At 43.7% G+C, this 108,314-nt stretch overlaps 1 protein-coding gene across 2 annotated transcripts; it reads left to right on the forward strand.

Moving 5' to 3' along the window:
• The first annotated feature begins 18,655 nt into the window (after positions 1-18,655).
• Positions 18,656-83,027, forward strand: RSPO3 (R-spondin 3). Of its 2 annotated transcripts, none has more exons than XM_072855802.1 (6): positions 18,656-19,008; positions 19,203-19,348; positions 55,565-55,756; positions 57,239-57,385; positions 59,782-59,979; positions 81,973-83,027. In XM_072855802.1, the coding sequence occupies exons 1-6, from the start codon at positions 18,665-18,667 to the stop codon at positions 82,164-82,166; spliced, it is 1,221 nt and encodes a 406-aa protein (XP_072711903.1). In that variant the 5' UTR covers positions 18,656-18,664; the 3' UTR covers positions 82,167-83,027. The 2 variants fall into 2 exon arrangements, with proteins under 2 accessions (XP_072711903.1, XP_072711904.1); XM_072855803.1 differs by lacking the exon at positions 81,973-83,027 and adding an exon at positions 78,107-78,342.
• The last annotated feature ends 25,287 nt before the right edge of the window (positions 83,028-108,314 follow it).

The following is a 108,314-nucleotide window of genomic DNA, read 5'->3' on the forward strand; positions in this document are numbered from 1 at the left end:
ATTTGCTCCCCGCCCCGAGCAATATAACCACCACTGCAAAAGGGAAGGAAAAATTAAACCACTCTCAGAAATCTGCGAGATGGCAGGTGTTAGCCTCTTTAATAGGAGTAATAAAAGTAATTACTTCTATTAATATTAGGTATCTGATTTCCAGTGTTGGACAAGAAAAGTGCAATACCTGCCATTTTAAATTACTCTGTCATGTTTTCATTCCTTCCTTTCCCCCTGGGATTTCAAAAATCTTGACGAAATGTGTGTGCACTCTTCAAATATTTCCTGAGGCCAGTGGGGTCCATATGTTCTTAGGAACAAGTTTTTCACTCTGCAGGTCATTCCTGATGACATTTAGATTTTCTGATTGGTATATATTGGCAGCACAAAGCTAGAAGATGATGGGGATTTCCCCTTACAAATATAATGCAGTATTTTATATAGTTTAAGAGCAGCACAAAAGTAATATAGCATTTTACAAAGATTAAGCAGAACACTTCAGCATTTGCATTTTGATTACAGTCATGGCTCCTAAATTAGAGTGTCATTGTCAACGTAAGAATGATATTTTATTTAAACTGCTGCTGAACATATGGTGTTATTTATGGCCCAGATATCCACAGCAGAAAGAATTTTCTAAGTCTAATTTATGCTGTTAGCGAGTAGCCAGCAAAAAGATGAGACCTCACTGTTTTTACTAGCTAACAGAGTGCTGGTTTAGATTAAAATAGTTAAGCGATGTATTTTTTTGAAGGAAAAAAAATTCTACATGGATTTGTACAGAAACCATGACTAATGTAAGCGTAGATCTGTATCCTTCCTCTGCTGTCAGATCTTGCCCGTGACACCATCTCTGGTTGTCCTCAGCTATCCACTGTACATTGTATCCTGTGACCTTCCCCTCTATCAGTAGTTTTTGATGAAAGTGTTATTTTAACAGGTTGGAGCGGCATATGTGTGTTAGGGGATGGACATGTCTGTATTCGTCTGCGTGCATGCTGAGAATCATTTGCTCTTTCGCTTATATGGAAGATGAAACTGAGCTGAAGTCGAATTCAGGTCAACTTTACTCCTAAGTAGTGGCAAATGGTGTAGGAGGTCTTGTGAGTTGGTGCAATCTGGGGAATTTTTTTTTTTTTAAGAAAAACAGGAAATGAGAGACTACTTTAGAAAAAGGCTTATTTTTTATAAACAATTTAAATATATTTCAGTTCTGAGTCCCCTCTCCCTTCCTCACCTTCCCAGTACCAAGGGAGGACTTGAGCCCATATATTTCACCTTAATGCACTTCTTAACTCAGCTTTGTAGTTGGCCTTCAGAGCTACAAAAGCTCACTTTATTCAAAGCTTGATACACCTAATTGCTTCCACCAGAAAATAGATGTATTTTGTTTAAATGTTAGCACTTGCTCATATTAGAGAGCTAGATAGGGATCTGCAATACAACAGACAATGCTAAAGAAAAGCTTGATGCAAAGTTGTGATATTAATCATTCAAAGGGAGCTGCTAAGGGTGCAAACAGGTGGGAATGGACATAAGAATTATACTTTTCAGCCACAACTTCTAAAGATTATCTGATTTACATTTTTTTGTATTTTAGTTATGTAGAAAACATATATATTATATATGCATATATTGAAAAAAAAGTTTTAATTTAGGTTGCCCACCATACCATTCATTTGCATTACGCAGTGGCCACCCCTGTAGCAGGTACAGGCACTGTGCTGAGGGGTCTCCACAAAATGTCCTGCCAGCACAGCCCGGTGGGCTGGGGAAGAGGGACAGTCAGGAGAGGCAGCGAGACAGATCTCCCTGAGCTGACCCTGCCATGAAAGGTGTCCATGAAACCCCACCTCCTGTGGGACACATAACAGGTCAAGGGCTGGATTTGGTGCTGCCCTCGTACTCTCAGACCCCCAGATATGGCCCTAACTTCTAGAGCAAGGGCTTCTAGCCCTCTTCCACTTGCAGGCTCACTGGCGGCCGTCCCCCTGCCCATGCACGGCCCCACAGCAGGAGCAGGGAAGTGCCAGGCTTGCAGCAGGGCACTGCCACCACTCCATCCTTGGCCAGCACAGAGAAAGGTCAGTGGGGACTAGCCAAAATGACCAGCGGGACAGGGTAGCTCAAGGTTTCTAAAGTATGATCTGTCAAGAGAGCCTGTTCATAAAAAACAGGCATAGCATTTCTGCCTGTTGTTTAAAAGAAAACACACACGTTAATGCCACTTATTTCAGCTAATCTTTGCAAAGTGCTTAAGTTTTGTGTTCAAAGACATTAAGCACATGCTTATATCCAATTCAGCACCGTTATTAAGAATTTTCAACAGGATACGAGCAAAGTCAATAAATCCTGAAAGCAGCCATTTGACAAGTCCTATGACTTGCAGTAAGGACATTCAGTAATAACACAAAAAGGGGCTGTGATGCTTTCAAAGGCAGTGTACGGTAACACCAGACTGCATCAGTAGGTAGTGTTATGACTCCAACACTCACGTGGGCCAGCACGCTGTCTCTTTCTCACAGCATCCAGAGATAAAGACTTTATTTCTCAAATTACTCTGTTGAATGAAGTGACTTTGGGCTAAATTCGCCACTCCATTTGTTAGCAGGCTCCCAGCTCCATCGGAAGTGTTTTTGCTCAGGTATCAGAATCAAGAGGAGAGGGACTGGACATCCCGTCAGCTCTGAGAATGAATCCAGACCCCCACCTTCCTGCTGCTTTTTTACTTTTTTTTTTTCTGTTTGTTCCCCTATCCTCGTAATTCTTCTTCGAAGCCTTCTAAAAGGATCTTTTTATTTCTTTAGAAATCACTTGTTCAAAATTCTAATGCACAGGATATGCTTTTTAACTCATTTATCCTCAAATTCTCTGTGTACAGAGCAAGTGTGAGACACAGATGTGTGCCTGTGCACAAAGCAGACCTATGTCTACAGACTCTGGCAGGGGGAGTCTCTCAGACTGGTATTTCACACACCATGGTCCATGTGAAATGGCCAAATTTCATCTGAATCTGCAGTTTTATTTATGCCAAGGCCGCTATCTTTTAAAATACTTGATTATTTTAAACTCTAGTATGTGATTATATTTTTTGCTCTCATTTATACTGATGTAAACCCCAAATAACTTCACCAAATGAGACGTTGGTGTAAATCTGGAATAGGTCAGATCTGGCTCCGACAAACCTCCTTGGCTCTAGAGGTGAATAATGGTTTAATTCTGTCATGAGATGACGGTTCCTCTATTTGCTTCCCTTGCTTTGATGAGTGGGGATGAATCCTGGGCTTTGTTCTGACAGCGAAGGCCTGATAGTGCTAAAGCCGTTTGCAGACAGCCCCTGACTTCCAGCCTGCAAAACCCGAGCTATTCCCATCCTAAATTTCTCCCTGGCAGATTCTGCCAATCATGACAAATTGTGTGAAATTTGTGGCGAATTTGTGATGTGGAGAAAAGTCCACTAGGGACTAATTTGACACCATCAGATGCAATTTTCCTTTATTACCCTAAGGCAAGATTTAAACTAGTTTCCAGGGGTGAGAGGTTACTCCATTAACCCACGGTGCTCGCCCCAGCAGGCTGCCACCTAGACAGTCTGGAGCATTGTTAAGTGGATATATTCCTCCTGTTTCCTCAGTCTTTTCTGGGGTTTTCATTTTAGGGTGGCACTTTTATTCTTAGTCTTCAGATGGACACCTCTTTTCGTAGTCGGACTGATCTCTACCAAAGCATTTTCTGCAGCCTTTTTTTGCAGGAGAAAACTACGATTTAGGCTCAGTCGTTCCAACAGATCCGGTTAACCCTGTGCTGTCTGGAGAGGGGAGTGCAGGGACGCGAGGCCCTGGGTGAAGCTCAGAATATAGGGAGGCAGAGATGGGTGGGGTGTATGTAGACATGGAGCACAGAGCCAGCTCGGGTCCTGAGGGGCACTGCCAGCCGTCCCAAACCGGAGCTGCCTCTGCACACACCTACCCCGTGAGTACATGGGCAGCCGGCAGGAGACCAGAGCTTTTGCACCAGGCCAGGCTTCAGTGGAGCATCTGCCTTCGTGTGACCTTGTGCCTGAGGCACTACATCCCCCGCGCCCTGGGTCAGCACCAGGCTCTCCAAGCAGGCTCCCTGCAGCACCAGCCCAGGCCCAGCAGGGCTTCCTAGCTGGGCGTTCATCCTCGTCCAAAGCAGCTACTTTGCTTCTGGATCCCAGCAGGCGCTCGAAGTGGTACAGCTGTATTCTCTTGAAATCACCCCGAGTTATAAATCTTTAGCTTGGTGTTCACTCATGTGTCTGTTTACCCATGGCACAGTTACCCTGCTATCCACATAAACTGCACACTAATAACAAATAACTGTGCAGATGTTAATGCTGACCAACACCAGGTGAGACTGCAGAATCATGTCTAATACCCATCTTATACTCATTCAAGACCCAGTTCCACCAAAGTCCACCATAAAAAGTCAATACCACAAGTAAGAATGGCATTTGCAAAAGAGCTCAGACTGCATATGCTTTTTTTTCCCCTTCTGTTTCTTCAGGGTTTTTTCCTTCTTCCTTCAACTTCCAAAAAGTTGAGATTAGTTTAGTTCTGTGTCGTTGTGCTTGTCCCTTTCACACAGGCATGGACTGCCAGGGGACAAGTTGCTTATGTGAGATTTTGCAAAGGACAGGAGAGCTCCTCAGTGTTTTCAGTGATGAGTCAGAAAAGCCAGGACAAAAAATGAGAACTTTCCTCTTTAAGCATGGGCATGAAACAGGCTCTTCTTAGGATGCTGTGTGTAAGTGGTTTAGCTGAACCAGGGACTTCTGGTGCAGCAGAGGCATAATCACCCTGAATCTGCAAATATTGCAGTGTTTGTCTTTGGCAATAATTTGGAAAAGGCACTGCAGAGGCAGGAACAAGAATCCCCAGGGGGGCAGATGCAACATTCTCCATGGTTTTAATAGCTGGCATAAATCCCGAATGATGAGGTAGTTCCGCCTCCTTTTAAATGCCTTTTTAATTGTCAAGAAGAGCTGGTATGTGAATTAAAATGAGCTAGTTTTAAGAAATGAAATCAAAATATTTATATAGGGGCTTGGATGGGTTTGACTTCAACTCTTTAACTAAATTAGGTGAAGGCAAAATGTTGGGGACTGATGATTATTGCAAAATAATCTGGATGAAGACTGGTTATAAATTTAAAGTTAATTAGCTATCCCTAAATGGTTTTATATACACATGGACATTCTTGTCCTGAGGCAGGCAACTGGAAAGACTCTGCAGGCTGGATCACCTGAGAGTAGAAATCTGGGCCACAGTAATTCTGATGACAGCACTGCATATCCATCATTAACTAGCACCTCATGGGTCTAATGCTACTCACCGTCCTTCGAGGACTGCCCAACATCCCCCATTTTTGCCACATGACCTCTGCCTTTTTTCCCCTCCAAGGCCCTGTGGGAGGCAGGCCCCATTGCCATGTAAGAGTGTTTGCATCACACTCCTCCAGGAGGGAGAACACAGGCTTGGAGGCATCTGCTTCAAGATCAACAATTGCTTTGGGAGAAAAAGGGAAAAAAAAAAAACAACAAACCCAAACAGGAAAAGCCATTTAAACTGAATTACTGGCACTACTATTTTCACCTCTCCACAACCTAGCCATGACTTACAGAGCATCCTGAGTTAAGAGTTCATAATTCCAGCTGAACTTAATGGGAGTATTTACGCAAGAATTATGTTGCAATAGCTAACAGGCTTGGTTGTGGGCAAGTCTGTTTTGCTGTGTCTGTACTGATTTTGGTCCAAAGAACGTTCCCACTGCTGCAGTTCCACCAATTGGTAGGAATAATTGTAACACTGCTGTGACTGGTCACTGCTAATTCAACAACCATACCGTCTAATCATGGCCCAGGGCAGACTGCAGTGTTTGCAGTCCATGCTGGTGGCTGCTGCTGGCTTGTCCACACCAGATCTCCCATCATCAGTACCACAACAGAAGTTCTGCTGGTGGCCAACTTGTAAGGAAAACGTGATTTTCATCAGGTCCTCTCTGTCTCCGCTTTCTTCATGGACACGATAGCAGTAATATTTCTCAAGGTTACTACAAAGACTAATGAGTAAATGCTTATAAAGTGCTTTGAAGATGAAAAGTGTGAAATATTCTATTTAGTTATAAAAGTATAGATGAGGCAAAGGCAGCAGCCAACCATCTAATTTAATTAAAATGTCCTTTTATAACGTTCTAGTGATGCTGGTTTTTGAATGTAACGGGGGCAATCCGTCTCTGTACATAAACAATGTCACCAGGAGATGCACTTCCTCTTCATGAACTTTGGAAAACCTGATCCATCTTATTTAATAATGAAAAGAAAAATAAGGAAAGGAGAGAAAGAAAGAGAGAGACAGAGAAGGCAAATATGTTCCTTGAGCCAATGTGAGGTGTAGGGCAATGTTTCATATTAACCCCGGCTTCCTCTTCATCCCGCTGATTTCTTTGAAAAACACAGCTATAGTTCATCCACTGGTCCTACGGCCCATGCTGTTCCTCAGGGAGGCTCAATGTTATGGTTAGAAAGAGCTAGAGGAAAAATATTGCTGAGGAATTTAACTAGTTTTTTCAATCTAGCAGCTTTGTAAGAAAAGGAGATGCATTGAAGCTAAAGTTTCTAATGGAAATCATGGGGTTTTGTTGATACTATCAGGAAAGTTTGGACAATTTCATTTCCAGACAGGACCAGACAGAAACCATTGGATTGCACTGGGTTGGGTTCAGTTGGATTGGGTTAGGTAGGGTAGGGTAGGGTAGGGTAGGGCACCTTCTGAGGATATGGAGAGCTGGAAATCAAACCCCTGTCCCTCCTGGCTCCAAACAGGAATACCAAGGTGGCTCTTCCCAGCTATAACCAGTGATTTCTGATCAATGACTTCCTTTTTCCCAAATCAGCTAGGACTTCTCCAGCAGAGAGACTGTCACAGAGGAAGGGAGATCCTCCAGCCTCCAGTCACAGGGATGCTCAGCTGCTGTGCAGAGACCTGGTCACCCATCCCTGGTGCCGGTCAGACAGGCCGTGAAAGCAACCTGAGCAATGTGCCTCTCTGGAGCTCAAAAGCTGGGAAGAGCATTGACGGTAAGCTGCAGATGATGGGCTGGAAAAGCCTGTGTCCACATGATGAATGCTGTTAGGTAAGATGTCCTATTCAGTTTCTTGCTGCAGGGTCCACAGCAAATGTAATGGCAAAGAAGGACACGAGCACGGTTTTCCCATAAACAGACAAGCACCCTTGTCACCCTAGGAGGCACAGGCATAAGAGGGGAAGGGAGCAGTGCTTTCCAGGGGTTTCTGCAAAATGCCTCAGGCCTGTGTGAGACAAAAGCCGACAAGAATAATTTTGGAAATCAGAAATATCAATGAGCTAGGATTTAATTTCCCATACTATACCAGTTGCCTGACCTTCCCTCTATGTGTTCCTTTGTCTATACACAACAGTGCAGAAGGGAAGTTATTTCATCTGACTTTAGGCATTTACATATTTTAGGGCACAATTCAACTCAGCTTTTAGACATCTATCACAAGACAAATAAATCAGTTATAAAATACCTGTGTCTTTCCACTGACTACAAAAGCAGTCTAGATTACAAGTTCGGATGCAGGTATGTGGTCAGACTAATTCTAACCCCATGAGTATTCCCCCCACATCCTTCCCATTTCCCCCATGAAAAAATACGGATCTCCTCACAGCACAAGACTCAGCACAAGCAGGGCTCTGCTTGCAGAGTCACACCAGGATGTGTTCATTGATGAGTGAAACCAGGTTGAAATTCAACTGCTAGCTCTGGCCTCCCACTCATTATCTTTGCTGGGTGTTTAGATCTCAGGGAATTTGTGGAGTTTCTAGGTTTCCAGATACCAGAGAGTCTTTTCCATGAGGCAGTGGGCGTAACTGCTTCTATGATTGTGGAAGAATCTCTAGAAGGCAACCTCATGAGCATTGCTCGCTCTCTCCTCTATGGGAAGAAATTGAATTCATGGTTTTCTGACAAATGCTTGTTTTCTGCTGTTGTCAGAAAGCCAGGAGACATTTAGCAGCTGTAACAGTGGAAGCTAAATAAAAGCAGAAAAGTTTCCAGTCTGCTGCTACACTGGATACGTATGCAAAGTGAGGTTAAAGAGAGGTAGCTCTGCTCCAGGAGAAACTCACCCAGCATAATTTTTGAAGTGGCACAGCCCTCCCTCCCCTCCCACCTCAATATAGGTTTAATTCTTAAAACCAGTCCAGTGACCACTGCAAAACAAGGATAGTAGCATATTCAAACCATAAATCAATGTTAGAAGTGGACTCACTTTTTTAAGCAGGATATGTCCACAGCCTTCATCCAGGATACTAGTGTGTAGTTGATGGGATGTTATATATGATTCAGAGTTACGTTTTTAATATGAAGTCGTCATGCAATAGACTTAGTGTGTCACCAGATACTGAAGTCATACAAAGCACTGTACAAAACAATCCTCAATACAAGCAATAACTCCATTTCTTTGGGATGTGAAACTCTTTCACTTTCTTTTCTGCTTTTGTTTCCTAGGGCTCTCTTTCCTTCAAAGCTAAAACTGGTATTTGCTGGTTTCAAGGGCTATTTATTGCTGTGACAGTGACACATCACTCCAAGTAATGCCTCTTAAGTACTATTAGCACATATCTGATCTGAAAATGTACAAACACATTCAAACAAAAATGCTGTATTAATAGACAGGCCTAAAATAAATAAACAGGAAACGAACAGAACTTTTTAAAAGAAGGAACTGCAGTTGAAATACTTTAAAGATAAATAAACTTTTAGATTTGACTCCCTCTAGAGTATTTTTAAGGAAAAGCTTGATACAGGAGATTCCTTTTTTGTTGCAGAAACTCTCACACGGCAGTCCCACCGAAATGTACTTCTCTCCAAATGCAATAATCCCTCTGTGCCCAGCAGCCTCTCTTCAGCAGAGCTCTCTGCCTGGTGCCGGTCACAGCCAGGCCCCTGCAGAGCTCAGACCAGAGCACCTCACTGAGACCAGAAAACAAAGGAAGATCTTCTTTTTTAATAAGAACGAAAGAGCCACAATAGTGCATGCCTACATTTTCCAGAAATGGGACCAAATCCTGCCTGTCTTTGTCAACTAAAGGCAGCAGGAGGGCTTTCATTTGGTCTGTAGTGACGAGCCAGAATAGAGTGGACCCATGTCTGTAGGGGCCTGTTGTAGTACAGGACCTTCATTCACTTTGACCCTTGGGGAGTCAAAAAACCCCAACACAGTGTTGCAACAACTGCAGATCCCAAATGCCTGTTTTTTCTAAAAGAAGGATCAGTTACCTATTTCAAAACGAGCAGTGCCAGCGTAGATACTGAGATCTTCACAAGCCTTTCAGTTAAGCTCCCTCAGTCCCGTTGTACATGACACAAGAAACACCAATGTTCAGCCATCGTCTGTATCCACTAACGCTCCCACTATTGCTCACTCGGGGGGAGCCACAGAGGATTACAAGTAGTAATAAGATATTGAACAGAAGAAAAGCTAGCACAGAAAAAGCAACTGAATTTTCAAGAAAGAGCCCAGTGGAAGCAGGACACAGGGTCTTCCAAAGCATTTATATCTATGTTTCTAATGAAAAACAAACAGAACATTGAATACATTCCATAAGTTTCGTATGTAATAACGAAGAAGGAATAAAGGACATGCACAATTTTTCTTCTCTCTTTGCCAGGCAGTAAGATGGAAAGATAACTGGAGAAAAAAAACCATGTAAATATACTGTAGCTGCCTGGATCTGAAAATACAAAAATTTGATTTCTTACTAACTAGCTCCATCACTTCCCAGCATGTGATGGATTCTCAGTTACTAGTTTTCCAAAGTCACAAAAGAAAGGGAAAAAAAACCCTAGCATCTTTTTAGCTGCAGAAATGTGTAGATAAATTCAATCTGACTACAACTCATGTACTGCACTGCAGTCCCTCCAGGAATAAATTTGGATCACTATGCCACAGACTCCAAAGGGTCAACATGACATATTGCATCATATCCCCCTACACGAAAAAGAATTCACTAACAAATACCGCTTCTAAAAGTGCTCCTTTATTCCCCTTTCACATTATAATTTCTTATGAAATATTTTAATGGATGACTTTGGTGCTTTGCCACATTTCTCTCAATCTATATATAAATGTTTGATTGGAAAGAAAGTAAACATTACAGAACAAACACTTTATAAACCTTTGCTATTTTCATATAATACTCGAACTGGAATTGGTTTTGCTTAAAAAAAAATAATAATCCTGGAGTGCTGTGCAGAATGACCCAAAATTTCCCATGCTTGTTAAAATGTAAAGAGGAAAAAATCAGAAAGCATGAAGCAAATTATTTCTATCTCATCTGAGAAGACAGAAATTATGTCTTTTATGAGGAAAAAAAAAATAGGCCTGCCAGGTAGCCTCATCCTGCATGGTATGAAGCTGGTAACAGCCTTCAGGGCAATCACTGCTGTTTGATTATAAGTCGAATTGGCTAACGTGCCACGAGAAAAGCGGCAGCAGCGATGAGTGTGTGATTCCCCCCTCCGCCCCCAGTAATGGATTAAACAAATGCTTCACACCTTAAGGCTCTGGCTGCATTTGGAAAAGCACAACTGGCTTCTCACAGGCAGAAAAGCGCTGGCTAACGTGCATGCTGCTGCAGCCATGGCTGCTAATGCACCCTTCCCACCCCACACACCCAGTGACTTGCTGCTTGTTTATTTAAATGACACTGTTGTTTGAAATGATGGGGGCTTCTTATCCTCTTGAGTCATGCATTCTCTGTCTGGGATCCTCTGTTTAGGCACTTTTAGCACCTCATTAATTACTAACTGCAACAAAGTCATGCTGTTTTGCAACTCTATTGCCTTTGTTAAGAAATCTCAATCCTGTGTTAGAATGTGAAAGGGGACTGTTATCTACCATATGCCCTGCTTGACTCCATATTACAAAATTAGCTTTCTAGTTCCTGAAATACATATACATGTGCTCTTTGTATCCATACCCCATGGTTAAACAGCCTGGCTTCCGTTAAATAGCCTGCCAGTAACGATTGTAGAAGCTACTGTTGCAGATAAAAAACACTCTGAACTCCACACGTTATAAATAAATGTTTTATCCAGGAAGATACCATTTCTTAACAATGATCGCTAAGTCCCGCTACAAAATGCAATTCTGGATGCCTTTCTATGAATCTGTGGGTACTAACACCCTCTCGACCAGTTAACTATGAAAGATAAGTAACTAACAGATTAAGCAGTTGGAGATTTTATTTCACTTTTAGATGGCAGGTTAGGGGGACAGTATCAGGTAAGGAACGGTGAGACTCTTCCCTGCAATGTCCTGAATGTTATTACTGTATGTAACTCTGCACACACATTAAGGCAGGTTGGTATGAGAAGTTTAATCCAAACAGGGACTTTGATGGCTGTGCAGAAAGCTGTGATCTAGGAATCATCTTCAGCAGCAGCTTAGCCTGGAAGCACCTAATTAAATTCAAAATGTCCTTCCTTGTTTGGGGTGAATGCTCCTCGGAGTTCAGCCCCTGCAGAGACCCAGAGCCAGCCCAGGCAGGACTCCTGCGGCCAAAGCTGAGCGTAGCAGAGCTAAATTCGCTGAGGTACTAGACCCAACCACCAGCAGGACCAGACCCCTCTCAGCAAGCAGCGTGCAACAGTTTCTTTATAAAACAGGGACAGAAAAAAAGAAATGGTAATGACAATGCCTTTGCTTAGTGATTAGGATATATGCAGCCGGGAGATACCAGTTTCTGCTCATAAATTTCCATTTAATGTGAAATGTGCAAGCAATCTTAAAAAAAAGAGACAGAAATTAAGACTTCCTTTCGTGTGCCTTAAAATCGGTTCCTTCTTACGGTCTGACACCAAGAATCTGGTCTCCTTTGCTACACAGCGGCACGGCTGCAACAAGCAGCCTGTGGAGTGACCCCAGCTGAAGAGTCCCCTAACCAGGAGCCTAGGGTGCGGGGTGCGATTGCACTCTAAACCACACTCACACTGAAGGTACACATGGAGCATAGTCCACATTCTGGCTAAGTTTTATTGCCATTGGGCTTTTATACTAAAGGAGACTCTGAAAGAAAAGAGAAAGCTGACTCAATTCTTTGCAAAAAAGGATCTTTCTCCCCTGATGGATCAGGCTGGCTGGCTGAGGCATGGCAGATATTCAGCTGGGCAGAAAACCCCAGCTGGGCTGGGTGTTTCCTTATTGCCAGCTCCTGCTGGCTCTCAGTTCAGGATGAATGTTGGTTCTAATAGCAGTCTGAAGGGCTGCATCTACTCCCACAGTTTATTTGGGGAGTTTAGGCACCTAACGATATCTAAAATATAAGAATTGTTACTCCTAGATTGAAGATGCCACCATTTATTTCATTAAAACTCGGCTTTTAAGTTCTAGCTCTCTGATGCCTGGTTTGTAGCTTGTTCAGTGTAGTAAATGTTGATACTAGCTTAGCAGAAGCTCCACATCACTAAATCATTGTTGTCCACTATCAACCATCAGGTTCATATGACAAAGAACTAAGTCCTGAATTAAAACACAGAGTGGTTCTTTCCAGTCATGAATAGTGGTCAGAAATATGCTGGAAGGTACACAAAAACGGTAAGGCTCTGACTGAGGAAGATGAGTCTCTTCAGACAAGTGCAAGGGCTTATTTCAGTTCTGATTATGTCAGTGCAACATATGCATCTGCTTTGTGCTCTCCAGGCATAGGGACTGCCATCAGCTTGTGCTTAAAAGTTCTTCTCAACAGAGGACCTTGTCTCTGGTGCACCAGAGTTAAGCAGAGAACACCCTTCTTCAGGACTACCAGTTTGCAGTCTTTCAGGACCTTCAATTTACACCTTGAAATAAGCAACAAGAGCATTTGAGTACAGAAGTGCTTCTTGATTGCTCAGCATTATCTGCCTAATACAATCATATGTTACTGAAATATCTCGTAGAGTATCAGTGACACATTTACCAATGTTTAGTGAAGGCCCATCTCTTGTAACATTTGAAATCGCATAGTAGTTTTTTTCACCTGATAAAATTCCAATTAAGTGCCACAAAGTATGGCCAGTGGAACAACTTTTCATCCTGTGCCAACCCTGGCGGCTTGTTTAAGAGGGGCGATACTGCTGTTTCACTGTATTTATTAACATGGGACCCAAGACCCATTTTGTGTAGCTCAGCCAGATTCCTGCTGCCCTTCCCTGCTAGCACAGGGCAGGGCACCCGATGCTTGCACACTCTGTGCCTCACGTTGCGACAGCGGCTGCCCAGTCCCTCATCACAGCACAGCTACTACCAGCCCTGTAGTACCTCTTATGCCTTCAGGTCACCCGGGCTGAACTGCTTCAGGACTTCCTGGCAATGGGATGGGGTTGTTGAGGACAGCTGGAACTGCAGCACGTGAACTCCATCCACGCTGTGCACCATTGTCCTTCTCCATGCCTGCCTGTTCCTCTGTATGCACACTAGACAACATGCCCATCACCCACGCTGGGGTGTGAGCACACACATTAAGAAACAGGCTTCTTCTCTACTCCCTGCCTTTCCAAAGGACCCTACACCTGCAATTTCACCTTCAGTAGTAAGATGATTGCTTCACTGACCCCTTTGAGACACCCCCTGCCTTTACTGTTTTACATGTCAGGCTTTTCATTCCCGTTTCCTCATGGTGAACCAGATCAGGGAACTGAATCTCCTGGAAAGAAACAAATTTTTTTGGCAGGATTTCATTTTTTCAGCCTGATATTTCCCTAATCCAGTGTACGACCGCTAGTGCTTGGACCACCGCAGCCCAGGAAGTGAGAATGAGCAAGTCACTTGGGCAAGTGTGGGATCTACTTAGGCTGACATTGCCACCAAAGAAATTCACAGGAAACACTGCCAAAGTGAGAAAACAGCTCCTAACTTAGGTGTTGTGAATCGCCCTCCCAAATACTCAAATCATAGAGAAGTCAATGCCTAGACAAATGGATGTGTCAGAGTCCTGTGAAACCTTTGTTGTTGGTTACTCACATCCTCCAGCTTTACCCAGTTATAGTTCTACCTTACGGGCTGTCACCACAGGAGAAGTATCCTTGGGCAAACTGATGCATGAATTTAAACCAGTGCAGTTATTCTGGTACTGCCTTCTGGGTGGTTAAACTTAGTCTAAACCAAAAGCATTTTTTTTCAACTTAGCATACATTACAAAAACATTTATGTTAATCACTTCTGTTCTAGGTTGAGTATTTACACCCAAAATACACAGATACTTCCATGGCAATACTTAGATTTTTTTATTGTAGATGCAGTTGCTCTAGGCACAGATTCTGCATACACAGAACAAAAAGTTGGTCTGCATCCCAAAGGTTTTACAATCTGATCGCAAGTCCAAGAGACAACCACCTGATAGATGAATACAGGGAAACAATGACTTAGCGAGATTTGATCATCCTCATATTAACTGCTAAAACTTCCTCTGTGCCAAAACGTCCTCAGTTTCATTCTGAGGCCTTCCTGTTGGACTTTCTTAACTGAACTGCATCTGGAAGGCTTGTACTGCAGAATTTGCCCATGTGTTTTTCCCACAAATATGCTTTTTTTTTTCCTACGTACAATAAAACAACAATTCAGCTCTCTTCCAGTGTGATCCAGAAGACCAGATCCAAACCTCTCTCGAACTGATGAAGGGTCAAGCTGACAGCAGCAGGCTTTGGACATGGCCCAGGCTGAGGGGTAGTCCAGACCGACATGCTAATTTAGGGCCTGATCCTGCAGACTTTGATTACACTGGGATATTATTACAATGACAGAATTGCACAAGTCGGAGATGGGAAAAATCAATTAGGTCATCTAGACTATTTGTTGCCAGTGTAGGATTGTTCCCTACTGCACATTTTGTTAATGTTCTGCCATCACATCTTTTAAATATCTGAAGCATAAAGACATTATTAAAGATATTGGGACTATATCTTTAGGAATCAGTTTATTTTTTTAAAAGTACACATATTCTCATAGGTTCAACTTATTGTGAGTAAAGCATTTCTCATCACTCACTTCTTTTGGTTTATTTAGACTATACAGTTATAATCTTCTGTTTGCGATATTAACAGCTTTTGAGAATGCTCATGATGTTACAGAAGATTAACCCCCTAAACTGAACATGACTAAAGCACAAATGGGTTATGGTAGGAAACACAGAGAAACCTAACTGTCAGATTTGGAAATACAGAAAAGAGTAGTAATACAGACACGCACACATACTTACATATATACGCATATATGTGTGTGTGTGTGTGTTTTGGGTAATCTCTCATATACTTGTGCCTCTCTGCATGCCTTGCCCACTCTGTGCCTGCTTCTTAGTTTGCACAGAAAAAAAAAATCTGGGGCAAAGACTGTCATGATCTGGGGTCCTCTGCAGTGCCAAGAATACTGTTGGTGTTTAACAAATAGTAGATGTGTCGGATTGTGCAACCTTTACTCAGGATGCCTGCTCTAGTCCTCTCTAACCCTTCTCCCTTCAGCGGACATTACTGACCCAGGTCTGTGGGGATGCTACCTCCTTGGTGGTGAAGTCTGACCTATGCCGTTTACACCCTGGGCAGCACCTGAAAATTAAGGATATTGTATTGGACGCAGTATGCTTCATTTTCAAGTTATGTATCAGAGGTAATCCAAGGCCTTTATTTCTTTACTGTGTTTCCCAAGTTGAAAAGGCAAATTAGTGACCCTTTTGTTCACTTACACAAACTATTTCCAGTCTAGAGAAGAATGACAAAGGGTTAGCATTCAGCTGTCCTGTTCACATGGCTAGTTTTTATGACTAGAGTGCCATTTTAAGCAAGCATAATATCAGCTATTAATTGAATATTATTATCTTATTTTGGATATAATCTGAGCATCTTGAGCCCTCCTCCTTTTTCCCCCAATTTGTTAGCTGTTCTGAAAACTGAAATTAACATTTTCTAGCTATGGAAAGTTGCACAGAGAAACCGCTGGGCAGGAATTGCAATAGTGAAACCACTGCACACTATTCCTCTTTGATTAATTTCTTTTTAAAAAAAAAAAAACAAACAAAAAACCACCACTAAGCTGATTTTACAGTCTCCTGCTGCTGGTTTTAATGTAGTTCAGTAAAACAGAGGGCTCAGACATCTTTGACCCTCCAGCAACAATACGGACCATCAGCCATTCTCCCCCTCCCCACCCTCTTTAATAAACCCCAAAATAGAGAAGCGCACAAAGCCACCCTGGGAGCTGTTTCTGATTCATCTGTTTCAGTTGCAAGGATATACTACATCCAGCTCCCTCCACCGTGTGCGTTGCTGCTGGCTCCTCATGTCCCCAGGCCTGGCGAGAGCAGGCTTTTTTGCAAGCCCGATCCCCCCGATGCCGCAGTCCACCGGCCGCAGGCCCGGGCGCAGCTGTGCAGCCCAGCCCGGCCCGCTGGCTCTGCCTGCCGAGGGCTGATGTCAGCCTGAACTTTGCCACCGATATCTCATCAGGATGAGCGACATAAACAGAGAATTGCACGCCAGAGTTTTGCTCTGGAACAAGCGCCTTCCACACATTTCAGCAACATAAATCTTCTCCTTTTATCACAGAACGGCAGTAACTGTTTATGGGTTTGGTTTGTTATTGTTGTTGGGTGTTTTTCCCCCCCCTAACGGAGCTGGTTTGAGGGGTAACCTGGTTCCCTGGTATCCTCTTGCCCTGCCTTCTTTTCTGATCCCATCTCGAGTCAAGGCGCAGCTTTTGTTTGCTCCCCGGTCTATGCCTCTGCCCCTCTTCCACAGCAAATAAGTGACCTCTCCCCCCCGCTGCTGGTCACTCATGCATACCCTGCCCTTCTGCCTGGCCCTCGGTCGGTCGGCACAAGTTGGTTTTGCCAAGGCTCTTGGGTGACCCGCGCGGTCCCCAGGACAGTCTCCCGACACATCTGCCCCACACGTCCCCGCTGTAGCAGGGACACATGAAGGGAAGAGGCTGGAGAGGCAGCGAGCGGAGTTTCTCAGCCGTGCTTTGTCAGGGCAAGGAGAGGGAGTGCACTCCCCATTTGTTTAATGTTTTCCTTATGTTTCTTGCGGAGCGTTTATTTTTTGACATGCTTTCTCTGCTCACTGGTGCTAATGCTGCTCGAGCAAGCTGGCTGGCTGGCTGCAGGTTGGCTCACACGCGTGTCCTGTCCTTTCTCTGCAGCCTTGTTTGTTTATGCCACTTGCCTGGCTTGCTCAGAAATTTCCACACACGCACTAGCACACGAGAAGTCTCAATCTCCGACAAAACAAAACCCCGAGGTGAATGCGCTTCCTTCATGTCAGTGTAGCCCCTCGGCTTCTCTGCCGAATGACTTTTATTTTATGCCTCTCTGGCAATCCCACCCCATCCGGCTCAAGTATCCTGGATTAGAAAGACTTTCCCCAGAGTCCTTTTCAAAGGGAGCCTCCCACAGACCTTTAAATCCCCCACATTTTATGGTACAGATATTTAACAGCTCTGAGAGGGGCAGTGGGGGGGAGAGACTGAGGAAAACAGTTACAAATAGAGTGGCTGCTCCTCACACCGCTGAGGTTCCTGATGCGATCCGCGTCGTTTTATCCGGCTTTCTCTCTCGTCCCAGAGATAGCCAGTGAGATAAGAAACGAAGCAAGAAAGGGTTCAGTGAAGTCGCCGGTTTTCCCCTGAATCAGCTTCACCTCCCCCTTTCTAGCCCTCTCCTTCCCCCAAAAAAAGAACCCCTTGCCGCAGAAAGGAAACGCGATACCCTTCTGTCAAACAGGCGGCTGTGCCTCGCCTAGGTGCTGCTGAGCTGCGCCTTTGCTGCCGGGGCTCTGGGGAGGGTCCCGGCGGCGGCGGGGAGCGGCTGCGGGCACCCCCGGGGCGCTGCGGCTCGGCCCGGCTCGGCTCGGCCCGGCCCGGCTCGGCTCAGCCCGGCTCAGCTCGGCCCCGGCCCGCGCCCAGCCCCGCGCCTCCCCTGCTGCCAGCAGACGGCGGGGACGGTCCTCGGCCCCGACGGGACACGCGGCTTTGCTCTGCCCCGTCCCTCTGGAAAGTCACCCCGGAGAATGCCTGTCCCACGGGGAAAAGGCAACGACGGAGAAAATCCCGAGGAGAAGGAGAGGCTGCAGACCCCCCCCTTCCATCTCCCCATCTCCATTTTGAGCAGGGATGTGGGGCGCAGATTCAGACAAGGGAGGGGTGCTGCGCTGTGTCCCGCTCCGCGGGGAAGGGGCCGAGCACACCGCCCCGTCCCCCCGGCAAGTGGGGGGGGTCCTCCCCACGGCGGAGCCGGGGCGCGGGGGGCAGCGGCATCTCCGCGAGGTCCCGGGAAGGCCGGCGGCGGAGGGGAGGCGAGCGGAGCCCTCCGGGCGGGGGCTGCCAGCGAGGCTGCAGAGCCCGGCCGCCCGCCCCGGCCCCGGGCCCGGGCCCGCCCCGCCCCGCCGCGGGGGGCAGCGCAGCCGCGGGGCCGGCGCGGAGCGGCGTCCCCCGCCCGGCCCGGCCGCTGGAGGATGCTCGGGCGCTGATGCCCCGAGGGGGCTCGGCCGGCCGCGGGCAGCCTCCCCCCGCCGTGCCGGGGCGCTGGGGCTCGCCTCCTCCCGCCCCGCCCCGCCCCCGGGCCTCTCCCCCGGGGCCCCGCTCCGGAGCAGCTCCCGCATGAAGCCCGGGGGCTCCTGGTCGGCGGGCGGGAGAGCCGGGGGGGCCCGGCCCACCTGCGCCCGGCGGCTGGCGGTGCCCGCGGCGCAGAGCGCGGCTGCTCCGGAGCGGCGGCGGCGGGGCTGGGTCCTCCTCCTGCCCCCCCGCCGCTCCCGCCCTCGCACACTCCTCTCCCACCGCCATCCATCCATCCGTCCTGTCGGCACCTCGCCCGCCCGGCGCACACACGGGCGCGCACAGCCGCACGCACCCCGGCACCCCCACAACATGCTGCCGGCCGCCGGCCCGGCATGGACCCCGGCGGCGGCTGCTCGGCTCCTCTCCGCTGCTGACTCCCCTCTGAGGTTTGCGGCAGGTAGCGGGGCGGACGCCTGGGAAGTGCAGTAGCGGGGGAAAAAAATAAAGGAGGGAAAACCCCAGAAAAATAACAGGCAAAAGCCACCAAGCCGGCCAAGCCCAGCTTTGGATCTCAGTGCAGGTATTGCTGCTGCTGTGTTCATCCCTTGCCGCCTACCGCCCCGGTTTATTTTTTTTAAAGGAAAGAAAAAAAGAACGAAAAGGAGAAGTCGAACTCTCAAAGGGTTACTATGCAATTGCGACTGATTTCTTGGTTTTTTATCACTTTGAACTTTATGGAATACATTGGCAGCCAGCACGCCTCCAGGGTACGGCGACAGGGAAGAAGTAAGTGCGAAGAGATTTATACTTTGATAACTTCTGCTTCCTCTCGTTGTGCTCTTCACCTGTCCGGGGGGGTCTTGTGGCCCCGGTGCCTCCGCGAGTGCGCCGGGAAGCGAGTCCCGCGCCCGCGGCGCGGCCGAGCGGATCTGCAGGCGGTTTCGCTGAGTTGGAGGGATGGAGGCGGTTTTTGATCTCTTTCTGCTTTTCTCTCTCACCTCACCGGGATGAGCAGAGCTGGCTCTGGGAAGACCTGCGTCTGCTCCTTTCTACTTTAACGTCTGGTAACGGGGAACGTCCTTTCTTAGCTCTTTCCGTTTCCTAAAGGGAAAGCGCGATGACACGACAGGTAACTTTTTGCCGTGATGCCCTAAGCGCCTTTCTCCGCCCCGGTCACCGTTTGGCGACCTGGGGGAGGACGGAGAGAGAAGCCCCCACCCCAAGACCCAGCAGTGCAGATGACCGCTACAGGTTAAGCCTGGCGCCCGGCGATGCGGAGTGGGGGGCTGGGGTGTCGCGGCGCTGCCCGGCCCGCTGACTTCCAGCCTTCACTCGCCACCAGCCACCTCGGTGGCACCGTCCGGGAAGCCCCTGGGTCATCCATCGGCACTGCCCGCAGCTCTGGCCCCTGATACTTTATGGTTGGTTTTTTTTCAAATCCCATGGGATGAAGGGAGTTCGTCCCTTCTGACTTAGCCAGCCCAATGTCGCCTGGGTCCGGGGTGGCGGCAGGAGGGAGCCAGGAGGGCCGGGGCATCCCCGCGGGCCGGGGGCCGAGGGTCCGTAACCGGGGGTGCTGGCAGCAGCTCCTTGGGCGCTGCCGTCCGGAGGAGGCGATGTGGGAGAGCAGAGGCGAGGGGAGCCCCCCGGCACCGGGGCAGGAAGAAACGCGAGGCAGAAGCGAGTCGCCCCCTCGGGAAGGCGCTGTCCAGGTCGCGGGGCGCTGCCACGGGCGGCCGGGCTCTGCCTCCGGCGTGGGGCCCCGGCGGGGCCCGCAGCACCGGGCAGCTCCGAGGACCCGCGTCCGCCGTGACCCCCCGTGCAGGGCTGCCGGTCAGAGCCCTGCCGGGGCGCCGCAAGGAGCCGCCGACGGCGGCGGGCTGCGGCAGCGGGGGGCACCGGGACCGGCCCCCGGTCCCGCCTCGCCATCCCGCTTGCATCGGACCCGTCGCCGTTTCTGGGGAGGCATTTTCTGCGCGCCTCCCGCGGAGGGGCTGCTCATGCCTGTCCTCCTTCCCTGACAGCTGCAGATACCGAGGAAATGTCACAAAACACGGCAGCCTGCATTTAATCAGCAAGAAGAAACGGAGTTACTTCCTCAGGGAGGGGACGGGGGGTTACTATTATTTTAATCTTTTTTTGCTCGGCGCTCGCTCCCTTCCCCTGCTTGGCATGGCTAGCCCTTGAAAGCCTCCTTTGTATGCTTTGCCTCCTGCACACAAGGTTTGATTCACCTAAAGTGCCCCTAAAGCGGAGCCGAGGACGAGAGAGACCGGGGCTCCAGCCCTCCCATCCCCACGGCCGCGCAGCGAGGGAGCACTAAGGGCTAAGTAAAACATGTCAGGGCATCCGATTTATTATCCTTGGCAAGGGAGGGCTCCGCAGCCTCCATCACTTCCCACCCACTCCTTTAACCCCTGGCAGCCGCGGGCCCACAAGCTGCGCCCCCCCCCCCCATGGGGGCACCCCGACGGGTGCGGTGGAGGGGTTCAGCCCCGGGTCAGGGGCACAGCAGGGGTAGGGGGGCAGGACGCCCCGGGGGGGCGAGGGTCGGGGAGCGGGCCCCCCTCCGCCCGTCCTTGCTCCGGCACCTGGTGCGCGCCGCGCCGGGCCAGAGCCGGGCCGGCGGCGACCTCTGCTGTCCTGTGCCGCGGCGGGCAGCCCGCGGCGGCAGGTGCGGCTCGGCTCGGCTCGGCTCGGCTCGGCTCGGCTCGGCTCGGCTCGGCACGGCTCGGTCCGGCACGGCTCGGCTCGGCTCGGCTCGGCTCGGTCCGGCACGGCACGGCTCGGCTCGGCTCGGCTCGGCTCGGCTCGGCTCGGTCCGGCACGGCACGGCTCGGCTCGGCTCGGCTCGGCACGGCTCGGTCCGGCACGGCCGCTGCCCCCTCCTGCGGCCGCCCTTTTGGCGGGGGAAGGCAGGTCGCCCTCCTGCCCCCGGCCGGTCTCGGTGCTGGGTGGGCGCAGGGCAGCCGGGGTTTCCCAGCATCGGGGCTGCTGCGGGTGCGTGCGGTGTGCTCCGCGTCCCTAGCGCCGTCCCACCGGGGGCTTTCCTAGGGCCCCTGTTCAGCAGCGTCATTTTCGGGAAATAGAGGTGGAAGTGTTGGCTGCAAAATAATTAGCTGGTTGGTACAGCGTGGAGAAGGTACTGAGTACTTGCTCAAAGTTTTCTGGTTAAAATGCAAGAGTTGAGTTAAATTCGCAGCAGAACAAGTGGCTGAAAAATCACAGCTAGAAAGAGTCAGAATGGAAGCCTGGCTCGTTATTTTGGCAGTGAAGACAAATAACCGTCAGAACACCTCACCTGGACACGGTGCACACCGTCCACTGGCTGAGGTCTTCAGATCGGGATGGCTGTAAAACATGCGTTGGTATAACTAGTGGTTATTTGGTGTGAAGCAAGAATTAGAGCATGAGTGTTTATGAAAGTTACTATAAAAGAGGTTATGGTCACCACTTGCACTGATCATTTTGGCTTTAAAAATCTATGAATCGTTACTAGTACTTTAGTACTAATTACTATGTTATTAGTCCAGTATAATACTGGAACTTGAAAAAAACAATAGTGTGTGGGTAAAGAAGACACCTGTCAAATTCATCTATTACATGGAAGATCTCTGGATTTCTGTTTCTTCTGTCCAGTTAGTCCCCTTTAAGCATAAGTCCTAAACCCATTGCTAGGGAAGTGTTTTCAAATCTCCATTTAACCAATGCATTTTTAAATACAGTACAAAGCAGTTGCCATCGAGCACTCAGCGAGCCAGTGTTACTTCATTTTGTTTAATATCAGAGTCCCCCATTCTGTATTATATTGCAGACTCCAAGATTTTACGATAAAGGAATAACTAAGCCTGAACTGACTAATTCAGAATATGGTGGGCCAGACTCTTCAGCCGCTATAAAGTGAAGTTTCTTTGTTAATTCACCCCATCAGAAGGACCTGGTCCTGAAGCATTACTTATTTTGTACCTATTGCCAAAGTAATCTTTACTAGGAGGAAAGTCTGGTCTGCAGTCCTTTCACTCCCCAAACTCCTACTGAAGTTTCTAGTTTGAGCATCCTCAATTTCTGTCTCATGATCAGTAGTAAATGCGTAGTTGGCTGTACAGAGGCAAAACTCCTCTGAAGTCCACTATGGAGTGCAGAGGATTGGGTCCATAATTAGACACAGCAGACAAGATCAATAAAAGTTCAAAAGCAAACATATCATTAGCAAAGAGATTTGTTTTTATTCTGATAAGAGCAATTAAGATTAACAAATTAAGTTGCTTGTTTGGGTCCTGCAAGAGAGATTAATATGCAGCTGAGTACAGACTAGCATACCAATAAATAAGAAGTTCTATGTATCTGCCAGCAATTACAGTTTGCTTGGAAAAAAAGTAGGATTAAGTCAATAGTTCTCAAATATTTTGGCTCTACAGGCCACCACCAACCCTCAAAACTTAGTACTGGCAGTTGCGCACCTTTCTCATTGACCTTTTAACTGACAGAAATGAAGTATTATTTGCTGTGGATCTGTGAATGACCGGCAGACCATTTGCTGTGACCCTGTGGACTACCAGTGAGCCACGGACTAAATTTGGAAGTTGCTAGAATAAGCAAAGTGATAGATAATTCTGCATTTGTACCACAACTCCTACATGTGGGAGTAAAACTATCAGTATGACTTAGTGGAACTGCAATTTGGATGTAGAGCTACCATGATTTATATTATCGGTAGCCCATCAGTATCTGATGTTGGCAACTGCCTCCTGCCTTTTGCTGTAACAGCACGTTCACGATACCCGGCGTTCGTTCGTTCCTTCGGTCGTTCCTTCGGTCGCTCCTTCGGTCGCTCCTCCGTTGGTTCCTCTTTGACGCGGGACTGCAGGTCTTCCAGCATCTGCTTCTGGTCACGGTCACGAGTGGAGGGCTCCACCCTGCAAACCCTCTGCCTCTCTGGCTTGATGTGCATGCAACTACTTACAAATTCAAAATTAAGCAGATGTGTAACAGCCTGTTTGAAAGCATAGTTCTATAAAATAAAATAAAACAGGAGAGAACTGCCAAAACACAAACGGATAAAATTATGTCTTCAGGTTTTTTATACCCTCGTGGAGGCTGTCATTTACATGGAGGTAAAAGTCAACAAGAAAAGAGGAATTACATTATTAGTTAAAATAACACTGCATTTTGGAAGCAATTTTTTTCATAGTTCACCATCAATATATATATTACTGATATCTACATGTATGTTTAGGGTTGGCATGGCACAGATGGTAATGCTACATATTCTATATATAATATAGGTGGTGTTACCGATTTTTTTAAAAAGAAGTAATTTAATATCTGAGTGCAATAATTTAAAGCAGAAGTTAGCCAAACAAGCAGCCATCAAGTAAGCCGAATCTGTCCTTGGGCGGGATTAAATTATTCCGTGTTAGTTCTCTTTCAAAGTAGTTGTATGCCGCTGATAATTTTTTTCTGTGATGTTTTCATATTAGTATTGTCAGGGTAAATACTTTGCTGGTGACAAGTGCATCTTTTTTGCAATGAAAATATATTTCTCATTTTTGGATGAGATCCTGTTTGTTTCGAAATAGACTGTAAAATTCCTATTGCAGTCATTAGAAACAAAAGCAGACGGAGAACCGTTTCATCGTATTTTCATAAACTGTGAACGTATTTCATTGTAGCAATATCTTAAACAATTAAATATTAGAAAATCACTACCCATTGCTGAAAGCGTTAGAAGTATTATAGGGATAGGCTGCTTGCATTTTTTTTTTATAAGTCTACATGCATGTAGATCTGTGCTTGAAGCTGCATGTGGAATGATGCATGTTATTATCCCAAGAGACTAAAGGACGTTACAGACCAGTTCCCATTTCATACCTGACATCTGAAAGGGTGATAATTTCAAATTTTGTTTCTTTCAGCTGCTGAAGACATTTCTTATACTATTTAAAATTTATGTTAAACTGTAAATACATATATTACCACAACTTCTCAAAGCCATTGATGTAGGATGATATATCAGCAAATATATAAAAAGTCCTATTTCTTTTTGCAGGCAGAATAAAATATTGCTGTTATTAATGAGGTGGTTTTAGAGCTTGAACCTGCCTCCTTTGCTTTCAGTAGAGAAAGTCCCATGGACTTCACAGGAGCTGGAGAGGGCTCTTTTTCTGCAGGACCTCAGGAAACATTTTGAGTTTGGAAGAATTCCTGTGCTAGAGTACTTGCAAAATTGCATGATCCAAATATGTACGATACCTATATAGGAAAAAACAGTGGTCTGTACCTTTCAAAACTGTGATACATAGCCTGCTTGGGAGGCAGTCTCTTTCTTAAGCATATGAAAAGAACAGCTATTTTACTACTTTCACCTATTGAGCCAAGTGGAGTCAATAAAGTTAACTCTGAGATTAATTTCTTCTTTTAAGCTTTGTTATTAGTGTATCAAGCCTTTGCAAATCCCTGGTCTTCTGCTTCTTCTTGCTGTAAATTTTTCACTGAAGATAATGGAAGTTATGCCTAATAAAATCTGAGCTAGGACTTAAAAATCAGACTTACTCATTATCTCTTGCTTAGTGTGCTCATTTTGCTTTCTGGTTAATAAAGCTAGTGTGCTGGGTTGACCACTGCTGTTTATCGCCAACATTAATAAGCTGTCTACCATTTCATATTCAATCATCTATAGACAGTGACTACTAGGAAAACTCATCTGTCAAAACTATGGACGTTCTTAAGAAGCTTTTTCCCCAACAGTAAATTGTCCCTTTGCTCTTGCAATTAAATGAAAAGTTGCGAAAGCCTGGTGGAGGAGATATAAAAGCTAACAAAAAATAATATTTTTGTCTCATTTCTAATTTTGCAGTCTGAACTACTCAAAATCACTTTGCCAATTTTTTACCAAAATAATGCAGAACAAAGCAATCTTATCAAATGACAAAAGGCAGCTGAAACCATGTACATTTTTATACAAAAGTCTGTGTGTCTGTTATTACCACAAACAATGCTGCAGATAAAAATATTCAGAGAATATGTATTCATGCAAAACATGTTATGGCTCTCAAAAAAAAATAAAGAGAAGAGCTACAACTTTTTATAAATAATTGAATAACTGAGCTTCTGGTGATGGCAGAACTATTACTTACTAGACGCTTTGTCATAATAAAATCCAACAGATTTTATTAATGGTTACTTTAACCTATTTTTGTTGTTAGCAGTGAGCAGTGTGATGAGCAATGCTACTTAAAAAGAACGAATGATTGTACTACGGTTAAACGATAGCTGACTAATAAACATTTTTGTGTGTTTTGATTTCTCAATTATGAGCTATAGATCATGCATTTTAAAATGTTAGTATTATTTACTTGTGTGATCAAAAATAGCACCCACTGAAGCAAAGGAGCCACAAAACATAACATATCCCTCCAGTGCTGCTAGGGAAGAACTCGGCTATGGGGACCGGAGCTGAACCAGGAGAGACATGAACCGTGACGGCACCAAGCTCCTGCCTGCTCCTAACAGCACCCTGACATTGCACCGATACTTCAGCTCCACACAACAGAGTAATTAGGGGGAAAAACCATAAAGAAATGCATCTAGTGATACTTTTAAATGAAAGTAAAACCTCGAACCACAGGTCTACACCAAGTTCTGGTAGCACACTGCTATAAACATTATCCTTCCAAGCTTCTTATTGTGTGTCAGTTTTACGTCCTGACATGTTTCATGTTTAAACTTGAAAGGTCCTAGATGGGGTTTCAGACGTTTGATATTTCCTGCACGGTAAAGCAGATTTTGGGGCACTGTAAAATAAAACAGGAGCTCATTGATGGGTGTTGGAATGGCAACGATGTGTGCTTCCTGCGGCTTCCTGTAAAGTGCGAGGGCAGACACAGCTAGGCTCAGATCCAAGAACAGGACTTAGGTGCCTAAGGTTTGTCTGGGGCAGGATTTAAACACCTGAGTCCCTCACCTTCAAAGCCCTGCTTAATTGCCACCTCACCCTTGGTGCACGGGCATTTCTCAGATGTTTTGTCATTTCGAACGTGGGACTTCAGCTTACTGACACTGAACGTCCACCTGGCACAGGAGAATTCTGAGCTCAGGTCCCTTCTGCAGACACTTTGAGATTTTCTCTTAAAGAAACCCTGGGTAAAAAAGGCAATAAATAAATCATAACAAATAATAAAAAGAACAATACAAAGTCCTTCCACAGGGAGCACAGGACTCTGCAGGCGATCGCTTACTGACACTGGAATATAGTCACACGCATCCCTGTTCCCGTACCGGGGCCCCCCAAGCCTCTTCCTCTTCTGTGCTAACTCAAATGGGTGCAAGCAAATGACCTGAGATTACGTGCAAATCCAGTCAGTTTATTAGTGTAAAAAGTCGGTTTAGTAGAGCAGATCAACACAGGCTAGAGTTATGCTAGATAGAAGAATTAATTTAACTCAGGTTTTCAACTCCTGGCCCAATATTTTAGCTGCTAAGGTTTTGGATACATTAAGGGCAGCAAGGCTGCTGCTCCCTTCTTCGTGTGTTTCAAAAGAACGGAGTGAGGTCTCCTTTCTTTTGTTAAAGAATATATTGGCTTGCAGGGCTGGGTAGCAGTGCCAGGGCACCTAAACCCCCTGGACAGCCAGGATTTGAGACAGTTTCTGACCCCAGCGTTTCCCCGTGACTAGGCTGAGGATCCCTCGTTCAGCGTGCTGGGTTTTGTCAGTCCCTTTTGGAGGTGCCCAACTCTTCCCACCTACTGAAAGGCAACTCAAATGCCTCGCTCAGGACTGCCAACTGTACTTTGATGGAGGTGTCGATGGAGGGCATCGCTACACAAAGCAGAGATGTTCAGAATAGCATAAGTTCTTTATCAAGCACCAGCTCATCCACCCCATTTCTCTCCAAATAACTCAGCAGGTGCGCAGCTTCTCTGGTGATAGCATTTTGGGGGGAAGTTACAGCAGAGGTAGGGCTTGAGCCTTTTTTCCTCATCTCTACAAAGTGAGGTTCTGTTTCAAGGGGAAGGAAGAGCAGAACGCTCTCATGTGAACCAGAAACAGAGCAACCAGCTGGTGGAACAAGATTTCCATTGCATTTCTCAACTAACATTTACAAACGTCCACATGAACCAGAGCTGCTAAAACCTGACACTTTAATATGTTTACAAAGTTTATGTATGTTATCAGCACATGTAATACTCCCAACAGGATTTATTACAGGTTTCTTTAGCAACAACATTTTTTGTTCATAACAGCTCAACTGGTCAGAGAGAGGAAAACAGCCAGTTTCTTCAGAGCGCGCCTCCCACGCACACTTGCCTTGCGTTATTGCATTGCTTATTCATGAAGCTTACAAACACCAGCGTCGGCAAGTGTTTCATAACCTTGTTTCCTTTTCCTAGAATGTTTATAATTAATTTCACTTTTTTCTATGCCACTGAATAAGGAGTCGCTGGTTTTATTTTACTTTATGTTACACTGCCGAGTGAAGAATTACCCCTCCAAAACAGAACCAAGTGGGACCAAAGGATATTTTTTTAACATGGGAGTCAGAAGATGTTAAGTGCGTGTATTTAGCAAATACATGGAGATGGACGAAGATTCCAGAAACTTTTAGTATAACACAGAACTGAAAATAATCAGCTAAGATGAGACCTCCTTGTGCTGGGCACGATGGCCACAGATGTCATAAAATCTAATAGACAAGATCAAGAAGGCAGGAAAGGTAAATAAATTACACGATTTGGTATTTTGAAAAAAAAACAGCTTCTGTTTTGCAGTCCAAAATGAAGTCACACATTCATCTTTTGTGTTTATGTTTTATGAAGAGTTGAGCAATTAATGAGTTTTAGAGTTGACGGTGTATTAAAAGTGAAAGTAGAATTCTGTATGAGAGTGCAGAATTTCTAATTTGTGCTATGTCCTGGACAAGCATTTTTTAAGCCCAAGGCCCTGACTTTAGGAATGAAACAACCTAAATGTGCTATTTAAGCTTCCCGTTGAGGGGAAGCTTCAGTGGTGTAAGAATTTATCAGTAGGATTCAGTCGTAAGTGAATGTCAGCAAGAGGACATCCACATGGCTGCTTAGGTCATATATTATTTCCTAAGAAAAGACCAAAGTTATTCTGAGGAACAAGTAAATATAAAAACAAGTTCCCCTGGACAGATTGTGGACAAAAATATTTCCCTTTCTCTGTTGGCATTATTTATTTCTGCTAACAACCTATAAAATTAGCATGATTTGAGAATGCTTATTCTCTTCCATGACTGGGTACCATGTTCTTTCATCTGAGTAATCCACTGAGATACTAATCACGCTTTAAACCCCTAGCTTCTTTCAAATGTATGTCTTAGAACAAGTAAGCTGTTACATTACTAACTCTGAGTTCAGTATATTTCAGGAAATAATGCAACAAGTAGTGACATGTATTATGGTTGTGTGGTCTCTTAGAGGTCAAAGAGGATTCAATCACCCCATGGGTGTGAAAATTATGGAGGAGGTTTAAAATAGGCTTTCTTTTACGATTTTTCTATGTACTGTGGCTGGATACTCTGATGAACACAAGTCTTCCCGAGCTTTATGGAGGTTAGAAGCACTGGGTGGGGAGCAACTGGAGTGGGGGGGTCTTATTCCTATTTGCCAGGATCTGGCTGGCCACAAGGGAAACTGTAAACTGTACCCTTTCGAGATGAGGACAGGCTGCTATTCACCTCTTTCTGAAATAACATCATTTGCCAGCTACCCAGTGAGTGGAGAAGTTCATTTCTTCCTCAGTATAAATTGCACCTGAGTCCAGATAAAATAGATCAATCAAAAGAGTAGTCTTCTCTTGCATTTCCATGCTTCACTGATTATGTAAAAAAGGAGGATTCTAACCATAGGTACCACTAAAGGACCACCAAGCACTATGAAAGTCAATTCATAATCCTTTCTGAAGCCTTGCATAATTAGTTGAAAAATAAGTTATTCATCTATGGAACTTGCTGGTTGAGCCTTTCACCCTGGTTCCTTGACTGACTGTGGTTACTGCTGTATGCACCAAAAAGGGCCTGTGTTTTTCACCTGGAAGTCTGCAGAGACCTTGGACACATCTTGTCCAAAAGAGATCAGCCACAGAAATTGCAGTACTGCATATAAGAGAGCTTATTCAGAAGAAGAATCTTCCATCTCATACTCCCTGACCTCTACATAAGCCTACTCTGGCTTATGTACTTCATCCTCTGGAACCCGCTAAGCCTACAGCTGTAGTCCTAGAGCTGGAAAAACTCCTTTACTCAGCCTATGCCCATGATCTGCTAAAAAGACCTTTTTGACCATCAGCATATATAACACTTGACAAAGGTGTCAGAAAACCTACTAAAAGTGCAGGCTGGTGTTTAACACCGTTGTCGTGATTTAACCCCAGCTGGCAACTAAGCCCCACACAGCCGCTCGCTCACTCCCCCCCAGTGGGATGGGGGAGAGAATTAGAAGAGGAAAAGTGAGAAAAGTCATGGGTTGAGATAAAGACAGTTTAATAGGGAAAGCAAAAGCCGCGCACTCAAGCAAAGCAAAGCAAGGAACTCATTCACTCCTTCCCATGGGCAGGCAGGTGTTCAGCCATCTCCAGGAAAGCAGGGCTCCATCACGCGTAACGGTGACTTGGGAAGACAAAACACCATAACTCCAAACGTCTCCTCCTTCCTTCTTCCCCCCACTTTATATTCTGAGCATGACGTCATATGGTGTGGGATAGCCCTGTGGTCAGTTGGGGTCGGCTGTCCCAGCTGTGTCCCCTCCCAACTCCTTGTGCCCCCCCAGCCTACTCGCTGGTGGGGTGGGGTGAGAAGCAGAAAAGGCCTTGGCTCTGTGTAAGCACTGCTCAGCAGGAACTAAAACATCCCTGTGTTATCAACACTGTTTCCAGCACAAATACAAAACATAGCCCCATACTAGCTACTATGAAGAAAATTAACTCTTTCCCAGCCAAAACCAGCACAACCGTTCACAAAATTTTGACAAAATTCATAATCTCGATGGAAAATTTAATAACATTTTATAAAATATAAAAATATAATTATCAAATTAAAAATGTAAATGCTAAATAAAAATAATATAAATGCTCATACATTTAGTCATCTCTCCCTTCTCCCCTACACATTCATATCTATATCTGTATATACACATTCACATACATACACACAAATTCACACAGACACAAACAAGAATTAAAGGTCTTGACTTGTTCTTAAAGTATTTTCACTTTGAAATTGCCTTAAAATATAGGTAAAAAGGATACTGATAACCCCAGACAGAAGAAGTTTTGTTTCAAGCCACAGTTTTGTTTCAAAGCCCTTAGGTTTGTCTGAAAACTCCGTCTCTTCTCCCACTTCTTATGGTCTGTTTGGTCACAGAAAACAAAATCATTATTTTTATATAGGTTAAACCAAACACTACATTTAAAAAAGAATGCACAGGAAGCTTGGTAGGGGACCATCTTCTCTTTCTGTTGAGCCTGGCATGCCTAAAACTACACTAGAAAGTTATATGGACCCTTCCCTTTTTGGTTGTGTACAGGTGAAACCTTTATGGCTTTTCATATGAGGAGTATCACTAGGCTGGAAATTTTATTCAGCCAATGAGGAGGAAAATAATGTTCCTTAGGCTGGGGTCTGGGCAGGGGAAATCGGTGGTGCTAGAGAAGCAGCATCTTTCCTTGCCCCCGTGACAAGCCAGCAGCACTACTGCTGATGGTTCCTGGGGGGGATGTCCATGCATATGGGTGTATGTGTGTACTTGCATCTGTGCATCTGCTGAGGGAACAGCAAGAAGAGTTAATATTCCTCCCGTTTATCAGAGAACAGAAATGTCATGATCATAAGGCACATGCCAGACTAACACGAGGTTTTCAATTAGAGCCTCTGCATTGTTCTTAATGGGAGTTGGTTTAGGCAGAATAAACATCTCATAAAGGTTAAGGGATTGATTCTGCTTCTAGTTACAACTTGTGTCAGGAAGCAAATAACTCACAGAGCTCTGCCAGCATAAAATTTGCATGTGCTCAGAATCCAGCCTAAATGTTTATGCAGGCTATTAAAAGAACACGATAGCTGGTGGGGGATTTTGTTCTCACTCACCAAGAAAAGGAGCAGCAATGCAACCTGCACTTCTCTTCTCGAGGTGCTGGTAAAGATTGTGAGGGTGTTCCACCATCTTTTTTAAGAGAACAGCTGCAATTTGCCACTTAAAGTGTGGGAGGGATACTTTTACTGCTTTCTCCATGCCGTACTTACTCACCCTGCCCAGCGCTGTGTGCTCATGAGTCTTCTCCTACTTCACCATCTGCTCAGTTACGGTTCCCTCTTCCTTCTCTTCCTACAGGTATTGAACTGAGGCACTATTTCTTAAAGTAGTGACTGGAGTAATTTGGAGTGAGAACATACACCAAACCAGACTAGCTAAATAAGTAAGCAGAGGGATAGACCCAAAATGCTGCATTTTCTGAAGTGGCAAGTGGTAGGGGAACTCCAGATCAGCTCCATTAGCCTGCCTGATTTAATACAGGCATGGTCCATGTCCTCCTCACTATCCATAACATGCCTGGATCCAAGCCAAGGCCACTGGAAACAAGAACTAGCAGGTGAATGTAGTGAACCAGAGCAGAATTCACATGCAACAATGTTATGCAGGGTATATGATAATGTGCCCTTTGCCAAATGAATTTTTTAAATAATTTTTTTCTCATTGTCCTATCAATTCCTTTTCTTCCTTTGTGTCACCCCAAAGAAACACTCCCTTAGGGTTCCCTCTCCCTTACTCTCCTATTTGTACCTATAAGCAAGTTTCCTCCTAGGCATACTTTTCCCTTTTGATGCCAAGCCACAAGTTATTGCAACTTAGAGTTCTGAGCCCAGGGTTTTGAGGAGAAGTGGTGGAAAGAGAACGGATGCCCTTGAGCTGTGCTGTGATGACTTGATGATAGCAGTGGGTTTCTTGGTGAGAGAAAAGAAGCAGTGAACAGCTGCTTTGATTTACAAAGACAGATTGTAAAAACAAGCTATGAATCTTTGCATATACAAAAAGATGCGAATCCTTGGAGCCTTTGTCAGACATGGCCTGGTAGAAGTAAGGAAGGAGCTGGAAAAGTTTGCATACTGTAATAGAGTACGTAGCCCTGAGGTCTATCAAATACAAGAATATGAAGGGTGGAGTTTGGAAAGTGGGGAACTATTCTGAGTGTTAGTTGACATCAAACATGGCTATGGCTGTTTGACCAAGCACAGATAGCAAAATATTCACCCAGTTTGCCTACTGCTCTCCAAGCAGCAGTGCAGGACCCTTCAGGGACCAGCGGAAAAAGTTCACTGCAAAAATATTGGAGGGGGAGGAAAGTCCCCTCCGTAATGCTTTGCATTTCCCCACAACTTTGTCAGGGAGTGCCACGATGGATGGCAGGGCAACTGGCCTCAATTTAGTACAACTTACAAAATCCTCCTCCTCAGCTGCAGAGCAGAGCAGTGTTGCAGAAGGGATGGGCAGTGGAGTTCATCAGCCGAGCTGCAATGTGCAACACTGCTTGGTGCACTCTATAAGCAACTCCCAGCTTTCATAATGCCTGATGGTCCTAACTTTCCCCATGCCAAGCCCTTTCTCTGACACATTTAATTCCTCAAAGCTCTGCACATCTCTGTTCTCTCTTGTGACAGCAGTTGAATAATGTCTACAAATGGAAATATCTACTCCTTCTCTTGGCTTGCTGTGGAGCCATAACCCCCTCCCCCAGTATGTTCAGTCTAAGTGGATTTACAGAGTTAGTCTGACAGTTTCTGAAATAGAAAACTTCTGGTTAACAGCAGAGCCTAAGCACTGCTCTATCTGTAGGCAGGCCAGTGCTTCTTGCTTCTCTTTAAGATGGACTCCCTCTGACGACGTGGAGACGGAGGAGATACCACACCCTGTCCAGCCATCAGCCTCTTGCTGAGACAGCTATCACAACTGCCAGTTCTTCTTGAAGGTTTTACAATGCATACAGTTTCTAACAACCATCAGATGAAAGCAATTTTGAGTCTAAACCAAGCACAGCCAGGTTTGCATTGGTGATTTATTGGTGAAAGTCATCAGCTCCTATTACCTATTGCTTGAGCCATCCAGTTCTTTGGCTTCCAGCCATTTCTAGGGCCTGATTCTGTTCCTATTGAAGTTAATGGGAGGTTTTGTCACTGATTTCAATAGGAGGCCTTTAACTTTCCAACTTTCTGTCTATAGAGGCTTGAAGTGCTTCCAGGTTTCCATCATAGTCTGCGGTTCCTCTCTTTAAATCAATTGGACATTAACGGATTGCCTGGGCCCACACCTTTGGATATAGGAAAGCTCTAGATCTGATTCGGCTCTCACTCACACACCAGCTTTATACCTCAGCGGAGTCCCTCCTGATTTATACTGGCAGGAGAAAGAGGTCCAACGTTACTTATGCCTGGGTCATTGCCAGCAGAATGCGGAGCGAATTCAAGTCACTTGTTATCCCCTTCGCTGCACCTCTCAATCACAGCATATACATACGTATATATATGCGGATATATTAGAATCATCTGGACTCTTTTAAGTTATTCACCATTCAAACTGACTTCAAATTCAAGTTTTAAAGTTGAAATAACAAAGAAGGAAAAAAGAGCCAGAAGGGAGCCAGCTGCAAGGGTACTCACAATTTTCATCAGTCTACAGGACACTCCTAATAACATATTTTACTACTTTGTAGTGAACTTTCTTTGCTTCTGCCATAAATATATTCCCTATGCTGTAAATGAATAGCTTGCAAGCTCAGTAAAGTTAATATAGAAGAATAAATCTTAACTACCTAATGTCAGGTCAGAAATATAAATCTTATCTAATATGCCAGGTCAGAAGGAAAGAATACTTTTAGCTGAAAATAGCAAATACTTTCCAGTGCAGAGTAAGAACTTATTTTTCTCTTTAAAAAAATACGCTGCCCCTAATAAGATGAGTTGAACAGTCTCCTTTTAGAATATCCAAAAGAAAAATAAACACATAGAGCAGAGTTAATTTATAAAATGCTCCAAAGTTTATCTTGGCAGAACAGTTTCAGGCAGTGAGATTTCTCTCCCTCGCACACATGCATTCATACACATACACACTCACACACACACACACACACACACATGCGCACGCACACACACACACGTCTCAAAATTAGGACAGGCCCTTACAATATCAAATACTACAGAAAACGTCTATATCTGGATAGATTCACAGATCCTTATTCAGCCAAAGCTCTCATTTTCAAATCAATGGAAAGTTTTCCAAAGCAAGACAACAATCCTTCAAGCCTGTTTAAGTACAGACCTGCTGTGTCACAGTGGGACATAGCGAGCCACGCAAGTGCCTCCCGTCTCAGGTCCCCCTCCCCTGTGCCGGCACTTCTGCCAGCTGTAAAGCAGCGATGCAGCCGCCGTCCCCTCCTCTGGCCTGCCCGGGGCCCCACTTGTTGGGCACAGCTGGATAGCCTGGTGGGTGATCTGCCAGCCAGCTGCTGCTGGCACACAGGTGCCTCCCAGGAGCCACAGGCTCCCACTGCTGCCTACTGTCTTGTTCCTCCTCCACACCTCCTTCACACACATCTTGTGCTTCAGAGCTAAGGCAATTTCAGAGGCTGTGGAGGTAAAGCCCGCCAAAGGCTTTCTTTCAGCGTCACGGGCTTAGCTTTATTTTTTTTTTTTTGTAGCGCATATCCCTGCAATCAGCCTGTGCCGGTGAGCCACAACAACAGGGGAATACTGCAGGCTCCAGATCTAACAGCCAAGAGACTGCCCAGTGCAGGGTGCAATGCAACCAACAGCCAACAGCACCGTGCCCTATGCTGACACCCCCAAACAGTTTGGAGCTCCTCCACCTCTTGCAGCAGCCATTGGCCTTTCAGACAGTTTATTTACTTCAGGGTCTGTAAAGCAAACAGTCACTTCCCTCAAGATTTTTACTGCCTTTCCCTCAAGGCAGTTTTACGTGGCTGAAGCACAACTTGAGGCTGGTGCATGCACAGTTCTCTGGACCATCCTTGCTCAGTGCCACCAAGTTACAGAATGTAGACTTGACTTACTAAAACCCCACAGAAGAATGCAACAATGATCGGGTTCCTCTTTTCTCTTCTCTTCTCTTCTCTTCTCTTCTCTTCTCTTCTCTTCTCTTCTCTTCTCTTCTCTTCTCTTCTCTTCTCTTCTCTTCTCTTCTCTTCTCTTCTCTTTTCTCTTCTCTTCTCTTCTCTCTTCTCTTCTCTTCTCTTCTCTTCTCTTCTCTTCTCTTCTCTTCTCTTCTCTTCTCTTCTCTTCTCTTCTCTTCTCTTCTCTTCTCTTCTCTTCTCTCCTCTCCTCTCCTCTTTTTCTCCTCTCCTCTCCTCTCCTCTCCTCTCCTCTCCTCTCCTCTCCTCTCCTCTCCTCTCCTCTCCTCTCCTCTCCTCTCCTCTCCCTCCCCCCTCCTCCTCCCTCCCCTCCCCTCCCTCCCCTCCCCTCCTCTCCTCTCCTCTCCTCTCCTCTCCTCTCCTCTCCTCTCCTCTCCTCTCCTCTCCTCTCCTCTCCTCTCCTCTCCTCTCCTCTCCTCTCCTCTCCTCTCCCCTCCCCTCCCCTCCCCTCCCCTCCTCTCCTCTCCCCTCCTCTCCTCTCCTCTCCTCTCCTCTCCTCTCCTCTCCTCTCCTCTCCTCTCCTCTCCTCTCCTCTCCTCTCCTCTCCTCTCCCCTCCTCTCCTCTCCTCTCCTCTCCTCTCCTCTCCTCTCTTCTTCTCATCTCTTTCCTTTCTGGCTACTGGGAAGTTGCCAGTAATTTCCAGCATTTGGTCTGACAACTGTTCTACTGTAAATATTTAGAAGAATCCATTAGAGATTAAACAAAGTGTAAGTAACTGCTCCTAAGTGATAGCTCTTATTAATGTTTGCAGCAATAGGCTCTTTACAAACGCGTATGAAAGTCCTACCTCTAGGCTGCTTGTAGGAAAGGGCAAGATAGAAGGCAGCAGCCAGAACACAGTGTAATTTGAGCCTCAGTGTGTTATCATTATAAATAATCAGTGCAGAGACAGTGTTCTGTAATGTGTGCACCATGCTTGCAAATCTTCTAGACAGCAACGGGTAGAGTGCGCTATCCTGACCGTTATTTTAAATTATCTGTATCAGGCTGCAAAGTACGCAGAGCCTCAGTTTGGACTTCTTTGCCTTTCTCTGGTCTGCCCCCAAAATACAAAAAAAAACCAAACCAAAAACCCCAAGCTCCCTCCCACCCCAAAATGTATCAAGAATCATCATGTGTTACAGGGCAAAAGACAAGCACTGCTCTGGTGGAATTTGTAACTTTTATTGTATTCTAAAATTATCCTGACTATACAGTTTCTTAAATATTCACTGTGCAGTGTGATATTAGTAGCAGAGAAGGATGAACACTAACAGTGTTCTGGGGCTGACGATGAGATACTTATGAAGTAATGCTGACTGAAGTAACTTCCCAGTGGACTCAATTTTGAGGATAAAAAAAGGCCACATTTACAACAAACTGAGACGAATGAAGATGTATAAATGCATCTACGCTCTAGCCAATTTTTTTGCTCCAAAAATGCATGAAATTCTAGGAACACAGTGAACGGCAGGTATATGTCTATGCATGTGCATACCATAGCAGAATTTTCTATCCCAACAAAGGTTGGTGATACTGATTTTTTTTTCATTTAAATTGCATTATATATTGTCAGTTTGCAGTGAGTAGAGTGTGCTGGTTCCAATACAGAAGAGGTAAAAAGTGGATCACAAGACTCGGCTCCAGTGTCCACCTTGCACTGGTTAGGTCCTGCAAGCAAAAAGGTCTGGGGCTTATCCGGGCCACTCATGATGCTTTCCTAGGGTGGTATGTCTGACAGTCAGAAATAGTGCATATAAGGCATCATTTCTAATTTTTTAAGCTGACAGCCCCTTTCTACTTTCCTGTCCCCTACCTCAAAGAAAATGTCTAGATAGTCTCTAGGAGTTATCTGTGTTGTTCATCCTCTCATTTTAGTTCCATAGCCACATCTGACTTTTCAAACTTAGAGTCACCATTTTCTGTATGTGAGTTTAGACCTTTATTGAAGAAATAAATAAAAGCAAGCTGGGTAACTGGGAGAGTTGAGTGTGAGCTGCTGAGCAGGAACATGCTGACTTGTTGGGTACTCCTATCACTGATCGTGGTGGCTTATGGAGTTGCTGGATTCAGTGTCACAGCACGGAAGAAGGATTAAACTTGTTAAGTTTGGTGCTGCAGGTTTCCCAGAGAAAGAAAAGGGGAAGATACAATGCTTGTGATCACCTGAAGCAGGCCTCAGCAAGTTAAACAGAAAGGGTGGTGGCAAAAGAAGTTATTAACAGTCTCCTTACTAGTTCAGGTGTTGGGCTGGTGTCAAGAGTGAAGAGGAGGGTAACATCTGTTCCAGCTTCCCCTCTGCATGGTCAACTGGTACCCAGAAGAAATGAAGTATAGCTGTTGTTATCACTGGTTCCCAAGCATGAGATGGACTCGAAGCATAGGCAGCGATATGCCTGACTCCAGTGGGTGCAGTACATTTTTCAAGGTGCTGCTGAGGCAGGGCCATCTCTGACGTTTGGCTGAAGTCAGTAGCCATCTGCCAGAGAATGACTGCTACAGGCTGGGTCTGGCCTTGCACCACACATCATTCATGTCCAAAAGGAGACAGAAAACCATGAAGTCTTCTTTAGGCCTTGGTCTTTCTGAACTTGTTTATAGGCTTCCAGGTGCCAACAATTTTCCACCTCTAGAGCCAGTAGCCAGCAGGAGAAGAGGGTGAGGGAGCCGTCCTGACCTTCTTGACAGTGGCAAGGATGATGAATGTCAGGTAGGATGTAAGGCGATTTATCTTTTTCTGTACCTCCCTGTGTACATATATGGGAGCTTCAGGAAGTCAGGCAGAAGAGATGCTCATGCTCTAGAAGAGCTACAGAGGGGCAGACTAGATGGTGTCTTCAAGGAAGAGGAACATTAGTAAAGGAGTGTTTCTAAGCTAGTGGGCTTGAATAGCTGAGAGCAACTGGAGTTGTTCTGCACAAAACTCCCCTAAGTGACAGTGAATGTATTCACCTTAAAATAATAATAAGAAGCAGCAGCAAGAATGCACCTTTCAAAACCTGTACAAATATCAGTTCATTTTTCATATTAATCCTCTTGACAGGTGTGCAAGAGGGCATTGTCATAATTTTTCAAAAAGTGAAAAGGAGGTGGATAAGTTGTCTTCTAAGACCAGCCAACAGCAGTCATCTCCTTTTAAGACACACAGATCACTTACTTGCAAGTATTGCTGAATTCCAGGTGGTCAGACCTCTTATGTACCTCAAGGAACAAATCTTCCACTGGATAATTTGGCAGGGCTCTGGTGATTTTTATAGGACAGTGACATTTGACCCAAATAAATAATTTGACCATCTCCCTTGACTGCAGGCATTGAAAGCATAAACACCAGGAACTGAGCTAGTCATTGGACATTACATGGCAATTCCCAGGCCACCTCATCCTTAGGCAGAGGTTTAAGATAGTTCAGATAGACTGTGCCCTGTAAGTGCCTGTTTGCTTCCAATGACTACAAAGTCTGATTTCCCCAAGCCCAGATCATCTCCCCCTCTCTGTCCATAGAAGAGTTAAACCCAACAAGACCCGTGTTGACGCTTGAGGAGCCTGGACAGCTGGGTCAATCATGGATGTCCAAATCGCCAGTGCCTACAACCAGGGGAGATGAATCCCAACATGGGTCCCTAAGTGCAGGCACCTTAATTTTTAAACTTAGATAAAAATCTTTCAGAGATGCTAAAATGTAGTTGAAAGGGAACTGAACCTCCAGAGCTCTTAATTCCTACTCTGGAGCCATGCTTGAATGTTCAAGGGCAGCAAACATTTTAATTATACATGATTTCAAGAGGATTGCTGGGATACCATTTCCGCTCAAGTCTGTGATGCTGTGGGCCATTCCCACTTATCTTACAATGCAATGATCATGATGAAAACAATTGTTTCTTAAAATTTGCTATTCCATTGACGTATGGTCGGTTACATCATAAGCACATGCAATTTGAGTGTGAAACTGCTGACTGAGAATAGAAGCACTTTACAGCCACTTAGCCCAGATGTGAATCCATACCCCAGGGTCAGCAGGAGAGGGGATCCAGCCCTACACTTCCAGAGCAGGAGCCACAGCGCAATGGGGATGAAAGAAAAGTGTGAAAAGAGAGGCTATAATAATAAAATTAATTTTTCTTCTTTTGCTCACAGCCATGCTGGCTGAGGAAATATGCTGTTTAAGGTAATGGTGTCTCCAAGTTCCATATAAGACAGCATCTTAAACACTCCTCCCAGATGGCAGTTTGAAGAAACAAAGTAGAATGTATGCTGTAGTTCAGAAAAGACAGGAACAGTGAATAATTTGGCTTTTATTCCTTCTGCTTTTTGAAAGAGAAGTATTCCATCGTCTCACTTAATTTTTATAGGAAACGACATCCAATCTTTACATCCTCTTTAAAATACTAATTTATTAGTGCTTTCTTAATTTCCTCTAATATAAAGAATAAACAAACTGAGGAAGAGACCATATTACTGAATAATTTTAGATACATGTTTAGGTTTTGAAAAATGAAAACGTAGTGTTAATTTTCTTTTGTTTTGCCAGTAATTTCATATGAATGCTAAACCACGTTAGACAAGTGGCTAAGACACAGCAAGAGAAAATTATGTGAAATCAAAAGGATACTTTCTTGAGATTCTCCCCTTCTCTATCCTGCACAAATATATCGTGGTAAAATCAACAAGTCTTCTATCATCTGTTTGCTTACACTGATGCCTCATCCAGCAGATATGCTACATTGAAACCTTATGAGACATAAAAATCCAATTTTCTTCATAAGGCAACAATGTGGAGTTTGTTTTAAGGAAACTGAAGTTTATTTTGTTTCTGAAAACTCCTGTGAAGCAAGTAGTTCTCAAATCACAAAGAAAATATTGGATCATCACTCTATATTAAAAATATGCCATTTTTATTTGCTTTTATCCACAATTATTTAATTCTCTTTTTTTATGTCATCAGAATCAGACTGATAAGCATAATACAACTCACTGCGAGTAAGAAAACGATGATATTGCTGATGCTATCTTAAGGCAAAACGCTAACGAATGGCTGGCTCGCCAATGCATGAAGCCTCTAGACAGGGGTGCAGTGACGAGGGATGTCTGAAGGTGCCTAGCAAAAACTGTAAGACCCACTCAATGTTTGCTTTCTCAGGCACAATATTTTATGGTTAAACTACAGCATGCTTTTAGAAAGATGTCTGACCTCTTATTTGAAGCATACATGCAACTGAGATTATGCTGCCTCCCTGAGACTGTTGCAATGATTTAACTACCAAGGCTTTCTGAAATTTGTCTTGGATAATGCAGTTGAGACTCACTGATGCCCATTTCCAGCCACTGATCCATTGTATCTTTACTTCCAGTAGCAGATAGCTGTATAGCATCCGATATTTTAGCGGGAACACTTAATTACAGACTGACTTTTTTTCCACCTAGAGAAAGGGGTGCTGTTGTAGAGTGTGCCTCAGGCAAGGCTGGTTTTGGAGAAAACACTCTGCAAAGCTAGATGCAGTTTTTACTATGCTTTGTTATCTCTAAGAATAGGCATGACTGAGACTTTAATGTATGTGATCTCAGACCTGTTCTATGCCAGTGTAACTCTTTTGGTGTAAAACTTCCATGGAGCTGTTCTTTGCTTATAAAGTCATAACAGAAGGGTTGGAGCAGGGTCTACCACAGCGCTGTTCCTATGTTGTGACCAAGCAACTGTGTTCCTGATGGAAGTGAAGACCATGAAGACATGCCAGTGCCACTTTCCCTCATGGCTGTGCCCCACCTGCCACCAGCAGCTCTCAGGCATTATGTAGTGCCAAGACACTTCAAAACTTAGAGATCTTCAGAGGAAGAAAACAGCAGTGAGGTGATGCACTGACCCTTCTGAATCTCTAGTACTGAACTATTGCTTCAGCATGGGCATTGGGATGGCTACGCCTCCTCCTTGCAAGATAAAGCGGAATAAGGCCGATAGCAATCATGCTGGAGCCACAATTTCAGCCCTAGACGTTCCCCAAATGTCTCAGTTCAGACTGGTTATAGCAGCTATCAAACAGGCAGTGTTTCTGCCTGTTTCTCCCTTTCTTCTCCAAACATGTGTTGTTAGAGAGCTGCTGCAGTCACCTAAGAGAAAGGTAATATGACCCCTAAAGCATTTACTTACATCATAGACCTGCATCTTTCTTGATTGCTATAAAGTGCCTTGAGGACCACAGGGTGAAAGGTCCTACAGAACTGCACATATATTTGGAGTCTTGCTGTTACTGCTGCTGTTGCTATTTGATTATATCATGTTCTCGGGGTTTTTTAAGGATGGTTGAAATCCTTAAAACTGAAATACAGTTTGCAATAATTTTATTTATTCTCTTTTCCACATTTGTAATCATTTTCCCTGATCATTTGGCCTCCTTTTCACTTGGCTTCCCTTTGAACACCTCTTTCTAATTTTCTATGAGAACACCTTTGTTGTACTGGCTTTTTTCCATATGGAGTGTTACATATGAAGTTGGTATGGAAAGTATTACATACTAAACAGCAGATTTAAGCTGAAAAAGATACTTTAGAGATTAATGAACGGGCTTTGAGTCTCTCCTTTTATAGGACACCAGTTTGATTCTTACTGAAATCAAAGCAATCTGTTTTCCTTCCTATCAGGATATAGTTTAGTAGCTCCTTATAAAATTATTTAATAATCTCAAAGTTGAATCTTTATATTAAAAAAGCAATGACATGATCCTCTGTGTTGGGTCTCCTGCTGAGACACAAAGAAACAGGGCTGCTAACTCCAAGCACTGTAGGAGTCTTACTCCCAGATATAATGGCAGTGATTTAAAATGCATGAACATTAATTTTAAAAAGTTAATAAATTAAAGTAGTACCAGAAACCTTTCATAAGCCTTTTGAATTCACATAGCTATGCTTTTCTCTGCAGAATTAAGGAAGATAATTTTTTTTTTTAAATCTTTTAAAAAAGGAGAAAAGAACAATGGTTTTGCTCTCTGGAATACCATGAAAACATATTCATTATGTTGAAAATATTTGATATCTTATTTTCTCCACTACAAAATTACCTAAAAATATTGAAAAGTTAAAAAAATGAGAAATAGTTTAAACTTTGAATTAATTAATGGCTGAGAAGTTCAAGGCATTATTTTCAAAGTTAGTATGTTAAGAGTTAGGCTTTTGCCTACTTCAGGAAGATATGTGTCTGCTCCAAGCACAAGAGCCTCTATTCAAGAATGTGTCCTTAATTTTAATCAGGTATTTAAGTCTAATTGAAGTCAAGGGGTCTGCAACACATGTGTGAAGGTAACCATATGCTGATGTGCTTTTTCAAATGGGGACGAATTTAAGCATGGGCTTATATGGTAATTGTTCGGGGGGGGGATTTTCAATTGGGTCTGGGTATGCAGAAAGTAGCATAAAAGGGATCAACAAACATTAAAGCTTGTTAACTTGGTGCTCAGTATAGAGGAGAAAAAGGGCCTTTTATTTCCCTGAAATTTCTGACCTTTTTTGTTATTCTTCTTCTCCCTGTTGCTCTTTGCTCACCAACCACAGCTCTCGTTTGCTGTGGACAATTCCCAAAGGGAACATTCCTCGCTGGAGTAACTTACCCAGCTCTTTTCCTTAATTTACAGCAAGTACAGCACCCCTTGCAGAATGCATAGCAGACCCTTTGGCAGCAAGCCAGTGCTAATAGCATGTTTTCCAATAATCTAATCTCTTCAGTCACAGAGCAGAAATCAGAAAGTTAAAAGAACTGGCTTCTCAACTTGTCTCAGTCCGCCTTTGAAATCTGGGCATGGAAAGGTTGTGCGAGTGACTACAATAAATTGTTACGACACTTGCACCCATGACTCAGTAGTTGTGGTCATAACAATCTGGTGTATATGGGAGAATCCCGTATAAAGCGAGGTTTAATGCGGTGCCAGGAACAGAATCGCACATGAAGGCTTGCATGTGCAAAGAAGCCAGGAATTTCAGCCAAAGCTGAGGACATATTGTAAACATCCATGAATTAAACACCTCAACACTCCTAAGAGATAGGTATCATTTATCCTTTGCACATGAAGAAATTGAAGCCCAAAGATGACAAGGCCAAAACTTTTAAGTTTGGCTCTAGAAGTGAAGCAGCAATCCTTTGACTGGACTCCTAAATAAATAGCTGCATTTTCAGACCCCTGACCATCTGCATCTTCCACAAGCACTCTGAAAATCAGGTTATGTATGTAGGAATGAAGCAGGAGATTAATTGTCTCACTGGAGGCCCTGGATTTGAAAACGTGGATGCTAATACTTTTAACTTTCCAATGCTAGAAGGGGACCATAAGCAGGCAACTTCACCAACCTTCAAATCCAAGAAGCCCTAGCTTTCTCCAAAAGCACATAACTCAGTGGTGGTGTTAGAGGGTTTCAAATACAGGGAAAGACAAAGTAACTAGATGTTGAAAGTTCACCTATTACTTTTATTTTCTTCCACGCTGTTTGTTTCTTTTGTATCTGTACTGGACTGTGTATAAGTTTGCTTTGGGGGTGAGGAACTGATACCATTGCAATCATTTTTCCTCATTTCTAACATTATGCAGACCTCTGGTGGTCTACAGATTACAGGTCGATAACTGGGTCCATCACTCTACCCCAGAACAGAATCCCCTATACGCACAATTTTGCTTGCTGTCACTGGGGGCACGTACTTGTGGGGAACTTCTACCTCTCTGTGAGAGCAAATTGCTTGACTTGCTTCATGCAACTCCATGAGGTCAAGGAGTCAGTTAAGAAGGATGTTTTCATACTAGGGCACAGTTCAACCTTTCCTTTCACTTATTCTGTTTTGGCATCTGCTTGTGTCATTTTTTATCGCAATTTTTGCTGCAGCAGCCCGGCATTTGGAGTGGTGGTGTTGCGGTCATCTCATATCCGAGCCCTGTCTCATGGCAGCCCAACGTGGTGCCGCAAGCCACTAGCCACCAGTCAAGCTGCCAAATATTCATCATATTGGATGCTTTAAAAATAAACTGCTGTGATTTCATGTTTTTCTAATATCTAGGGGATGTTTGGTTTTCACCGAAGCCTAACTAATTGTTGGTATAACTTACATTTGCAGTAACGGGTTCTATTTCTATCATTTATTCTGCATCGGCTTAACTTAATTATTTTACAGCGTGACAAAACAGAACTGAACACTCCTCTCTTCCTCATTACTGTAGTTATTAGAAAAATGTTCTTCAACGGAGCACTGCTGCAAAGTGCCAAGGACATTTTGCAAGCTGGCTAAGGCATCCGACACCTGAAAAAGCAGCTCTCTCAGGCCATGAAACAGCAAATGGATCATTTCGTTGTGCAGCAGGTTGGGTAGGAAGAGTTGTCTCACAAATTTGTACTCGCACGTGCAGTGTAAGGTTAAACATGCACCTTCAGGATGCTGCTGTGATCCAACCTAAATTATGTGACTCCTACCGTTGTTATTGGTGAAATACTTTAGCAAAAGTATATTTTTAAGACCACTTGGTCAATTGTGCATAAAAAGTGTCAGATATCACTTTGGATGTGCATCAGCAATATTAAATAATATATCAGACAAATAAAAACCAGTTATCCCTAAAAGTTATAATTTATAGATTAACCATTAATCTTTCCAAATGTTTTTGTCTTCAGTTTAGGTTAAACTGGTTTTAAAGACACATAAGGCGCTTTTTTTGGTATTTTTTTGCTGTTGTAGAAAAACATTAAAGGGGCTTCAAAACCTTTGACTTTACAGTTCTTCCTATAAAATATTTAATAACACTCATAACACTAGCCCTAAATTTCCTAGATATTTAATTCTTGGGTTTATATATAATTATATAACTTTGTTTGTTTGTTTTTCTTTTCCTAGTATTGTCAATAGGTGGTCTCAGTTTGTTTATTTTTACTTTAGAATTCCCTTTTTCTTTTAAATTGAAATTCTATATCTTACCATTCCTTATCACCTTTATGTTGTTACTATTATTATTTCAAATTAAAGCCACTCAGAGAATCATTGACAGAACAAAATTCCATTAGAAGACGTCACTCTTTAAAAATAGAATATTTTGTAAACATGTTGTAAAAATGCTTTGACATAATTTTGTCAAAATTTTTTTCAAATAACTGAAACCAAGTATTCCCAACAAAGTGAAACAGATTGTCTTTTAATCTTTTGTGGAACATTTCATACGCTTGCATTTTATGGCAATTTTGCATGAATCCCACTTTTGAAAATCGTTGTGATTCCCTATAGGTGTGACCCTTACAGGCAGACATCGGAGCAGAGCAAAACAATCATAGAGACCTTTAATCGAGTAAACTGATTTCCCGGTTGCTGCACATCCTCTCCCAGGCACCCTCAAGAGGCTGGAGCAGCCTGGCAGCTTTCAGCCTTGGGTTGCAAGGGAGGTGGCGGCATGGGGCTCCTCTGAGCGAGAGGAGCACAGGTGAAGGGGGGTACAGGGGACCTGGCTTCATCCTGAGTTGACCCAGCAGCCGCGGGGGGTGTCTTCTACGTTGGAGGTGGCAGCAAGGGGACAACGGGGCATTTTGGCCTCTGCCCGGACCTCTTTGTGCCACTAGCGCACACAATAGGATTGCTGCAGGCAAACTACCTTTAGAGGGAAAGCTGTGGTCGACTGGCTTACGGACCACTGGGGTCATAATGGCGCTGCCTGCCATTTACCCATGCAGCTGCACGGAGCTCGCCCGGTCTGTGCGACCGCTGGCTACAACAGTCACTAACAACCCCACGCAGCCTGCAGCTTCTATTTTCAAATACAGCCTGTGCATAAGCTTTCAATTAATTTAACTATCTATCTGGAAAGTTTGATGTGTCAGCGTTATACTGTTAATTGGTTTTGGGACAAAGAGCATACTTTTACAGATGTTACATTAAAAAAAAACCCAAGCAGTTTTAATTCATTTTAATTAATTTTAATTCATTTTCTCTTGCTATCAACTGAGCTGGTTGGCACGCAAATCCTCAGCGAAGTGGTGGTACACCACCATATAAAAAATGAACTGTATCCCTGCTTAAGCACAAAATGGATGATAGCCTTCATTTCAACACCAGCACCCCAATAATTCAGCTCAATTACTTCCTAGCATGGCTTTAGCTCAACTGTAAACTGCCTGTTGTGTATCACTGCAGCAATGTTAGATGTATTACCGTTTTGGGAAGTGAATGATGCTTGGTGTGAGCGTTAAATTTCTTTCATGTGGGTCAGCATGTGATGCAGCGAAGCCGGTTGGGAGGGGACGGCTCAGACTTCAAAGGGAGGGCAGCGCGCAGGAGGCGTGATGAAACAAGCCCTAACTACGTGCCATTCATAGTTACTTCACAAGAAGAGCCAGGCACACGGAGCTGTTGAACTGAGTCAGTTTTTCAGGAATCAGATGCCTACTTAAAGCTCTATTACTTAATCCCAATCAAAACAGGCCATCCAATCACACTGCCCTCTAAAAATCAGATAACTCTACTCTGAACCAGGGACTACCCTACCGTTGATTAACAAATTAGTGAAATCCTCACTGCTGTCTCTTCGCAGAAGTTTTGCTGCTGACTTTGGTGGGCCAGGACTTCCATCAGTGAGTCTGAGCTGACTGGTGATGAAGTCTCTTGTCTGTTTTCTATCAGAGCTGAATTCAATTTCATATCATACTGTTCATGCTTTGCACTCAAAAACCTTCAACTTCTTTTTCTTTGACTGGCATGGGTCCCAGTGGCATGAGGGAAAGGTGAAAATAGTTAGGTCAGCATTTGCTGAGTGTTGATAGCATATGCATCGCTACACAGCACTACAGCAGAGAAGCAGTCACTAGAGCTAGTATTTTAACAATTAATTTAAACTTGGAATTTTGGACAGTATTTTGTGTCACTGACAGAAGGGTGGTCCAGTCAGCCTGGAGAATTTACGCTTTTTCCTTTCTGAAAATCTGAGATCAGAGTTTCCCCTTGTTCCAAATTGTAGAAAACAATTTTTAGAGACCTTCCAGCACTGTGATATTCCTCAGTATCTATACTCTGGGTTCAAATCTTGATGTGAGGCTTGAATTTAAAGAGACAGGTTCTGCTTCAATGTTTGCAGGCATCAGTCCAGAACAGTTCCACTGCAAACAACATACTTTGGGGCTTTTAGTTAGCTTCAGTATGGTATGAATTTAATCATTACACAGAAAAAATTATTTCATTCAGTACAAACTTTTGATCAGTTCCACTTAGGAAAATATACAAAATTGAGAGGATATTAAGTAATTGACCAAAGGCACATCTGAGCAACGCCAAGGCAGTGGGCTGGCTTGCTGTCTGGCTTATTAATTTTTTAACGCTGTAAACATGGTTGTAGAAAATCATAGCTTCAACATGGGATTATAGGCTTTTGCTGTCTAAAGCCTTCTCCCTAGTCCCCAGCATGGAAAGTAAAATCTGTTACATCCTGCTGTTCTTTCTGTGGTTTCTGAAACAAAACTTTGAGAGAAAAACTCTGGTCTCAAAAGACCCTGTGGGAAACGAGAAACTTGCAAATGCTACTGTAGTTGTGTAATGTTGACAGTATGAGCTGAGTGATCCTTATACAGCTTGGAAGTACACGAGCATCGGTGTAATACGCACCAATAAAAGTCTCCACTATGTTAAAGGAACAAAACAGTAGAAGCAAATGGAGGGACAGGCTCTGCTGCTGCCAGGACAACCTGAGCACCAACGAGCTTTGTTAGAAACACATAAACGATAGATGGAACGCTAGCATCAAGCAGAAAATCAAGCAGAAAGACTGCATATTTCAAAGAATGAGCACGTGCAACATACAGCTGTGCTTTTTTACTTGATAGAAGTATGGGTCTCTTGTAGGGAAGAGATTGGGGAGTCATGGGAGTCACGGTGACACTGACAACTTTGTTTTGAGAGTTCTGTGTGCATACGAACAGTATAAAATCAACTGGGGATCTTCATGACGGCATCTCGCAGGATTAGAGTATTAAAATACTGTCTAAATATATGTGCATCAAATATAGTCTCTTTCCCAAACTCATGCCTCCTTTTTTCATCTCAGCACAGATGCTTTATTTGCAAGTAGCCGAGTCTGACAAGTGTCATGACACGTTGGTTATACAACTATTAGGTCACACAACTGTTAGGTTACTACTCTTTATAGATCCCATACTTTCCTTTCTATAACAGGTCATCTTATCTAGACAATGAGGAGGAGATAATGTAATTCAGTTTTCCATTTTTAGAGAAGATTCATAATGTATAGTCTCGAAGGCTGGGTATTTGGAAACAACTACAGCTGACCCTAAAAGGAAGATCTGTAGTTGCTTATAGGATTTAGAACTTGATGTGAGAAGGTATTGCATGACCTGGTCCTACCTTTACCATCACTACCAGGGTGCTTATGGCAACTTGCCTCAAGGATCCTCTTTGGTTCCTATACTGCTTAAACTTCCTGGATCCCTGAATTTTGGTGGTACTCCTTAGTACGTGGGAAAAAAAAAGTCAATTTCCCTTCTCTCTCCATGAAAAGAATTTTTCAGTTTATTTACAAAACTCTCTGGAATGAGAAGGAGCCATTTGTGGTTGCTGTGGCTGATTTCTGTTGTGCTGAAGATGCTAGGAGACTGCATAAAATTCTGCACCCCTGGTGAGATTTCTCAGCCTGTTGATGCTCTTTCTAACCAAATTCAGGGGAAATGTGTTCTGGCAGCCAGTATACTTAATTTTCAGGATCACTTTGCCAGACATGTGTTTAATAATAATGAGGCATTCCCCAGTGAGATCTTGGCCATTTGGGCTGAGGGCCTCCTTGCTCGTAGACACCACTACAAAATGGTTACGGATACTCCCTGAGACTGTGGGACAGTCCCATACTCATATTTCTGTTGCTCTTTAGAACTGTTGACACTTGGTGAACAAAATAGGTTGGTTTCTTTTCCCTCAGATGGGAAGTGCCTCTTGAGGAGGAAAATATTCTCTCAAGCCAGGCAGATGTTGGAGGAATTTTTTTTTCAGTCCTTATGGGATCTTTTTCCTTCAAAACACAGGAGGACACCTGAGGATCTTCTTTGTTATGTGTTTTGTACCATAGAAGGCAGCAATGCTCTGAAGTAAAATTGAAGTCAGGCAAACCTCTGGAGGAGTTACCATCTTCTTAGAAAGAAATCTTAAAGTCTTTGTGAAGCACAAATCACAAAGTGAAACAGAAGATATTAAGCCTTTAACAGTTGATTTTTAGACTGATTTTTCCTCTTTGCTCCTTTTGCGGCTGCCTCTCCTTTCAAGGCCACCTCAGACTCCTGTAGATCCAGGGGAGGCTAGACGGAGAGTCCACATTCCTCAGCATCACCACTGGTTCGGTTGCATCCCAGAAAACTTATGGCCAATCCAATGTAGCAATTGACGTGTATGGGTCTATCTTCCCCGCAGAGCCCAGCTGCTACCCCATCACAACACATCAAGTCCCTTGCTTCCCTGTGGGTGATTTAAGGCCAAGTGATCAAGCAGAGTTTAGCTTGCAAGATTGAGCTCAGGTTTCATCTTGGCCCAGCTGGCAATCTATTTAGCAGTGATAATACAAACTTATCAAACCCATGTGTCCTTGCTCTCCCAGTGCTGTCCCGCTCCTGGGCTTTTTCCCTTGCTCCGCACTGCATGTTGCCTACATGTTGGTTCAGTGTTTTTGCCCCACCATTGTCCGTTCTGCTTCTAACGCATTTCCACACAGAAAAATGCTGTCCAAGAAGGAGTCTGAGGAAATACGCTGTGGTTTGCAAACTGAATTCCTTAATGACTTTCTCATTAGAAGAGCTCACTGCCAAATGCTGTTTGCATTTGCCTAAAGGACGGTCTGCATGATTAAGAGTTGCTCTGCTTTACATGAAGTATTTTTTTCAGGCCACTGCCACAGGCAGCTGCTTCGCACTAGGCGAGAGGGAGAGAAATGAACGCCAGTGAACGCATGGAGCGATCAAGTGACACGAGAACCCATGGGATATCCCATCCCAAATCCCCGCCACCACAAGGGCTAGTGCCTGCGTGGGTGCCGCGTGGTGGATAAAGCCGAGGCAGGGCCTGGGTCTCGCAGCAAGGGGCAGCCCAACTGGGGAAGCTAAATTCCAGAGCAGCTCTGCTGTGGAAATATTTCCTGTGAGAACACACAAGCCCAAGAAACCAGGAGTAGCAGCAGCTCTCTAGCAGGGATGGATTTCATTTGTCTAGCACATCCATTTCAAAAGCAAGCCTCAAAATGGACATCTTGTTGTTGAAGATTGGTGACGAGACAGTGCACCTCAGCTGCAGAAAACGGGCAAAGACTGTTCTTCTACCCCAAGCTTTTTCCCTGGCTGTCAGAACATACGCCCACCTTGATTCCTCCTGCATTTTCTAATTTTCTTTTTCTGATCCCATAAATTTTAATCTATATATAAAGTAAAACTGATAGAAGAATTTCATTGCAAAGATTTTAGAATTTATTTGCTGCATGCCATCAAAATCTCCTATCATCTTGTCACTGAAAGTTCAGATTCAAATTCAGCTCCTTGTCCCTAACTTTGTTTTTTTTAACAGAGAGACCACAATTCATTGTTTCCAGAGCAGGGTTTTGGAAAATATTCTGAGAAAGGAAAATCCCCAGTGATTTCATTTGCTAATGAGGCTTAAAACTAATATCTGGACAAACAGCTTGCACAAAAAAAGGCTTCCAAGCCAAAAAGGGCTTAGAGCCAGGCAGAGGAAGAGAATAGTTCAAGATTAACTTAGTGTCTTCTCTGATCTCCAGTATTTAGGTTTTACAAAAAGAAAAATGGAGGGATGGATTCTAAAGCCAGTGACGAGCCCGCACATACGTACTTTGTAGCTGATGAGTCAGCAGGTTTGCCTGACGCTTGTGTAAGAGATGGAGAAGAACTTGTCTGTGGGTCTCTGTGCTCCCACCACTTGCTTTGCCCATTGCTGTGCTGTATTTTCCATCCTTGAGAATCCAGGATTTCACTGTGCTCAAAGACTGTTTGAATACAAGAGGGCGGACTGCTCGATGGCTGGTAGGGTCATCTCTAATGGCAGACACTGCTCCTAACAGCCCATGCATAGAATACTTCATCCTCATCAAAGTCAGTTCTGAGGGTTGTGGAGAATTTTTTATATTTCATTTTATTTGTCGTTATAATGGAGCAGGTTGCACCAAAGACCAAGTGGTTACAAGTGAGAGCATTTCTTGGGCCTATTTGCAATGCTAAAGCCCAGACCTCCTGGTTCTGCAGCCAATGAGACCCACGAGGCCACAGCGCCTGCCCCTCTGCCAAGAGACTGGACCTCTCTCTGCCCCACTTACCACATCTAAAACTTGTGGCTAACAGGAGTGGTCTGTGCTCTCCTAGTGCTTTTTCACCTGTAGACTTCAAAGTGTTTCTTAAAGTGGCTATACATTACTTATCCATTTCTACTGTTGACCTAAGCATAGAAATTTGAAGAAATGCTTACACCGGGTGTACTGTGGCCAGATTTCACCAGATGGGGTTTATGTTCCCAGCTTGTTGTGGCACATCACTTAAACTCTGAGCTCACAGTGTCTGATACGGAGGAAAAAAGTTGTAAAACTTCTGGTTGCTTTCTCGTGGTTATGGTGTGCAGTTGCTGAAGTGCTTGAGATCTGCAGGCGCTAACACCCTGCTGCAATGAGAGAGGAATAGTAAGGGCCAGTCCTGTACCCAGCAGTGATAAGTTCCCTCCCTGTGGCAGAAAGATGTTTCAGAGCCTGAGTTCACCCTGTTTCCTTCTGGAATCCCTTTGAGCCTACTTGGCCTCCACAGGAGGGGAGGGACCGGACCCTACATTGCAGGGATCAGGCAACCGCCTGGATCTGAACTGGAGAGGGAGGAGGCTGAGAGGTAACGAGAATTAAATCTTCAGCTGGAGCTTGGAGATGCCTTATTTCAAACATGCTATCTCATTTTCTAGACACAAATATTTTTCCTCCACCATTTATTTTCTCCCAGGTTCAATGACAAAGCCCAGTGCTGTGCTTTCAAACAGTACCAATTTCTGGAGCGCTCTGCTGTCCCTGCTTTGCTTCTTGCCTGAGCCAGAATAAGGGTCTACCTGGTATTCAGAGCAAGTGCAATGAGGGACAGTTTCATTACACAGATACAGGGCTCAAAGAAATGCCAGGCACAACAGGAGACAATCAAAAAAGGATCCCTTTAATAGCTTTCAAGAGAAAAAATGTCTTTCTTAATTTAAAATGTCAATTCTGACTTTTCAACGAGACTTTTGCTCTATGCATTTCCAAGAACAGGAGCTTGTTTTGCTTCACACGTTGAGTTATAACATGGCATGAAATCAACCTTTAAATGGGGCTTGACTTACATATTTTAACTTATTCCTTGCTCCATAATACTAACAATATGATTCTCCATTTGGAACTACAGGCTTTCTTTTTTTGCCATGTTATTTGTATGAGATGTATCTGGGATGCATGAAAGGAGGCAGAAATTGTGAAAATGGCTAGGAGTACATTTTATTTTATACTTAATACTTCTGGAGTTAAAGGGAAGATGGAAATTGCCCATGTAATGGATCTTAGCTATAGAGAATTATCATCTTTCAGTAATAAAGTATTGCCCGTCTCAAGGGCTCACACACACAGCTTGACCTTAGAGCAGTTGCACATAATGTATTCTCTGTCGAGAGAACCTATTCATAATGACGTGTCACAGGTCCTCACACATAATATGTTTCCTGTCAAAAGTGATCACGCATATTTTATATAGCAGCTTTGATGACAAATATTTTGTACTTCAGCTGCTTTTTCTTCCCTCTGTCAGACTTAATAAAGGAAAGTCACAGACAGTTTTTAAATAATGTCAGCTTCTTAGATCACATTTCTGTGTCTGCCTTTGAAAGTAGCTTCATACAAGAGCCACAAGACAGGGGAGAGAGAGACAAGGACATTTTCATTTACTTAACTTCAAAAAGAAAGCAAATTTTTCAGGCTCTTAATTTAAAAATGAATATACTCTGTTTCTTTGGAATCTTCTCAGAAAAAAATATGCTATACTTATTGAGCACTCAGTATTTTGAGAGTCTAGTGAAAGCAAATCTGATAACTGAATTGGGGTTGCAGCTTCTTACTAAGCAGAATGCCGTTTATTCTCCTAGTAGTGGTGTGTCCTGGTGGTAAAAACACTTTCCTCCAGGTCGTTCTACAAAGCGAGTGCCTTGGGGGGCACAGAGAATTGGGTTCTTATATTCTCAGTGAAATTGTTTGTCCACAGCAGGGCCAAAGTTTGGTCCTTTCCTATGTGTTCAGCCCTACTGAGAGAAATAAACCTCATTCCTCATTCTACTAATGAAAGAGGAAAAGCGAACTTGAATTCCCTTTGAGGTTTTTCAGATTGCGGGGCTGGTCATCGAAACCTCAGAGCATAGGGGAGTGCTTTTCCCATTCATGGGCCATGTCTTTTCTGCCAAAACTGTAAGTGAACAAGTACAGAGGTATTCCTGAACTTCCCTGCCACCAGGCAAACTCCCCTAAGCTAGCAGAGAGTAGTGGCTTTCAACCTGTAAGCCATGGATTCATATGGGCTGCTGGTGTGCCTCCAAGGGATCCACAGAAGGGAGCTGACAAAAGCCAGTTCATTGTGTATGCAAGCTATTTAGCAGTGTCTGCAGATAAAAAATAGAATCAAAACACTAAAATAGGTAATCAAAGTATGGCACGTGCATATTTATAAAATTATCACTGGCCTGAGGAGAAGGCAGAACAGGAAGCCAATAGTATTTACAAATTGGATTTACAAATGTAAATGAGGACTGGATTTCTCTTACATATGAAATACAACCAGATGTCTCAGGTTGAGAGACGAAAGCTTACACTTAGAAAAATGCCTAGGTTTTTCATACAAGAGGTGACACAGGGTCTGGAGCTATTTGATGCTTAATTATTTTTCAGATCCAACTCCTATTTAAGAATGCAGCCAAGAAGGAATTAAAAGTAGGTAACAACTTCTAAAGTACAGGAAGATGCAAAACATTACTCGCTACCACTGAGAAGTAATACACTGATTAATGTCTGCTACTGAAAAGATAGTCTGCAATAGCATCCTCTTTTCTGCTACCCCCAAGCCCCTAAAGAAGAGCTGAATAGTCTTAAGCAGTGAGTGTAATAAGTTTTCCTTTCCTTGTCTGAAGAATTAGAACAATTCAATTGAAAGGCAAATATAATCCTACCTATGCTCCATGCTGGGACTGGAGCAGGGTAAATGCCACAGTTAAGTCTGAACATCAGGTTGTAATTGTTAGAGATTAAAAACATGCCAGAGAGAACATTCCAGGGAAAGAAGGAGGGTGAGAAGGATGGCTCTCCTGTGTCTTTTTGTTAAGGCAAATTAGCATCAGATCTTACAAGGGCATATTCCTGCACAGCAGAACTCAATCAAATGGCATTTAGTCAATGAAGGAAATTATACACTAAGTTGATTTTTAATCATCCAGCTAGCAAAAGCAAAGATAAGAGAACATGTATTTATCTGCTGAGCCAAATGCATACAAGGCAGAAAAGCCACTGAAAATAACTAAAAGAAAAATAACTGTTCTCTAGGAAGCTGCTGTTCCATAAAATCTATTTCAAATATAATTTGCTGTTAGCTATTTCTGCAAGATGTGAGCACATCAGCTGAGCTTCTCATTTTTATGCAGAAGAAATAATCGCTGAAATGAAATGTCAGGTCATAAGAGACACAAGAAAAAATGAAGCAATCTTTAAGAGCTGTCAGAGAGGTGGATGGTCCACCCTCCCAAGTACAGAGGAACCATTATTTCATGGTCTTGTCTAATATCTTGTTCTCTCACCATTTTTTTTGTTTTAATGCTTGTCTTCTCAGTGCATCCTAACGTGAGCCAGGGTTGCCAAGGAGGGTGTGCTACATGTTCTGACTACAACGGATGCCTGTCATGTAAGCCCAGGCTCTTTTTTGTTCTGGAGAGGATTGGCATGAAACAGATCGGAGTATGTCTTTCCTCGTGTCCAAGCGGATACTATGGGACACGGTATCCCGACATTAATAAGTGTGCAAGTAAGTGCTGGGGAAAGGGGAAGCGCATGGATTTGTTTGTTCTCTCTTGAACGCTGTGTCCCCTTAGGAGTCAAGTCAACAGAGAAGCAGACGGACAGGCCGTGTCTTTATTTGTTCAATTCTTTTATAGTAGTGCAGTAAATATAAACCCGAGCAAGAAGTTAAAGATCACAAAACGGCCTAAAGCTCAGGGATCCCGGCTCTGCATGAATGACCTGCCTAGGACCCAGGTGATGGTCTCCTCTTCTGCAGCCCCATGCGAAAGGGAAGCGCCGGTGGGTGCCAGGCACTGCCCTCCGGCAGCAAGAGGGAGCGGCGGCAGCTCCGAAGAGCGGGGGCCGAGGGACGCTGAATCTCGGTGGCTGGAACCATTTAACCCACTGCCCTTATCCGCCTGACCCCTGCGACAAGGAGAGAAGATGGCAGGTGGCATTCTTTGGAGATGCGGTTTGCCCTGGTCTCTTTATAGCTTGTCTCACACGCAGTGTAGTCCTCTAAATGCCTGTAGCAGCTGGCCAGGTTTCAGCCTGATATGGGGGAAGTTACTGATTCATGTTGCCTCCGGGCTGGGAGACAGAGAACCCCACTCTATTCTTTACCGCTCGGGCAACATTTTGTCCCCACTATGCATTTTGAACAACAAATGAACTGGAAAAGATCGCAATGTCCTCCCCACTCCTCTTTTTGTTGTTGAATTCACTGTTTTTAATCCCGCAGGTGATATAAAAACATAAGAGCGACGGCCAAGCAACTCTCCCAGTTTTTACCTGGTAATAAAAGTTATTTAATGAACAGACCCCAGAGTAAAGTCTTACAGAGTAACTTGACACTGTAAAGTATTTGTTCACTTTTTAGCAGTGTGTGGCCTTGCATATCAGACATGAGCTTTGCCATACACCAGTTTTCATGTATTTCTTTTAAAAATATCTGAGAACTGGGAAATATACCACTAATGCCACTTTGTGTAGTCATATAGAGAATACATGAAATACTACAGGACATCTGATTGAACATCAGGGAGTCATTTAAAAAAAAAAAAGATCTTGAGGCAAAACAGTCTTAAGCAGATTCTAAGTTCTGGCATATTTTTACTTCTCCTGGATGAATGTAGATAGATAGTGTGGAACTGGCCCAGTACCTGTGCCCTGCGGGGTTAATTAGTACCTATGCTGCGTCAGTGTCGAGCAGAAGCAGTATCTTGCTATTCTGATGTGCTTGTGCTCTGTCTTTCGTTTGCGTAGGTCTGCAAGCAGACAAGCAGTGTGAGGCCGTTCAGCATCAGGCCATCCTTATTAAATCCTCACTCATGCCAAGGTCACTTGTGGCTGGCCTCACTGGCCACGAAGAAGATCTAAATATAATTTGCTTTCTTTCAAGATTGTTTAACATTGCTAGAATTGTGTGATTCTGGTATATGTGAGAGAGCCCATGGTGTTTCGTGGCAAAGAGCAACAACATTGTTGTTTACTGTTTGCATTTCAGAATGTAAAGCTGACTGTGATACCTGCTTCACCAGAAACTTCTGCACAAAGTGTAAAAGTGGGTTTTACCTATACAGTGGAAAGTGCCTTGAAAAGTGCCCTGATGGGCTGGAAGCCAACAATCACACGATGGAGTGCACTAGCATCGGTAAGTCCGGGCGCCCTGTGTCCTGCCTGGTTTTCTCACAGGGGATGGGGGATCTAAGGAGGGCATGAGTTGCAAGATCAGTTACACCACCAGGGAAGTGCGACTTAAAATGGAAATGTTCTGCATCACAAGATGTATTCCCTAGTACAACAAACTCAAGGTATTTCCCAAGTCTGCCATTTCACAAGAGGCACAAGCTTGGTTGTGCCCCACAAACACAGCCTTGACGCTAAGGGCAATTCTGCCTCAGAAAATACGGCCTGTTTGGTCTGCCCTGAGGTAGAACAACATCCATCTCTTACTTGCTCTGTTACAGTGTTATGCAGCACCGCTAACATCAAAGGTTCAAAAATCCTGAGCCAGACCCCACATGTAGTTGAAAGATTAAAATACTAACTGCTCTGCTTTAGCTCCCTTGTACTACCTGAGCCTTCAAAGCATGCGTGCGTCAACATTTTGAAGCTTACCTTCACAAAGGTGAAGGCTAGAAATTAAAACATTAAGGAAAAAAAAAACCCAGACCTAAAAAACCCAAAATGGTATATGTGCATAATCACCTGACTCCAGAAACTGAGGATTAAAATAAACCACCAAATAATGTGGCACTGTCACTGAAGGAATACGATTGGCGACACTGGTCCTGTGACTCACTGGCTGCGGAGAAGAGACTTGCTTTTGTATCTCTCCAGCCTCTGACTCACAAGCTCCGATTATTCACGCCGGGGCAATTTTGGAGGTCACCACACCTAACTGTCTGCTCCATCCTCTGCCACCCCTCCGGCTGAAAGCAGAACAAGTGATATATTTGCCTCTGGGCTGCTGCAGTTGACATCCCCTGCCATGGGCACGCCAAAGCTGCGGCAAGGTTCAGCTTATTTTAGTATGCCGGCTGTGAATTGTGGTGGCTGAGGGCTGCGAACTGCGGTGGAGGCAGTAACCTCTCCAGCCACCAGCAACCAGGGAGCACTTAGGCGCAGCCTGGCCATGATGGAAATCTCCTCCCCCACAGTATCATGCACATAGCTCTCCCTGGCGTTGCATGTTCTGGAGGGGAAGTAATGCAGGAATAAAAATAAGGTACAGTAGTTCGGCATTTTACTGCTCAAATATATATTAGTTCAGGTGGTAGTGATGGTTTTTACGGTTTTATTTTCAAGCAAAGACTTTCATCTTTGAAAGAAATTCAAGGGATCGTTTTTGCTTCTTGATGGCTGTTTCCAAGTGCTGTAGACTTAGCTGCTTTAACAATGAGTCAGTCTCAACTAGGAAAAGCCATTTAAAGCTACGGAGGAAAAACAGAACCTTTTTGTGCACGTGAAGGCCAATTATTTTAACAGGAGAGCTCTAGTGTAATGTGAAAAACAAAATGACCCACATGACAATTCACTAGAGGAAGGCTCAGAGATTGCCTGAGGTCAGTTATATTTTTAGGTTTGGAAAAATTTGGAAGTAAATTCTGGAGCTGGAAAAATCTTGACTTACAAATTCCTCCTCATAGAGGGGCTGGAAGTCTTTCCTTCTTCAGCCGTGGTTTATAGCCTTAAGCATACATGTGAACATAAAGTAAAGATAAATGTTTGCTATCTTTTATCAAGAGAAAGATACTGAGGAGATGGCACAAAAGAAGGATAGTTATTAAGAGCATGTTGTTAAGCTTCCAAGAATACTCCCATTTTTGCCTACACTGTTTGGACAAGTGCCCAGCTGTACAACTTTCGAGTTCCCAATAGTACAGGATGCACATTCAGATCACTGTGGTTTATAAACTGTAACTCGCACTTTTGTGAAAAGCTTGCAGCCCCCCGACCCAAATTCTCCTCTGCTTTGCCTACTTACAGCTTGTATATGCTACAGATGATGGCTCTTTCACTATTCAAGCTGAATACCAAGCAGCAGATGACCAAAGATACTTGATTCTTAATGTAATGCCTTTTGATATCAGTTGGTCCTTTATAACTCTATTGATTTCCAAATTCAATACCTTTGAGACCAGCTGCAGCAGCTTGACCCAATGACTTCACTCTCCTTTCACACAGGCATGACCAAAGTTTAATTCCACTGACGCTACAAGGATTTATACCTCCACAAAACCAAAGCAACCTCAGAACAAGCCCCAGTAACTGATTTCATTGAGACCACTTGTGTTGTTGTTGCATTGTTTCAGGAATGGAATTACAAAACAGCGAGTACAAAATAGTAACTGACAATTATTTAACATTATTTTGTGCAGTATATCCTCAGCAGTCCAATTTGTGTCAATTCACTGATGCAAATCCTGATTAATTCCATTAATTTTTGCCACCTTTTGGCTGATGCAGAATAAAATTAATGTACCATATGCATTGTGTATACAAAAAGATATTGGCCAGGCTCAGCTTGTCCTATGTTTATTGCAGTGCACTGTGAAGCTAGTGAGTGGAGTCCATGGAGCCCTTGCACAAAGAAAGGAAAAACATGTGGTTTCAAAAGAGGAAATGAAGTAAGGGTCAGAGAGATCGTACAGCATCCGTCAGCAAGGGGCAATCCTTGCCCAGCTACAAGCGAGAGCAGAAAATGTATTGTACAAAGAAAGAGATGTCAGAAGGAAGGAAAAGGTACCACGTTATCATCATCATAATATGAGATATTGGTATTGTGCTTGTTTGATAACTCACATCTGAATTCCCAGGCCTCGATTGCAGGCTTCACCAAAACTCCCACTGATGTGGTGTTCTTTGGGCTGGAGAGAACTGCGCCCTCGCCTGGAGGAAATAAAGTCCTAACGCTGCTCAAAAAAATGTGCTTTTTGTGATCTAGAGAGGACAGGGTGGGCTGGATGGGAAGGCACATACTCTCTCGGTTCTGTTGAAAGAGCTGCCAAGTTGAGGGGCTGCATGTAGAGCTCAGAACAAAAAGATCCATCGTAAAACATGTCATGGGGGGAGTTGTTTGTTGGGTATCAGGCAGCCAAGCTTCACGCTTCAACCATGGGATTCTGCCAAACTGCTTCCTATTTCGTGCTTCCCTACAGGTAAGACCGTAACTCTTGCAATTGCAGTGCTGTGGCCTCTCTCCCACCCTGAACTCTTTCTACTAGCTCTGGCTGAACAACGTGGCCTGATCCTGCCATCGGCATCTGGCTCACGGAGTCCCAGCATGGGAGAAAGACCACAACACTGCGTGGCAGCCACGGGAAACTCCACTTGGTTTCACCCAATAAGCAAGAGCGCCAGCAGAACTGCCCCTCCATGTGAGCCAGCCTGTTGGACTTATTCCCCATCATGGCACCTAGTGAATGGCATCCCACATGTTAAGAATGGGAGATGCTTAAGAAGTCTATGAAATAATCATTTATACAAATTCCAGCGAGTATAGATTGTTGTTCCTTTGTTCCCTTTTCTCTCCTTCTTGCACAGGGAAGTCGCTCTGTCCCTGGTGCAGTTACTCAGGTTGGCACAGGAGTGTTGATGGAATATTTCCTTTTCCCCATCCCTCCCATCTTCCCCATCCTTCCCATTTCCCCATCCCTTCTATTTCCCCCTTTCCTCCCAACTCAAAAGCAAGGTTTCAGCCCTTTTGAGGATGAGTGGAACAGGTGGAGCAGCTGCCCCGTGTGAACATCTGTGAGCCAGCATGAACTGCTGGTACCAAGTAGTAACTTACTGTTTCATTGTTAAATGATCGCTAGGGTCGCTGCAGATTACTTATAGAAACATTAGAGGGGTTTGGAGCTTGTAATCCTTTTGAAGGTTGGCTTGTTCCCTAGCGATATGCCTCATGAGAAGGGAAATAGTGTTAGAAGGAGGATCTTACGAACCGGATAGCTACAGGTGCCTCCCCCTCACCCCAGAACTGGCTAGATCTACTGATTTATGGGAACCTATGGAGTAGGTGTCACCTCCTCCTCCTTGTGTCCGCCAGTGCCTTGAAGAGGTAGAGAGGTATCTGCCTCAGGGGAGCAGCCAAGGCAAGCTATTTGCCGATTCCCTTATGCTTAGAACCTATGTCCAAAATGTCCATGCTTGCTTCTGCCCCTGCACAGTGGCACAACTTGAACCACAGCCTCTCATTAGCCCACTGTAACTGGGGGAAGAGTCCTTTTTTTTCTACCAAAGCTAATTTTGCCAGAGCTGAAAATATAGGACTGAACTGTAATTTTGGAACCGTGAAACTGTTTTTTTGAGGTGATAATGATGTGTATGGGCTTATGGCAATTTCGCAATATCTTCAGATTAGACAAGACATTTCTCTTTGAGAAATGCCTGCTGTTCCTGTGTAGTAAGTACTTTAGAAGAAACTACTCACGTATTTGATTGTCAATTCTTATTTTATGAGATCTGAGCCAAACCATACTTGAAAAATACTACACACCACAAGAATTCATTCACAATCATGAATCTTTTTTTTTTTTTTTTCCTGCAATGTGTGTAAAGGTGGGTTTTTTTCTTCTTTTTGAGCAAGTCACAGACTATATTCTAGCCTGTTTTACACTCAGTAGACAATTCCTTCGAAACCAATGCAGGCAGATGGAACCTATGTTCCAACTCTACCCGTGCCCTTGGGACTTGTATGTCTATGTCTGAGAGCCATTTTTTTTTAATGTTCTGAAATCCACCACTATATACTCCTCAGTATCCACAAAAGTCTGTCCCATTCACTTTCATACATCTTCCAGGGAGGTGAACCTAAAATCTTTTTTAAAAAAGATGATTCTTAATAAAACTGAGGAAATTCACACATAAAACATTAGGTTAAAATAGCTTGAAGGGATGGATTATGATGACAAGCCAAGAAACTGAGAATTAAGCTAAAAGTTTTCCTTCTGTTCCTACTGGAATGGGGAAATGAAGCTTTCCAACTTAATCTCCAGGCAACTTATCTTCCCTACTGCCACTGTCCCTTATTACACAGACAGAAACTTCTGTTCCCCTTTGAACAACAGGATAATTGCACAAGAAACCAAGTCAGGCTCTGTTCTTACAGCTAGCTGCATCCAGTTGGTGAGTGCAGAAGGAGGTAACAACAAAAACACTTTGGGAAAGGGAAGGGAAAGTAAATATGTTTGTATTTACTGTTAAGAAATATTTAAAATGCTCTTTTGTATTGTACGACTCCCCATTGCTGCTCAGGCATTGCTTTGGAGTTTAGCTTTCATGGCATCAGCTTTTGAAGTCTAGCAGCAGACCCAGCAGTTACCAACAGTGCTGCTAATCTTTTCTCTGCAGCCATGAAGAGAGAGTTAGCTCGCTCAGCCTTTGCTATTTCCATGTTGAATAGATGTCTGTGGCCAAGGGAGTTAGGGCAAAGACCACATGATGACGGGGTATGCTCGTCACAGATGCCTCAATGACTTTGCTCAAGAAGTTGAGGTCAGAGGCAGGATGTTAGTCAGTTAAGTCGCTGCTATCGCACAGAAGCAAGGACATGTTTCTGGAACGGCTACGCAAAACAAGATAAAACGGATGAAGAGGGATGGGTCTTTTTTGTTTCCATCTGCTGGTGTGTCATTAAAGCTGCTGAGATCTATCATAACTCTTTTTTTTCCCCTCATTGGCTATAAAATAAAGTTTTACTGGCAGAAGGTATATTTTCAGAATGAATGCAAACAAATGGGAATAATGAGGATACAAATAGCCCGACTAGCCTAAAAGGTTCTTTTTACTTATTTTAGCACTAAATTAGTTGATCCCAGTGTGTTCTGACATGGTAATTCCCATGTGTTTCACATACAGGCTCCTTTTATAGTTCAGTCCCATCCAAACCTCACTGTAATTTATTTCATAATTCTCCTCTTTTAATCCCATGATGGTGAATTCTTTTTAGTCTGCATGACTATATGATTTTAAGTTCCAGTTTCTTCTTCTTCCTTTCTTTTCCTCACACTTTTTGTTTTGTTCCCCCAGTGCAGTGCACCATTACTTTTACCTTCCCACACTTAACATCTTCTTGGCTCCTGTCTTTCACTGATAGACATACGTTGAGAGTCACGTGTTTCCTGTAGCCATGTCCATTAATGGCTAATAGATGTACTGGAAAAGCATGACTTGCAGAGCTTTTCAAACACTGCAAATTATCCATCAATATTATTTCTTTGCCTTAATAAATGTGCTCTGGCCAAACACAAGTCCCTTTGGACTGCTGTCTGCAAATGTGTGAGATTGACTTTTACTGGCCAAAAGACAAATATCAGAATTGTATACAAAAGTATTTGTGGGGAAGGAATTGCATGTTTTCATGCATGAGTAATTCTTCCAAGAAGAGAATGTTGCCCATATGACTTTCTGTTGAGTCCCAACTAAACCCCCAGAGAGCAGACAGTTTTAAGTGCTTTCAGAGAACATGCTCTGATCAGTTTGAAGAGATTAAAAACACTCACCAAACGACTAAGTGCATAGTTATGAACAAGGAAGACATCTTAGAAAGCTGAGTATTGTGCAAGCCAATAGACAGGCTACATTGGTTACACAGTTGTATTGTTGTAAACAAATAAATAATACATTTCAATTGTTGCTTGTTCATATATTGATTCATTTGCATGCTGGTGGCATTTAGATGTTCAAACGAGAGAACCAATGTTAACTGCGCCCAGTTCTGTGCAAACACAGACCAAAGAAAGTTCTCGTGCCTGACAGGCAAAAATTCAAGCATTAGACATGAAGACATGGTGGGATGAATGTAGAATAGCATATTTCTTTTTCACTATGGAGTGTAGGAACTGTCACCTTGTAGAGTCTGAAAGCAGGATACTGTTATGAAAGGAAGAGGGGCAATTTTAGTCAAAATTCACAAGACTGCAACCCCCTGGAGGCAAGGTAGCTTGTCAGTTAATGGCTTGTACTGTAAGGAGAATACAGATATTATGCTGTGATTTTTTTTTAGTGCACAGCAAGAATAAGAGAGAAAGCAGTGTCTTTGAGATGAGGAGTTGAAGTCTAGATGCAGACTGGCAAACAGAAGGGAACCGAGGGAACAGGATTTGTTGTTGAGCGGTTTTAATGAGGAAGTGTATATATTTTGAGGAAATAAAGTAAAATAAATGCTTCTATCCTGCACTGCGTACATGTGAATATAAAAATCCAGGTTTGATTTGAAAAGCTTAGAGCACTGAGACTCAAGTCATCTCTGTTGTTTCTCTGAACTAGTTCCTCCACCCCTTATTGCTATATGTCTGCGTAATGCTTCAAACATATTAATCAGATCATGTCTGAAAATGTCTTCAGTTGGCTATGGTGTGAGGAAGGAATCCTGTCAGGCATCCACCAGATTTCCAAAACAACCACTCAGCTAAAAATCCCAAGCCATTCATCAATAATTTACTTTAGCTGAAAACAATGTAACTTAATACTATCAAACTTAAAATATTAGGCAATAAACTAACTTCACTCACTTAACTTAAACTCATGGAGTTACCCACCCTAATGTACACGCTCTGATGCTGTACGGATCCATGTAACGACAGAGCACAAAGGGCTCTGGAGTCTAAACTAAGTTGCCCCTTTAGTATTTCTCACAAAGAAAAGTTTCTGCAGTTGATCTCTGGTTGACGTGCACTAATTTCATTAACAGTCAGTTAAGCTGTCCCAGGCAAAACAAAGAAAGAAAAAGAGAGCCCCTACTAAAATAAAAGATGCATAAGTTGCATTATATTTTAAACTGTACATGGAAGTACAGTAGTGAAGGAAGCCATCTGAAATCAGTGGGAGTTTCACCACCTCTTTGTACAGGTTTTGAATCGTGGCACATAAATCAGGTTTTCATGATCTTCACAACCCACAGAAACTCCTATGTAGCCACTTAAGTCTTGCATAAGTATGTGCCACATCAATGTGTTTATTCATGTGGTAATACTCATTTTTCCCCAAAAATTCTGGACTGCCAGGCCTCTGGAACAGTTACTTGTATATTTTGTTGAGCTCTGTTGTCACACTGGACAATCTGAATTTAACGTGGATGCAGTTTTCACAGAGAGGGTTTTGCTATCTGAGAATTCAGACAAGGAATGACAAGCTGGGACTCAACCGAGCCTCCATAGGCTTGGCAAGAGCATGATGGGATTCACTGCACTTGAGCTGGACAGCTAAAAATTAGTTGGTTTTGTCAAAGCAAGGGTCATGGTAATGGTGGGGTTTACACTGCACCTGGGGAGGGGGATCCATGACATTGTACGATGGATTCTAAGAAGGGCAAAATAATTTGCCTCCTGAAAGTGGTGTTTCTTTCCAACGACTGTTAAGGACAGCCTAGTATGAGTGATCTGGACTTTTATCCGCTAACTTTTAAATTAAAGGGAACATTTTCTCCATCTGCACAGTAATGACTTTGCAACACTGCAAAATCTAAACCAAGGTTCACCCGGGCTGACTCTGTAAGCAAGACAAGCATGTTTCAGGGGATCCATGCGTCAGCCACAGTACAACAAAAAGTAGAGTTGAAAAATACTCATTCCCAATACTAATTTCATTTATTGTTGGCAAAATCGGGGTTAGAGCACCGTTTTGTTGTGTTTGTTGATAAACGTCTATTAATGGCTGTACACCTGCTTATTCAAAGGTGAATTGCCCTTTACAGAACAAGCTATGAATAGTCTGTCCCTATACACTCCACACACCAAAGGTAAAAGTCTCTGCCCAGGGCAATGGAGGCCCACACCAGTCCAATAATTCCTCAGTGTACTATTTTTAAACAAATTCTTCTGATTTAAAAAAAAAAAAAAAAAAGAATTGGGGGAAATTCTGGATATTTTTGGTACTGAGTATTTTTACTTAATCACATTTAAGTCCTAAGCATTGCTACGTGGGAAAGTAAGATATTCCAATTACAGCTCATCCCAAAAGTCACATCCTCTCCCTCACGTATAGCTCAGCGGCATTTACAACAAGAGGGCTGGAGCATGTGAGCCGGGGAGACATCACAGTGCACAGTTCGCTCGTATAACTGTGAGAGATGGGGTGTCCTGTGTGAAGGTCACTAATGTGGTTACGGTTAATGACCTTACTCCATGGCAGGTCACAGGACTTCTGAAGCCTCAAAATGAACACAAAGCTAATTACTGCATTCCTGTGTTTACATACTGCATACGCCAATGGGTCATAACTCTGGCCTTTGCGAGCCTGAGTTACTATAATTGAGGAATCTGTCTTGTGAAGAGTTTGGTTGTTTATTTTCTGTTTGTTGCTGCCAAGAGGACCTCTCATTTCCTTTCCTTGCAGGGGTTTTGACTCTTTAACTTTAACACATTTCCAGCCTCCAAGAGCAAGGCTGTTGCGACTGGGAATCTGCTAGTTGCACATGAAGTGAAATGGCGTCCTGGGGATACCTTGAGCAAGGCAGGGCACGGACAGCACAGGGCTGCCCACCACCGTGGGCTGGCAGACAGGGGTGCGATCTAGAAAAGAGATCTGGGTGAGAAGGGTTAAGAGGGGAAAAATAGGACCGCTATGTGTCGGAGCGATTCGTGAATCCAAAATAGCTAATAGTAGAGGATGTATGGGCTCTACAATTCAAGGGCTGAAAAGGTTGGAAAAAGCCATTTTTAAACTTTAGTCACAGTATTTTCAAAATTTAATCACAGGCAGTTTTGAAAGTCTTATTAGGTTACTACCTGCAAACTGAGACCTTAAAATCTGAACTAATTAACAGTAATATTGCGTTTTGCTACAACTATGTTTATTTTGTTTGTGTTACTGTGAACGTTAAATTCTCATCATATGTCCCAGTTCTGACAGACACATATCAACCACGTAAGCAGGTAATACATACATGCTGTGTGCCTCTGTACGTATGGTAATATACATGTATGCACACACTGTGTACATGTGTACCGTGCCAAGGTTGTATTCTCTGAATAATATGCATCTCGATGAACAGTCAGGCTGAAAACAGCTGTGGCTATACACCAACCTGTCAGGCCCTCAGGTGTCAAAATTGGTTTTAGCCTCGCAGGGTGCTGGGCTGACGCTGTCTCTGTGCTCCTCGGGAGGTGTTCTCCTTTCCTGCTGCCAGCTTCTCTCTTGCCACCTTCCGTCTCCTCCCTGTCCTGGGGGGCCTGGGAGCAGAGGGGAGGTGGCTCAGCTGCCCTGAGGTCCTCTGGAGCATGCTATAAAAAATGTGCTGGACACGCTGCTGGTAAACAGCATCAACCTCCTATTAACAGGAATGGTGTCAAAGAAGCGTGGGGTCAACTGCTCCTGTAAAGGAAGTGAATCAGAAAAAAGCTGATTGCATTCTTCCATTAAAATGTGAACGATGTGAAAGCTGTTCTCCTCAGATCACTAAACCAAATAAGGGATAGAAATCAGCTCTTTTTCTCTTTCCAATCTTCCCTTCTGGTGCCTCCTTGTGCTCCAGAATTGGCTGGCTGACTATCTTTTAGATGCCTGAGCTCTGTAGGAAAAACAGGAGGGAATACAAACCTTTCACGAACCCCTCTTCCTCGCCCTTCCAAAGTGCCCATCAGGTACTCATTCAGCACCAGATTTCCAGCACCTCTTGGATAAAAATGTTTGGGATTGAGAGGAGCAGCTCCAGCTTTAGAAGGTGCAATCTGCAGCTGTGTCTATACTGCTAAAGAGGAGCAGGCAAAGGTCTGCTCCTTGGCCACAAGGCAAGGCCACCTTCTGGCTTGCATCCAAACTAGCTGGGGCTATTCCCTCCTTAGCAGATTTGCCTGGGGAAGAGGGATGGCTGTTGCGGGTCAAACAGAGTCCTAAAACAAACTACCGTTACGCTGTGCAGACACGCAGGGGTCTGCCCGGTCTCTGGCCTTCTTCCCTGGTACAGCTGTAGTTTACTTATCCATGGCACCTTCCCCTTCAGCGACTTCACGTTGCTGAGTTTCAGAGAGAGGCAAATCAGAAACTGTGGCTACTCTCCCCTCTCAGCGCAGGGCAGAGACCGCGTGCGAAAGAGCAGAGTATCATTCTCTCTTACCCCACATCACTTCCTTGCTCTGCCTGCACATCCTCACGTACCCGTCATTCTCTGCACACTGGTCTTTCTATCACTTCTCACAGTCGATGCTTCCAAAGTCCTTGCCCTAACTTCTAGTGCTTTAAGGAGCTTTTTCTGAGGGAGGGACATGTTTGTCACAGCTGGAAGGGGAAATGAGCCTCTTCCAGGCTGTGTGCCACAGCAAGATATGTTGACAACTTCTTTCTCTTGACTCTCCAGAAGACCACAGCAAGCTGTTTTCTCACCTCTGGGCAATATTACCACAAAGTAAAGGCGAAGGGAAGTGGTTGCTGACAGCAGGGCTCACCCAGCCCTCGCCACCTGGAGATCTAAACCCCTCACTATTTTGGCCTGTGTGTCCTGGATAGAAGAACAAATGTGAGAGAGAAGTTTGCTAGTACATCTATCAAATTGAGTCCAAGAATGCAAAACATTTGGGGTATGTGAGCTACAGAGTAAATCAGGCAGTGGATGTTTCAAGTCTAATGGTGACACACGCAGCACTGTTTAATCAGCTAAATCCTGGGCTGTGGAACACTTCCATGTATAGCAATGCTGTTATAACACTGCCAGTCATGAACAGCAATGCCACACATTCACTATTGTATTATAGTTGCCCTTCTTTTAAAGGGCCTGATCCAAGACTCACTGAAATCCCATTGACTTCAGAGTACTTTGGACCTAGCTGTAAATAAGGGATTTTCAGCACTCCTTTGTAATAAAGCAAGACCAAAGAAGCACTTTTTGGCTGCTGTTTCTCCTCATCTTACTGGATATCTGTTCTTCTGCACCCTGGCAGCTCTGTTTGCTTTTCCCCACCCAGGTCTCAGCATCTCCAGTCTCGTCGTCTCTTCTTGGCTCACTCTCCCTGCCAGCTCTGACACCTGATGTAGCATTTGGTCTGCTTAGCCTGCCACCTCCCAGCTCTCTTCCAGCCTCATAACTTTGGAAAAGAAAACACTCGCTGCCATAACTTTCCTTTATAAAGGTCCAAAGGAGCTTCAGAGCGTTCCCAATGAGATAATAACATCCAATGTTATTATCAGAGATCATAAAGATCAGAGGTTGTAGGAATCTCCATCATGGAAGATTTTTAAGGAGGTTAGACAAACATCGGTCAGAGACAGTTTAAGTATAGTAGTTCAGCTTCATAGCCTAGTAAAGGACTAGATAAAGCTTTGATAAGCATTTCTAAAATGGCTACAAAATTTCCACAAAATTTTTTCTTGCCTGTTGTCTTCTGTAAGACTTCCACAGAGAGACAGCATACTGCACATTTATAGAGCACAAATCCAAGTATCTCTGTCCATTGACATCAATATAAGGCCTCCTGTTGTCCTTACCAAGCGCAGACTTTTATTTGGGCCTGAGTCAAGGAACTGAAACCAACTTTCCTTTCATTTTGTCCAGTTTAGTCATTTGCATTGCTGAGATATCTCTTCATGTTCCTCCTTGCATTCATCAGCTTTGAATCATTCTTATAGGAGAGCATAGGGCTGGATTTTCTTATAGAAAATTTCAGTGAACTTGTTACACTAATTCACCAGAAATATAAGCTAGCACCTCTCTGCCAATAAAGCTATGTGTATTTTAAGAGCAGATGAAGATGTGGCCCAAGAGGTAAAATTGCTGTATGCTTAGGCCTGAAAAAAATGAGCTAATTTTAAGGACTGATGCAAACAAATATTATTTTTCAGTAATTTTTGTTGAAGCAGTTTTTAGTGGCAAGAAATTAAAGGGGAGAAAAAAAACCCCATTTCTCATTTAAAGATGTGGTGGCCACGCAAAATTCAGAAAAAGCATTTCCTAAATTTTCTATTTTTAGTTCCTTGAAATCCAAAATGGTAGCAAAAGAATTAATCAGCGGTCCATGAGTGAAACATATACAGGTGATATTAAGGCTAGAATTTAACAATTAACCATGGGGATTTTTCTATTGGTTTTTGGTTTACAAGCAAAATGACCCAGCAATGAAATTTCTCAATTCTAATCCAATCCTCCCCAATATCTACGGCAAACAGTAGCCCCAGTATAAAGATTTACAGCTACAGTTATGTCTCTGCTTTGTTCTTAAGCATGTATTTATTTCTGCCCATTTGCTTTCTGAAATTCTCTCTCTCATTTGTCATCTGAAGAACTCCGTTTAAAAGGAAAACAGGCTTCAGACATGAAACACAGCTACATTCCTGAAACATGAGATGAACAACCTTTAATTCACGCAACCTTTCATTTACAGTAATGTTTAATGGATGGGCCAGTTTCATTATGGACAACGCCTCTCCCTGTCATTAGCCTGCAGAAAGGTCTAAAACTCTTAATGCTGTTTTCAGGCTCTGTACTCTCTCCTTCCCTCCCTCCCCTCCTCCCCATCACCCTTTCTGACTGCCCTTGTTCTAAGTGTGTAATCTAAACGCTGTACTCTGCAAATTGCACTTATTGTTGGCTTCGAGCTTCGAAGGACCCTTCTGAACACTTTTTATACAAATCCTAACAAGGTCAGAGTTGGAAAAATCTCAGCTGGTGGACTTGGATCCCATGAGCTAGTGACCATTTATAATTAATATTAATGAATGGCAGATGACAGATGTTTATTGCTTAAGTAGAAATGTGCATTGCTAAACCAGAAGGATTTAGTTTAAATCCAGAGGAACTGACTTTATTTCTTGTACGGATGTGGGTGGTTGGAGGGAATGCCAGTGGGTGATCCAGCCCCTGCTACCTTTAAGCATGAGCAAGGAAACGATACTCTGTAAAGAAGGATCCTGAGCTCTCTATTTGATTGAAGCATGATGTTTGGTCCTTCAAAACATTAACTGAAGTAAGCAGGAGTCTCTCTGTCCACTTCAGTGGCTTTGATTTGCACCAGTAGTGGTTTTCAGCCATAGATCCCAAAGCACTCACCAAAATTAAGGAACTGTCATCTCCATTTTAAAGTTGTGGAACCTGAAGAAGTCATATGAAGATTGTATTATAAAGAAAAAAAAAGGTTCATCACTGAGACAACGGATCACATTCCCAGCCACAGTCTATTTTTTGTTGCTGGATTTTTTTCCCCAGTGGTCTTAAATCAAACTAAAGCTATGATGGATAAGCGTAAATGTGACACAGTGGAAGATGCAATATGGAGATGGAGGAGTCTCTGTGAATCCCTCTAAATACTACAGGGCATACTCAGGTTTCAGGTTGATGGAACCTCTGTTTTCTAAGTGAAAACAACTCACTCTTTCAGGGCACATAAGCTAGCTTTCTGGATATAGAGACATCTTGGGTAACATTTTCAAAAGCACATGATCAATTTTAAGTACCTTCTTAGAGTTTCTGGTTGAGGTTGGGGTAAGGGTCTATTTGCTCTGGATTCTTTGGACAAAGCATCCTGCTCCTTTTAGTATCTTACTACAGTATGTATGCACCAATTGTTTGCTGTCTTCTTGCCCCAGAGATTTCTACGCTTCTGTATGACAGTCTATGAAGTGTTTCTGAGCATGTCATACTAGACCCTTGCAAAATATTTTTGGTTTTACGGGGTTGGTCTCAGATGTTACAGAAGAGTGCCTAAGGAGTTGCTAGAAAAAGCAGGTGACACTCAGATTTGTAGAAATAGTGAGTAGTTTCTCTTTTTGACTAACATGAAAGTTCTTGGAGCAGGCAGGAAAGTGATTAGTTACTCGTTTTGAAAGAGAAGCATGAATATATTAGTTGACTAGTGTACAGTGGGCTGCTTCATCTGGGGGCAGGAGGCAGATGGAAGGAGAGACTGCTGGTCCCCACGGTCCCAGTTTTCAGAGCCTAGAGAAGGTCCTGACTTCTTGCATACATCACAGTACAGGAAATATCACTCACTGAACTTTTGCTTTGGGTTCCCTAGAACCTTTCTGCAGCTCTATAATTCGTCTCCTGTAACTGGCCCCGCCATATGGGCTGTGCACACCCCACAGACACACCTAGAAATGTAAAGCCTAGGATTGCTATCAATTTACCAGCATTGCTGTAGCCCTCTTAAGACACCAGTCAAGCACCAAGCAGAAAAATAAAACATGCCTACAGCAAGTTCTGCTGAACTGCCCTTGTACACTGCTGGTAGGAACGGTGCTAGGCAGGACACAGGGCAGATCTCCTGGTGGGGTGGCTGAGGGGTTGCAGACTTTCCTTAGCACTTGGTGATGCCCTCTGCCAAGAGAGGCTGCTTTCTCGTCTCGGCGGAGGCTGCATCTCCTCTAACCTTTGGGCCATCCAACCTCGTTCGTATCTGATCTAAACGGCGTGGTGGTCAGTTTGTGAAGTATACTAAGTGAAGTGGACTCCAGTGATGCACTGTCACATGGCATACTCATTCTTCACATTCCACTTCAAGCTACTCATAAAGCCGACTGCTCACTTCAGTGTGCAAAGCCTGTGTTACTACAAACAGCTCTGAACGCACAGTTCATTCCCAGAGGGATTTAAAAAGAATAAACTTACCACATTCTTGGGGAAAAAAAAGAAGACAAGACAGTCTGGATAAAATTTACATGGCCAATTTCTATCTGTGATTCATTTTAAATTGAGGACTTATGGGCAATGTTAAAATATTTGCATTCAAGTTTTTTTCATGCACGTCCTCCATGACCCCTACTTAGAAATCTTTTTTTAATATTTTATAGGGCTGAATTTTCCAAAGGAATGGAAAATACCAGATTATCAAAGTCACCACATTTCCCAGAAACTTGCTGATTTCAATGAAGCCCCAGTGGAAAGTAGGCAGGTTTTGAAACAACTTTGCCTTTGTGTTAGGTTTCTGCCTAGTATCCTGACACTTTGTCCATTGGGTTGGCCCTTGGAAACCCAGCTGGCAGGCTGACAAGGACTCAAGAACCTGAAAACCTGAGATCCCTTTGACAGCATCTTGGTCACCCAAGCTCCCCAAGCTTCCTAAGGCTAAGCCCTGAATCACTTTGGCATAAAAATTTCCTGAGTCTTTTTCAGAGGCAGCCCAAGAGCCTTGGTCATCCCAGTCCCCTTCTCCACAAGCTGCTCTCTACTTGGTGAACTGCCAAGTATGCTCTGAGTAGGTGAGAAGAACTTTTCAGAAACATATGGAGATGGCCAAAGTGATATGTCATGTCACCCTTTTTGAAAGGGGACCTTTGGAGTCCCTGGTCTGTATGAAATTTAGAAACCTGCCCTGTCATTTTAATCAGGATGAAAATGTATTTGGAAATATTGGCACTACCTAGAGAGAGAAAGCTCAATGCTTTGGCCAGCTGAAATAGTACACACACATTGGAGACACGAAACAGAAAGAAACGGTCGTTTTTCAACACCTTGTTTTGAAAAGTATCCTTGAAAGCAAATTCTCCCTTCATTTACACCAGAGACCAACCTTGGTGACCTCCATGTGTTTGAGCAAGTACAAGAGAGGGCAGAATCGGGCCTCCGGCAAATTTAAGTAATAGCACCCTGGCTCTGGGCTGATGGTTTTGCTGAGTAGATCCGTCAGGGGCTGCCGTCCCCCTGCGTGTTAGCTACTGCTGACCGGCTGATCCATCCTTCAGGCTGGCCTGGGTTACCTGTGGGACACGCATGGGCTCCCGTCTACCTGTCAGCACAGGTGTCACCCCAGGCAGGAATGCAAACAAACCGAGCTTAGAGCGGAGGGGACAAGTGAACCGTGCAGAGTGGGGCCAGAGGTGCATCCTGTTGACGCCTCATCTTCCCTCACCTTCCTGGCACATCGGGAAACTTAAGGAGATGTAAGGAGGGAGCTCCAGGGGGAGCGTATAGCTGCACCTATACCAGCAAATGAAACGGTGGAAGATGCCCAGGTTCCCTGGCCCTGGCATCTAGTACCGAGGCAGAACTACTGGCCTGGCCCAAGTGTTAGTTGGCACTTGCAAATCCCCTCCAGGATCTGTACTCAGTCATCGGTATAGCCCAGCTCCAAGCCGTGGTCGTTTAGGGAAAAAGGCATTCTTACGGATGCATCCAAACATTGGGGTCATCTGAGCATCTTCTGAATTGGCAGGTTACATGAATGCAAGCGGTTTAAGGAAAGCCAAGGACAACGGCTTCTCTCATTTATCCCTCCCTTCAGAGCACTTCAGAGTACAAATTTGAGTACTAAAGAAACAAGTTTCTTTGGGTGTTTTCTCCTTTTTACTATTGTACTAGAAAGAGTTCAAATGTCTGCTGAGGCACTAGCATCTGTCTCTTATCATGTATAACTTTTCTTGATTATTTCTAGAGAGGCAGACTAAACATGCGGCTCTGACATAATGCAGCATCACATTTTTATTTCTGGTTTGCTCAAAAGCCTGCACCAGCTGAACTAAGTCTCTAAAAAGGACTATATTTATGACCTCGATCTGGGCTAATGGGAGGGCTTGGATTATTGGTGCCTAAAAGGAAAACAAACTATTATAGATTTCTGCCAATATCCCAACACTCTAACAACAGGGTAAGGTTTTTTGGTACAAATCACTGCTATCACCAATCTTTGTATTACGTTAATCTTAAAAGAGGCTTGTACGGTGGATTTGGACGCTCATCTACCTTTTTGCAACTCTTAGGAGAGTTGTAAAAATTAAATCCCATTCAGAAGCTTTTGTTATAAATCTCAAAGCAAGCTCGGCAAGAAAATGCCGCTTTCCTGAAATGCCAGCATGGTGTATGTCACTTCCCGTCCTAAGCAATGCAGAGTGGTTTTCTGCTCTGCTAAATAGCCATTACTTTCCTGTCTTTGGAAGCTGTGTTCAAAGTTTATAAGCTGCGGGATGTTATAAGATGAAAACTGTTATGTAATTATAAAATTGCTGTTGTTAGCACAACATTAGTCCTGATTAAAATAAGGCTGCTAACAAATTCCCTTAGTCCCAACAGACAAGTGCAAAGGAAATAAATCCCCATAGGCTCTGGTTTGAAGAGACAGCAGTAAACGTCTCTACAAACAGCAAACAGAACTCATAGAAATCCTCCTCCTCTGGCTGCTTCTATGACTGAAGGATATTCTTGTATTTTCAGGCACTGGCAATGTCTTTTCTATGGCACGGGAAAGGTAGATCCAACCCATTTCTATTGCAAAGAGGTCATCACAAGACAGTTAAGCCAGGGACTTACCATAAGCCTTGCTTATGAGCTCTTGAGTGTAGCAGTGTCATTTCCCAAGCAGCCCATGGAAGAAATGATACCTTCCTACTTCCCATACACCTAATGGGATACAACTTGCTCTTTATCTGCTACAGCGGCAAAGCCTGATGTCTCCTGTCTTGGCATAGCTGATCTGCTTAGCCTCTTCTCTTTCCTCTCTGCCTGCTTTATGCAAACTGCTGTTGCGCGGGCCTGACCTGTTCCTGTATTTAGACACAATGTTCTCATTCCCCAAAATGTGCCTGCCTCAGCATTGCCCTTTTCTTGCAAGGACAGACTAGCAAACATGACATAAACAAGAACATTTTTCAAGTGAATGCAATTTAGTAGTCCAGATCCTATTTTCAGAGGCAAATGAAGATCGAGGACCCCAAATCTCATGGAAAGACTACTGCAGGTCTCAGGCTCTAACATCACTTAGAGTCTGCATCTAGAGAAGTATTTCCATTTTCAAGAGGAGATAGGCACATAAGTATAAGTCACTAAGTCCTCTTATGCAGTTGCTTAACCATAAGTGTCGATATCTTTTGGGGTATCTTGAGTCATCTAAGATCACCACATAGGACTGTGGATATGACACACATCTTAAGACCTGTATCCATCTGGACTGGTATGTGGAAGTCAGGTAGGCTGTTCTCATGCATCTCAACAGCTGGAGAACCTATGTTTGGCCAAATTAATTCCTCCTTGAATACCTTTGGACCTTAGCTCCTTTAAAATTTTTACCCAGATTCACTTCAGCAGTTGGTGCATCTTCAAGAGTAAGGCCAGGAAATGCACTGAGCTGTGTAGCACCTAGGTAATTGTGAAGTTGTTGACCCTCACCATTCTGGTCACCTGAAAATCTAGTGATTATAAAATAGGGCCACTATAACTAGGAAAACAATGATTGCTGATAAGAAAGTTATGCTGTTTAAACTTCAAAAGGACGTACCAGATGAATCAGCCACTAATGGCTTGTGAATGAAAGGACAACGGCCTTTGCATCACTGGGCAGTTGGGGGTTTGGCAGCTTGTTGTTATCTTGGCAAGTAGTACGAGTACATGCTACAGCCTGTGTTCCAGAAAAAAATGTGTCACTTTTCTTGAAAACGAGAGTGATCTACTCAGTTGCGTAATATGACATGACTGTATTGTAGTCGCAGCTGTAGTAAGTGGTTTTAGAGCCTGGGGCATGCTCCTCTTACTGGTATCTTTGCTCGGCACAGCTTTTTCTAGGTTGTCATGCTGTTGTCGTCCAGGTCGCGCTGTGAGGAAAAAGTGACAGACTTTTAGTCTAAGAGGACTAAAAAAAGTCTCTGAGAAGGGTGTGGGTAGGTGGGAAGGAGGGCGATACAGAGCGGTGGCATTACCCCCCAGGTTTTGTCCCGGTACCTCGTGGGGTACAGAGGTGTTGGAGCACTGGCACCGGAACACCGGTGCTGACAGTGCTCCAGTAGCCGGAAAAGTGCTGAGAGGTCAGCCGAGGCTGTGAGGGGTGTGAAAGAACACTGTGGCACGTTACAGCTGTGGCTTGTGGTCTTTTATTATAGCTCTTCAGCTTATTACAGTGTAGCGGGGAGGATTTTGTGGTCCGTGGTGACATGCCCAGTAGAAGCGCCAGGTCCCTTCCAGATAGGGACCTATTACGTCAGTGCCTGCAACCCCGCCAGGCACAGTTCAGTAACTCCTCTTGCCCCTTCTCCTCTCCCAGGGTAAATCTCTTTGTGGGAGTGATCTCTCCAAAAGAAATACAATCATCCCAAATGCCTGACGCCAGATTCTCATCCCTCTGGGGTTTCCACGAGACCTACCCTGTGACACCCCCCCCCAAAGCAAAGGAGTTTGCACAATCAGATTTTATGTCTTCCTATGGTGGTTTGGGGTTTCAGCGCCCACAGAAGAGAGAAACGAACAAATATGCTGCTCTGAGCTCCCTGTAGTAATTACAGCTGAACATAATAGGGTGGGACTAAGTGACAATGCCTAAAGTAGATGAAATCTGGAACCTGTGGTAGTTAATCCACGTCAGCCGTGATTTTTCCAGTAACTCACTCTCTCTCACATGGTACTCTTAAGTACCAAGGTCCCGTAATTCATCACCAACCCTTCCTCCCTCTACTCCAAAAAATACGGTCATAGGTCTAGTGGAAACACCACATCTGCTGCGATAATGCAAAGACTTCTCTGAAATACTCTGGCTTGCATACTTAAAGATGTATGCAGACATGGATTGCATAAATACAGATGCAGGGACTTCTTTGACCAGGGGCTACAAATTAGATTAACAAGAACTCGGCACCTTTAAGCTGATTTGACATGTGATTATATTGTTCTCTGAATTAATTCCATGTCTGCATTTAATTTGAACTACTGCACTTCTCAAAATTATAGCATGTCTGCAGATTTTCTTCAATATACAAAGTTGCTACTATTAGAAGTAGTAAAGTATCCCCTATCTACAAGAAAATTCACCGGACACTGCCTACAGACTAATTCTTCCAGTACAGTTGGCTGTACGAAGTTTCGGTTCTGGAGTAAAAGCTCTTTTAATGGCAAATAATTAGAACTATTAGAATCTCATGAATCCACATCTTCATGAGCAAAACATTGTCGTGGAAAACGTTTGGCTATGTCCTATTTAAAAAGACTTACCCTCTTGTTTACTTTCTTTTTGTTTAATTTTGAAAGGTTTTATTGAATCCCTAAGAAGCCGTAAACGTTAGCAGCCTTAGTGCATCACTATAAGAGAATTCCGTAACCCACCAGGAAAGAATGATATCCCCACGCTGTGGCACAAGACGCGGCCTTTCTTTATATCCTCTTCCTGGCATACTAAATACAGTTCCTCGTGTGCGCAACACAAAGCAAGGACGGAAGACGCAAGAGCAGACGAAACGCGGAGGAAGGGAACTGGGCAGGCGGCAGTCCTTCCCAGCTCCCCAAACAACGCCTCGAGGGGGGCGACGAGGACACCTCTCGCCATGCGGGGCCGCCGCCTTCAGCCCCGGCCTGCGGGCTCCGGCCCCGCGGGCTCCGGCCCCGCGGGCACCCGCCCGCCGCTCGCCCCCGCCCCGCGGGCACCCGCCCGCCGCTCGCCCCCGCCCCCGCGCGCGGAGGGGCCTGGCGCGGCACTGCGGCGCCCCCGTGCGGGCGGCACCGGCACCCGCAGCCGGCCCGGCCCCGCGCGCCGCTCCCGCGGGGAGTCCCGCCTCTAAATGCCCGTGAAGGGGCACTGAGACGTACGTATAGGCATCGATATAGGCACTGGTATGTGTATGTGCATCAAATGTCACATGCTGACAGGCAGAAGGGTTTCCTAACGACATTCTTCACAAGGGAAACGGCAAGTCTGGGGGAATGTTTCCTTCCAAGTTACATTACTGCATCGTTTGCTTCTCTGATGAGCTTCAGTTTTACTGTTCTTGCCTTTTCTTCTTCTTCAAATGGGAAGCAGTTCAGAGATGAACTTGTAAATGTAACAGCCCATGTCATTTTTGCACTTTTCGTTCCACAGATAGCCAAATGCCCGAATTTTCAATGAATTTCCACAACTCCTGGCATCCAGTTCAATGTGGTGTTATGAAGTGGGCTTCAGCAAGTAGCAGTAAGAAGAAAAAATATTCAGGAACAAGCGTCTGGGAAGAAGAGAGCAGGGATATGAACAGGGAGAGAGATGCATGCAAAAGCGTGGCTCCAGCTACACCCCAATGCTAGCAGACAACTGTGGGCAGAATCTTCCCTTGGGTCTAAACTGAACGAAGGACTGACTGGGAGTAACATTATACCGTCATATAAAAACTCCCACTTTTTCAAACAGTGCTGAAAGGAGCTAAACAACCAGCAAAGATGACCCTTCTATGCTTTACTGCATTACCAGAACAGCACAGGTCTAGAGGGCAGATCTTTTCACAAGTGGCAACAGCATGGAGATGATGGCATTAAACCATGTATAAAATTGCACAGAGGACTCCAAACTAGTTATCCTCAGGGTAGAAGAGAATTAGGATCGAGTTTTAGGCACTTTTCAGAGATCAGTTTTGCTTGTCCTTTATAATGACACCAGTCTGATTAAAACAGAAACAGTGAAGCCATGCCTAGATAAGTCTCTAGCTAGACAGAGATAGTGTATTCTTAGTATATTCACACACATACATATAAATACACACATCCTGATCCATGACTGAAAGGGAAATGATTAAATGTCATTCCAACATACTTAAAGAATTGTGGCTAGGAAGTCACAGCTGAAGGGTTTTGGCTAATCACCAAGTGAACAATGTCAAACACTGAATGTCTGGACAGTTTCCATTCAAATAACATTTCATCTTGGGCCAACTGTATTTACAAACCACTGGAACGAAATTCCATACTGTCATTATCCATTAGTAAGAGACAGCATTACAGCTGAGTAAGATGCACGCTCACTTCTGCATGGAGCTCTCTCAGCTCTCCCAGTGGTGGTAGCTCTCGCTGAGCCTCGCACGCCCATTCTGCAGGTCTCCCCTGCTCACCTCTGAGCATCTTAGATGGCATTGCCAAATTCAAAGAGGGATTCCGCAGGTATGTGGGTGTACAGTGGGGTAACCTCTGACTGGTTACCTAAAATTTGAGGAGCCATTTTACAGTTAAAGCTTTACTGCATGTTTCAGAAACAACAGGTGAGAAAGGCAGATGTTTGTCCCTACTTGACTTAGCATGTCTATCTAAACCTTTCCTTGCTCTCCGATCTCAGGCAGTGATGGTAAGGAATGAAGAAGCTGTAAAACAAGCCCACAGAACTACACAACAAAAAGAGGATACAGCATATCCTCATATCTTAGTCTTGCTTTCTTGCCTTCCCTTCCTTTTCTTGCCTTGCCTTCCCTTGCTTTCTGCCTTCTCTTCACCTCCTCTGAATCCCTCTCCCTTTATCTGACCTACTCCTCCTTGGATGGTCATCTGTTCTCAGAATAAAGCCACTGCCCCTGCACCCACTCCCCCAGTGACCCACTCCCACAGAGCCCATCGAGGCATCAAAACCTCCCAGCTCTGGTTTTGAGTCTGCAATGGGCACAATTCCCTGAATTCACCACCCTCAACAGCAAGAGCTATCGCCAGGTTTGTGTAACTCCCCCAACATTGGTGTAGGAAAGCCTGGATTATCTCTGCCGATACTTAAAAGCAATCAGTATTTTTGCTGTAACAAAGAGGGATAGATTATTTTCAGTAGTATCGTTACCAGAACATCATAAAACAGAGTTTGGCCAGATGCTTTTCAATACTTGTCCAGAAATCTCTCCATGTAAGGGGGCATACAGGTCAGTATGACATTGTATCATGAAAGTCTCAAGCAAGGTTGCTTCTGAAGACATCACTGGGCTTCATCTAACCACAGGTGAATTTCAGCTGCATAGCTCAGTAGATGAACCAGTTCCATGCAGAAAAAATTTTAATCTGTTTTAGGCTTGTGTGTACATACAAGTTCAATTCAATGTCATACCTGCATTGGTTTGTAAAGCAAATGGAATAGAATCGTAGAATCACAGAATGGTTTGGGTCGGAAGGGACCTTTGAAGATCATCTAGTCCAACTCCCCCCTGCCATGGGCAGGGACATCTTTCACTAGACCAGGTTGCTCAAAGCCCCATCCAGCCTGACCTTGAACACTTCCAATGATGAGGCATCCATAACTTCATTGGGCAACCTGTTCCAGTGTCTCACCACACTCAGCATAAAGAATTTCTTCCTTATGTCCAAGCATAAATGAATTATACAATATAATCTCCACAGCCAATACACAAAGTTTTAATGTTCCTAAGGGGACAGGAAGCTTTATTGGAGAGGTCTGTAGCAGTAACAAAATCCTCCACATCTTACCTTCATAAGATTTAAAGCAATAAAGTACTTGAATACCTAATTTTGTACTGATGGTCTACAGCTTGACTTGAGACTTGGAACATCACTTTTTAGCCTGAAGAGGGTCACATACCTGTGCTGGAGCTGACACTTTGTCGTGGGATTCATGTTGCAATACCAAGAATCCTCTGGGGTGTGGGTGTGGTGGGGGTTAAGGGAGGGGAGAGGGATTTTTGAAAGACACAGATGCTGAGCATTGGCAGTGAAGGGGAGTTACATGATGGCTCATTTCCTCTCACCATATGCTCTGGGTCCCAGCCCAAGATAAATTTGGACCAGTCAATAGTTAACGCTATCTGGCTTCGGCCATAGATGTCCCCAAACCAGTTGTGTTTTGGTGGAGTACATGGAGCTGTGCCCCTGGCTGTGGGAGACAGGCTATGAGTGTGCAAGATATTTATACCAGCTCTAAAGCACCGGCACTCCCCAGGGAGTTCTTGACTCTTTGCTTCGAGTCAGACTGATGGGAGGTGCTAGTCCAGTGGCTGAATGTCATAGTTTGATGAAGAGCTGGACACTTCTAAACACTAGTACTAGTGTCCAGCTTCTAACAGGAGGTGCTAATCCAGGGCCGGTTTTACAGGCTATGGCAAAGCGAGGGAGTCAGAAATTGCAACAGCCTGAGCAAATCTTCTAATGTGCCATCATTTTTATTTCAGGGAAAAAAAATAGGGAGGAGAAAAGAAAAAAGTCCAACAAAGACGAAAGCAAGGAGACAAGACAGGAAAGCAAAGGGCGAGCAGCCCGAAGACAAAACCGAGAACAGAGGGAAAACAACAACAAAACGCAGCCGAAGAAAAGAAAAGCCCCAAATAAAGAACAGACCCTGGCACCCGTCGACACTGCACATTAACAGCCCTCCATGATTGTTTAAGTCTTATGATGCTGCTATCTCTACCAGATCGCCCTGACAGGTGTTCCAACTGTTCAGGCCGCAAATGGACAATGCTACCAGTTATTATTAAACTTTAAACAACATTCCAAATACTTCCTATATTCTCCAAGCAACCATAGTTTATTAAAGAGATTGACATGAGCCAAGAAAAAAAGGAGTCTAAAAATGGGATACTTTAAAACTGTTATATTATATGCTTCCATGCATCTGTAAAAGGCAATTAAGAAATTTTGTATATATAAATAATAGGGTATAAAATATAGCAATATAATAATGAATGACATTCAGATGAACAATGTTCTTTTTCTTTGTAAAATATTTTTCAAGTTATTGTTTAAGTATGAGGCAAGAGTTATGTCTAAATCTAAGACGCAAATCGTATCCCTTCATATATTGTACATAAATATTAAGAGGAGGAGGAAAACGTTTCTGAAGAGCCAGTAGGAACCCAAGGTTTTATAACCTCTGGTGGAGCAGGATGAGATTGCCCTGTGGTTCCCTGGTCCGTGCTCCAGACACGGGCGAGAAACAGCAGGGGAAAGCCGGCAGGGCTTCACAAGCTGAGGGAAAAGAAGCAGAAGCATCTACAGCTTTGAAGACTGAATCCCCGAGGCAGAAGGCGAAGGGCTGAGCTTGAATAGCGCTCTTCTTATCTGTGGGACAACACAATGTTTTCTGGTCTAAACAGTGGTACCGTGTGTGCTGTTTTATGCTTTTTATACCTATGTGTAACTTAAGTCTACATTTCAAATCTTCTGGTGAATGACAAATCGTATTTGTAGGAGACAATGTTGAGTTAATAAAAACCAGAAAAATAGATCATGTAAGTATGTGTTTTTCACAGTGATGGTGTCACCTTTTCTACTGAGGGAGAGAATCATTTCATAGCTTCACAGACAGAAGAGGACACAACTTGCATCCACAATGTGCATCTAGTGAAAGGGTATCCACAATGATAAATCTACTGAAGGATAGAAATTACAAACTTCTGTCCAATTTGACTTAAATTCTTGTTCTAGTTCTTCTCTTTGACACAGCAGAGGTGAAAATCTCCACTGTTCAGAGGATGAACCAAACTCCTTGGTACCATTCTGGCTATATTAGTGGCTAGAGTGGTCCACGAGTGAAGCCCAGGCTATGCTATACACTGACTCTCTGCTCAGAAATGGATTTACCCTTTATAGAAACACGTTGAGGAAGCAACATGCTTCATAGTATGTGTTTTGTCACCGTGCTTTCCCCAAGGGTTTACCCTTGGGGTAACAGCCTGCCCAGTGTGGTGCATGGACTAGAAAATACGGCAGGTGAGCCTTCCCAGCCAGTTTCTGTCCCTATTCACTACTTCTGTTTCTCACAGTGAGTTTGACCTTAAAAAAGACTCTGCCCAACACTGAAGCTTGTCTCTCAGGCTGAGGAAGCTTGAGCGACAGGCTTCAGTGACTTTTGGAGGAACATCCTAATCATCCAGACAGCAATGCAGGATAGTTTCCTACATTTTGCTTTGTAAGAGCTTTGTCTCTTAATGATATGTGTATAGATGCAGTAGTCTAATAACATGGGTGTTTAAGGCTCCCACAGCTTGCCTCCAACTTTCATGAGAATTAGTCAAAACTTTCTGTAACCAATCCCCAATTATATGCATATATTATATTTTTACTGGTGAGAAGACCTAAATGCTAAAGGTTGAATTTTACAGAGATGAGTATCATACACATGTAACACTCATCACGTACAATGAAGTCTGAATGGGTGAGAGAGAAAAGCAGGGTGTGTGCTGAATGCCTGTGAGAGGCACCTAACAGTGGGAACTGGAGTGGGGCTGGCTGGCTGTGGGCTCCCAGCTCCACCACATAACTTGTCTACACCTTCCTCCAGAGTGAGCTGGTCTCAGTCTCCCACTACCGATCCCAGCAGCAGCAGTCATCTTCCTCCACCAGCATCTTCCCACCTTCTTGGCAGCAGCAACTGAGGAGAAGCTGGTCTCAGAGAAGTGGAGGGTGCAGAACTGTGCTCAGCACTGAGGCTCTGGGTGATGCTGAAGGGAGGCAGAGAGAGGGAAGGAGAAATCCTGCTGCTGCCAGCCTCAGAGGTTGGCACCCAAAAGATGCGGTGCAAGCAGCAGTTCTGGGCCGAGGGGTTGGTATCTTCAAAAGAAAGCAGCATTCGGTGCTTCAAACCCTCCCCTGCAGCTGCAGTCACCCATCTGTCTGGGTTGCTTGCAGGCAGACGGGGATGTTCAGCTGCTCGGGAAGAATTTACTGCTCCATTTACTTCCTCCAGGGACAGGTTGTTGTCCAGATGAAGTATCCCTGGTTGGATTCAGCAAACTAGACCACCAGCTGGACCACATGGATAACTGAACCCAGGGGAGCTTTGTCTACAAGCCTTAAAACTAACCAGTAGGACTGTGTCTTTTCCCTGCCTTAATTAAATATAGGAGTTAAATGGCAAGGGGTTTTCAGATGGGAGACAGCTCTTGATAAATGCACAAGCAAAAACTATAAAAATGAACAAGAGCGTTCAGAGGGGAATTAAAAAGAGGAAAAAGCAAAGCAAGGAACTAAACCCAGAATGTCCCTGTCCTCAGTTATTCTCTACTACAACACTTGGAGGAGTGAAAGGAATGCCATTTATCTGGCAAAGATAGACAGAAGACTGGAAAAGCAGTATCAAGTAGTTCAAGAGCTACAGATTGAAGGAAAAACAAGAGGGTGAAAGGAAAAGAAGAGAATTTAGGATACAAATGTGATCTTTGTTATACACTGCCACATAAACCTTTATTACAAACTCCAGCGTGCCTCTCCCTGCTTACGCAAGTGGCAGTGACAAGAGAGACCGTTTGTCTTACCAAGAGCAGGACTTGGAATACTATCACCTTTCAGCAAGGGATAAAAATGTAAAAGGAATTTGGCTGTGGCAGTAATAATTCACAGCAATAGTACCTGAAAAACCATGATACAACTTTTCCTGGAAATGATCAAGGAAGCTGCCGTCATGTTGTTCCCTCCCACACAGGACAATGTTTGATAATATTTCCTGTAGCCATGGTGAAGCACTAAAAAGTACATCCAACTCATCTGGGCAACTAACATTTTCTCCAGTCCTGGCACTGAATGTAGACTATCCTGATGGTAGGTGAACTACTCCATTGGGACTCCCAAGAAACTGAAGAAGAATATGGACCTTTGTAGGGTCAAATATGTATTGCAGTGACACTTTTTGCCCACCCAGTAATAAATATGTAAAATTGGGAGTCAATAATCTTACATGCTAACTGAGTAAGAGCTAATGGGGACTCATACGAGCTTACTGGAGATCTGATTAAGTACTGCAAGTAGCTGTGACTAAATCTGTGTGAAACTTCTTTCCTGACAATTGCTTCCCAGTTACAAAATACCTCAAAACCTTAAGGGTCAATTTAAAGTAATTTCCAGAAGATTATGAACAGAGTAGGATTACTAACAACTTTCCTAAAAATGGGAGCTAAACTGAATGGGTGTTAATTGTGAGGCAAATTCATAGTGTGTTAATTATTAAAGAACAGGTCTGGAATAATATCAGTTATGGTCAGTATGATAAACACAAATGAGGTGCTATTTCTGACAGTTAAGCTGCTCAGGGAATTATAATCAGTAACAAAGAGGCAGAAAAATGTAAAAAGCAACTGTTATGGCCCAGGCTTCAGATCTGTCTGACCAAGCTGTAGCTTGTTCTCTCACCTGGCTCCATGTTAGTGAAGACCTGAATAAGGGAATCCAGTGTCAAGGTATCATAAACAGTTTAAGCTCTGAACTGCTGAACCCTTCATTTAAATTGTTCCAGCAGCTTTATTCTGAGCCACCAGAGCAGAGCTGTCAGGCTGATCAACGCACTAAATAAATGCCAGGTTTTGCTGTACCCTGTAGCAAAGCGGCAGCAGAAGGACCCATGAGCAGAATGGGACCATCACCAGTCATCCCCCACAATGAAGGTCTTGTGCCATACCCTCTACCAACTGCCTCTGGATACTTGTGGTTGATATGCTGATGGGAAAGCAGCACATGAATATTGTTATTAATTCAGAAGTATTCCTCTATAGCCCTCATGAACCACTGTCATTCATTTTTTTGTTTCTGTGGTTTTAGGCTCTGAAACTTATTGAAGGCTTAACTTTATGATGCAGCATTAATGTACCATGACTCTTGCACTTAATTGCTATGCATTGTTATTTTCAGAGACAGCACTGGGTTTTGTTCGCATGGTTCACATGAAGTTGCAAGAATTCAAACAAAAAAATCTGCACAGCATGACATAACAGCTGATCATGGGAGCTGCTCTTCACAGTGACATTCTGCAAGCATCAGCTGAAGCTGCAGTTTCAGGCTTGCCTAAGCCCAACAGGGAGGGCTTGGGCAGTACTGTCACGTTTTCAGGCTCAGGTCTGCTACTTCATTGCCATTACTTAGCACAAAGCTTACATGGTAAAGACCTTGCACTCCTATGCAGCAAGGGTACTCTGCAGTTACACATCCTCAAAAAATTCTCCCATATGGCCTCTTGTTAACAGGGGATTAGATTTTTCCTACTATTTTCTAATAAACTGGTATAATTTAAAGACAAGTTAAGTCAGCATGTTTGTTCACCATTATAATAACCCGTCTGTCCCTTACATCTTCCTCTCCTAACTTATCATTGATATTCCTAGGCCTGCTCTTTCAGGCCCAGAATGCTAATTGCATTTGCCTTTGAGAAACAAGAGTACCCATCGATTGGTTTGGCACAGAGATTTATGTTTTTTCATGGGTGGATGAAATTTTTGTGGATACTGTTCTCTAGAGCATTTCAGAGTACTAATAATGCCCGTATCAATCCCTCATACACAAGACAGTCATTCAATTTCTTAAAAATCATCTCTCTGCACTCCTGCAGAAGGCTGGCTAGAAGTGCATCTTGCCTGAAGAACATTTGTTAAACATCTTTTTAGATATAAAGCTGTCTGAGAATGATCACGCATATGTCAGCACGAAAATGGACCTTTGAGGATCTTTGAAACTGGCCGTGTGGTGCTGCTTGTTAGAATTTACTAAGTATTTCCTAGGAGTAGTCTTAAGACGTATTTCAGCACCTTGTGGCTCTGTTTCCATCTCAACCTTACCTCATCCAATCTGGGCTGTTCATGGGGAGGTGGATAACAGGTACAGTACTCTCCACCTTCCTCTCTCAATGCACGCTTACACTGTGCAGACATCTAAATTACTCTGTCGTGCTTAGCTCACATAGACTCTGTAGATGGATTTGGTTTTGAGTCATTAACCATCTCCTTTCTCACTGGGTTTTTTTCAGTTAGGTAAATGTATCTTCTGAATTTCCTGTCTCCAGCTGAACTTTTGAAGCTCTGGTCATTGTGGTCACACATGGAGGGAAAGCGTCGTCTCACATTCACCTCTATTCTTGCTTCTTCCTCCTGTCCTCTCCACTTTCCATCTAAGTGTCCTTTCCTCCTCCTTTCTTCTTCACTACCTCCATTCCTCTCCTTCTTCTAATCCACCTTGGATATTCTCACTGACAAATCTAACTGCTACCTGAGTGGCAAACTGAGTGCATTTGACTTCTGAGTCTCCTCTTTTTCCTTCTCTTCACACCTCTCCCTTGCTTATCTTACTTCAGTTGTTTCTTCTTATGAAGGCTATGAAGTAAAGTGAAACCAAACTGTCTCACTACCAGACATGCTTGTAATCACGGAGCCTCAGCCTGGGGAAAGGAGGGTAGGGTAAGCAGCCTCTCTTGGATAAAATTGCCAGCACAACTTTTTCTGTAATCAGTACTGTGGAGGCAGAAGAAAATCTGCAGGTACCACAAAATTAGGATGCAATATAACAGGGACAGAAGGGAAAAGAGTTGTCAGCTGGTCCACCACCTTTAAAAGGGTGATGTGAACAAAATTAAACTAGCAACAGCAACCGCTTTTTCTTGTATAAAGGGAATAAAGCACTAGGATAAATGATCCGAGAATGAAACCAATAGGTTTCAATTTCTTTAGCTCTTGATGTGCCTATAGGAGGAAACCAGAGATGAGATAAATTAATGCAGAGATGGGAACAGAGGCATGGCTGGCTGCAGATAAGCAAGAAACTGGAAAATATACTGTCACTATTATTTAATCTATGCATGAAATAATCTCTACTCATTCATAGTCTACTCCAGTGCACCTATGGCTAAACAGGTTAATAAAGTTCTACAGATGTTCACACAGCCATCATCCAGGGGGGGCTGGTACGGCAACCAATACCTTGCACTAGCGTATGAGAGACTGAAAGAGTTAATGTCTCAAACATCGTGGCGAGGCGAGGTGCGGTTTGCATGGCAATGGCAGGGGTTGGCTAGCACGGGACATGGAGACCGTGTCGGAGGACACGCAGTCCTGGGTTCTGATGCACCTTATGTAATGACTTACCATATGTGGCCAGAGCTCACACCGAGTTGATCTGAGCAAGGGGCTTATGACCACCCGAGAGACCCCTCGTGACCACCCCCCACACTGGCACCTGCACAGAAGATTCAGAACTTTCTAGAACAAGAACCATGTAAGTCCTCAAGGGGCGTAATCGGAGACAGGGACTAGAGTATAAAAGACACCCCCAGGGAACCAGGTGTGCACCCACCACCGGAGGATTGCCATGCCAGTCATCGTCATCATGGGATCCAAGGGTGGTGATCTCTCTCTCTCTACCCTCTTCTTTCCTTTCCAATAAGATCCCACCATTGCCAACCTCTCTATGCTTTCCCAGTTTTCCAAGTTGATGCGTTCCATGTTCAAGTTGTTCCCACCACAAATAAAGTGCCTCATTGATCGTCTGGTGTCGTTTCACCTTAATTTAGTCTGAGGGAATTTGCGAATCTGAGTCACTCCCAAGTGGGGTGGAGAGGGACCTGGCAGGCAAACGCTGACTCTGCCGTGTGGCTGCCCTTACCGTCCTCATAACCCTTAGACATAAACCCTTGACCAAATCTGAGACTAAGACTGGATCCAGCCACACCTAGACTCCTCTCTGAGAAGGAGTTTAGAAAGCAAGGGTGTCCCTTCTGAACCTTGTGACTCAATGGGAAGGCCACCTCTTTTCCCTTAGCTACATGCCAGACTCACACCCTTCACATGACTTATTCAGCGTCATAGTTTTCCTTCTCCCTCCCCCCCAGTGGGACGTGACATAGTGAAACACGTACTTTCCCAGAGCATGAGATTAAGAAACTGCTTTTGTGAGTTTGGGGGGTTTTATGTGACTGAAAAACAGGAGGGCCGTTCCCCTTTCTACTTTATGCTATAGCACAAAATACCTGGTTTCACAAATGGCTTGATTCTCACTATATTATCAATGCACCATATAAATATACATCAGCCCATAAAATAGGCTTCTATGAAAAAGAAAAATGTGGATAAAATTTCTTGGGCAAATCAACATAACCTGCTCAACGGTATGTTCCTTTTTTATAAGAAATGACATACTGTTTTATTCTGCTGTCAAAGTTGAACAATGGTAGAAACTTCGAAAAACATCTTGCAGCAAAAGCATAATTCAAAATGATAAAGGAAGTTATTTTTCACGGTGATGCTTTGTTCATAAAAGAAACCTCCAGTGAGTAAATGACAACAAAATCTATCATATAGCTACTCTAATAATTCTGTTCTCTGGAAACAGGATTTACAGTTTCAGACCGCAGGAGGGGACTAAAAATGGGTAAATTATCTTCACATGACACTGACAGATATTGGTGTACCCCTGCTAGTTATTGGAAAAGTAATGTCCAAAATAATACATAAACCCAAGGTCATCCTTTTACCACCCCTTTCTCCCCACTGCTCCCCACTCCTCAACTAGCTGATAGAAGAGCATCTGGTTTTGCAAGCCAGAGACCAAATAGCTGAGCAAGGAGCTGTCACTCACTCTGTTTTTAAATCAGGAGATTTCTTGAACAGTGGCCTGAGTGCACAATTCTGTCACTTTTGGTGATGATGCCTCCATGTCAGATGCTTATGTCTTGCTGTCACACTATTCACTGACAGTATCTGAGATACTACTGCTCTTCCAGTGTCTCCCTTCCATTGAGGAGTGACTTTGACTATTCCCAGAGTGTGATGAGCTTCTATTTTTTCCAGATTCTAGTTACTTCTTTCTGAAACACATTTCTACCCACCAGCCCCTGCCTTCTGTTCAGTAGATGGGCCATATGTAGGATAACTAACCCAGTTCTGCTGAGAACAAGATCGCGTGATTTGGACGTCCCACGTGCATGTGTATGTGCACTGGGGTCAGGGACGGAAGGACTGGAGTGGAGGACCAGGTGGAGACTGGATTTTGGATCAAACCCCTCTAAAAGAGGGAGGACATTAGATGAGCCACCTTTATAGTTTTAAACACCTTGAAAGCCTGGGAGGGAGCATTCACAGATCTTAGTCTCTTGTAGTCATCCCTGAAATGAATCCCAAGAGCACAGCCTGACCTCTTGGGCTACAGGTTTGGCCCATTTCTACATGTTCGCAATATACCGTGTTATTTCTGTATCCTTCTCCTCACCATGGATGCTCAGCTCACTTCCTAATGGGATTTGTAATAAATGAACAGTCTTCCTGAATGTTAATTAAGTTGTTTACATTATTGTTAATGAATAGTGAGGGCTGAGCCGCTCGCTGTTCTCCATCAAGACAAATCCTCTTTGGAGTATCTTTTGGTGATAGCTCTCCAGATCATCTTACGTACAAGTATATATTCTACTCTATATGAGCCCTTTTACCTTAGCAGTGTTATCTGAGCTCCAGTAGTGCATCAAATGATGTAATTAGCATCTCTCATCTGTGGTTTCTTTTCACATCCTGTTTCCTACAACCTTACATGTGCTGTGTCTAATGCATTACTGAAGCCTAGACATATCGTGCTTGCTGCTTAGAGGGAAGGAGAAAAGAGAACCAAGGATTCTCACGGTAGTGGAAATCTTGCTTGAGAGATCAATTTCTTGTTTTGGTTTGTTTTGCTTTTTTATAAAAGGGAGAAATGTCAACATAAGACAATTCCTTAAGCACATGCACCCTGAGACTTACATTTGCAAAATTAATCCCGGGGAAAAGAAAAGAACGATAATTAAAAGTAAGTATTTGAAAGTCAGCCGGGCACCTTAAGCTGAGATTCTGGTACACCATTAGGGGGCCATCTCAATATAAGGTCTTAAGAATGAAGCTTTTAGAAAGACTTAGAAGTTTTATTCAGCCGAGAAACACTTGCTCAGGAATAAGTAAGAATTCTTTGCAATTTTCTCATGGGTCCTGCAGAATCCTAGGAGCAATTTCATACATTAGGAAATGCAGGTCCACTGCACTTTAGTGACTGTCAGTGGGTGGTTAAAAAGCACAATGTCCACATTGTATCTAAGCTGTAATTAAAGAGGTATCAACTATTTTTCAATATAGAAAGCTTTGTCTTCTGACTACAAGAATAAATAAGTCATTGCTCAGGAATGCTGGATAGTCATAATTTCAGGCCTATAAATCATACTTAGTGTGTTTTGTAACCAGCTTTTACTGAAATGTTACTTCATAAAAAATCACACCAGCAGCACCATGCATTGTATTATTTATTAGTACAAGTGGGAGCTGCAGAAGCATCCTCATCATCCTTCAGCTGTCTCCCCCGGGGGAAAGTAATAACTGCTATGTTTTGAAAGATAGTTGACAGTATCATGAGGAATTTCAATATTAATTTGAAAAGTGGACATTCTTGGCTTGCTGTAAGGCAACAGGCAATGCAAAGCATCTAGATAAAGTGGCTTATTTAGAAGATGCATTGACACCACTGCACATTTTCTTAGACAGCTTTTAACTTGATTCTTTAATACAGTGACACAGATCTGTAGTTAAGGTGTCTTTGCATATCATTTTTTGTGTAAGCAATAACAGTGACTTATAATTCCATATAAAGCTGTCAGCACAAACACGTGTTCCTTTGCACGAGCTCTGCTGAAGCCGGTCTGAAGCTCACAGAGTCTCTTTGCTCAGCTAAGCACAAGAACGAGTCTCAGAAGGCTGCAGCCAAAGGCTGAGAAGGTTCCCATGGGTTTCTGTGAAGCAGCAAGATGAAATTCAAAGGGGAGAATGCAGAGCACTACATGAAGGCAGGAATATACAAATTCACAGAGCAATAAGAAAAGGCCCCTTAGGCAGCAGTGGTAATTCACAGCTGAATGCAAACAGTGTCATGATATCACAAGGAAAGCAAACATCATACTGGCACACACACGCAGAATACAGCCTGTAATATACATAAAGCAATTCTTCTGTTCTACTCAGTACTGCTAGAAGTCTCAGCTGAAGTACAGTGTCACCTTAAGGTACCACAGTTCAAGAAAGAGGTGGTTTAACTAGAAATAGTTCAGGCAAAAGCACCGAGAATGGTCAAAGCTCCAGAAAAATGTTCCCACACCTAGCTATCTACGACGCAGATAAGACATACAGTAACACTGCCAAGGATGAGAGGGATATGGCCACAGACGGGAATCAGCTGAAGGAAACAGGACTAAGGAATTCTTTATATGTATAAATTACCGCCTTTCTGGATATAATAAACAACAATACTCACTGAGGGCAGGTAGCAAAAAAAAAAAAAAAAGCAGCACATGGCAAATGTGCTCTCAACACACAGAGAAATCTAGGTAGGTAAAACTAAAACATCACTTCCATCCCATCTGTAGCCAGTCCATAATTTTACCCTTTGTCAGGATACACAGTGCCTGCATTCCTAGCTCCCATAGTCATGCATTTAGACAAGAATAACAGCTTACCTATTCTTTTCCAAACAAAATTTACCCAGTGACTCAAACAAACACTGAAGCCTCCAAATTTGGAAGACAAATACAAAACATAAACTTTATAATCTTCTTTCTTAGAGGAAAAAATCTTGTGCTGTCATGCTAGCCACCTGGCAGCTAGCTGTCCCAGCAACTTCTCAGCTTGCTAGCCAGTCTCACCCCGATTTGGAAAAAAAAAAAACCAAGAAAATTAAGTTTGTACAAAGTAGGCATTCGACAGACAGGTCCCGGGCTGCCAGTCAGCAGGTACAGACTTCTAGACCTGTCTGCGAGGGTGCTGTGGGGAGCATGCAGCAGAGGCAGGGTCACTGGGGGGAAAAGGGAAGGGCTGGGGCCAGAAGACACAAATCCAAAGGAAAATCAGCTTCCTTATTTTTGCTGCCCATTGAGTGACTTGTTTTACTCTCTAAACTTAAAACTTTTAATTCATTTTTATGATTTTGGGGGAAGGAAGGGCACAGACAAACAACTTATGATTTCTTAAATCCTCGGTAGGACAGTACTATTTCCTTACAGAAGATGTGCCACCGGATCAGTGGTATCTGTTAGCAGCCAGGACTGCAGCTTTACATCGCACCCGAAGGATGATGCTTGGAAGAGCAGAGCCCCCTCTAACATTACACTCGAGCCTACCCCCACGTTCAGCAACAGGAAAGCAATCTCTGGAGGACACCGTTAATGGCCAAAGCAGCTGAACCAGACATACCTTGTGCCACACATGCTGCCACCTTGTCTGGCTCAGGGAAAGTTTCTCCAGCGCAGACTTGTGCCCAGAAGGCAGCTGAGCGCTGCAGGTCGCTCCAGTCAGCGTGAGCGTGAGGGAAGAGACAAGAGAGGGACCACACGCACATCACCACTCCACCGGCTCCCCTGGGCACCCACCTCTGTGTGCAATCCCCCCGGTGCCATTTGGTGGAGGAGCCAACGGGGTATGGCAATGTGGAGCCACCCCCAGTAGTCCCCCTTTAGGTAGACAGATGAGATTTTGAGAACTGTTGATTCTGCCATCTTAAGATACACATGCTATCTAAAATTAATGAAAATGAAGGACTGTCCTGGATTTCTTGAAAGCCTTGGAGCTAGATTAGAAATCCAACTCCTTCCTTCCCTGTCACATATGGCATTTCCCAATATCAAGATGGTTCCCCCCCCTGCAGTGTATCCTGAAAACAAGGTCCCTACAGGGATCCTCAGAAAGCAGAGCAAAGAGCTGCCTAACACAGTCAGAATTAAAAAGCAAATTTTGGGACTGAATCCTCAGCTGGGTGCATTGATGCCTATGTCCACCCAAGCAGGTGTGTCATTGCATGCATATGTTGTGGTCTGGAAGTCAGAGAAACACATGCAAAGGGACAGGGAGAGACCTCTACTCCAAACACCAAAATCCAGGACAGTGACATTTCACTGGACTAGTAGACAGCTGGGTTCACAGCTGAGTGTCCCGGTTTGGAGCAGAGATGGGAGCAGAGCAGCATTCCTACCGTGCGACTGTCCCAGTTTAGGCCATGCATGCTAAAGCAATTAGGATCGCATGGCCAGGAAGTAAAGGAACATCTACTTAAAAAAAAAACCTGTTTCAAGATCTCTTGGACACGTGAGTGGCCTTAGCACCTGAGCAGCATTACATATGCTCACCGGCAAAACATGGGTGTGCAGGGCAGAAAGTGATGTGGCTGGAGAACTGGTCTGGGCACAAGGAAGGAGCAGTTTTGAGGAAGGCAGTGGTTAAAGGAGCCACTTCAAAGGAGCCACAGGAGGCAAAAAAGAGCCTAGTTACTGGTTTCAAGGCTGTGTTGTTCACAACTCGCTGCGAAGGCTTATAGATATTTGCAATGTACAGTGTTAATCTGAGGCAGTGGAGCTGAGGGATGGACGTGTTTATGCGCTTGAGCAATCACTGACTTTTCACAGCACTCTTGAAAAGATTACGACTTCTCTAGCCCAACAAACTTCCCAGTAATACACCCTCTGCCAAAAGACATTTCCTTACATCATAAATGAAGGATATGAATCACAGGAGAGAGCCAGTGTCCCAGATCAATACTTATCAGCTCTTTGGCTGGAGGAAGTATTGAGGAAGAATGAAGCTACATGAATAACAGATGGGATAGAAAATTTGGTGATGATAGTATGCTGGTAAAACATATTTTACCTGGAACTTCTTTACTACTTGCTCTGGATCATGTTTTTCCCTCAAAGTTTCTATTACAAAACCAAAAAACCCTAGTCATCTTGCTTTTGTTTTGATCCTAACCATGCAGGGTATTCCAGACTCTGCTCAATCAGTTTCAGCCTTAAACCTGGAGATAGGATGTGAGTGAGTCATGTTAACATTGTTCTCTATATTTTCTGACTCACTGCAGTTTTGTATTTCAAAATTTGAAGGTTTTTTTGCACCATCAGCCATCTTAGATAATGTAGCAAATTCCTTAGCTACAGTGTTCTCACTCATTTACTTTCTACAGAAGCTTAGGCAATACTGAAGACCTACCAAGGGACTTCTAACTTTTACTATTTGTCACTGTGTCCATATGATCTGAACAATGTCTTCTTTTTAAATTCAATGACACATTAATAACACACACGAAACACAAGATTTATGAAGATCTTGGCCTTAACATCTGACAATAATAAGGATGTGGACAAACACATACACACACCCTTGTATATTCTCAGTTGTAATTTAGAGGGCCTGCTTGGTGGTAGAAACCTTGAAAGATCACCTTCATCTTTTTTTACTCTCTTTTCCATGATTCTATTTAGACACAATGACCAAGACCAAGATCCCAGTCACACCCAAAGGAAAGTGAAATACAACCCTGAAGAAGGGCATGAGAAGTGATTTCAGCCTATTTTTATTAGCTCAAAAAAAATCTGTGACCACTGTTTACCAGTCAGAGGGTTCCTGTATAGTTTTCTGGTTTCCAGTAACTAACAGAGCCTAAGTCACCTCCCAGAGTATTTGAAGTACATCCCAATGAGACTTTGTCTTTCCTGGCAATGTGCTGCTTGGCAGGTGGGTAATGAGAGAAGTGTTACAGTGACTCAGCTGGCCCATGGGGTGATGCCTCCATAACCGACGGAGAGCCAGGCGAAGCAATCCTTACGTGGGAAAAATCTGAACCACTGATTCAGGGGTTGCTAATTGGGGATCCGAGACTCAGGGGCTTAACACTATCATTTTCTTCATTCTTGTGTTGTGGACTCATAATAATAGCTTAATTATGGTTTTAATTTTGGAAATACAGATTATTGTTCTTCAACACACAGGCCAGACAGATAATGATTTCTTTGTTGCAAGTCTGGCAGAACACAATGCTTCTTGCTTATAACAGCAACTGGATAATTTATTTGCATGCAGGAGGTAGTTTGTTCCATTGGATACCCTTTAGCCTTTACTTCTCTATTGTTCAGAAATAACACAGTATATTACAATTACAATTATATTACAATAAGCCTTCAATTACTGGGTAAGCCACTTTAATCAAACAAGAGCATGGCTCACATAGTTGCAATTACCTGTAAAGTTATGGGTACTGGCAGTTAACAATACTGTCTTTCACTGCATCATGAGAAACGGCATCTCCTAATTTAAATACGCTCAACTATCAGCAAGACTTCCATTGTTAAAGAATATTATGGTAATTATTGTATTGTGGTGTTATTCCACCTTACTACCCACAGACGGACAGTGGAAAGATGAAAACTTTGGTGTCCCTTGTATACATTGTACAGTCCCCTCACTGCCATCATACAGCAGAAATTTTTATGTACAACTCATTATATATGAAAAAAGGTCACAAGTGTAAGTTCATGTGATGCAATTCTTCAGCATCTGCCGTCAGGACAAAAAAGCCTTGCAGCCTTGACCAGTGCAGCAGCTATCAATCAGCCCCGTTAGCAACAGCCTCTCTTTTGCTCACAGCTGCCCTAAAGACCTTTGGCTTCTGCCAGGCATGCAAGTGCTCAGGTATGGGCAAGCGTAACTGCCAGCAAGAAATGAAAGCCCCAGGAGCAGAAGTCGGTGACTTACCAGGGCACAACCCATTGGCCAAGTCGGCTTCTGTGCATGACCTGTCTGTTTCAGTGCTGAGGTTCAGCCTGAGATGAACATGCTTAATTTTCAGCGTCTCCGTGGAGGTGTCTGCACAGGTTAAGTGTCTAAAGTCCTGGTACTGTCAAGGGAGAATTGATGAATACAGCCAGTGGAGCCTGAAGGGTGATTCAGTTGTCCAAAGGCAGGTGCCCAGGGCCATTTTACATTCCCTATCACATCCCATCTGACTTCCAGACAGCACTCCAGAAAGGGCACGGGTCTCCTGTAAGGCCTGTGTTGTATCTGCAACAACGCATGGTTCTCACATACCCTCTGTAATGGCATTAGATGTCACAGCAACTGTTTTCCACCTTTGGTGTCTACTTCAGGGTAAGCGGAGTTGATTCAGAGACTCTTGTAACCGTAGTGCCCAGGAGCTCAGTGCAGCTGCCTGAGCACCACATGGAGTGCCATCTGCGATGCCCTGGGACAGCCTGCCTGGAGTCCAGCTACCACTGCAGAGGGACATGGGACCAAAGGCCCTGTGCCATATCTGCCAGCCCCGAGTGGGTGTCTGAGAAAGCCTACAGCATCTCAAAAGGCACAAGGCATCTGTACATGGGCACCTGAATCCTACCTACATCTCCATAGACTTAAATGGGTGGCTAGTTATGTGGCCTATCTATAGACACCTACGGATAAAGGCTGAAGTGTGTTTAAGACTCATATTGAATCTCACCCACTGTGACTTAGCTTTGACCTACTTCCTTCTGGTTTAAAAGTTTATACAAAGACAGTTCTGGGCACTCAACTGAGAGCATCAACTCTTAAGCTATCATAACTGGATTGTGTGTCTAACTAGTCTAAACCAAGTTAACAATTTTAAATGAGTTTAAAATACGAGTCTTCCCTTCTCTACCCTTCTCAGCCTACTATCATCCCAAGTGCCTCTCCAATATGAGCTTTCATATGTTCCAGAGAGATCTTGACTGTTACTGCATCTTAGCTGGGTGACCAGGTAAAGAATGTTCCTTTATAAATTCTTGCTCTATGTAAAGCTGGCTCTCTCACACCCTTAGTTTAGCTACAAGAGCTTTCTATCCCATTGATGGAGATAATCTTAATCAAAAAACAATGCCACAGAATCTGGGCTCCTGAAGAAGATGCAGCAGCTCTTCAACAAACTGAAGAGGAATGATGATAGATACCACACACCTCACTGAAGAATGAAGCCTGATGATATCAGGTAAAACTATAAAAACCACTGCCAGACTTTTCAGCAGAGATATCCATTTTCCGCACTTACCCAGCAATCCCAAACTATCCACCACATCTGTCCAGATATCCTGAGTCCCCACTACTCCTCTGCAGCGCTGGCAAAGCTTTCTGGTTCTGCTGCAGAGTTCTGTAATTTATCCCTCCTGATGCCATTTTACATTTTACAGCAAACTAGAAACTGAAGTGGGAGTAATGAGGTATAATAAGCTACATAGTGCAAAGAATTGCTCCATCAACACAATTAGTCGACACCACATCAAGCTGAACCAAAACCACTAGCACTAATTTACCTGAATCTACACAGAATGTCTACTTTGCTGGGCCCGAGCATCATAGAAACTTTGCCACAGAATACAAAGCATGAAGCATCCACAACTGTATACATGAGGATGTATACAACTGCACACATTTCTTAAAAATGCATGGATAGCTTCCATGCTATGAAAACGCAAATGAAAGTGCAGGACCATGCATCACCTTCTCTCAAACCAACCGCACTATGTCTCCTATAAAATGTACTGCTTAACCTTCAAAATCTATAGCCTTGCAGAGTCTGAAATATGAATCAGAAGTAAGTTAACTCATTCATCCATATCTGATCACTTCTTCTAGCCTTACTGCTCACTCTTAAGACATTACAGTCTGATTCAACTTTGTTTCACTATCCAGTTGTGTTAGAGTCTTGGATGAAATCATAGGAATTAATCTGTGGCAGGTGTAACCCAGTGTCACTTCACTGGAACTCAAGGAGTTACATGTTCTTTCAACAGCAATTAATTTAATCCATGCTCAGTGGAACAACATAGTTGCAGCATACTGCTCAAAATGAATAATGGGGGCAGCTTTGAGCCCCCAGGTAAATAGATATCATAAATTCAGCCCTCGTATAAATCCAGGAATTTATACCAAGGATGGATGCAACCTAGTCATCTTGCCGTTCACATGCTCTGTAAGTTTAAAGGCTACACATTACTCATTGCTGATGTGAGTAGCTGAAAGCCTGCTAAACTCCACAGAACTGCACTGAGCTATGCTAGCTGTCAGTGTGTCCCTGTGGCATGATCCAATACATGGCTAAAGTCAGCAGCGCCGAAGGGTGACACAAAATGGAGACATGCAAAATGAGATTTTTCAGAGCTTGTTTCAAGGTTAATGGAAATTGTGTAGCCATTTCCTTTACCTGAATTTAAAGAAGCCTGTCACAATTCCCTTGGAGAGAGGACAACAGCAGTGCAAGAAGCGATCATCGTACATCTGAATGAAGTAACTGAAATTGGTGAAACTAATTCTAGATTAAAGTACTACCCGGCAAGAGCAAGGGCCAGAACTGAGCCTAAAGTAACATCCTATTCAAAACCAGGAAGGGTGGTGAACTGAGACTCCTCTGTTTCTAATATGAACCCCTCATGGCTTTTATCACCACTGCTGGAAGTCAAGAAACAAGAACACCTTATTCCATTGCTCTTTCCCTCAACTTTCAATGCTCCATGTAATTAAAACACTTCTAAAAATGCAGCTTGTGTAAGAACTTAGAATAAAATAACAAAATGCCTAATCTATTTACCTTAGCCCTTCAAAAGAATAGACATTCTTGCATATTAATGATGCATTAATACATCAGAAGCTTTTCAGGATTATTAAAACAGACCTAAAACCACAAAAAACTCCAAGCTAACATTACAGATGCACCAAGAGACCTAATTCACACAACAAGAAGCCCTGGAATAGCTCTCTTTATCTCACTTAAATTCCAGCGAGACCAGTTACTATTAACTGATGCATACAAAGGCTAAGGCTCAGGTATAGCAATCCCCAGGATAGCATCACCACAAACTGAACAAATGAATTTCATCTTGAGATTCTATCAACCCAACTAAAGAGAAAAAAATGCAGTAAAGAAAATCCAAGCAGATAAAAACTCAAACATACATAATAGACAATAAATGGTAAGTAACCGCAGTTTAGAAACAACTGCTTTCCTCAGAGGGTGCCCTGATGACACGTAGGAACCTGGAGATGATTATGGTGCCAGCACTCTCCATCTTCAAAGGATTGTAACTAATGAATGCTCATGAGGCCCCTGTGAGACAGGTAAGTATTATAGTCCATCCCACAGGTAGATAAACGGACTACTGATTTGGTAAAGCTTATGCCAGAGCAGAGATTAGAAAGCTGTACTTCCTGAACTCGGGATCCCAGAGGTACTGTAATCCTTCTGTGAACTTCCCCTCCCTGCCTTCCGCTTTTTTTTGCCTGCCCTCTTCCTTTGGGTCCAGAGAGGGAATATAGCATTGCTGCAGCTAATTTTTGTCATTCAGTGAAATCCACAGAACTGATATGCACTCAGTCAGAACAATTAGGACTACTAGAGCAAACACGATGAGCAGGAAACGGCCGAAGTTAAGGCATTAAGCGTACAGAAGGAAAGGGTATTGCACTCTAGGCTGCAGAAAATGCATCCCTTTGCTTGGGATTACAAGTCATCTATCTTCTACTGGAGTACCTCTTCCTGATAAATGGTGCTAGCAGGGTAGGCCGCTCATGCCATTTTTAAACTAGTTTGTCACAGAACTCAACCAGGATGTAGATTTGTCCCTCTCTTCCCCTTGGGGAAGATCTACACAGGGCTTAATTGCACTCTCATGTTTTCAAACCCTTTCTTGTTCTCTTCTATAGGAGAAGTCACAAACCCCTTCATACGTGCCCTGGGCCAATCCAAGCAGACTGCAAAGCAGCAGGCAGTTAAACACACACAGATATTTACTTGGGCAGTCTATCCTGCTGGATCTAATGAAACTACTTGCAAGCATAAATGTAAGGTTGTGTGTAAGTAAGTAGTGGCTTGGGGGCTGTGTGGGTAATCAGAATTATTAACTTTTGACTTTATACTTTTTAACATACAAATGGTTATTTTGCAAGCTATGCTGAACATCCCTTTATTAATGCTTATAGATGCTATTTGCCTTCACTGAATTTGTTAATTAAAGTCTAAGATATAACAGGCAGTGTGCAATTACTGATCAATGCATGCCTCAAATCCTTAATGAACTGTCAGTTCAGTGTTCATGCCACTAAGAAATGCACTTTTGTGTGCTATGATGTCATACTGTCTGAGAACACTTTACAAAATAGATGCGAAGCCAGTGATACTGTGTTATTTCCATCTGCAACATCACCTTTCGTTAACTGTCCCATCCTGTGTGGCTCTTAGAGGTGATAGTCATTAAAATTGCAATTATAATATTGAAGGTGGTGTGATTATTTGAAGCATTAATTGACACGAATTTCCTTCCAAGATTTTGTCATAACAACTCCATCTTCCTTTCTTTATCTACAGAGAAAAGGCTGGTGAAGCCATAGAAAGAAACACCTCACAGACATTTATTTAGTCTACATTATTGGCATTTAAAGATTCAAATAACGTTAAGAAGCATTTCTCCACAGTAGTACTACTTCAATTGCAAAGCTGAAAAGTGCATTATAAGTCTGACCTAATCCTGCATTCTTTGTAATATCAGCCGTCATAGGCATCTCACTGAGAGAAGTGAATGTACAAAGAAAGAGAGACTAGACTTCAAACAGGAACATTTACCCCAGTTATTTTCTTAACATCATGTTTTTATTCCTTACTCAAGAAACAAAGAGATGCTGTCACACTACATGGCTACCTGTTGTAGCTAAGATGAATGCTTCTTTTGGGTAGCATAGCTACTTACTCTCACTTTTCTGTACCATAGCTCTACACATCTTCAGAAAATATTTTCTCTTGGTGGTCTTAAGTACTACAAAAATTGGTATGTTCCCTGTGTCCAGAAACTGAAACTTGCTTTTCAGGGGACTCCTGTTCTGCTGTGGAGATTGTAACGGAGGACGGTGCTGCATGCCTGGGACTCTTCTCCTCGTTCACCACCTTGGTGCAATGCTGGGGGACTACATGCCATACAGCATGGCCCCACTCCTCACTCCCTTCCCTTCTGAGATCTGTTTCGTCCCACTCTTTCTCTCCACTACTGGGGTAGAAAGGACACACCATCCGAGAGCACTACCCTGCCAAACTCTGGGGAGAAGACCCGGGGGGAGCAAAAGCACAGCGGGGTTAGGCTGTGCAGAAGAGAGCCCTGCACACTGAGTCCTCCTCCAAAATGTTTCATGCTACTGTAGAGACTGGTGACACTGTGAGAAACTGTTATGAAAGCTTCAGATGAAACTGCCCACCATAATGAAAGGGTCTCTCACCCAGAAAGCCACAGAGTCTAAGCATAGGAGGGACCAAGGGAATGCAAAAAACACAAACCACCAAACAGCAAAGTAGCCTCTGAAAACTCGGTGCTTTTTTTTTTTTGGCTAAAAAAGCACTAAGAAAATTTTGGCTTCTATATGGAACAGAAGAAGTAAGATTTAAGTGTGGAATTGTGTCCGTAAATCTTGCTCATGTGACCCTTTTCACACAAGTAAAGCCTAGAGGACAGAGTCATCCTGAGACGTTTTAATTTTGAATTGAAAACTTTCAAACTAAAATGCCATTATCATAATTGGAAAGTGGAAATACCTCCCTTTAAGTTGTAGAACTGTTCACCCAAATGGAACAGCATAAAATGCTCTTGGTTCTTTTATAAAATAATAACAAAACCATCTCGCTTGTTAATCAAAATACTGGAATGCTTGTTAGCTGGTATCTTATCTGTTAGAAGACTTTTACGTCCTAAGGTTGCAGTGTTACCAGGTCCTAACAAGAGCTCAGGCAGGAAACTTTCTTGAATCCTGTCAGCCTTTTAATGGATTCAGCAGGACAATTTTTCTCAGATGCTAAAATTCATATTGATCTTCTTATAATTTGGGGGAAAAAATATTTTAATGGAGTTCATTTTGGCTGTCCTTTTCTTGTTTGTCCTATTATTTTCTTACTTACTTTCCTATTCTACCTATTTTTATTCCTTTTGTTTTCTTTTCTAATTGCTATAGGAGATGCTGTTTTGATTTTGCTGTTGTAGCATTCAAAAACATTACCTGCAAAAATAATAATGTGTGTAAAAGTAGCTGTTTGCACGGCAACTGTATGATACTTCATACAGGCATAACTAAAATTACAAGCCTAAATTTCCATTCGTTGTGTCTCGGTAAGGACTTTTACACCTATCGAGAGCTCACCAGCAGGTAGCTCAAAGGGTTTGATACATGCAGTTTGAAGACTTTGCTAACTTTCCAATAAAGTGTGGGTGTTTTCAAGCGTTTCAATACAGAGTTCCATTTTTTAAATATAACCCCGAGTCAGAGGCCTAACTAGTGTGCAGCTTCCCAGAAAACATGAGCACAGAACCACTCGGCGAGTTTTGCCACTGACTGCAATAGGACCCAGGTTTTGGTACAACAAGAAGCACTTAGTTGTCAGGAATAGCTTTGCATGCATTTCCTCTGTAAGCCAGGAGTCTGGTCAGTGCAATAGCTGGATCAGGAGAGACAGCAGCACCTATACTCTATCAAAATTTTTTTTGAAGAGCTCAGCTTCCCTACAGTTACCATATACCACCTAGTGATACAAAAGGAAATTGCAATTTCTAATTCATTATTCTTTAAATGAAAGATGAAGATGGCAACAATGTGTTTTTGATATTTTGCTTTCCTTCCACTAAATAAAATGTAGTCCTGAGTGTGCTATCTCCTCTCTGCGATTAACAGTTTTTCCATCTCTCAAGAATCTTGTGACTTCGGGTAGTTTTCAAGAAGATTTAATTTCTGAAGATGAACGATTATACAAGAATCTCAGCTTCAATAAAGTTAGAACAAAGTCTGCCTTATAGTTACAGAACTGCATTTTATATGTAGTTATAAGTTATTATAAGTCCTACAGATGTAAAACTCAGGGGCCAAATTTAAAAGAAACCCAAAATCTAACCTTGTAATTTTTGTAAACTTCATTATTTTGAAGATCCCAAATAATTTTTTTTTAAATACGAGGTTAATATTCCCTGTTGATGGGGAGGAAGTCAAAGAGAAAGAGATCCTCGTGGTCTTGAGACTAAGGCACAAGATTTGCTATTGGGAAAAGTAGGCTTTAATCCTGGAAACTCTCTGCCTGGAAAATTTAAAAGATTTAAAGACACTGTATTGTAAGGCAGTAACTGTTTTGTGGTGGTTTTTTTCTGCTTGTCTGCATCACCATATGGATGACTTCAATTCAACAGCAACATACACTGTGATATGATTCTGACAGCTGGGATAATGGAAAAAGTCAATGTTTACTTATTGGCGGAAGAAAATTTTACCTTGCCTGCCAACTGGGGCAATAAAATAAATTTGTTTTGTATGCTGTGTGGAATTTTTTACTGCCACTAAATGAAAGCAAAACAATCAGGATCTCTCCCTGGGACTTCACAGACAGAATGGGTACAGATGCAGCAAAAGGCACAGATTGAGAGAACCGAGAAAGAGAACTCGCCTTCAGCTCCTCTTCTCCCACTTCTCCTCCTCAGCATCATTCAACTTTCTGTTTTTAAAGCAAAATGGGATTGTTCTTATGACTAACCAACACAATCCTTCCAAAACTGTTAAGTAACAGTTTAATTGGCAGAGGCTGCTATATATCTAGATTATGTAAGCAAAATACAGAAATTATATGAGGTACAGTAGTTAGATTTTTAGATGCCAGTTCAGGCCTTAACACTTTGTTTTGCATCTACAAATGGTGACTAGAAATCAGTTAAGCTACAGTGCAGCAGGACTGTAAGTGTAGATTGCTGAGACAGACATGAACCTCAACACCTTCCAGCTAATCAAAACGAAAAACCACTTGCAAACCCAAGACTAGGCTTTGGACTCCTGTCAATCACCTTACCTTTTGTGCATCACCAGAACAACTGCAACTGCGTTTCAAGGGAGTCAAAGTGAATGTCATTTTGTCTCACTGACACCGTTTTGGGCACTGCTCTTACACTATTTGCCTGGCTGTAGAGAGCCAGGACTGCCAGCTGCCAGGGCCAGCAAATGAGGGAGGCAACGTGATGTTGGCTGCACGCTGCCAGAGGAGTCCCTGACTGTCAACTGGCTGTCAGGCCTCTGCGCTGTTAGCAAGCTTAAAATGCTTGCAGCACAAGGGACAAGCTTGTGGCACGGACGGTAAAAACTATATACGTCATTTTAAAAAAGAAATAATTCTGGAAAATTTGTGTATCTTAGTCTCCAATGACGGTAAAAAATTTATCACTGTAATGAAAATGGTAGTGTAAGATGGGAATCCCATGTTCTACAGCAGCTTAGAGGAAGGGAATGCAGTGAGTGATAAGCAACAGGGGTTCATGGAACAAATGTGTCACTGAAACAAAATCAGGATTTGTGTTTAATATATTTACACTTTGGAACTCAACCATCAGCCCCTCCTCTGGCTGTCAGCACAGAAGAGCCAAGGGCACAGTTCCACTTGAGCGGCACATTGCCGACTTGACACCTTCTCCGTTCGGTACAGAAGGTTTGCTGAAGGTGCAGGAGTGTGGAAAGGGCATGATACCACGTCATCCACTCCTCTACTGCTAGCGTAACTCGCAGCAATTCTGAGGGTCTCCACGCTAACTCCCCAAAGTGCTTTGATATAAACTGACTCAAAACCACAGCAGAAGGAAACTGGTCTTCTCCCCTCTCTCCTTAATTGCACCAAGTGCAGCAAGGATTGAGCTCTTGGTGAATATAAGACATTGGCATATCTGCAAAGGTTTATATAGTATCACATACATTTGAAGAACCAGAAAATATGCTTTATAAACAGAAACACTGAAATATGGATTAATAGTTCTCCATTGCCAAAGCATCAGCAAAATATTAATGGTGGGACTGTAGACACTTAACAGGGGAAGTAGTGTCTTTTAAGGATTAGCCTGGTGAACCTTTACTTTTCAATTCACTGTATTCATTAATAATTTAGTGGAAATCATCAGACATAGACTCCAGATCGATGACATTGTAGACAACAGTAAAAACAAACAAGGAGAAACATAGGAGAGAACAGAACTGTGAAGCAAGCAGAGGTAGAAAAGATATAAATGAGGTGTTTTCAATTATAACAGACAGGTATAAACTAATATGTGTAAAGGAAGCCATCAGTGGAATAGATAGGATGTGTTCATGCCAAAACCAGAAACACAGAAAAAGATATGCAAATAATCCCCTTTCTGACTGAAATAAGAGATGGTAATAAGGACTGGTAATAGTGTAGGTAACATTTTAGGAGGTATAATCTTACTAGAACTTAAGCAGATCATTTCTGATTCCCTTATTCCAATCTACTCAAGTAGATACCTTTGTGCTCCTTATTTCTTTAGTCCAGGAAGGTGCAATGCATTTAATTCTTTGGTTACTAGCTTTGGCACTATCCGATATTCCCTTTAACTGCCATGCTTGCTCCATAACTCATGGAGCGTAAAATAAAATCTTGCATTCACTAGTGCATTTTCTCAGTCGACCTGCAGCTGCAGTGAACAGTCACAAACCTATCCAAACACAGCCATGGACTTCTTTTTTACTAAGTACATTTTTCCAAGGTGCTGCTTCTCTTATGAAGCTGCACACATTGAGAGTAGCTTTGCTTGAACTCTTCAGATCCCTTAAGAGCCCAGGCCTGCTTCCCTTTTTTAGGTCAGATTCTAACTGAAACCAGGAATTTGGCCTCAATAGCTTCCACAGGATCAAGGTCTGGTTCAGTAAAGGATTAAGCCTATTGTTGCTGAACACACACTGCCAGTAAGGGACCTTTCCTTTTCTCTATTCTTTGCCTCAGCCTCACACAGAGCTCTTTAAATAGCAGTATAGGTTGCCACGTAAATGTTTGTCCTTGGATGCAATCATGTCACATTTGCTAAAACCAGTGCTAATTATGGGTAGGCTCTTTGAGACTTTTAGAAAAACTCAGTGGTTTAACCAAATGCATTTGTTTTAGTACTCCTGATTATTTTTAGAATTTAGTATTCTTAGATTTTTGATCTTTTACGTTCTCTGATGCTTGTGAATTGTGGGTGTTAAAATACCAAGAAGAGCGGCCAACAGTACCTCTAGGTCTATCAAGCCCTTGGCTAGACAGTTTGCACCTTTAGTCATGTTGAAACATTTAGTTTTCCATATATGTGCAATGACCACCTGGACACACAGCCCCTCTTCCCCCATCTAAATTAGTATCTTTCCGACTTAAATGACGTGTGGATTATTGTTTCACACCTTGGTTTATTCAAGAATATGGCAGACCTTTCAATTGTTTCTGACGACAGCAGACAACACATGTCCCCTCCCGGTACCCTGTCTCAAAAGGAGAAGCTGCAGACAACACACATCCCCTCCCTGTACCCTGTCTCAAGCTTCGGGACAGCATGGTCCCCCACAGCCACCCAAACACGGCTGGACAGTGGACAGCGGCACAAGTCACTGGCCTGGTTAAGCTGGAGCTGCAACTTTGCCAGACCGCCAAGCCGTTGAAATTTCCAGGCAAAGAGCTGCAGGATGTGCTCCTCGAAAGGCCAGCAACACTTCACGCCTGCTGCTGCACCTACACCCTGGCCTCACTGCTGGGGACAGGCACAACCGCAACCTGCCTTCAGGTTCCTCAAGCATGAGCTGCGCTGGTTTGTTCTTCCCCTGTGCCGTCACCAGCCTGGGTCACCGATGCCACGACACTTTAACGATGAACCCCGAAAAAGCACGCCTGTCTACTTTTGGGGCAAAGTTCATGGAAATAAATACATGGAGGCTCCACCGCTTCCAGTCCTTTGCTCTCTGAGGGAGGGGGCTTCTACCTGGGCAGGGGAGGGGAGGGGAGGGGAAGGGAAGGGAAGGGAAGGGAAGGGAAGGGAAGGGAAGGGAAGGGAAGGGAAGGGAAGGGAAGGGAAGGGAAGGGAAGGGAAGGGAAGGGAAGGGAAGGCCGGGCCGGGCCGGGCGGCCCCACCTCCCGACGCGCTCAGCCGTGTGGCGAGGCCCTCCCGGCG

The sequence above is a fragment of the Ciconia boyciana genome, chromosome 3 (genome assembly GCF_034638445.1).
Source record: "Ciconia boyciana chromosome 3, ASM3463844v1, whole genome shotgun sequence".
NCBI lineage: Eukaryota > Metazoa > Chordata > Aves > Ciconiiformes > Ciconiidae > Ciconia > Ciconia boyciana.

Coding starts and splice junctions, on each gene's coding strand:
- RSPO3 (XM_072855802.1), top strand. CDS start 18,665: ATGAAGCCCGGGGGCTCCTGGTCGGCGGGCGGGAGAGCCGGGGGGGCC. Junction 19,349..55,564: donor GGTACGGCGACAGGGAAGAA/GTAAGTGCGAAG, acceptor TTGTCTTCTCAG/TGCATCCTAACGTGAGCCAG. Junction 55,757..57,238: donor CGACATTAATAAGTGTGCAA/GTAAGTGCTGGG, acceptor TTTGCATTTCAG/AATGTAAAGCTGACTGTGAT.